The 105,714-nt window shown below is 34.2% G+C and overlaps 13 protein-coding genes and 2 pseudogenes across 27 annotated transcripts; 8 read left to right on the top strand and 7 right to left on the bottom strand.

Annotated features, from left to right (window-relative positions):
* Positions 1-3,206: 3,206 nt before the first annotated feature.
* Positions 3,207-4,345, top strand: LOC118043490 (uncharacterized; annotated as a pseudogene).
* A 4,168-nt stretch (positions 4,346-8,513) lies between these two features.
* LOC118043489 (uncharacterized) lies at positions 8,514-11,982 on the bottom strand. Of its 5 annotated transcripts, XM_073410425.1 has the most exons (4): positions 11,707-11,982; positions 10,908-10,979; positions 10,215-10,263; positions 8,514-9,709 (listed from the first exon to the last, which is right to left on the bottom strand). In XM_073410425.1, the coding sequence occupies exon 4, from the start codon at positions 9,703-9,705 to the stop codon at positions 8,653-8,655; it is 1,053 nt and encodes a 350-aa protein (XP_073266526.1). In that variant the 5' UTR covers positions 9,706-9,709; positions 10,215-10,263; positions 10,908-10,979; positions 11,707-11,982; the 3' UTR covers positions 8,514-8,652. The 5 variants fall into 5 exon arrangements, with proteins under 5 accessions (XP_073266526.1, XP_073266524.1, XP_034907376.1 ...); XM_073410423.1 differs by having other exon boundaries at positions 8,514-10,263; XM_035051485.2 differs by lacking the exon at positions 10,215-10,263.
* Positions 11,983-13,254: 1,272 nt separating this feature from the next.
* On the top strand, positions 13,255-17,814 carry LOC118043487 (farnesylcysteine lyase). Its single transcript, XM_035051478.2, has 4 exons — positions 13,255-14,216; positions 16,287-16,646; positions 16,805-16,980; positions 17,333-17,814. The coding sequence occupies exons 1-4, from the start codon at positions 13,524-13,526 to the stop codon at positions 17,601-17,603; spliced, it is 1,500 nt and encodes a 499-aa protein (XP_034907369.1). The 5' UTR covers positions 13,255-13,523; the 3' UTR covers positions 17,604-17,814.
* A 4,017-nt stretch (positions 17,815-21,831) lies between these two features.
* LOC118043479 (farnesylcysteine lyase) lies at positions 21,832-25,274 on the top strand. Its single transcript, XM_035051466.2, has 4 exons — positions 21,832-22,591; positions 23,782-24,141; positions 24,300-24,475; positions 24,811-25,274. The coding sequence occupies exons 1-4, from the start codon at positions 21,890-21,892 to the stop codon at positions 25,079-25,081; spliced, it is 1,509 nt and encodes a 502-aa protein (XP_034907357.1). The 5' UTR covers positions 21,832-21,889; the 3' UTR covers positions 25,082-25,274.
* Positions 25,274-29,212, bottom strand: LOC118043480 (vacuolar protein sorting-associated protein 20 homolog 2). Of its 2 annotated transcripts, XR_012170348.1 has the most exons (7): positions 28,818-29,212; positions 28,180-28,332; positions 27,953-28,105; positions 27,565-27,648; positions 26,433-26,583; positions 26,219-26,334; positions 25,274-25,677 (listed from the first exon to the last, which is right to left on the bottom strand). XR_012170348.1 is itself a non-coding variant. In XM_035051467.2 (6 exons), the coding sequence occupies exons 1-6, from the start codon at positions 28,917-28,919 to the stop codon at positions 26,309-26,311; spliced, it is 669 nt and encodes a 222-aa protein (XP_034907358.1). In that variant the 5' UTR covers positions 28,920-29,212; the 3' UTR covers positions 26,031-26,308. The 2 variants fall into 2 exon arrangements, 1 of the variants encoding a protein (XP_034907358.1); XM_035051467.2 differs by lacking the exon at positions 25,274-25,677 and having other exon boundaries at positions 26,031-26,334.
* A 4,015-nt stretch (positions 29,213-33,227) lies between these two features.
* LOC118043478 (ubinuclein-1) lies at positions 33,228-48,500 on the top strand. Of its 6 annotated transcripts, none has more exons than XM_073410447.1 (12): positions 33,228-33,951; positions 38,499-38,585; positions 40,493-40,569; positions 43,307-43,913; positions 44,648-44,747; positions 44,864-44,973; positions 45,093-45,176; positions 45,430-45,534; positions 46,009-46,146; positions 46,236-46,283; positions 46,583-46,684; positions 47,783-48,500. In XM_073410447.1, exons 1-12 carry the CDS (start codon positions 33,718-33,720, stop codon positions 48,182-48,184), a joined length of 2,094 nt encoding a protein of 697 aa, XP_073266548.1. In that variant the 5' UTR covers positions 33,228-33,717; the 3' UTR covers positions 48,185-48,500. The 6 variants fall into 6 exon arrangements, with proteins under 6 accessions (XP_073266548.1, XP_034907353.1, XP_034907352.1 ...); XM_035051462.2 differs by having other exon boundaries at positions 44,864-45,003; XM_035051461.2 differs by having other exon boundaries at positions 44,864-45,003; positions 45,090-45,176.
* Positions 48,501-49,568: 1,068 nt separating this feature from the next.
* LOC118043477 (RNA polymerase II transcriptional coactivator KIWI) lies at positions 49,569-52,336 on the top strand. The gene is made up of 4 exons (XM_035051459.2): positions 49,569-49,862; positions 49,945-50,050; positions 51,860-51,882; positions 51,973-52,336. Exons 1-4 carry the CDS (start codon positions 49,710-49,712, stop codon positions 52,027-52,029), a joined length of 339 nt encoding a protein of 112 aa, XP_034907350.1. The 5' UTR covers positions 49,569-49,709; the 3' UTR covers positions 52,030-52,336.
* Positions 52,337-57,641: 5,305 nt separating this feature from the next.
* LOC118043474 (uncharacterized) lies at positions 57,642-59,776 on the bottom strand. Its single transcript, XM_035051455.2, has one exon. It carries the CDS (start codon positions 58,748-58,750, stop codon positions 57,821-57,823), a length of 930 nt encoding a protein of 309 aa, XP_034907346.1. The 5' UTR covers positions 58,751-59,776; the 3' UTR covers positions 57,642-57,820.
* Positions 59,777-60,482: 706 nt separating this feature from the next.
* LOC118043476 (uncharacterized) lies at positions 60,483-63,426 on the bottom strand. Of its 3 annotated transcripts, none has more exons than XM_035051457.2 (2): positions 63,269-63,426; positions 60,483-61,041 (listed from the first exon to the last, which is right to left on the bottom strand). In XM_035051457.2, the coding sequence occupies exon 2, from the start codon at positions 61,033-61,035 to the stop codon at positions 60,691-60,693; it is 345 nt and encodes a 114-aa protein (XP_034907348.1). In that variant the 5' UTR covers positions 61,036-61,041; positions 63,269-63,426; the 3' UTR covers positions 60,483-60,690. The 3 variants fall into 3 exon arrangements, with proteins under 3 accessions (XP_034907348.1, XP_034907347.1, XP_034907349.1); XM_035051456.2 differs by having other exon boundaries at positions 63,205-63,418; XM_035051458.2 differs by lacking the exon at positions 63,269-63,426 and adding an exon at positions 63,222-63,242.
* A 1,162-nt stretch (positions 63,427-64,588) lies between these two features.
* On the top strand, positions 64,589-66,438 carry LOC118043473 (psbP domain-containing protein 2, chloroplastic). Of its 3 annotated transcripts, none has more exons than XR_004686648.2 (4): positions 64,589-64,994; positions 65,091-65,246; positions 65,739-66,072; positions 66,407-66,438. XR_004686648.2 is itself a non-coding variant. In XM_035051454.2 (3 exons), the coding sequence occupies exons 1-3, from the start codon at positions 64,644-64,646 to the stop codon at positions 65,997-65,999; spliced, it is 768 nt and encodes a 255-aa protein (XP_034907345.1). In that variant the 5' UTR covers positions 64,589-64,643; the 3' UTR covers positions 66,000-66,438. The 3 variants fall into 3 exon arrangements, 1 of the variants encoding a protein (XP_034907345.1); XR_004686647.2 differs by having other exon boundaries at positions 66,161-66,438; XM_035051454.2 differs by having other exon boundaries at positions 65,739-66,438.
* Positions 66,439-69,713: 3,275 nt separating this feature from the next.
* Positions 69,714-72,564, top strand: LOC118043472 (amino-acid permease BAT1 homolog). Its single transcript, XM_035051453.2, has 7 exons — positions 69,714-69,995; positions 70,190-70,372; positions 70,562-70,681; positions 70,757-70,948; positions 71,060-71,365; positions 71,564-71,746; positions 71,952-72,564. Exons 1-7 carry the CDS (start codon positions 69,894-69,896, stop codon positions 72,441-72,443), a joined length of 1,578 nt encoding a protein of 525 aa, XP_034907344.1. The 5' UTR covers positions 69,714-69,893; the 3' UTR covers positions 72,444-72,564.
* Positions 72,565-72,629: 65 nt separating this feature from the next.
* LOC118043471 (lipase-like PAD4) lies at positions 72,630-76,712 on the bottom strand. The gene is made up of 4 exons (XM_035051452.2): positions 76,591-76,712; positions 76,131-76,470; positions 73,654-74,376; positions 72,630-73,540 (listed from the first exon to the last, which is right to left on the bottom strand). The coding sequence occupies exons 1-4, from the start codon at positions 76,608-76,610 to the stop codon at positions 72,740-72,742; spliced, it is 1,884 nt and encodes a 627-aa protein (XP_034907343.1). The 5' UTR covers positions 76,611-76,712; the 3' UTR covers positions 72,630-72,739.
* Positions 76,713-82,315: 5,603 nt separating this feature from the next.
* Positions 82,316-84,495, bottom strand: LOC118043470 (uncharacterized; annotated as a pseudogene).
* Positions 84,496-86,746: 2,251 nt separating this feature from the next.
* Positions 86,747-96,318, top strand: LOC118043469 (ultraviolet-B receptor UVR8). Its single transcript, XM_035051451.2, has 11 exons — positions 86,747-86,900; positions 87,861-88,047; positions 88,605-88,751; positions 89,778-89,859; positions 90,385-90,540; positions 91,025-91,222; positions 91,416-91,498; positions 91,998-92,123; positions 92,544-92,557; positions 93,990-94,063; positions 95,891-96,318. Exons 1-11 carry the CDS (start codon positions 86,798-86,800, stop codon positions 96,002-96,004), a joined length of 1,284 nt encoding a protein of 427 aa, XP_034907342.2. The 5' UTR covers positions 86,747-86,797; the 3' UTR covers positions 96,005-96,318.
* Positions 96,319-97,879: 1,561 nt separating this feature from the next.
* Positions 97,880-102,181, bottom strand: LOC118043468 (amino acid permease 4-like). Its single transcript, XM_035051448.2, is given in 8 exon segments — positions 97,880-98,267; positions 98,270-98,773; positions 98,870-99,009; positions 99,139-99,353; positions 99,458-99,551; positions 99,678-99,911; positions 100,033-100,177; positions 102,049-102,181. Coding segments are annotated over 8 exon segments (1,491 nt in total). The 5' UTR covers positions 102,055-102,181; the 3' UTR covers positions 97,880-98,114.
* Between the last annotated feature and the right edge of the window lie 3,533 nt (positions 102,182-105,714).

Genomic DNA, 105,714 nt, shown 5'->3' with positions numbered 1-105,714 from the left:
CGGGGAGGCATCTTGTTTTGGTATTGAAATTAAATTGTTTATGCATGTGTTGTTCATCCTGTTGATTGATTGTTGAAAACTTGCATTTTTCTGTTGAGATAGATGAAGCTTCTGTCTTTAGAACCGAAAGCTTGTTGCTTGCTTGCTTTTGATGGAGGTAGCATTTTGCAGTTATCTTTGTGCAGTCATTGGGATGGGAATAGCATATTGCTCCCAGCTCCGAGCACCGATTACTTGCAGGACATTGATGAATACAGCAGTGCAGTAATGGGGGATGGGTATGAGTTAATGTTTGCATAGATCATTTAAGTTAGGAGTGAGGAACAAATTGGGGGGGATGACACTTGTAGCATTCAATATAGCCAAGGTACAAGTGTAGATTTCAATCGGCGTTGTTGATTTTTAAAATGTCTTTTATTTAAATCGGCGTCGAACCCTTTATATGAGAATAGATTTTTTTTTTTTTTTTCTTTCGTACTTATATGACTAAATTAATCAACAATTTCTTATAATTTATTTTATGAAAGAAAAGGGATCGAAGTGTAGAATACGGAGGACAGGTAGAGCTGCTCTGAATTTTGCATAGAAAAAAGTTCATTTAAACCCTTTTTTTTCTTCTTTGATTACCTTTTCAGCCCCTTTTGTTTTTATAATTTTATTTTAGATTTATAATTTATTTTTTGATCCGTGATTTAGAGAGAAAATTCCTAACAAAAAAGTGAAGAGAGGCAAAGTTGTCACTTGGGACTGTTTACAGCAAAAAAATATATATATATATAGTGTCTACGGATTCCATTCACAGTATAAAAATCGGGTTCATTTTGATTTTTTTAATTCGTTGATTTTTATTTTTTTTAAGTATTTTGGGAGTGTTTTCTAGTTGTTAAATAGTTTAAAAAGATTTTTATGATGATTATTAGATATATTTTAAATGAAAATTGGTTAAAATAATTTTTTAACCCAAAAAACTTAGCCCTTGATTTTAATATTATCATAATGCTATTTTCAAAATCAAATATCAAGTTGGAGATTTGAGAGATACTTATATATCAAAATATATGATCTTGTTTTTCATGGAACCACTAGGGTTTTCTTTATTTTAGTAGTGATATATATATATATATATATATATATATATATATATTAAGAGCAATAATTTAAAAGTAATTGAAATAAGATAATTTTCTAACCAAGTTAATTAACTTGTTCCTTAAACTCACAGCCCTTACTAGATTTAATAACCTTGTTTTTTTTTCTATTTAATTAAACAATTAACAATCTAAAAAATAAAAGTTAGGGTCTTAATCAAAATTTAAATTAAAAAAATTTAACGCAAATAAAAAATACTTTAAAAATGAGGGTTCGAATAAAAATCAAAAAGGAAAAAACATGAAAAAAAAGCTAGACAATTCTAGGCCTCGCAAGAAAGCCTAGGCGTGCCTGGGTTTATTATTTTTTTTGTTGTGCATGCCATCCCTTTTGTTTGTTTGAAAAAAAAAATGATGGGTCGCCTACTGCAACAAGCAACACATCATTTAATTCAAAAAATCTAGATTCAAACTATGGTGGCTAAAAATTCAACGTTCAACTTTTTAGACTTCAAAAACTTATTTTCCAACCAATTTTTTCTTTTAACTAAAAATCGCACTCTATGTGCCTTTAAAACCCATTTGTGGTCCTAAACAGGGAAAAAATCAATCATAAAATTCAAAAAAACTTTTTGATACATAATAAGTTTTTTCAAGTAAGATAAAGGTTAAAAAACATATTAATTTAACTCTTTTCGTTGAAAAGAGTTATTGACACCAAGAACTATCATTTTTCATGATAGTGATTATGGTAAATCGATAACTTTCTATCTTTATTGTTTTTCATTGACTTTCTTTCCTCTCTCAAACCAAGTGATGTAATAGAAAGAAAATAAAGTTTTGGGCAATAACATTTGATCTTGAAACTAAAGGGATCAAAAACAACTTTGACAAAACTTTTAGAAAAATATTATCTAAAAAGAGGGGGGACTAAAAGTTTTTTTAGAATAGGATTGCATTTTTTTTCTCCCTATTTAATTTTGATCCTTTTATCTAGTGAAAATAATATATAAAATCAAATAGATTTTTACAAATTCAAGAAGCAACCCAATGATGGGATATATATTATGTCGAGACTAAGATAGTCTTTTCAAATTATATAAACTGTGTAAGAGCAAATTACAAAAAGCCAAAAAAATAAATATTGGAGGGCTGAAAAGACAGAGAGAGAGAGAGAGAGAGAGAGAGAGAGAGAATTGTTCCAATGATCAATGCACTGTAAGGGTAGCCACAGTGAATTCACTAGATCTTTTTTAAAAAAAATTGTAATTGTAATGTTTGTATTAGTATTTTGCATTTGGATGTACAAATATGTGTGTTGAAGTTTAACCCCTTTACTTACGAAATAGTCAATTTGAGCTCATCTGGGTAGAAATGAAACCAGGTTCTTCCCTTTCAATGTCTCAGATAGCAGTTCAATTTTCGGTTGAAAGGCAGTACAGATTTTCAGAAACACCATTCAACTGCTGCTGACAAATTATACAGTTCAAAGTTCTAGACATAAAACTCTTTCTGTATTCCTACATGTGCAATTTTCATGTATAAAAGATCTATATATAAAAGATCATCCGGTTGCTGCAATACTATATATAAAAGATCCTGTCATGTATTGCACCAAAAAAGAACTGCAGGTATCTATCGCTACTTGACTATCAGTCTACTTTAAAAAAAAAAAAACTTGTGACTATTGGACGGAAAAACATCTCGAGTAACCTGATCTTTAGTAGCAGCGATGATTCTTGGAAGAGAGGTCAACTTGCCCTTCCTTAAATCACAAGTTCTCTGATTAAAGCTAAAATATATTCTCTGTTTTTGCACATTAGAGGGTTGCTGTCACCTTTTCTTTTCCCTGAATATGATTAATTTATAGGGTAAAACAAGAGGTAGACATGCTACTTTTTTTTCTAATCCGGCCTCCAAATTGTAAGTCGCTCCCTTGCACAGATTAATTTGGCCTCCTTGTTCCTTGTTTTTGCACGTTAGAGGGTTGCTGTCACCTTCTCTTTTCCCTGGATATGATTAATCCTGCTTAGTACGTAAGGAATCCCGCTTGTTTATAGGATACAACAAGAAGTAGACATGCTACTCTTGTTATAGTCCTCCAAATTGCAGGTCGCTCTCCTGCATAATTTAATTTGGTCTCCTTGTAAACTCAGAATGCATGGCGTGATATATACATCCTTCACTCGGTCATCGAAACATTAACAGGCACATATTCTATCAGACTTCACAAGATTTAACATGGCAGGTTTGTTTGGCAATCAGGCAGCTATATATGTGGATGTAAGGCCAAGATATCCAAGCGAATGGTTCTCAATGTTGGCTGCTCTCACCCCTGACCACTCTTTAGCTTGGGATGTTGGCACTGGCAATGGTCAAGCGGCTGTTGGTGTAAGTTCTCTCTCTGTCTCTCACTCTCTTAAGCTACAGCTAAATAAATTGAGAGATGAACAATCGTAGCTATCACTTTTAAGAATCTTATACTGACATCTGATCGCAGACAAGACCAAACATAGGATACGTCTTAAGACGCTCGAATTCTCTACTCTTGACAGACCTAGCTAATTAGTTTGACATTACTTTGTAGTGTAAGTTTTTCTATTTAATTAGTACGAGATGGTTTTCATTTTCAGGTTGCTGAACACTACAAGCAAGTGAGCAACTGACATAAGTGAAGAGCAATTGAAGCGTGCCATACCACATCTCCAAGTTCATTACTTGCAGACCCCGTTAACGATGTCTGATGATGCATTAGTGCTGGAGGTGAGAATTCGGTTGATATCATTACTGTGGCTTCAGCTGTGCATTGGTTTGATCTAGAAAAGTTCTATCCAATCGTCAAGCGCGTTCTTAGAAAGCCAGGAGGCATATTTGCTGTTTGGTGCTACTCGAGATTCAAGTTTAGCCCAGAAATTGATATTCTCTTAGCGATCCACTTTGAGAGAACGTTTCCTTTTCAAAACCCTAATTTCAAGCATGCATTAGAGTGTTACAAGACGCTTCCATTTCCTTTTGAAAGTGTAGGTGTTGGGTGTGAGGGTCAGCCGCTGGAACTGGACATGGAAAAGAAGACGTCGTTTCAGGGACGCTTGAAGTTTTTCAGGTCATTTTCAGCATTCAATACAGCCAAGGGACAAGGTGTGGATTTATTGTCTGACGAGGTTGTTCAGGAACTTGAGAGTGCATGGGGTGGACCTGAAGTGGTTAGAACTGTTATCTATAAGACATATATGCTTGCAGGGAAAGTTAAGCTCTAATTAATTAGTGAAAATGATGAATACATGAGTAATGTTACTCTCTTTAGAGGTTTGAAGTTCGAGCTTCACTGTACTTCAATTCTTGTTTAACATAAAATAATTGAATAACAGTGTTTGTATTAGTACAAATATGGATGTTGAAGTTCAACATCTTTACTTCAAAACTAACGAGTTTTGGGTTGTTCTTAAAGTTTCACTCCTGTAATATGTATCATTATTCGTAGAAGATAAGAATACACATGTTTGTTTTACAAGCAGGCAGCACTATAATTCGATGCTAGCTAGACCAGATCATCCAAATGAATGAATGCTGGGTTTGTATTTTTGTTCTACAAACTTTATTTTTATTTTAAATTCATTAATCAAACAATATTAAATTTATTAATCAAATATAATTGAATATTAAAGATAAACAAAATTATTAATAATAAATATATTTTATATAAATAAAATCAATATTACATTAATCAACTGATTGGCTAGAGCATATTCACTAAAGATAAACGCAACTGATTGGCTAGAGCATATTCACTAAAGATAAACGCATGATTGGCTATGCTGACGGCTCTCAGCTCCCAATATTTGGGACTTGGTACTGGCAATGGTCAAGCAGCTCTTGGTGTTAGCTCTCTTGTCTCCCTCTTTGAACTTTTCTTTCTTTCTTGTTTTCACTTTAGATGGTAAGGACTCACTCAAGCTCATAAATATCTATTTCCATCTGTGCAAGGGTGAATATCACCAGATTAAGACTTCATTGATAAAAACTTGAGCTCTCAAGCATTGTTTGCATCGTGATGGAAGAACTAGAAATAAATCTACGCGAAGCCATTTGATGTTCTTAAAATTTCTATCGTGTCAGCCTATTCAGAAAACCATTTGTCATAAATTATTGGTGTCCCAAGAGGCTCTTGGACTAATGTATTTCATTCTAAGGTTTGCTTACGCTAAGAAAAAATTGTTAACGCCAGGTCGATGAGCATTATGAACAAGAGATGGCACCCTTATAAGTGAACAACATTTATAACATACTACGCAACATCCTAGAGTCCGACTCTTGATGATGAGTTAGTAAACTTAATTAATAGGTGGTGAAAGTCCTATTGCTTTGATCACAGTAGCTGTGATTTGGTTTGACTTGCCAAAGTTGTACTAAGCTGTTACTCGAGTTGTAGAAGAACAAGGAGTTATAATTGCAGTACTTTATGGTTGCAATGACGTGAAGGTAAGGCCTACATTTGATGCAGTGATCATCATGAAGTGTTTGCGTGATTCTTGTAGACCTTATTGGAAGCCAGATAAAAAGTACTTATTTGATGGTAATAGGACCTTACATTTCCTTTTTTTTTTATTATTAATACAGGTGTTCAGGCTAACTTGTGTGTAACTGGACTAATCTCACTAGTTCTAAAATTAATGATCATATAAGCTTTCAATAGCTCTGAAAAGACTCGAACTAGCTCGTGATTATTGAAAAACAAACTCAAGTTCTAGCCGGTTTATTTTTAAGCATGAGGGATTAGGGTACGAAGGGGAAACCTTGGTGCTACGGACATATATCAAAGATATATATCATTTTAAGGATATATATATATATATCTTAGGACAGTGAAATCATCATCAGGATACGATGCTGCCAGGGAACAAGGTGCGGATTTTTTGTCTGGGAAGGTATTTAAAGAGCTTGAGGATGCTTGGGGTGGCCCTGAATTGGTCAGTTCTGTCACTTAGTGTGTGTTTAGTGTTGTGGTACCTTTCATGGGTGTGATTGAAAATTTAAGCTTAAGAAAAGATACAGATTGTAAAAACAAATTAACCAAGATTTCAAGAGATACTTTCTAGCAAGACACATGCAAAATCATGATATATGTTGATTAACTAAACATTTTTAAATATATGAATGGAGCAAAACACAGACCACGCCACACTATTAAAACAAACAGATCCTTACAAGGTCTACATGCGTGCTGGAATGTTCAGGCGGTGACTTCTCTTTTCCTTTGTTAGGCCATGAGCTTGTGAACCTACGTAGAATACAGAGGGTATCCAAGCAAAAGCAGCTTGGAAGATGGAGGAAATATACAATTACGAAACAAGCAGATGGCTAGGCCATAAAATGTAAAACATCCACAAATTTAGACCATCAGACTGATTTGCTTCTTCTCATAGAATCTGATCAAGCTGCAATCCTCAGGTTCCAGGACCGCGCTGCTACCAATTGCTGCATGTACGAGAGAGAGATTGTCACGACCCGAATCCCGGATCCGTGACCGGCAACGTAGGAGCGGTGTCGAAAGGACACCTCACCTACGCTAAGCCTCAGAACGGACATATCAAAAGAACAATTTATTCAAAAATACGCAGCGGCTCATAATATTCAGAAATATTATATTATTCAAATACTGATGAAATCGAAAGATAATTATTAAAACAAAAATAATAATTCATAATACTCATTACATTGTCAAAATCCAAATTTAATTAAACCAAGGTAACAGTGGAGCGTCTAAGACATCAAATCAAAACTGAAAGGAAAGCCTCGCGAACAAGCAAGGCATACCGACCAGAACTGAAGAAGCGGAAACACTCAACAAAGTCCCATAAACTAAGAACCTGAAATAATATTAAAAATGAGAGGTGAGTTCAACCAACTCAGTGAGGGGAATAACATTTAATATACATTTTAGATATTTCAGATATTAATAAGTTGTAAGATGATTTATCTTAATATACATATACATATACATATACTTACTAAACATATTATCATAACGTAACATATAGTTATCATAACGTAACATATTATTTATAACGTAGTGGATTACATGTCAGAGATCAGATGACACCCGAAGGTGACCAGATGACACCCGAAGGTGACCAGATGACACCCGTCGGTGACCAGATGACACCCGTCGGTGACCACTGTGGGATGATCAATCGCCACAGGCTGATGCCTCTCTCACCAGCTAGGTAACAGAATACTATGTGCACACAGGCTAACTATTCTCCTTTAGCATGGAGTACTGACAAGTCCCATATCAAGGCATAACAAATATTCACATAATCATCAAAGAAACGTATATCATATCAAATAGAATTTACTTTAACAGATTGCGAGTGCAAATTCAATAATAAATTAGTACTCGGAAAATAAAGCAACATATATAAATATGCAAGAAATTTACTAGTTGTACTCATTGTATAATCAACATACATATTTATTTATATTATATGCATATTAAAGATTATTCCACTCACCCGGAAAATATAGAACTAAAAGGAATGTCGGACGAAAGACCCAAAAATCCTATTAAGGATCGTTAGGAGAACCTACAATAAATATATGAAATATACTCAAAAACAAATCAAACAAAAGATACCAATGCATAAAATAAACTGGGCTTAATCTCCCAAGTTTAGGGACTAAAACGACAATTTTCCAAAACAGGGACCAAAACGTAATTTTACCAAAATTGAGGACCGAATTGTAAATAAATAACCATACTGAAATTTATCCATAATTTGTCCTTATCTTTGTCCAGAATCTTGAATTATGCCCCAAGGTCCAAAATGTGATTTTATCAAAATATTAGGGGTCAAATCGTAATTTGTCAACTTGGAGGACCAAACTGAAAATATCAATTATACTGGAATTTTGCCTTTAAATCATCCTCAGTTCTGTTCAGAACCTCAATTTATGTCCCAGGGACCAATCTGTAAAATTTCCAAAGTTTGGGGACTAAACTGCAATTTCTGCAAATTGAGGGACCAAACTGAATTTTCGTCATCTTCAACCTCAAACCCAGAATTTCAACAGATCACCTACTGTTATCCCCTGATTTCTAACACAATTTCACCATTTAAACAAAATCATAACTCAAAATCATTATCCTTCAATTTAATCTCTCTAAATCAACTAATTAATCAAATACCCATAATAATCAACTCCTAACCTTCAAATTAATTCATCAATTAACTCAACATACAAACTTCAAAACTCTACAATTAATCAAAACCGAAATTTAACATATTATACACTTAAAACCATAAATCTTACCTTTTTACTTATTTCCTCTACTTCTCTTCTCCTTTTCCCCTTATTTTCCCTTATTTTCTCTTCTTCTTCTTCTTCCTCCCTTCTCTCTTACGGTTTGTTCTTCCAATATTCAGATCCCTCTTTTTTTTTTTTTTTCTTATTTATATTTATCAACCATTGGTCAATTACCACACTACCCCTCAATCATTTATACCCTCTCTTTAAGCCTCCAAGGGCTTTATTGTATTTTCCAATCTTTTCAATTTTCAAAACATTACAATCTCCCCACCTTATAAAAGTTTCGTCCTCGAAACTTAATAGAAAAGATTGAATACTTACCGAGATTATTGAAACGATGAGGATACTGCCGACCTCCTTGTCCCCTGTTAGGACCTGTATCAGACCGCTGATGAAAAGAGAACTGATTTTCCACCTTGGGCCTCTTGACCGAACCCATTGATAATTCATCCTCTAACTCTCGTGCCTCAATAGCACGAGCACGATCCACTACGGCCGAGAACGTCTTAAACTCATGAGCCCCAATAGCTTTGAATAGGTAGCTATTAAGACCCCGAACAAACCTCTTGATCTTCCTCTCCTGAGTTGGTACCAAATACCCAGCAAACCTGGACAACCGCGTGAATTCCACTTCATACTCTGTCACAGTCAAGTCACCCTGAACCAACTTCTCAAACTCGTATGATCTAGCTTCCCTCATACTTTCAGGTAGAAAACGCTCCAAAAATATCTCAGAAAATTCCTTCCACACCATCGGTGGAGAACTAGCTGCCCTTTCACCTCTTTTAGACTCATACCAGTTCACAGCCACCTCGCCTTCTAGCCTAAAAGATGCTAAAGTCACTGCACGATGATCTGTGCACCCCATGGCCTCACACCTACGCCACACTGCATCTAAAAACTGTTGTGGGTCCTCAGAGTTATCTACACCCTTAAAGGTAGGAGGTGCCAACTTAAGGAACTCTGACAATGGCACTTTCACCCCATGCACAGTATGGGAAGTCGAAGATGCACTCTTATCCTTCTCCTTTTCTTTCTCAGTTAAAAGGTTAGCCAGGGTTTGCATGGCCTGTCCAATTTTATCCAAAGCACTATCAGTATAAGATACCCTATCATGGGATTCCTGCTCCTCGTTCTTACCAACATCCAGACCATAGTCCCCCTCAAATTCAACCTCATCTTGAACTTCTGCTTCAATTGGTTGAGGTGAAGGGTTTCTAACTCTCTTTTTGCGCCTCTCCTTCCTAAGCTGAGCGATAGGAATGTCCTCTTGATCATCGGTATTAATTACATGTTTAGCCCTCGGCATATTTCTAAAAACAAAATGCATATTTATCACAAGGAAGAAGACATGCTTGATGAGAATTCAAAATTTCAAAAACAACAAACAAAACGGTACGGATTCTAATGCTCCACTTATTACAAAATTTTGAATAATAATAAATAAATAAAATAGAGTACGAGATTTTAATAAAACCAGGCTCTGATACCACCTTTGTCACGACCCGAATCCCGGATCCGTGACCGGCAACGTAGGAGCGGTGTCGAAAGGACACCTCACCTACGCTAAGCCTCAGAACGGACATATCAAAAGAACAATTTATTCAAAAATACGCAGCGGCTCATAATATTCAGAAATATTATATTATTCAAATACTGATGAAATCGAAAGATAATTATTAAAACAAAAATAATAATTCATAATACTCATTACATTGTCAAAATCCAAATTTAATTAAACCAAGGTAACAGTGGAGCGTCTAAGACATCAAATCAAAACTGAAAGGAAAGCCTCGCGAACAAGCAAGGCATACCGACCAGAACTGAAGAAGCGGAAACACTCAACAAAGTCCCATAAACTAAGAACCTGAAATAATATTAAAAATGAGAGGTGAGTTCAACCAACTCAGTGAGGGGAATAACATTTAATATACATTTTAGATATTTCAGATATTAATAAGTTGTAAGATGATTTATCTTAATATACATATACATATACATATACTTACTAAACATATTATCATAACGTAACATATAGTTATCATAACGTAACATATTATTATAACGTAGTGGATTACATGTCAGAGATCAGATGACACCCGAAGGTGACCAGATGACACCCGAAGGTGACCAGATGACACCCGTCGGTGACCAGATGACACCCGTCGGTGACCACTGTGGGATGATCAATCGCCACAGGCTGATGCCTCTCTCACCAGCTAGGTAACAGAATACTATGTGCACACAGGCTAACTATTCTCCTTTAGCATGGAGTACTGACAAGTCCCATATCAAGGCATAACAAATATTCACATAATCATCAAAGAAACGTATATCATATCAAATAGAATTTACTTTAACAGATTGCGAGTGCAAATTCAATAATAAATTAGTACTCGGAAAATAAAGCAACATATATAAATATGCAAGAAATTTACTAGTTGTACTCATTGTATAATCAACATACATATTTATTTATATTATATGCATATTAAAGATTATTCCACTCACCCGGAAAATATAGAACTAAAAGGAATGTCGGACGAAAGACCCAAAAATCCTATTAAGGATCGTTAGGAGAACCTACAATAAATATATGAAATATACTCAAAAACAAATCAAACAAAAGATACCAATGCATAAAATAAACTGGGCTTAATCTCCCAAGTTTAGGGACTAAAACGACAATTTTCCAAAACAGGGACCAAAACGTAATTTTACCAAAATTGAGGACCGAATTGTAAATAAATAACCATACTGAAATTTATCCATAATTTGTCCTTATCTTTGTCCAGAATCTTGAATTATGCCCCAAGGTCCAAAATGTGATTTTATCAAAATATTAGGGGTCAAATCGTAATTTGTCAACTTGGAGGACCAAACTGAAAATATCAATTATACTGGAATTTTGCCTTTAAATCATCCTCAGTTCTGTTCAGAACCTCAATTTATGTCCCAGGGACCAATCTGTAAAATTTCCAAAGTTTGGGGACTAAACTGCAATTTCTGCAAATTGAGGGACCAAACTGAATTTTCGTCATCTTCAACCTCAAACCCAGAATTTCAACAGATCACCTACTGTTATCCCCTGATTTCTAACACAATTTCACCATTTAAACAAAATCATAACTCAAAATCATTATCCTTCAATTTAATCTCTCTAAATCAACTAATTAATCAAATACCCATAATAATCAACTCCTAACCTTCAAATTAATTCATCAATTAACTCAACATACAAACTTCAAAACTCTACAATTAATCAAAACCGAAATTTAACATATTATACACTTAAAACCATAAATCTTACCTTTTTACTTATTTCCTCTACTTCTCTTCTCCTTTTCCCCTTATTTTCCCTTATTTTCTCTTCTTCTTCTTCTTCCTCCCTTCTCTCTTACGGTTTGTTCTTCCAATATTCAGATCCCTCTTTTTTTTTTTTTTCTTATTTATATTTATCAACCATTGGTCAATTACCACACTACCCCTCAATCATTTATACCCTCTCTTTAAGCCTCCAAGGGCTTTATTGTATTTTCCAATCTTTTCAATTTTCAAAACATTACAGAGATAGAGAAACTTCATTAATTATTCCCAAGGGTTTCCTTGGACAATCCATAAACTATGACAACCCAAAGCTGTCTTGTGCCTCGGAATTATTCCTGGCAGCACTCTGCCTCTTCCACAGAACGGAAAAGAAAGATTCTATGCTCTGTTAGACATTGATACGCATCAGAGCTAAAGAGTTACAAGGCTTTTTTCTGCAGTAATTTTACGCAAGTAAATAAGATTTTGATGACCACTAACAATTTCTGTAAATTTAATGGTGCATTAATGTTACCAATATGTAACAAAAAAGGGGGGTTGCATTTTATGAGAATTTTGCATCTGCTAGGAGCATTCAGCACCGTTTAGTCATTGATAGCCTTCCTGGTGTAACAAGCCTTCCTGGTGTAACACAAGTATCGTTCCCTTGTTTATGTGCTATGAGCATGTTCTTGAAGGTACGTCGCTTCTGGTTTGATTTGTGTTTGTATTTAAATGGTAGCTTCCAGCTTGGGCTGGAAAGTATCATGGGCAATAACTGGCTACATGATTTCTTTGTCTATGATCCCTGTGGGTGTTGCAGCAAATATGATACCATTGTTAGAAATTAATATCCAACCTCGTAATGTTCATAGCCTGGGTGAAGGAATCATGCCATGGTGATACTGTCTAATTTCCATAGTTTATAATCTGGAAAAACAGTGCCATTTGTTTCCTCGATGATGGTCAATCTCTTCCCCTTTCTTTTGGTTGCATCTGGTTGAAGGAATTGTATATCATGGTCAATCATGGTATCGACAAAAGTTCACTAGGAAGGCAGTTGTTGCTTGCTCTCCTGGTCAATATCGCTACTCTCTTCTCTTCCTTTGCCTCTGTTTTTCTTCGTGTCAAGAACACTTGGTTTCCCTCGGTGTTTTCATTAAATAGTTACTTGTCTTATATTCGACAGATCATAGAGGAAATGGAGGCACGTTTTGGAATGCCGATCGTTGAAGAACTAGTGGAATTGGTTGAAGAGGTGCTACCACCTCCTCCAGGCGGACCAAAAGCTGATGGAGGGATAGATGAGAACGAAGAAGAAGATGGAGACGGGGAAGAGAATGACGAGGAAAAAAAAAGCTGCAGATGAGGATGAACGAGAAACAAGTTGAGGCCAGATGCCCAGATGTACAGGATTGTCCCAGCAGAAACTAATCAAAATATAATTTTGTTTTTTTTTTAAATTAAATTCTTTAATATTTTCAAATTGTTTTTACGGCTACACAAAAACACCAGCAGTACACATGGTATCTTTCATAGCACATAGTTTTGTTGAATCCATTACCCACGGGTTCAACCAGAGGGTAATGGATTCATCAAACCCATTGCCGCACTCCGCATTTCCAGACACGCCCTCGATCAAAAACCCACGGCACACTGGAAGAAGCTGCCAAACCAAAACCAGTGGAAGGACGTGGGCATTGGTTCTATGTTTATTACCATTATAAGAAGGTACAATCAATCAAAGTCAACATTAAGCAGTAACATCCCTTGTTGATAGTGTCTTGATCAAAGCTGGTGGTGACAAGACAACGAGTAAATATGTTTCTTTTTTCACTGAAAATCTTCTCTTTACTCGCGCTCTTCTCCTTCACTTTCCCACACACCTCCTCCTCCACCGCAGCCGGAGGCGACGGCGCTACCGTATGCATCATCGGCAGCGGAATTGGCGGCTCATCAGTCGCCCACTTCCTCCGCCAGTACTCCACCAGCCACCATCCGAAAATCCTAATCTTCGAAAGACACGCCATCGTCGGCGGTCGGATAGCCTCCGTGACAATCGGCGGCGACGCCCTCGAGGCCGGAGCTTCAATTCTCCACCCCAAAAACTACCACGCCTCGAACTATACTAATTTACTAAACTTGACGAGGAAGAGACCATCCAGTTCAGAGGGTTCCTTTTCATTGGGGATTTGGGATGGTAATGGGTTTGTTGTTAAAACCCTAAATCTGAAGTCAAAGTGGGGAATTGTGAACAAGATTGTGTCTTTTTTTAATGGGATTTATCTGTTTACGAGATATGGATTTTCACTTGTAAAAATGGAAGGCTTTGTGGACGAGACAGTGAGTAAGTTTTTGAAGTATTATGAAGGAGTGGAAACAAGGCCTGTGTTTGAGAGTGTTGAGGAGATGTTGAAGTGGGCTGGTTTGTTTAATCTTACAGGAAAGAGTTTGACGGAGGAGCTGGTTGATGGTGTTAAATTATCTCCATTGTTGATTAAGGAACTGGTCACTGTAAGGATTTCCTTCTTCTTCTACTTCTTTTTTCCCTCACTTTTCAATGTTCACTGTTAACTTTTTCCTTATAGGTTTCACTATGGAAACACTATTTACACACTCACATTTCACGTTCAAACATCAATTTTTTTTTCCTTTTTTTTAGTCCCTAATGTTTTTTATTATTTTCATTTCAGTCATTGGACTTTATTCCTTTTCAATTTCATTCTTTCATGTTATGTTTTAGTACATAGTTAATATTTTTTTCCTTTGAAGTTTCACGATAGAAGCAAGGTTGTCAATACCGTTTCGGCAGGTGTTTCGTTTTTTCAATTGGAACGGAATGTTTCGATTTCGGAGCGTTTCGGCGTGCCGTTTCGGAGTTGTACTGTTCACATATATATTTTATAATTTATAAAATATATAAAACTCAAACTAATAATTTTTTAAAAAATAAATTTAAAATAAACTAATTAAATTATATTTTTCATGGCTTCGTCCTTTCGGCTTATAATTAAGTGATAATTAATGACATTAATTTTGAAGTTGTTCGATACCACAACAAATTAATTAATCACTACCACTGACAATGAGATGACAATAATTAGGAACTTTCTTGTGTGTAATTAAAGAATATAATTCTGCCTGCTATGAGTAGAATTCAAAGCTTTGGCGTGGTTAACAATCAAGAACTTTATTTATTTATTTTCAAAGTTTCAAATTAAAACGACAAGGATCAGAGGCTTTGCAATTTAAAATTAGTGTGTCATCATCCTCACATTTGGAGATTAATATTTATTTTCATAGAAGCACTGCTCACACGCTCACGTTTCACTATTCACACTTCTGTTCATTGTCAAATTTTTCCTTTTAAGTCCTTGAACTTTTCATTATTTACCTCTTAGTCATTAGACTTTATTCCTTATATTGGCATGGTTTTATGTGTTGGGACAGTTTATATTTACATGCTCTTGCGCATCCAATATGTAATTAAACATTCTAATGTTGAATTAAAAATCAATATTATGGAATAAAAGTTGACGTTATGATTAAAAAAAGCTAGAAACAAGGACCAAAATTAACATAAAAAAAAAAAAAAAAAAAAACAGAGCCTTTTGAAATTCATTGTCAAGAAGGACGAAAAACTTCAAATTGGTCCTTGAAGTTTCCAATTATTCATTTGTTGGTCCCTATAATTTTAAGTTCTATCTTTTGCTTCTTATAAGGAAAGATTAGCTCTCGCTTTAAACTATGATTAGAATTAACAACTCTTTTTCAATATATGAGTTCATATAAAATAAATATCTTTCTGTTTCTCAATTAAAAAAAAAAAAAAACATGATATCGAAAAACACATCCATAACATCGTTGCTCTTTTCTCTTGTGCTAAAAATTAATTTGGAGTCCTATTTGCAATGTGGTGCAGGTGCGCCGGCTAGTTTACCCTATAAAACCATTACCCAGATATGATGCAACCAGTGAGTCTTAGGAGTAAGGATTGAGGATTGTACCTTTCCTTCAACATTTTGACATGAAGTGACTGCACTTGATACTCAAACTTGCCACTCTTGTCGTTGCTAGCCTAAGCTTCCTACTATTGCACAAAAAACTTGCTCCTATTGATTTGTCTTTTCTGCTTATGAATCTTTTGAAGTGAGGTTCAGGCCTTCTATGCTATTGATTTTCCTTTTCTTCTTTTTTTTTCATGTTATTGGTTCCTTGCTAATATGTTTTATCTATTTTGTGAACGTAAGCGTTATCGAATTTGTAAAAAAAAGGTTGTCCATGCTTTCATTTCATTGTTTTTTTCTTCCTTTAACAACCATTCTCTCCTTTAAAAGTAAAAAATGGAGAGACCAGACAGATTATTTAGAACAGCAGTTTTCCTGAACCTCTAGTTTGCTAGTTAGAAGCACCGTAAATGTGCGAATGGAAATTAGAATCTCATATGCACGAGTACTGTGAAGATGTTGTGATGTCTTTAGATTCTGATGGGCTAAAATGTGAAATTGGCTCATAATTGGGTAGTTTAACTGAGAGTTCTGAAGATTTATTGACAACTCAGAATTCTATGGGGTTTGCATGCAGGTCATTACACGAGTTAATTATGGTCAAGGTGTCAACATCAGTGGACTTGCCGGAGCAGTTTCCTTGGCAGGATCTGGTCGGGGTGTATGGGCTGTTGAAGGAGGGAACTGGCAGATAGCTGCTGGACTAATTAATAGCTCAGATGTTGAACTGTATCTCCATGAAGAAATTGATTCCATCTCTTATCTTGGAGAATATTATGAGCTCAACTCCACAAAAGGAAATACATACTCATGTGAAGTCGCAGTGGTTGCTACACCACTAGATGAATCGAGTATTCAATTTTCACCTCCAGTTTCAGTTCCTATGAGGCCATTACAGCACACACATGCAACTTTTGTGAGGGGCCTCGTAAATCCTGTAAGTATCATAGCATTTACAAATTTCACCCTCCTTCACGGCTTTCAGCTCATTAGTATATTCCTCCTCTACGGGTTGCTCTCTTGCCAGCCCTTGTTTCCTTCTATATGATAGTTTATACTTTATTCATTAAATTCTGGTGTTTGTCATGGACAAAGGTATATTTTGGCCTGAAAGCTGTTTCAGAAATTCCAGAACTGGTGGCCACAATAGAGGACCCTCGTCTTCCTTTCACAAGCATTTCAATCCTCAAGTGTTACAACGAGACAGATATGACATACAAAATATTCTCTCGTCAAGCAATGACTGATGCATTACTGGATAGCATCTTTAGGTACTACTTTCAATTGCCCTTAAATGTTTAATCCTTTCAATGGAAAATGAGGATCATAATAATTTCATTAATGGTTACTGCGAAGATTCTTATTGTGCTAATATTGTTTGTTATGCCACTGGCTAACCTATCACCAGTCATAGTGTATGGTTGTATCTGGTTTCACTTGTGAACTTTTTAAATAATCTTGGTGTGTGATTAAGACCCTTTTTCATGAGAACTGGAAATATTTAACAAAAAATGTGCAGATTTGCTGAATTAATATATACAGTCCATTCATTAAATTATGTATTTTGATGCAAAAAACTTGATCTGCTCTGTACTGATTGATGTTTATTGCCGCTACTGGTAGTGTGAGGAAGGAGACCGTTCGAATAAACTGGGGTGCATACCCTCATTACAAGGCTCCTGAAAAATTCGCACCCATTATTTTGGATGGTAAGCATCTGTACTATGTGAACGCTTTTGAGAATGCAGCCAGCACCGTGGAGACAAGTGCTGTTGCAGCTGAAAATATAGCTCGACTCATCCTGTCAAGATTTTTTGGCAAGGATTCCTCATGTCCATCAGCCATAAAGAGAACCTCCTGTTCCAGTGCAGAGGCGTTGCATCCAGATACGTGATTCGTGTGCATGACACTGAGAATATAAGGGTTTTTTCTTTTTCTCTTTTGTGAATGTAAATCAAGATCAGTAGATATGTGAGCTTGTATTATACAACAGAATTTCCTTGAAGCAATCAAAGCAGCTTACTGAATGTATAAATAGACAAAGCAATAATACTGTGTACAAATTAATGATGAGTTATGTTATTTTTAGTAGATATTTTGTGTGATTTGCCTTTATTCCAGGAAAATTGCGTTTTGATATGATTTTTGATAAATGAAGACACCGTGCAGATGGGAAGACGGCAGCCCTCTAGCTCACTAATTTTTATTTTCCCATAGATTTACAGATCTCAGCTAAGTAAAAGAGTGATGCCTGGAGACCTTCACCCATCTCAGACTCGCACTATAAAGAAATGGATTTAGGCTTTTCGCACAAGGCATGAAGATATTCTTAGGGGTTGGGTTAACCAGAGCCACCAAAATCTTCCAACATTCAACACCAGTCTGGCCTGCCTAGTCGCTAACCAACCAAACATGCAGAGGGGGTAGGTTGAAGATGGATTTCAAGTATGCGGCCTTGAGGTATCAAAATTTCTTCGCTGACACAAACTAGCGCAGCTGAACAATTTTCGATATTTAGCTTGGATCCTGATGTGTTAAACGCTTGAGGCCATATACTACAGTTCCGTATTGTATCCATGTTCGCATCTGCGATCATTCCTTTGAAGAGTTTATGTTTGCAATAAATCTGTTGCCCCTTGAAAGAATTTCGACTCAAACTGGAAGTCCCAATAATCTGATCAAGGAGAATAATTTACCTGAGAGAGCTATTTGAAATGTCAAATCTCCTCAAGCGTGCTGCTTCTGGTTTGCAAGCATTGTAAATTAAAAGTGCTGCAGATGTGAAAGATGCAAGGACTTCAATCGCTTGTTATTTTGATATGCAGCTTTTCGACTCTGTATCTGGGTGACCATCTCCTTGGGCACCTTACCGGGTTTTAACCAAACTCATTAAAATTTATAGTACTTGCTTCACTCTGGAAATATTTGTGATTCTCGTTGTCTTGTCCAATTTAAGTGTTTCTTTTTTAATGACTGTTAACAGGAAACACCATCTTTATTTGGCTTCAATCTGGTGATGCCTTCCATTAATTCTATTTGCAGGTATGATACCTGATTAATGAAGTTGTCTGGTACATGTGATTAATGCATGTGAAAATGGTGGATTACAGGAATATTGATGATGTGGGAAAGACAATGGATGAGATCAATGAGCAAACAGAGAACATGAAACAGATTCAAGAAGCATTATCATCCCCCATTGGAGCATCTAAATAGTTGGACATTTTCACGATGAATTGGAGGCAGAACTTGAAGAACAGGAAAGAAGCTGAATTGGAAGAACAACTTCTTCAGCCAGCAACAACAGCTCTTTCATTTTTTGATTGATTTCAAACACCTTCTTAGCTAAAGATGAGGAGCATGGATATGAATAATATATACTTGAATGTTCATCTGATGTATAAAAATAATAAAACATATATTCATGAGTCCCTGTTATAGAGAGCATTGATGTGATCATGTCTTCTAAACAGCTAGCTAAAATGGCTTTTCAGCTAAATTTAGCTAGAAAATAGATAGCACTATGTTATTTTACCATTGATTAATTTTGAAATCAATGGTTAACATTCTTCATAGTCAACATTCTCGATTATGACTCATCAATCAAATGTGCATTGATTTCATTAGTTTTGGTGAAGGGTTTCCTCATATAGCAATTTATGCCAGCAGAGTTTTATGGTTTTGGTTTATGAAGTTTTCAATTAAGTGCCTTAAAACTTCATCACGTGTGTTGGTAATGGTCTCCTGGACAGTATGTTTAGGAATAGAGTTTGAGTGCTTGAATAATAGATGATTATATGTTTACATTAATATTTTAGAAATTGGAAAGGCACAGAATTGATGGCTAAAGTTTTAATTCCTACAAAACAGTTTTTTATAGGTTTAGGTAACTCTAATTATTAAGTTAATTACTTTATAATAAAAAAATTATAATAAATACAGAAGTAAGCATTAAATTATAATAATAATAATGCTTACTCTTGATTTAAATGTGATAAATGCTTTGAAAATATATGATAAGAGAATAAAGATCGTGAATGTTTTACCAGAATGGTTCGAAGGGTATTTATAATCTTTTGTTCTTTGAACCTTGTTGTTTTTCTCAAGGAACCGAAAGTCTTTTTCTTTTTAATATTTTAGCAAGGGAAAAGTTATTTACATCAATATTTATATTGATAAAAATATTTTTTTACACATTATTGATGTTGATGGAAATTACATTTTACATCATTAGTGTTGACGGGCAAATAGTAAAGCTATGAAAGACTTTTATATTTTATTTTGTATATAATATTAATACTAATGAAAATAACTCTTTCATAACATTAATATCAATTGAGATATAATTTGCTTTTACATGACTTTTATATCCTAGGAGTGTAGGGAATTTACTATTCTAAACTCTTAGTATTTAGGATTAAGGGTTTTAGAGATAGTCTCATAACCCAACATAAAGCTAATAAAGACCATTGACTATATGTTTGGATCTAAAATAACTTTTTCATGCTTAAATACACTTGAACTCAATACACAAGCCGAGTTTAGAGGAGTTGAATATGACATCTTATTAAACTTGTAAGTATTTGGGCTCGATCGAGACAAAGATGATTAGGTTTGATATTTTATCAAACTCATATATATATATATATAAAAGTTAAGCTTAAAAATATTAGATCTAATATTTTATCATATGTTTAGATTCAACATATAGCCAAGTTTCAGGTGAGCTCTGACATTTTACCATGTTCATAAAGCTTTTAAAACAAGTTAATTTTATATAAAATATGTTTATCCATCAAATGTCTTTCTTCTATATGCGTTGGCTTCACTCTACCTGTTAACTTTCAAAAAGAAACTAACATCTCTGTCTTGCAACATGACGATTAATCATCTAACCATGACTCCACGCTTTTGAGCAGCTCTGTCAATAATGCATTTTTTTTTTTTTGGCAGTTCTTCGTGGAGAATGATTATTGTCTCGGTCATAGTTTTAAGATCTGATTTGGTAACCAGTTGCAACCAAAGCTTAAATTCTAGACTTTAATTAGATAATTAAGTTAATCATGTTAATTTTAAAAAAAAAATCAAAATAATATTGTTTTAATAAAAATATAAAAAAAATAAAAATCAATAAATTTGTAACTAGGTCTCAACCAAGTCAACCCACTGAGTCAGTTGAGTTATACCAGGTTTTTTTTTCTTTATTTTTTTTCAACCCAACCTATTTCCAGCTCAAATCAATCAAATGCCGGGTCAACTCATCATCCCTACCGAATTTCAAAACTATATTCTCAGTTATTCCAACATCATACCCCTTTGCTAACCACATGAAGTTTTTCTCTCTTGTTCCTCGTGGTTTATTTTGCTCCATCAGTCTCAAACACTATTGTACCAGCACTGCAGCCATAATTTGTACCTTTTTTTAATTGCTGACACGGTATACTACTATGAGCTTATCCACGCGGCTGCATAATTTAAGGTGGTTAAATACACGGTGTAAGTTATATTTTTTAAAAAAAATTAAAAAATTTTATTTTTATTTTTTTAAAATAATTTTTTTTATATTTTCAAATTATTTTAATATAATAATATTAAAAAATTAAAGATAAAACTTTATTTTAATATATTTTTAAATAAAACATATTTTAAATCATTATTATTATCACAATCTCAAACATATTTTTAAATATAATTGATTGATTTCTTTGTACAACGAACGGGCTTGGCAGTTGAATTAATCTGAAAAACATATGATTTAAACCCACAAGTTTCAAGTTTATTAAAAAATATATATATTAATATAGTATAACTCGGTTTATGTAATTAAATTTTTAATAATTTTATTGATTAAATTAAAATCAAATAAATTTATTCTAGTCAATACTTGTAAAAATAAAATAAAATGACACGGTTTTAATAAAAAAAATTAATATAAATGGTTGACCTGGTAATTTCGGATCAGTCGTGCAAAAAATATATAAATATAAGGATTCAATATGAGAATTTTGAAAACTAGAAGCACTAACTAATTATTTCATTAAGCATTTAGGGACTAAATAAAAATAGTTCACAAGTCAACAGCAAACAGTAAAATCCTAGCTAGAAACTTTTATACCTTCGCTTCTTCCTTTGAGGTTGTCTTGAGCAAAGCTGGTGGTTAAAAAAATAAGAAAAGAAGACATGGTTATGTCGCCACTAAAAATTATCTTTTTACTCGCGATCTTCGGCGGCCTCACATTCCCACACACCTCCTCCTCCGCTACCACCTCATCCGGAGGCGACGATGCTACCGTATGCATCATCGGCAGCGGAATTGGCGGCTCTTCAGTCGCCCACTTCCTCCGCCAATACTCCACCAGCCACCATCCGAAAATCCTAATCTTCGAAAGACACGCCATCGTCGGCGGCCGGATGGCCACCGTGACAATCGGCGGAGACGCCTTCGAGGCCGGAGCTTCAATTCTCCACCCCAAAAACTACCACGCCTCAAACTATACTAATTTGCTAAATTTGACGGGGAAGAGACCATCCAGTTCAGAGAGTTCAATTTCATTGGGGATTTGGGATGGCAATGGGTTTGTTGTTAAAACCCTAAATGTGAATTCAAATTGGGGGATTGTGAACAAGATTGTGTCTTTTTTCAATGGGATTTATTTGTTTATGAGATACGGGTTTTCACTTGTAAAAATGGAAGGGTTTGTTGATGAGACAGTGAATAAGTTTTTGAAGTATTATGAAGGAGTGGAAACAAGGCCTGTGTTTGAGAGTGTTGAGGAGATGTTGAAGTGGGCTGGTTTGTTTAATCTTACAGGAAAGAGTTTGAAGGAGGAGCTGGTTGATGGTGTTAAATTGGCTCCTTTGTTGATTAAAGAATTGGTCACTGTAAGGATTTCCTTCATCTTCTACTTCTTTTTTCCCTCACTTTGGCCGATTGGCTTTGAATTCCTTTTGTAGTTTGTTTAGTTTAGTTAGTGTGATTAGAAAAGGGATTGGCTTGTGTAGTTGTGTGTGATTTCCTCCTTTGCTTTCTTTTTATGCAAAGACAAGAACACATAACGTAAATGTCAATTCATGCATAAAGAAGGAGATTAAACTACAGTGAATTGGACTACTAGAAATTATCGGAACAGTAGCGATGAGATCAAGTGCTCGTATTTTCATGTAGGTATCGAGTTTGTTTTTTGAATTGCCTCCCCATTTTGTATTTATATTGACTGCTTTCACTTGTTATTATTATTATTATATTATTATTAATATTAACATTAACAATTTACTAAACCAGATATGCCTTCTGCTGTGAAAACACTATTCACATACTCACATTTCAGTGTTCACATACCTTTTTATTACTATTAATACCAAACCAGATATGTGATTTGCTGTAGAAGAACTATTCACATACTCACATTTCACTGTTTCACATACCTTTCCATCCAAAACAACAAGATGGAAACCGGGCATGTGTTATCAATTTTGTGAAAACAGTTTTCCGTCTTGATGTTTTTGGTGGAAAGGTATTTTGTGAGTTATCCAAATCGTAAAAATAAACGTTGCCCTTGCTTTATTAACTATTTACAAAACCAAATATGCGATTTGCTGTAGAAAAACTATTCACATACTCACATTTCACTGTTTTACGTACCTTTCCACCCAAAACAACAAGATGGTAACCAGGTATCTGTTATCCATTTTGTGAAAACAGTTTTCCATCTTGTTCTTGGTGGAAAGGTACTTTTGTGAGCAATCCAAACTGTAAATATAAACGTTTCCCTTGCTTTCTTTTCATTATTTTTTCTGCCTTTAACAACCATTCTCTCCTTTAAAAAGAACAAAGAAGAGAAATGAGACAAATTATTTAGAACGGCAGTTTCCTGAACCTCTAATTTGCTAGTCATAAGCACCATAGATGTGCGTGTGGCAAGTAGAATCTCATTACGTGCAATTACTATGGAAGATGTGGTGATGTCTTTAGATTCTGATAGCCAAGATGAGAACTTCACTCATAATCGGGTAGTTTAACTGAGTTCTGAAGATTTAGTGACAACTTGGAATTCTGTTGGGTTTGCATGCAGGTCATTACACGAATTAATTATGGTCAAAGTGTCAACATCAGTGGACTTGCCGGAGCAGTTTCCTTGGCAGGATCTGGTGGTGGTTTATGGGCTGTTGAAGGAGGGAACTGGCAGATGGCTGCTGGACTAATTAATAGTTCAGATGTTGAACTGCATCTCCATGAAGAAATTGATTCCATCTCTTATCTTGGAGAATATTATGAGCTCAACTCCACGAAAGGAAATTCTTATTCATGTGAAGTCGCAGTGGTTGCTACACCACTAGATGAATCGAGTATTCAATTTTCACCCCCAGTTTCAGTTCCTACGAGGCAATTACAGCACACACATGCAACTTTTGTGAGGGGCCTCGTAAATCATGTAAGTATCATAGCAATTACAAATTTCATGCTGCTTTACGGCTTTCGGCTCATAAGTATGTTCCTCCTCTACGGGTTGTTCTCTTGCCCGCCCTTCTTTCTTCTATATGATAGTTATATACTTTATTCATTAAATTCTGGTGTTTGTCATGGACAAAGGTATATTTTGGCTTGAAAGCTGTTTCAGAAATTCCAGAACTGGTGGCCACAATAGAGGACCCTGGTCTTCCTTTCACAAGCATTTCAATCCTCAGGTGTTACAATGAGACAGATATGACATACAAAATATTCTCTCGTCAAGCAATGACTGATGCATTACTGGATAGCATCTTTAGGTACTACTTTCATTTTACCTCAACTGTTTAATCCTTTCAATGGAAAATGAGGATCATAATAATTTCCTTAATGGTTACTGCGAAGTTTTTATTGTGCTATCCCCAGTCATAGTATGGTTGTATTTGGTTTCACTTGTGAACCTTTTTTTATAATTTTGGTGTGTGATTAAGACCTTTTTTCATGAGAACTGGGAATATTTAACAAAAATTGTGCAGATCTACTGAATTAATGTATACAGTCCATACGAACTCACCCCCAATTACTAAATTATGTATTTTAATGCAAAAACTTGATCTGTTCTGCACTGATTGATGTTTATTGCTGCTACTGGTAGTGTGAGGAAGGAGACCGTTCGAATAAACTGGGGCGCTTACCCTCATTACAAGGCTCCTGAAAGATTCGCACCCTTTATTTTGGATGGTAAGCATTTGTACTATGTGAACGCTTTTGAGAATGCAGCCAGCACCATGGAGACTAGTGCTGTTGCAGCTGAAAACATAGCTCGACTCATCCTGTCAAGATTTTTTGGCAAGGATTCCTCTTGTCCGTCAGATTTAAAGAGAACCTCCTGTTCAAGTGCAGAGACGTTGCATTCAGATATGTGATTCGTATGGATGACACTGAGAATATAAGGGTTTTTTCTTTTCTTTTTTGTGAAATCAAGACCATGAAATATATGAACTTCTTGTGTTATACAACAGAATTTCCTTGAAACCATCAAAGCAGCTTATTGAATGTATAAATATATAAAGCAATGATACTGTGTACATGTTATTGATGAGTTGTTTTTTTAGTGGATATTTTGTTTGTTTTTCCTTTATTCAGGAAAATTGCGTATTGATATGATTTTTTATAAACGATGACACCGTGCAGATAGGAAAATGGCAGCCATCTGGTTCACTAATTTTTATTTTCCCATAGATTTACAATTCTCAGCTCTCTAGTAAAAGCGTGCTGCTTAGATATCTTTACCCATCACAAACTCACGCTATAAAGAAATGGATTTAGGCTTTTCACGCAAGGCATGACGAATTTTTCAAAGGTTGGGTTAACCGATGCAACCTCAATTTTCCCACATTCAACATCAGCCTGGCCTGCCAAGTCGCTAACCGACCAAACATGCGGAGGGTGGAGGCTGAAAATGGATTTCAAGCATGCGGCCCTGAAGCATCAATATTTCCTCGCTGACAGACTGCGCAGCCTGAAACAATTATCGATATTTAGCTTAAATCCTGAGAATAATTTACCTCGGAGAGCTATTTGAAATGTCAAATTTCCTCTAGCGTGCTGCTTCTGGTTTACAAGCATTGTAGATTAAAAGTGTTGCAGATGTGAAAGATGCGAGGACTTCAATCGCTTGTTATTTTGATATGCGGCTTTTCGACTCTGTAATTGGGTGACCATCTCCTTGGCACCTTACCGAATTTTAACCAAACTATTTTGCTTGCCCATAAAAAGAAAAAAAATTAACTGGACAAGCACCAAGGATACCATCACAGTCATGTACAGTGTGTATATATGCATATTATGGGGATGAGAGCAATTTACAGTAGATGAGAAAATCAGGGAGTAGAGAAATTTCATTATCCAGGAGACTGAATTTATCCAAATACCAAATATGTTATCCACAAGATAAATTTACAGTTATGGACACGTCTTATGAGGATGATTGCATTGCAAAAACAAGCCAACATGATTGCAATTGCAAGTATTTATCAAGTTGAAAAGAATTCGTAACATACAAGCTTAGATTAAGGTCACCACGACATGAATCATCTAGGATGGCCAGCAGCTCCACGAGACTGCAATGTTGCTGTAAATGTTTTCCCTGATCATGCTGGCAATGGTTCCTCCAAAACTGCATTTTGAAAATTGTCAGGTTATTGAATTGCTTGTAGACACAAGCATGCACATATAGAGAGAGGGAGTGAGGGAAGGAGACGGAGAGACACTGACCTTTTCTCTTAGTGGGGACCTCAGCTGAAGAAATTTCAGCATCATCCACCAGCACAGGTGGTTTGGTTGGTACATCAGGAAGGTCCAACTTCTGCTCCTGGTCCTCAGACACAGCTATAGTGGGCACTTCTGGCAAGTCTTGAACGGCCATCTAAACAAACAGAAGAAAGTTTATTTTTCAAATAAGAAAAATAAAAAGGGAAATCAAGGGACTTTCTCAAGATTGATGGAGTCAAGACCAAGTAAAAGCATATGGTCTACCAACAGAAAGCAGTAATAAAATTTACTAGTGCATATACAACCATAAAATAAGAAATATTATAGTACGGCAAAATCCAATTCATCTAATTGTTCTTCAGCTATAAATCTTCCCCTCAATCTTCTATAAAATCCAAGGCAACAAACATATGAATCAACATGTGAAATGCAGAACCCATAGCTCCCAGTGCACTATCAGTTGAAATATCTTATGGGGATGGCTAAGCTGTGGTCATGGAAAAAGGGAGGAAAAACTACTGAAGAAAAGCTCATTTACATCCTGGAATGGCTGGATAGGTAAACAGAAAGGGAATAAAAGACCAAAAAATAACGTTTTCCTATATATTTAAGCAAATCTCAAATATTCCAGTACAAAAAGTTTGTGTGTGATTGTCCAATAGTCACCATTTACCCAACAACTCAGTCCTAACAAAACCATGAAAGGGATTAACATGCTAAACCCATCACGTCTCATTTCTAGCATTCCTGATTTTTTTTTTTTTCTGGAGCAACCAGAAGATATCATAGTGCCACCATATCATAACCTAGCTAAACAACAAGAACTGGCCAGTCTAACAAGTAAAGGCTAAGTCCATTGGAAACCATTAACTTTACCACTAAACTGAACAAAACCTCAAATCAAGCCTTAAATTAGAACTAAATGGGTTTTGCAGAATGAATAAAATGAATGGCTTAAACAGACATACAATGCAGGAGGCTGAACAAAACCACAAATCAAGCCTTAAATTAGAACTAAATGGCTTTTGTAGAACGAATAAAATGAATGGTTTAAACAGATGTATAATGCAGGAAGCAGTATTAGAAACATACAACAAATCTCGTAAGACAGTAGTGGTGTAAAAATTAATCATACCTGAGTTTCCAAGTCCTCAAATTCAGCTAAAATCTCCTCTTCATCTTCTGCTGATAGTTTTTCCCCCAGGATAGCATTAATTTCCTTCAGAACCATTAGAATTTTAATACAAACGAAAAGGAAAAGGTATAGGGAAAAGGATAACTTGAACAGAAGGAGTGACAAGTGGCAAAAGTTCATATTCTTCCCCATTAGAATGGTACAAAATAAACACTACAAAGTCACTGTAGAAGCACATACAAGCATCAAGTTATGATCATTATAAATGCAGTAATAATGTAAGAACGTCTGCAAGGATGAAAGAGCATTTCTATTTTCTATATGCTATAAACTTTGTGTGTGTGTGTGTGTGTGTCAGGGATTGATAATCCAACAAGATAAAACTCACATCTTGGTAAGCTTTAGCTTCTGCGGTATCATCCATTAGCTTCTGAACATCATCCAGATTGACCTCACTTTGTATCGCCTTGATTGCATCAGTACCTGACTTCAAACTCTCAAATACAGCTTTCTGCTTGCTGGCCAGCTCAATATCTGCCAACTGAACCAAAACGCATATTGTAGAACATCATATAACATATGAAACCAGACTACATTCTCGTGATTTTTACGCACTTGTTGTTCGACATTAATGAGCCACGTATCCACTTGCTTCAGCAATTCTTCTTGTGTTTTCTTCTTCTTCAACGCTAACAATGCCCTGTCCTTTCTCTTCTCACGAATCAAATCTTTAGCTGCTAGCTTTTCCGCTTCAATCACAGTTTCAAGCTGGAACATTTCAATCACAAAGTAAAGTAACAACCTCAAATAAGCGATCACTTCCTCAAATTCAGCAGAAGAAAAATAACACATTTCATCAACAAGAAAACATCACAATCCTCCAGAACACACTAGTCCATTTCAAAACTTTAAAACTGACCCAGTTCTATAAACCTAAAAATACACATTCCCCTAAGCAGCGCATAGCAAAAAAGTTTAAATTTTTTGTAGTTTTTAATATAGCAAACAAACAACAAAAAATGGGTTTTAAGAGAACCAAGAAAAAATCTAAACTTTCCCTTACCTTTTTGTTGTTACATAATTTTACTGAGAAATAAACATTTAAGGCACCAAAAGACAGATATTTTATTTTCAAATTCCAGGGTAATCAAAATTTTGATTATAATTAACAAAAAACACGGAAACCCCATTAAAATATCAAAGCCCAAAAATTCAAAAAATTGAATAAAAATAGAAAAAAGAAAGGGATCAACCTGTTGTTGATATTGGGCAAACTTGCGTCTTTGAGTCTTGAGAGAGAGAATGGCTCGATCAACATCAGTTATCTTTGGTTTCTTCACAAATAAATTTCCCATTTATCAATCTGATTAGAGATTTAATCAGCACAACCTTGATACTACCATCAACTAAAAAGGTTGTAATAGAAATTAGAACTTAATTCTTCAAAAATATCTTTTTTTCAATCAATTTTACGGTTTGTGTTGAATAGAGAGATGACTGATGAGGGAGTTTTAAGGGTCAAACTAGCATATCCCATGAGTTTGAGGTAGAAAATGTAATTTTACTTTGAAATGCATGGATTTTGATGGTTGCTTTCCTAGTGGATTTAAGGCTTTTAATAAGTTTAAGAATATATTATTAAAGAGAGAATAAAAAATCGAGAGGATTAGATCAAAGAAATGAAGTGCTTGAAATTAACAATGTAGTTTGAGTGCCTAAAATTAGAAGTCAATGATACTTAAGGGATTAACTTTTAATTGTGACATATAAAAAAAACCACCGTTATCTAAATATACACTTAGCTAGTATAAATTCAACAATAACCTACTTTAATTTTGTAATTTTAGGCTTGTTAGTTGAAAAAAAAAATTTAATTAATTTATTAAAAAATAAAATTTTTTTATGTTTAGTAATTTCTTAGAAAAAAATTTGAAAATAGGTTTTATTGTTTGCCTATAAACTAGAAAATAACTTATTATATTTTTTAAAAAACATTCTACACTACAATATTAAATATACACTTAGCTAGTATAAATTCAACAATAACCTACTTTAGTTTTGTAGTTTTAGGCTTTATCTGTCCATTGAAATTTATTTTTTTTTTTAAATTTGATTTATTGGAAAGTGAATTATTTTTTTATATTTAGTAGTATCATAGAAAATGAGTTGAAAAACATTTTATATTATTTGATTATGAGCTGAAAAATAACTTATTAATATTTTTAATTTTTCAAACTTATTAAAAAAATAAGAACCAAATTTTACCGATTAAAAAATTGAAGAGTAGTGAAATTAAAAAAATATATGATTTTATAAATTATTTCAAATAAACTAAATAACAATCAAAATAATAAATATCAAATCTGCCGGATAAAAAAGTTAAAAAAATAATAAAATTAAAAAATATATAATTTAATAAATTATTTCAAATAAAATAAATAACAACAAAAAAAACAATGATTAAATTTGATAAATAAGAAATTTCAATTAAAAAAAAAAGATAAGAGAAAAGAAAATAACAATAAAAACATGAGAACTAAAGTTGATATAAAAATTAAATTAAATCAAATTCTAGGGGACAACATTAAAAAAAATCAAAACAAAATATATAACAATCAAAAGATTATGAATCAAATTTAATATAATCAATAAATAAAAAGATAATTCTGAGTTTTTTATCATTTTTAAAAAGTATTTTCTACTCAAAATAAAAGAAAAATACTTTTTTTACTAACCCAAAGTTTTCTTTAACTAAAAATTATTTTTCATTGATTAATTTTTTTTAATGATAAATAAATAAATAAAAATTTAAAAAATAATTTTTTTATAGGGATATAGTTTCTTACACAATACATGTGAGTTTTAAAAAGAAAGTATGAGAGCAGATAAAAAAAAAAAACTTTTAGTTAGCTATTGAAAATTGCATCAGCGATATTAGTAAAAACTTAGACACACTATAAAGGCTAAATTGAAATATCATTCAATCAAGGAGTCTCGCATGTGAAGGTTTATCTTGACGTCTTCTTTTGAGTAACCTTTCAATATTGTTTTTTCACTTTAATTTTATTGTTTTATTTTTAAATGTTCATAAAAAAAAATTCATTGTCATGGGAAAAATATGAGAAATCCTAAATAATAACTTATGAAACTTATTTGAAGATTTTAATGAACTTGGATGGTTACGAAATATAAAATCTATAAGAAATAGAGCGTTTTAGAATCTCAAAACAAAATTCTAACACAATTCAATAATTAAATCAAAATTTATTTATTTTATTATAAAGTTATATTTTTAAAAAAAAATCTTATACATTAGTCTACTCAGGTTGGAGAGAATTCATCAGAGTTTGAATTGCTCTTGAATGTCTAATAAAAAGTTTTCAAACCTTTATATACCCAACCTTTTTGTTTTGAAATTTTATACATGTTAGCGATAAACTCATCCTTCCTGGCAACAAAACTAATCTCAGTGTTATATTGAAGACCATGCACCTCAACCTTTGCAGCAGTCATCCTTAACGCTAACTAAACCAAAGACTTAGCATTTTAAAGACTAAACAATCTATTTATTGTATCTCTTATATTATATTATCACCAATGATATTTATAATAGTTTCTCCACCACGAGAACTTTTAGACATTTGTTTCAAAAAATTTATTTAAACTTCAAGATTATCAACTTTGATCCTATCATTTTTAGAATTTTTTTCAAGCACAAGCACATATGAGGCACATCCTCTATAATATACTTAATAAAAAATCACATATGAAACAACAACTATTTTGGTTCTCTTCTAATGAATGGTTTCACTATTAAGATCAAAGTTCATCTCAATTGACATAGTATGAACATGTTTTGCATACTCAAGGTCAATCATATATCACGATTTCTTCATTAAAATCTTTAACTTTAACTTCATTTTTCTTATTTTCATCGAATTCTGGTTGATTCTATTCCATTAAGGAATTAGAATCGTAAAATTTTTTAGTTTTAACATCATATTCATTTTAATAAAGAAATTGCCTCCTTTGCTTATATCTTTAAAATAAGTTCTCAAAACTAGTTATGGATCCATGATCACTCTCTTCATGGTCCTTTAATTTTGTTTTCTTCATTTATATTGATCAACGATATAATTCTTCAACGTGTCTTTATAATTTTTATTATCACTAACTAATAGATCAATTCTATAATCTGTCTTTGCATGTCTTATACTTTATAAAGGGAGAACCTTTTCATTTCATTCTACATAAGCACGTTCTATTTTGTGACCAGTTCTTTTAGCCATCGTTATTTAACAACATACAACAACTAACAATCAAGGTTCATTGTGCTTTAATACCAACTAATAAAGAAGGAAACAACATAACAAAAACAACAACCACAGAACAACATATAATTATGCTGAGTAAGACCACCACACTAGAAAATCTAATTCCAAATTTTATTACTTGATATTTTCTCTAATAACTCAACATGAAAAACATCTTGAATAAAGATGAAAATAAATAATAAAATAATTCTAAACCAAATAAAAAAAAAATCCTAAATTAACATGGAAAATATGACAAATTCCAAACAATAATTTTTAAAACTCATCTGAAGGTATCTCTGGCTTCAAATGCTTGAAATTTTAAACTTGCATGAAACACTTCTTTCAAAAAAAATTAGCAAAAATTTTAGCTTAATGAAATGAGTGTACAAAAAAATATGTTTATTAATATAAAGCTACAAATTAGAAAAACAATCTCACGCATCAAATATTGGTTATCAATATTCTATCAACCAAGAAGGATGATCTTAGTGTCGAGTTGGAATTTTTTAAGGAGAATTTGAATTTGGTAGTTTTTCCTTCTTGCAATACTAGAATATCATAGATTTTTAATTCCATTATTTTTTTGTTGTTTAAAGATATTAGAGGTTGTTTTGCTATTGCAAAACATTTTTTGATGTATTTTTTTCCTTTACAGTACGTGGGTCTAGTCAGCCAATCCTGGTGGCGTATAACCTCATTTTTTTTTTATTAACACCTTTCTTTTTTATGTATTTTTTTCCTTTATATTAATTCCTTATTTAAATTTAATTTAATACCCTCTCTCTATTTTTTAAAATTGTTTAGCTCTTATTTTTTAAATAATAGTTATTTTTTTTTCATGTTTATAATGTTTCAAAGAGCTTATTGTAACTTATTTTTTATATTTAATATAAATAAATTGTATTTACACAATGTACTTATTAAAATAAAAATAATTTCTTCCTGGTTAAATATTTGAATACTCGAATGTTTTTTCATTTTAATATTAATATTTTTTTAATTTATACGTTCTTGTATTCACTTGAAGGATAAGTTTTTTCAACACCCCCACCTGTTTCTCTTCGCACCTCAGATCAAATCAAGAGGCGCTGTCACTGTCAAGTTGTCTTTACCTGATTTTGACCAGTTCATCCTCTTCCCTCGTTGGGAGCTAGATCATGTTAGAATCAATGAAAAGAGAGATAGAACATGGCATTACAGTTATTACTTTTTTATATATATAAAAAATCATGATACAATAAACAGTATTTGTAATATTAATATTTATTTTATTGTATTAAAAATTAACTTGAAATCATATATTAAATTACGTAACCATTATTCGTGCTAACATCACAATCATTTTTTATTTTAAATTTTTTATCATCCATTTTTATGAAGCTAGCATTTTTCTTTCTCATAAAAAAAAAAAATCCACAATTCATCCCTCTTCAAAGGAAAAAAAACCCGATTTTTGCAGCACCAGCTTCCTAAATAAAAAAAAAAGGGGGGCAAATTTGGAGACTTTGAACACACGATCCCCACATAAATGGAAGGTAACTGAATCTAAGAGCCAGGTGTTTCCTCTCTTACAATTCCCCAACAGAAACGGCAAATAAAACCAAAAGCAAAACAAAAACCAGCAACAATGCATTCAATGGTTTTCCAAATTTTGCATTTACTCCTTCCAATCTTTCACAACATTTTTCACTACCCAACACACACCTTTATTGGGTTTCTCTTTTTCTCTCCTCTAATCTACTAATCAGTCAACCCCACCTCCAAAGATCACATCTTTGTTGTTTACACCATTCCCATGACATAAAAAGTCTCAAACTTTGGAATTATCCATTCATTCATGGAGGTTGGTAATACCAAACAGGGTGATACTGGTAGTCCTCCTAGGCGAAGGTTCTACATTGAACTCAATCCTGGAGAGACAACAATAGTGTCATGGAAGAAGCTTTTGAAAGATGCAGCAGCAAACAAGGCAAGCTCGTCTCAGTCTCAGAATCAAACTACTACAGATATTGATGCTGTTGTGGCGCCTGCTTCGGTGGATACTGACCGGCAAGAGGCTCAGTTTTCTCTGGTGAGATATTATTGAGAGCCCATTTATGTAAATTGTTTGTTTTGTTGTAATTCTATCTGGGTTTATGTTATAGTTTATGTTTTTATCTGTTTTTTTAATTGAATAACATGTTTTATTAAGTGTTTGCTGTAATATTTGATGCTGTATTTGAGATAATCAAATGCAAGTTCTACATGTGATAATTTCAACTTGTTTTTGCGTTCAACTTTATGTTGGGAAGAGGAATTATTTTCTGTAACAAAATGTTTGATGAATGGAAATAAAGTAAATAACTTGATTATTTGAGAATGTTTATGTCAATTTTGCTGATTTACTAGTATCTGCTGTTTCTATGCAGTTATATTCATAGGAGATCCATAATGGTTTGTTTCTAAATAACTTTATGAATAACTAAATTTAGGTGCTGTTTTTTCCCCTATCATTTTGATTTCATGTATGTATTAAGTACCGTGTCAGCTGTCTCCATTTGTTAATATATATTCAGCCATGGTAACTATGGTTGGAGTTGTAAACTAGCATTTCTAATGGTGGAATCATTGTTTGAATTCATATCTATTATCCTCCTTTGTCACAAGTCATGTAAATTCCGATATGTGCTTGCCTTTCTGGCATCTAAGAGCTTTATCGTATGTAAACTCAATAATTAGCATTAACCTTCCTTTCCAATGTCCTTCCATGGGGACGTCTAAATTAGTTTAAAATATTCCCAAGTGTTTATCAGTGTAGGATGATAGCTTCCTACTTTCAGGTTTGTCGTGTGGCTTATTCTTCCAACAGTATCACAAGAGGAAAGCTTAATTCCAAGACCTTGTATGATGTCACTATATGCCTAACAGATCTATTTAATGCTTCAGGCATTATCTTTTATCATTATTTTTCCATGAAGCACTCAGTTAAATGTTTTATTCTGATTTTGTTTTCATCCCTCAATGGCTATTGGCAATTATCTGGATTGTTTTTTGTCACTTTGAAATGATTTCATTGTGGCTCTGTTTGGGCTTAACCAAAATAAAATGAAGGGTTTGATCATGCAACTCTCATTTTGAAAAATTATATAATAGCAAACACATACTTTTCTCTTATGTTTATAAACTGTGATCTTTTCTTTGCTTTCTTTTTTCCTGAAACACCCTTTTCTGGTTCCTTTTTCTCCTATGTTTGTTTTCAACACAAAATGATAATCTAGTATAAGTGAAGTGGCAAGCTTATGACTTCTCTATGAACACATGATTTTTAGGCGGTGAATAATTTTATGCTTTGTAAACTCCAATACGAAATCCTCCCAAAAACAAAGAGGTAAAAGAAACTAAAACAAGAGAGCTCTCAAGTCTATTCTATACTAAAAGAAGAAATGAAAATGTTCTTTTCTTAGCTAATATTATAAAAGGTAATTCTTTTCCTGAAAGATTTTTAAGATTACAAACAATAATTGTACCAAATCATTTTATCTCAACTTAGGTGAAAAGATAATTTCTTGTCCTGAAAGGTTTTCAGATTACTCGCATCAACTATGCTGAATTTTGGCAAACAATGCTTAGATCTATAAATCTTTTCATCCTTTCCTTTACCAAGACCCCCAAACCACATCAAACTGCAACTCCAAAATTACCCCTGCATCTCCTTTTTCAATATTTTGCTTTTCAGTCTACTCCTATAAGTTGTTGAATCGTCTACGTCTTGGTTGCCTCGCAAGAAGAAATTAGTAAATAATATGTTTTAGTGAATGTGATACATTCCCACTTCAATCCTTGACTTACAAACAAATATGTAATTGTCCTCTTTGTTTCCTAATCTTCTCAAAGAGTGATCAAAATGGTGATCAAAATGGTCCTCCATCCAGTGTATTTCACAAAGAGGCCTTAGTTCAGAGAAGTGATAAGTCAACATTGAAAGGAAGAAGCATGGAAGATGAAGATCTAAAATAACTTGTAAGGATGTGGTATTGAAGGATCCAAGTCTCTTGATATTGAGGTGAATTTGGTTAATGATCGAGCTGAATGGCACAAAAGGATTTGATCCAAAGTAGTTTGAGATTAAGGCGTAGTTGTTGTTGTGGCATTAAAACGATGAAATCTAGATCCTTTAGCTCAAATTGAGATTCCACTAAAATTCATAAGTACGAAGTTTATGAGATAAGAGGTTTGTATTGTTACAGAATAATGTAAATCATATCTTGGAATCTTACCTAATAGCTTAAGCTATTGGGTTGAGATGGTTCTTTGATATGGTATTAGAGCCTTGATGACCAAGCGATCATGAGTTCGAATCTCACCATCCCCTTTATTTGATAAAAAATTAAGCACAAGGTAATGTGAGTCTGTGCAAGTTTCAAGCCTAAATGACTTTCACTTGAGAGGGTGTGTTACGGAATAATATAAATCATATCTTGGAACCTTACCTAACAGCTTAAGCTATTGGGTTGAGATGGTTCTTTGACATGTATATGCTAAAATGTTAATTTTTTATCCAGATAGGTTAAAATACTAAATGGAAAAGGGAAGATGTGATTGATGGAGAGGGAAATGGGATTTGTGTTCAACAAGAATACAAGGTTTTCAATACACACATGCATGTGTGCTTACTCTTAAACTTGTAATGTGAAGCATATAAATTTATTTGCAAACAATAAAATTATCAATAAATAGCTAAGCAATTATTCAAGTAAGAATAACCTTTGAATTTATGAAGACCACGGCCATATATAACAAATCCATAACAAAAACATATAAAAAAGGCAATGTGTATGTTGTAGCATTAGGAATTGTCGATGCTAACACACTCATCAATGTTGATGTTAGCATATTGCTTGCATTTTGTTGATGTGTTGATTGTCATATCAACAATATTGCTAACATGGACAATGACTGGTGTGTTGACATCTACAAGTCACTAAGCTCAGCAATTGACTCATTATCCTAATGGTATCGTCAAGTCCCAAGGCTTGACATTTATAGTTTCATTTCTTAATTTGCTCACATCTTGAGTAGCTGATTAAGAAACACCATATACCTTTCCTGTTAGTTCCACACTTGAATGGACATGAATGCGGTGTTTGTAAGTGCTAGAAACATTAAGCTTTTAGTTCGATGAGCAATTTCTACTTAACCCTTACAAACCTTAGTTGCAATTTGAAGTTGAGTTTCTTTCGGTGAATGGAAGTTGTTATAAGAGCCCTGAAGGTTTTTTGAGAAGAAGTATATAGCTTGACTTATTGTCCTTAATGACTTTTTATATTTATTTTGCGCACTTGTGCATTTTGTGTGGGGGGGTGGGGGGGGGGGTTCTTTAACTTTCAATTATTAAATGGATTTGGGATGAGTAATTGTCACTAATGTTGTGATTTTTGTTACTCTCCTTTTATGACATCCATAAGCTATCATGAGAATATATGGATATGAAACTATATGACACCGTTGTAGATGAATGGTCTGATGCATATTGCTATATTCAGAAGAACCCATCATGTATCAACTACCTTAGTAAAAGAATATCATTTAGGAAAGTCTGGCATTGCATTAAATGTGGATTTATATGGCATGCAGAATTCTATGATAGGAAAGAGTGCAATATCTCACTAATGCTGTATGTATGGAGTATTAAAAGAAGATATGGCAGCATGAAAATATTCTAGGATATTATGCTATGCAGAATGTGTGCATGCTTGTGCATGTGCACATGGCTAGCATAATTATTTGTTCTTTTGTAAAGAGTCAATCCTTATAGACAGGAAAACAGTTGGGAAACTGGTGATGATGTAAGTTCGTTTCACAAAACTGCACACAGGTCTAATTCTACAAATATTTTTTGCATGTGTTGTGTGAGTTATCTAACACACTTATTTGTTTGTTTATAAAGGGTCATAATTATAGACTGAAACAGTTGTTGAGCTTGATGGTGTAAGTTTTTACATAATTTATTTACCTGTTCTCATAATGTTCAAAATATTTCGAGGAAGAAATGGCTGTTGTATTAGTTTGCTATTGATAAAACCATTCTCATATTATTGTTATAAACTATTATTATGCTGACATAATTGTAGAAATGTACAAGCTAGTGTCGGATCTTTCTCATCGGCGGAAACCTTTCATCTCCTCAAAATGTATAAGATGCCAAAATCAAAAGAAGTGACTAACAAAAAACTTCCTTAGATTTTATCTGTAGTTGTAGATTTAACTCGCGTCCTGTTTTCAAATTAATTTCATCTTATAGAAGGATAATTATGAAATACTGGAGCAACATGTGCATTTGGACGAGTAGCACTCAACTGTGCTCCAAGTATATTACTGCGTAGAAGACTGCTTATTGTAGGAAAATAGTGATTCTTGTTGTTTTAATTCATTAGCTGGGAAGTAAACATCATATCCATATGCACCTTGTTATCCTTCTCCAGGAGTTTACTATGTTGCATGTTTGGCTTTATGGATGCGCTATCGTCTATTATGTCATCTCCTGAATTGCATCTTTCTCGCTTTCTTTTCAATCTACTTCTGCTGAAACTTATTGAAATCACTATTCATGATACCTTTTGTTGTGCTTCAAAATTTCAGGGCCAGCCCACTGAATCTGTATCAAAAAATGCACCTTCTTCAAATCATCTTGGTTCTGTTATTGAGAAAATAGAGGGGCTCTATGTGGTATGTAAAGTTCTTTGCACTTCATCTCTTTTCTTTGGTGATAATGTAACACAGATTCATGACGAGGTTCTGATATTCATTGCTTTTATTTGGTTGAAACATTTATTAGATGCTCTTCACTTTAATTTCTGGAGTTTCGTAATTTATGTGCACCAGAAAGATTACATTCCACATATAGCATTCTAATTATTAACAAGCCAACAAAGATCCCTTGAAACTGATTTTTTATCTATACAGCTTAAGGATCGGATATGCCTAATTTCATCATCTTTTCCTTTTAGTTTGTTTGTCCAAGCATTCCAAGCCTGCCTCATCTCCTGTACAAGTGAATAAAATTCTCTTTTAGTTTTGAAATTGTTTTCTCTTATTAATTAGCGGAATCAAAACATCTTTAGAGCTATTTCCCTTTCCTTCTATATCTTAAGATTAATTACCGTTCAGACCAGCTGAACAGTTTTGTGTTTATTTGCAGATAATCTTATTACTATATGGCTAATTAGTCCTGATCATTTTTGGCCACTTGGTCTAGTATTATAGCTCCAACTACTCAACCAAGACTCAAGCTTTGGTAGCAGCACACTGTTAACCCCTTATATGACTAATTAATAAAACAGCCAGAATAATATGACCATATGTATCAAATCTATCTTTTTCCATATTATTTTCAATGTCCAAGCATTATAGTTTTAGACAGGTGAATCACAAGTGCAACCTGGACTGTTTATATTCACTGTTCAGATAAATGCAGTTTTCTCTTTTTCTCTGCAACTTATTCTTGGTTACAGAAAAAAAATGATAAATAAAATAGAGTAGAATACTGCTTTGCTAACTTAGCTTGCTATAGCCAGTCCCAAGCATGGATAAAGGAGGGGGGTTGTGGTAGGTTAACAGCCAACGTAGAAGAATTTTCACATCTTATGTACAACTTGTGCTTGGTACTGCCAATGCCTGAGAATCTTATGTGATGCCATGTTTTGACAATTTACTTTTTTAGGGTAATCAGTGAAGCGATGAGGAAGAACTTGATGGTGTTCCTGATAAAGTTCAGTATGACACTGATGATTCTTTCATAGATGATACTGAACTGGTTGGTAACATGGCTATAATAAAAATTTTAATGATGATGGTAACTACAATATAGTCTAATATTGATAGTGAATGAAATATCACCATCATCAATATATTGGTGTCATTGTGTTAACTTGGTTATAGAAATGACTGGCAAAGAGCTTCAGTAAAAAATAGTCACTATTATTTCTTTTACTGAGTTGGTTTCCACGTAGATGTAGTGACTTTAGCTTGGTCTTTTGCTTTAAACGTTGATATGTTCAGTTCATGACTAAGACCAGTCTTTTGCACAGTAAAATACATGCCACAATGATTCAGATAAGCTCTATGATGCAGTTGAGGGAAAAACTACTTTGGTCCTGCTATGTTAGTTTGTAATAATCAGTAATTTAGAAATTTTGTTCTTATTTATGAAATTTCTTGTTTAGGTTATTTAGTATTTATTGGAATTAGGGTTTTGTTATGGCTGTTTTTCTTATTGAAGCTTCTTAATCCCTGTATATAGCACCTTCTACACCTCGTATTCCAGGGGCAGCTATTTTGGTGATTGACTTGATATTGAAATTTGCAATATTTTAGATATTGCATTTTCCTATTGGAGCTAGGTCTAGTTTGTTCATACTGGATTTCTAACGTTTCTCTTTATATTCAAGAGTTGTTCCATTGTAAACTTATCCAGCACCACTAGTCCACGATTTTTTCTCACTGGTGTCATATTATTCCAGTTGCTTGTCCCCTGAAAACATTTCTATTGTGGAAAAAGTTGGTTGTTAATTATTCCTGTGACATTATAGTCCTTTCTGTTAACTTGTTGCAATGTTGTCCATGACATTTCACAGGATGAGTATTTTGAAATTGATGGGTCAACTACCGAACATGATGGAGTCTTTGTGAATAAGGGAAAATTAGAACACATGTGAGTTCTTGTAAACTCTTCTTGTTCACCTTGTCTTTTGGTAGTTCTGTCTTTTTCATTCCGTTTCTGTCTCAGTGCAATTGGGATCCCATGATGATGCATTGCTAAAGTTTTGATAATTAGTTTGAAAGATTTAAACTAGTATGGTCTATTCAAATGATTGGTTTTTGCTTCAAAATAATTCAGTTCTTTGCTTTGCTTTAAGCATTTTTTTTTAAATGATTGATTATTTTGATATTCACTGGCTATGTGTAGTTCCTAGAACATTAAATATATAATGGACATGGGCATGCACTTAATGTCTATGAAATTTGATTGTGTAAAAGCTACCTACTAAATATGTTATAGCCGACTAGGTCCTTGTGAATATATGAAATTGTGGAATGTATCACCGAAGAAGCTTTTGTGGTTAAGGAATTAGAGTATCTTTTTAGTTCACGTTGAAGGAATGTGGAGGATTTGTCCACTCTATGAGCAAGATATTTTTGGATTTTTTGAATTACAATTAATTACATATTGAATCATCCATTGATATAAGATGCGAAAACATGGGTTTGGGTTGTCAAAATGGTTTGGATGCCTCTCTCAATGGAGGATCTTTTCTCATTAAATAGTCAAATATTAATATAATTACACCTTACAATCGCTCCTGAATTATAATTATAATATCTCTAAAAAGGTAACTATGTACCTATCAATCATTTGGTAAGGGGGCTATATGGTATGGCTGCGTGTTGGCTGGCGTGTAGAAAGTAATGTGGGTTTCATGAATGTTTGGTTTACAATGACAAGTGGACGATCAAAGATGTTTCGGCAGCAGGGGGTGTTGGGTTTGATCTAGTTAGGGGCTATGGTCGCGGGCTTAAGAGTAAATTGTTTTGTTTGGGTATGGCTAGGTTTTTTTTTTCTCGAGTAATCTCTTCTTTTTTCTTTTCTTGGATATCTCTCCTCTCTATATAGTTTCTATGTGATTTCTCTTTCATGATTTTTTCCATGTGTCTGGTGTTGGTCTATTTATAGGTCGTTCCCCATTTATCCTTTCCATCTCTTCTTAATTTCCTCTTCTTTCTTTTTTTCCTATCATGTAGTTGTGGAAAGAGAATTAAACTTCTTTTTTTATTTTGGCCCTCTTTTCTTTTTTATCTATCGTTTCTCTCCTTAATCTTTTCTCTTTTTTTTTTTCTTTTCTTTTTTTAAATATTAGGACAAGGTGGTCAAAAACAGGTTATGACAAGTTTATCAAAAACTGATCTTTTTAGCTCTCATGATGGACAACTTCTAGTGCTATTAAGCCTCATTAGAAATGGTAGAATGAACTAACCCAAAATGATAAATTAAGAAATTCAAAATAGAATTGTTCAATAAAAAGATTACCTCGGTGATAGTTGTCAATTTCTAACTCCTTTTGAAACTTTTGAACATCGTTATTTTGAGAATAAATGTGCTGAAGATAAGTCTACACCTCCATTGCAATAGAAAATGATCGAACATTATTCATCACATGTAGTTCAATAGATCTAAGTACCCAAGAGATAATACAAGCATCCTTGCTTTTTCAAGAATCAATCTCGTTGGGATTGGTGGGAGCATTAGATGACCCTTTTATGTGACCTCATAATTCTGTCATTCATAAACATCTTGAATTGAAACTCTTAAGTGAAGTAATTCTTTCTATCAAAACAAACAATAAAATTTTCTTCTCCATGATAAATCAGAAGAAAAGAACTAAATTAGTGGAAAAATAGACATTGATGTGAAAAAGAACTTTAAACTGCCAAGAATGGGAACTTCCAAAATACCCAACTATGTTGGTAATGTTCAGCTGAAACGTAATCTCTTTACCCCTAGAAATTGCCTATAGCCCAAAGCCATGGAGTCTTAAGAGAGAGAAATACCCCACAACTTGACCCAAAGAGTTCAGCACAACTTATAATGTACTATTAATTGCATACCAATCGATCTCTCTAAATCAAGTAATTGCATACCAATCAATCTATCTAAATCAATATATCACAGCTCCACCTTTACATAAACCAACTATAATTTATTTTTTGAGTGGTAATCTGTCACATAGAAACATAATAACAGAACACAACTTCGGTGTCTTCCTTCTGCAATTTTCAGTCAGCGGTACTGTCAAAATATGCTTTGTCAACTCATCACTCGTGCCAATGTAAGTGTAGAAGTTTTCCTTAGGTCTGAACCTCTCCCTTGTAACCAAAAAGAAAGGAAAAGAAAAAACTCATCACCAGTATTCTTGTAAAAAACTCAACTCTTCCTTTCAGCTAGGCATGAGGGATGGACGAGAAACACCAACCTGACTGGTGAACATGTGCATACTTATTTTACTGCATAGGATATGGAGAAGATGAAGAGCAACATTCTGGTTAAGGCATGAATTGAGTTGGAATATTATACTTGTATGTTCCGGATTGTAGAATAATAGTGACACCTTTTTCTGTAATTGGAAGATCTTGAACAAAGATGGCCACAGAAAATTTGGGTGTCTCTGTATAAAGGTAAGGACATTCATCATTAATAAAGGTACAAGAGATTACGATGGGTGGTGGAGGAGCATACACATGCATGTGAAGGAAACATTTATAGTTCGCTAACTGATTTTTATAGTTACTGTCATTCTGTTCTTTCTGGTCTTTGGCCAAATAGCATGTCATGGTACTTCAAGTAGTTTCTTCATTTGAACATTGATCTGATTTTCTTTTATCTGCAATGCCAGGAACAAACTGATCTCATCCACTCACCGCCAGCCAAAGAAAAGAAGGAATAATATACAAAAAGCTAAAGAAGAGAAGGATGATGATCATGTAAGAAATAAACATGCAAAATTAGGTCATGCAAGTATGGATATCGCTACAAGGAATAAACCTCTGGTTGAACCATTTCCAACCAACTCTCAGAGTTTAGCTGCTGATGGTGAACATCATCATGATGGGAAACTGCATTCATTGACTTATCCCGTAGAATCTTCTGACAAAAAGCCTGCTGCTCCTGATATAAGATCTGAAAATTCATCTTATTCAGGAATAACAAACAGGGATGAGTCCATCTCCTGCACAAGACTGAATAACACTGAAAATCAGATGAATGGAGTCCTCCAGCCTGTGAATTTGGGTAGAAGTGTAAAAGATACAGGTGAATTATCTGTAGTTGCATATGAAAAGTATCAAGAAAACTATGCTCCCAGCCAACTTGGGCTTCAAACGAAAAGAGTAGCTACTAAAACCAGCAACACATCCTCTCCCAAATTTTCTCAAAGAAACAAGAAAGGAAGACATGAACTGCCTGACCTGAATCTTCCTCATTATCCAGTGCAAGCTGAAAAGGTAATAAGTTCTGATATTCACCAGAAATCCCAGCACAAAAGTATCCATAAAACTTGTTTTGCTTTCCCTTGCAGCTGACGGGTGATTTTTTTTGGAAACGTTATTTGGTGATTTGTCTGCTGAATACTGGTCACTAGCAGGATAGTTCTTGGCTTTTAATCATATAAGAAACAGCATTATTAGTTAATTTGTTGCTGTTTAATCTACTATAATTTGCATAAGAAACCCTTCAAAGTTTCAATTTTTGCTGTGAACACAGTACTCAGAGTGATGTTTTATTTTCTGAAAACATTGATTTATATGATTGATGCCTGTCAATTATCCTCATTTTGTTGCATTGGTGATTACTAATACAATTATAGCTGGTGAAATAGTAAAATCATTGGTCTTTCTTCTCAGGATATGTAGTTATCCTTTTCACTACCCAGCTCGGGGGTGTATCTTTAATTGGATCATGCACTATAAGATGGCTTTGTTTTGGTTTGCAGACAGTCTACTTGATAAGAGGGCATGAAACTGAGTATGCATGAGTTCTCAATTGCATAAACATTATGGATCCTTTCTCCCTCGCCCCTTGTGTGTGCACGTGCCCCCCCCCCCCCTCACTCTCACACAAACACACACAGAGTTCTTAAGATGGTTTTCAGTTCTTGTGGCATATAATTTGCTGTGTATTTGCAATATATGATATGAATTTCATTGAGATTAAACTCATTTTGATTTTATTTTGGCAGAAAACTGCCATCATACATCCAAAGGATGTTTCGAGCTTGCAGCTTAAGGGTAGTATGCTTGAAAGGGCCATCGGGGATTTAGAGAAAGCGGTTGCAGAATGTGAGTAACCCAATTTTGCAAGCAAATTTGGTCTTATACAATGAGAAATTTTGAAGATATCTTTAATAATTGATCATTATTTTCCATTCCAAAGATATAAAAATCTTTATTTACAGCTAGACCGCGGAATATTGAAGTTCAGGATACTGATGCCTCATCCACAGCTATCAAAAGAAGATTGCCTTCTGAAGTGAAGCAGAAGCTTGCTAAAGTTGCCAAGCTAGCTGTACCGAAATCATTTTCCTGTTTTTCTTATGTGAAACTTTACACTCTCTCTCTTTATCTCTCACAGACAGAACATGTGTAAGATCTTGAACTTAATTATTTCTCTGGTAACTGCAGCAGTCAAGCCAAGGAAAAATATCAGAGGAATTAATCAATCGCCTTATGAGTATTCTTGGGCATTTAATTCAGCTCAGGACACTGAAGGTATTCGGTTTCGTTACAATTGGATTAATAGTTAATTGTAAACACACTAGAGGTTTTCATGATCAATATAGTTCACTGTAAGTACCAGTGTTGATTATCTTGGATCAGCCTAAGATGGAATAGTGATTATTTAATCCTGGAAAATTATACGTTGTAATTGACAGATTTTCTAATGCTCTTCTTTATCTGATTCCATGCACATAAACTGATTTCCCCTTCCTCTTCACCCTTCCTCCAAATTGTTTTTGTACAGAAAAATCTGAGAGAGATGGTTGAAATGGGACCAACAGCAAAGCAAGAGAAAGCTGACAGATTCCAGCTTATTAGAAGGGAGGTCATGGAGATGATAGAACTGCAGGTTTCCAATATCCTCAAGTGTTCATTTCCAATTTAAATAAAGCTCATTTTCATTAAAACAATATGCAATTGAGATTTCAATCGATGTGGGTATGTTAGCAATGCATCAAGAAGACTAGTATTTGCTACTTTGTCTTTGTAACAGTTGACGGGCTTCTAATAAATTTGCTTTATTCCTCTCAACATAATCTGGAAAAGTAAACTGAAAACAGTGTCATCTTCTACACTAATTGGCAGTGTAACAGAATGTTGTTTAGTACAGTGGAGAGAGGAAATGATCATCATTTTTTTCTTTATTGGATTATTTTGCATTCCAGTAAGCTGCATCTACAATCACAACACATTTTCATTGTTCCCCTTTTTGCATGAATGACTTGTGTAGAAAGCACCAGTTTAGTAGTTTAAACTTTTTGCTAGTGATGTTCCAAAGGACACATTATTGCGTGCTTTACTGTTGCTATGTATGATAAAGCAGGCATCTAAAAGAGAGAAAGCAGGTGGTGACTTTCAGAAAGCAATTATTGATGAAGAAAAAGGAGCTATGGATGAGAAGTATGTTATGGACAATAAGATGGAAGATAAGATATGTGATCTTTATGACCTATTTGTTCAGGTATAACTACACCATTATTTTACTTTGCTCTTGTGGCAAAATTTGATAGTTGTACTATGTTCTTGATGTTACCCCTTAATGTTTTCTAGGGGATGGATGAAGACAAAGGTCCACATATCAGAAAGTTGTATGTTGAGGTACTCACTGTAGCCCTTCTTTTTGTTTTTAATCTCACGTAAAAAGTTTATCTTATTATTGCTTTTTATCTGGTTTATGTTAGCCATGCCTGATAGTTTATAATTTTATAGTACTGTGCCTGCTCAATTACGGAATACAAATTTCATCTTTATAAAGACAACTTTTTGTAGAGATGGAGAACCATGATTAAATTTTTTTTGGAAACAGTGACAATGTAAAGGGAATACTATAAATTAAGAAGAAAAATATCTTTAGTGCTTATGATCAGTCTGTTAACTCTTTATTTTATTCCGTTCAGCTTGCGGAACTGTGGCCAAATGGAGCTATGGACAACCATGGGATAAAAAATGCTATTTATAGGGCAAAGGAGCGTAGAAGAACATTCTACAATAATGAGAAGGCAAGAACGCGCCTTCTTCTTTCTATTACTACTATTTCTTCTTTCTCTTCTTACAACACTCAATAACGATGATTTATGTTGAAGGCTGTTCATATTTTGAACAATAACTTTCCAAAAATATGTTCACAATTTCACAATTCTTGTCTTAATTTTCTTTCCTCGGAGAAAGTGAAAGAAGAAATGGTGAGAAGTGTATTAATTCATAGTTTAAAAACCAGATGAGAAAATAAAGAAATATGTTCTGAATATGAGATCACTGTCATTTGAAACTTGTAGGGTTTCTGCTTTTCCTTGCAGTAGAACTACTTATGAACCAAATCTCTCTGACCAAAGTCACAGCATGTATAGGTTTGAATAGGTAGATACCAAATCTTCTCTCACTAATGGTGACATGAGCTTTATATTATTAAATGGTGGAAAAAGCTTCCCAGTTTCTGAAGCCAATTTTCCCAAAGAATTATTTGAGTTTTGCTAAAACATCCACCTGAATTTTTGGACATGTTTTTTCCAACATCTTTATGTTCACGGTGTTCAGATGTTTGGCTTTTTAGATAATAGTTAATCAGCACCATCACCATCACTGAAATCACAGGCCATTTGGAGTCTTGTTAGCCATTATATGATGTAAACCTAGGTTCCAATTCTATTGTCTTGGGCATTGGATGCAATCCCTGCTGAATTAGCTTGATAACGAACTGTTTACTCAAACATAATTAACAATTATATAGATAATTGTGGTGAAATAACTGTAATGTGTTGTACTTGTCTGGAAGTCATTGCATAGTACAATGATTGAAGTCTTCAGTTTGAGAGCAGCCGCTTTATGCCAGGTGCATTTATTAGATCACTACACTATTGTGGACCTTCTAAAATATAGACTCTTTGGAAGGAGCATGTGAAGGAATTCCTCACTTTATCTTTTCTTATATTATTTTTTCTCCTGATGAAGTGGCTGAATACAAGACTCTATCCTATCTCCTTGTATTTGCAAGCCATGAACTTTTACCAGTCAATTAAACAATGACTCTCTCTCTCTCCCTTTCTCTGTCTCATTAGAATACATTATTTATATTTGGTGATTGCTTTGATTGGGTTCAGGTCCAAGAAAAAGCAAGGTTGGAAGAGCTGTCCAAATGTTGGAAGGATATTAATGTTGGTGGGAAAGCAACTTCAGTTGCTCAAGCAAAACGTCCACAAGAAGGACTCAGCACCCCAGCAGCCATCACTCAGTACCTCTCTGAACCTGCAAAACCTCTTCCTCCATTCCTAAAAGGCCGTAATGATGATTCTCCCAAACAAGAGAAGCTTGAGAAAATGACATTTCCTATGTTGAAAGAACAAATGAGGCAGCAAAGGAGGGAGTTTAATCGTGGATTAAAAAAATCTTCTCCAAAAGTGGACAAGGAATCTCACATGTCCCACAAGCAGGAGGTTGAGCAGCAAGATGGTTTGAAACACCATCTGACCACCTCTTCTTCAAGCTTGGGACAGCAGAACTGACCAATGGATCCAGTTGGAGTTTCACAGCTTGACTGTGCATCGAAGAACGTTATAAGTGATCTTTTCTCTTAATTTGTGCCTGTCCTCTTCCAGACTAGGCATTTTGCATAGTAATAAGTAGGGAATATAGTTATCTTGCTATTTAGTTAAGTTATGCTAAGATAGAAATAGCAGAAAACTAATACTAACGGCAGATTAGGCAACTAATATTAATACCCAGTTGGTATTTTGAGAACTTTGCAGGAAGAGGAATCTTTGTTTAATCACCTTTATGAAATAATAATATCAGTCCATAAAACTCTCTATGCTTGTCTGATCTGGGAAGTTTGGCAGCTGTAGGAAATAATAATATTAGTTAAACAATGGTAATTCTTGATGGTTTGTAACAATATAATGCTTGGCTACATCTTTAAGCAGAATGTGCTCCTTTGTACCCTGGATAGTGATCCAAGGATAAGTTTTTGCTTTCGTTTTATGCGTAGTTTGGAGGTGCAGAACATGAACCTAAAATCTCCTTTTTGGAGGTAGGTGAGGCTATTTGCAGACATTGAAGAGTCACTAAAGGTGTTTTGCACAGAGCTCGAATCATTCAGAATGATACAAGTTATTGCCATGAACTTTGGAGGCGGCCGATGATCTTGAGAAAAAAGTTTCTTCTGTTTCTGAACATGATTGATTTTGGATTTTGCAAAGGAGGTAAAGCAAATATGTTTACTGGTTAGCCAATCAAAATTTCTACTCAACTGCTGGTTTGCTTTTTCTCGACTCCTTTCCTGCAGGAATTCGTGCTTTTTTTAAAGCTTCAAGCTACGACTTCTTCATGTATGGAATGCTTTTTTCTTGCGAGGGACTAATTATTTTGCGTAATAAAGAGTGATGCATAGTGACATTGCCTCTCTTAGGAGGAAACCATTAAAAAAATAAAAAAGAGTAAATTACAATGACTTTCCTAAGATATTATAAAATTGCAGTAATTAATTAAAATTTTGAAAATATTACAAAATTTTGAAAATACTAAAAAATATTAAGGTTACTTTGATATAAAAAAAGGATTTTTGTAATATTCATTTAAATTTGAGGAGAGTTTTTGTAATATCTTCAAAGTTTCAGGTTGTTAAGGTAAATTCATGATATCTCAAGGGTTTTTTATTTTAATTAATCCAAAAATATAGTAGTGTTTTTTTAATTATATTATTTTTTATAGTGACTAATGTGACTTTATTTTTTAGTATATTTGTTTAATTAATCAAACTGCATTATTTTAAAACCAAATAGCTACATGAAAATATTTTCCAGTAAAATGATTTAAATGTAAAATAAAAAAAGCTCAAATGCTAAAAAAATATTAGTATATAAAAAATATTAAATTTTTTTATAAAATATAGGGTTTAGATTCCGAACAGCACCGTGAAAGACCAACCAAACCAAAAGAAAGCCAAGAGACATCAAAACTGTCGGAGTAGTGTGGTCCTGTATTTTATTTTTTTTTCCTGCTCTGTAAGAGACACACGCAGAGAGAGAAGAAATGTCCGGAAGAGGAGGAAAGAGAGCAGCAGCAGCAAGGGAGGAGGAAGGGAGTGGGGCTGATGACAACTATGCTCAACAACCACCGGCCAAGAAACCCACCAGGGCTGACAACTCATCCTCTGATAACTCTGATGAAATTGTTGTTTGTGAGGTAGGTTCCTACCCGTTTGACGTATTTGTTCTATGTGCTGAGGGTTTTGAAAATGATTGTGGGTTCCTTTTGTTTTGTGTAGATAGGGAGGAATAGGAGAGTGACAGTCAGGAACTGGAGAGGAAAGATTAATGTCGATATTCGTGAGTTTTATCCCAAAGATGGCAACCTTCTCCCTGGAAAAAAAGGTATCTTTTTAGATGTGTTTGTATGTTTTGTTTGTTGATAGTGTTTTTATGATGTGGGTTTTTTATTTTAGGGTTTTAAGATCAGATGTTATTTACTCGTTTTGGGGTTTTGTTTTTCCGGAGTTTTGTTTGGTTTTACTTGGAAAAGAAAAGGAGTAAACGTTTTGACTGTGAGGTATATCTAGGTTTTGAAGTGAAAGATAGTGTCAATGAAGTGGAGGGAAAAGAAACTAGGTTAGCTTTCATAGCATTATTGTTTAGTTCATGAAAGAGAAGATCGTTGAGATTGAGAGAAGGTATGTTGTTGTAGTGCGTAACTATTCTTTTTTTGTCCTTGCAAATGCATGAATCAGTTTTCGAACTGAATCTAACAATTTCTGTAGAAATGGATGTGAATGTGCAATCGTTGTTGAGATGGAAATGATCAGAAGCAATAGAGTAGCCGTTCCTTTTATATTTAGGCAAGCATAAAGATGGCAAGTAATTTGAAAAAGTTGGGAGGAGTTTCTTTTTTCCCTTTTGTGATCTTGAAGTAGGTAAAAATGGATAGTGCACCTTTCTAGCATGATGCTGGTGTTAAACTTGTCTTGAGTCTCAGTTCCTAAACCTCTGACATGGTTGAGGCTAAGGATAGAGTGCTTGTTGTGAGTTCTTGTTTACATCCCAATGATGAGGGTTTTTCTTGAAATGCTGTCTTCTTTATTACAGTATAGAACATAGATAATCTTGGGTTATGATTTGTATCCTGCCTAGACAGGCCCATATGATCCATGCCACTGGTTTGATGGAAGTGGCAATGATCTTAAGTGTTTTTTTGAAATATAAAGCCAGTCAGCAAATTGCATTGACCTTTTCCTCTCCAAGTATTGAGGGGAAAGCACAATGTTTGATGATCGTATATGGGCATGTGTGTAAAGCTTTTTTCCCCTTCTCTTGGAAGATACTTGATGATTGTTGGAGAAACAAAACGGAGTGGGTGAATGCAGACTCATGCCTAGTTGAATTGAGTCTTTCTTTCCATTAAAATTGGGATAGGTCAACGCAATCATTCTTTTTTGATAAATTGGTTAATTTTAGTATGGAATAGGGAAAGGATTCAACTATTAGGGTGAATGAAGCTACAAAGTCACCAGCATTCAAGTATTCAATAACATTTTCATTTCAGTGCTGAACTCTGCTGACATATTTCATAAGAACCAGAATAAAAAAAATAAACAAAAAAAATTCTTGGCATATCTGCAGGGCAATTATACTGTGAAAGTCTTATCTGTCTGTTTCTATTTCCATTTTTCTTTGTAATTGGAGACTTGAAACTGTTTAGTTTATGAAACTGAATTGAACTTTTTTGTTTTTGTTGATGCTGTTTGTGATCTCATATGTTGATTTTCTGGCTAGCTTTTTTCCTTCAGGAGCCTTGAAAATTTGAACGTTTTAATTGTAATTTAAAATTGTTGTTCTGATAAGGGGAAAGCATGTTTGATGAAGTGCTAGGTTAGTGGTGGTGGTGCTTGTCTCATTTATCATGAGCAGAGGAATATTTTTCATGCTGGTACATGCATGCCTAGGTAATTGTTGCTCCTTGTTTTCATATCTCCCTTGGAGATCTTACCAGTTTGGAATTAAGACATCATCTGCTTAGCATGTATAAAGTGCTTTTCTTTTTCTGCAAAGTCCAAACAGTAGAATTGAGTTTGGCTTGGACGTCAAAGCACTTTGGGTTAGGGAGTGGGAAAGGGGGATTTATTTATTTTCTTTGTCCTCTTTTCTATTTTTGTGCCTTCTAACATTGCGCTTGTATTTTTATTCCAGGTATTACCTTATCATTGGATCAGGTACATGTCTCAAATTTTATGCTTTTTTTGCGATGGTTATGGATTCAGAAGCGATGTTAGTCATTATGACTTAATTTTGTTCATTTGCAGTGGAACATGCTCCGTGATCATGTGGAAGAAATTGACAAGGCACTTGGTCATTCTTAGGGCATCATAGGACATGAGTAGTTCTGTTGATTTTGCTAACGAATGGTAGTCTCAAGGATACTAGGATGTTTGGTTTTGGTCTTGGTCTTGGTTTCTAGAAAACTGGAATGGTGTAGGTGGGCATGTTTTCTTCTTTTGGATTTGGTTGGGGATGGTTGAATATCTTGTCTTGTGTATAAATGGTATCTTGGGAACCCCTAGTAATGCAGCACAATTACTGGCATAGTAATGTCAGTGCAAACAAACCTTTTGTTCAGAGGATTTGACTAGCAGGATGGTTTAATGGCTTAAACTTTCTATTCCACCCTTCCTCATGTTTTAGTTTATGGCATTGTGAGTTGATGAAGTTTGTTATAACCCATTTTTGGGTCCCCACATATAAAATAATAAAATACAAAAAAATTCAAAAAAATATATTACAAAAAAAATATAACAGTGAAAAATGCCAGAGCGCCATAAACATGCTAAAAAAATTGTTTAAGGATTTTCAAAAATATAAAAATTATTTTTTGACAGTATATCATTGACTGATGAGAGCCCCGATGATAAAGAAAATTCAATTTGTGAAAGAAAAATGCAAAATCAGAAGTTTATGGACTCAATTAAATTTTATTGAAGATTTAATTGAATTTATAGAGGTTTTAATTGCAAAAACAATTGATTTTGGAGTTATTTTGGGCTTTAATTGGAAGAAATTAATTTTCTGGGGTCAAATTATAATTTTTGGAAGTTAATTTGGTCAAATTAGGGGTTTAATTGCATAAATATTGAAGTTTAATGGCCAATTAGGGACTTAATTGAAGAAATCCGAGACCAAGGACTAAATTGTAAAACGCGCGCAAATGGAGGGCCGAAATTTGAATCTGACGAGTTTTGGCGCCTTTTCCTTTTAAATGAAACGGCACGTTTTGACCAAAATGGCGCCGTTTCATTCACTGTTGCTAAAAAAAAAAAAAAAAAAAAACAGAAGCCCAAAACAGTGCCGTTTTGACGGCACTGTAGCTCTTCTTCTTCCCCTGGACGCGCGAGACAGGGGAAGAAGAAGATTTTTTCTTCCCCTTTTCGCCTAATTTCTTTCCCGTTTTTCGCGCAATAAGACGCCCGCAATCACCCACTTGCCTCCTCCTTTTTATCCACGGATCGATAGTGGAGGGGGCGGCGGCGGCCACCATGACGTCTCCCCTGTTTTTGCCTATAAAAACAAGGGAGGGGCACCGAAAAAAAAAAAAAAAGGAAGAAAAAAGAGGGGGACCGAGAGAGAGGGAACATAAGGGAGAAGAGAGGGAGAAGAGAGGAGAGAAGGCAGAGAAGAGAAAGGAAGAAGCAGAGAAGAAAACAGAGGAGAGAGAGAGAAGGAAAACGCAGAGCCACCGCCGGCCACCCCACTGTCAGCGCCGCTTCCTGTCGCCACCAGCAGCTCCGCCATCAACGACAGCCACCACAGGTCAGCCCTCAACCCCTTATCTCGTTTTACTGTTCATCTTCATTGCATGCAGAACGTGCACTGTGCACGTTCTGCAAGCCATGAATTAATTACCCGGTTACTGTGCATGGGCACAGTAACTGGCTAATTAATTCACTAGTTACTGTGCACACAGTAACCCGGTTACTATGTGCACAGTAACCAGCCCATTTGGGCCTGGGCTGGGACGTCAGCCAGCCCATGCAATTGGGCCAGGTTTGGCCCAACCCATGCAATTGGGCCTGATCCGGCCCATTGTAAAAAAATAGAAAAAAAATATTATTGTTTTAAAAAAATATTTATGATGTTCCCACTGTTGATTTATGTTATTTTTATTAATACTGGGTAGTATTTTTATGTCGTAAAAATACAAATCTGGTATTAAACTACCCGGTTTTTCATAAAAAACTTCCAAAAATACAAAAAAATTAAAAAAAAGGAGAAAAAATGTTTTTGTGCATACGGCCAAGTGTCTCAAAGCTAAAAAATCATATTGTATTTTTCATACACCAAAAAAAACAATGTTTTAGCATGCATTTTGGCTTTAATAACCAGTTTATTAAAGTCAAGAGAATATTGGCCAAAATTTCAAAAATAACAAAAAAATTTATTTTGTTTGTCTCTTAGTATTCGAGGTATGACATTATATGTAATGCATATTCTGGATATTAATTCTTTTTTTTCCGGACAATCGAACCTGGGGTATGACATTACATGTAATGCGTATTCCGAACAATTACAAACCACAACAAGACTTTAGATTTTATCAGACAAAACAATGCAGCTTACCTTAGGTAGGGCGTAGTTGGGGTGCTAATACCTTCCCTTTACGCAACCAGTCTCCGTACCCGATCTCTAAAGACCAGTTAAGGTTCCTAGTAACCAGAATACTAGGTGGCGACTCCCAGTCCATATTTTCACATATAGAGACAAGAATTCCTTGTCTCTCCTTATTTTCCAGGAAAGAATATTCCGATTATTCCTTGAGGGTGGACGATCGCCGCGCCGCCGCACACGTGCGACAAAGTTACTCCATTTAAAATGATGCATATTGCTTTCTTGGTTTTGGTATTCTGTTTCTTTTGAAAGAAGAGTAACTGTGAGAATTGATATCATCAACTCAAGTGTTACTACAAGAATAATAACTTGAACAATTGATTGAATGGATAAAATCATCTTGTAGGTTCCTATGATCTATTTGTCAGTTGATTCTGAACATGGTGAAAAATGATTTCCCACTACTGATGGATTGCAGAAAAGTTGAGTGGCCCGTACTGTGCAAGCGAAGTTGAAAGTAGAAAAGATGAAAGTCTTGCAAAGTTCTCCCTTGAATAGTTTTCTAGGTCTGCCAAAGAAAAAGAGAAAAAAACACAACGAAACTAGATGAAAAAAATGCTTCCAAAAATAGCAAAGGATGAAAGTCTGTGCCCTGTCTAGCGGGCTACCTTTCCTTCCCCTCCAAAATTGTTGATGAAATAGTCCTCAATTCACCATCCTCGTGATTTAATGGAGTGTAGCCCTAGTTTATGAAATAGCCCTAAATTCACCATCCTCGTGGTTTAATGGAGTGTAGACCTGGTTTACGACAGCAGATATGCTAAGATATTTGACGATTTCAATGTAATTCTACATATTTAATTTTATGCTTGGAATACGTGTTAAATGTTCATTTTAAACTCCTTTACAAATTTATGTTCTTCGCCTTGTTAATTTTTGTGCATGCAATATAAATTAAACAATAGTATCATCTAATAACTTTTGTCCAAGTGATGTAACTGCACTCGCTTTCTTCGTCCACACCGAAGAAAAATTATGGTCTTGGTGGGCTAGGGAAGCCATTTTTCTTTCATTCCATCTGCTTTCAGATCAGACGAAAAGAGCATGATGCTCTCTTTCACGGTCTGAATTTCGGATCCTAAGATTTTGTTAGGGTTTGCCCCTCAATAATAATAATGAGAGAAAACCATCATAGACTGATAGGTATACAAATTGTTATATACACAGACTAACTACTTTATAATAGTATAGAGTTTCTGATAAGTATCTTATATCCAGACATAACATGTATTCACATATATATGTATATCAAAGCAAACAAATAATATACCGAATATAATTAAATTAATAGAATGTGAATATAAATTCAAGAAATAAATAAGTACTCGGAAAATAAATCAACATATATAGATATTCAACAACGTTATCTATACTTATCATATAATTAACATACATAAATTATTTTTATTACATGCAATTAAAAATTATCTCACTCACATGAAAAACAGAGGCAAAATTAGAGATCACCGATAATCATTAGGACTTATAACAAATACAGAAAAATACTAAAAAATAACTCGAAGCAAATAACATAAAAGACTATCACTCTAAAATTAGAAATTAAAATGTAATTATAAAATCAAAATAGACCCATCCAATCGATCTCGAATATTTTTTAAACTGACCAAACCTAAAAGAACTAACCAACCCTTATTACTCAGTCAATCAAAACCATTAGGTCAACTGATCGACTAGTTCAAACCAACAAATCAACCGATTGATTGGGTTTTTGAAAATCATGAACTGTCAATCTTTCAAAATTATAAATCTATAATATTTAATTGTTACTTTAAAAAATATAACTCCAGTTTTTATATCAATTCAATTTAAATCAAACTAATACCCTAAAACATCAATTAAACATCTTAAATCATCCAATTATCAAATCAACATTTTAAATATCATAAATCCCAAAATACTTTTTTAATCCACAAAATATCAAAATCACCCTAGAGCATGCTTCTTATGAATCGATTGAGTTATCAACCATCTACCGATTATTCACCCTTTCAAAATCTATTGAAGATATGATGTTTAATCACCATTCGAAAACAACAGAGGAAGTCATGATACTCGTTTCTTCAAACCATTCTTAAAACCCAAAAGCTTTAAGTTAATGATAGAGCTAAACTCTGTATGTTTGAGAGAAGAAGGGGAAACAAATTCTCTGGCACAAATAATTCTTTAAATACATAGATTAGATAAGATTAGGTTGAGTTCTTGGACATTACACTCTCTCATTTGCCTTGGTCATCTCCCTCACGTAGTTACCTGTTTCTTTCCACAGCCAGCCTTGTCAAACAAGAAACACTACTTTCGGCCACCATTTTCAGTCAAATTAGCTGTAAAGATTTAATAATCCTAATTATAGGGTTACAGATTTATTGATCCTAACTATAGGGTGTATATTCATCCTATAGTTAGCCTAAGCCAGGATGATACACTTGCTTAGGAGTTGCTTTAAATTCTTAACAATAGTTCAGAGTAATTCACATTTTAGCTAGCCTAAGCCGGTGCCAGGATGATAGACTTGTTGAGGGATAGACCTTAAGAACTTGCCCAGATTTCGATGCGATTTCTATCGTTGTTGGCCTTAATTTCCGTCTGAAGCAAGTACTCTTGCAACTTGCCATTTCTGCAGCTTACGATTCCCTTCTTCTTTTTCCAGGATCTTGAGACAACATTAGTAATGCAATGAGATTTAACAAAACTTCAGATATCTGTTTTTCCAAGCCATTTACCCTCGGATTCCTGATATATTTTAATACAAGAAAGATAGCCGCTTTGCAGTCGGATATTCAGATATTTGTGTAAAGCACCAAACCCTGCAACAAAACCCAGCTGGGTTAGAGGATGGTTTGGCGTGGTCTCGAAACAAGCATGCAGGTTGTCGTATTCGCTGCATTGTTTCAAAATAGACCTGAAAAGGTAGCCATCTCCTGAGTGATGTAGCTTATTGAATGAAATTTTATATTTTTCAGTGACGAGAGAGCAGATCAAACCCAAGACCTCTAGGAAGGAAGGGTATATGGATGCCGGTTGACCTATAAGCTCGTTGGCAATAATTTTCTCTGTTACTGAAAGCTTTGCTTGGACTAATGGAATTATGAGTAAAAATGCTGCACTGACCATGAAACATATTGGTTCTCTGAAAATCTTTGTTTGAGTGAATGCTTTGAAGCTATAGTTTAACATGGAATTAAGTCTATTATACATGATACATCTTTTAAGTGAAGGATAATTATATCAAAATAAATGAATTCAGGATCTATATAAAGAACTGTACTGGATAAAACTACATGTTGAAATTCTCAACTATGCTTCCACAATGGACCTGGAAAATATAGTGCATCTGATATAGATCCATAAAAGGGCTCAGATCAGGGAGATAACTGATAACAAACTTCACAGGTTAAGCTTCTACTGGCAGAGAAAGTTCTAGCCATAATAATTCCTGTGTCATGTAGCCATTTCCGTATATTACAACAAACGTTACTCGATCTTCCAGGCATAAAGGAAAAGGCAGAATTCTGGTGTTGCTGAGACGCTCCTGGTTGAAAAATACGTACTCCCATCACTGGTATCACTCTGGGCACCATAACTGCTGCTATCCCTGTCATCTTCTGATTCTGAAACCCCTGGTTTGAATATGATCAAGCCATGGCCAGTGCCAGGGGCAGTAAACAGCCAATCATGGACATCCCAGAACACTTGAACCGGTTGCCTGCTCAACATCACAGTTTGGTTCCCTCTGAATTTCCACTGTAAATTCCGAACATGAATCATGATGATTCCATCCATGCTAATCCACATTTCAGGATCTCTTGGCCCTCCTGTAGAACTCTCTACAATAATATCATGCTCATGTTTCTTTTCGTCGAATTTAGCTCTGGTTGAGAAGGTTTTCTTGTGAAATACGTGTTCCTTTTTCAAATATAAGATAGCCTCAACAAGTGGTGGTCTTGCATTCGCTCTCTTATAAGCCTTTTTCTTGTAATCTCCCAACGATAATACAATCTCTTCATCTGAAACTACAGCAACATAATAATCGCTAGCCGGCTCAGGACTCCCAGCAAATTTAGCTGATCGGAAATCCCAATGTAATTCTACTTGGCACCCTTCAAGCTCGAAGGACTTGCTCCCTTTTTTGCTCCAGAAAAGCCAAGGCTTAAGGTCAATCTTGCAATTGTAACAAACTTCACCTTCAAGGTTATTGATAATGAGGTTGAGGGTGTGATTCGTATGGTTCTTGCACCAGAAAACCGTGAGATTACGCCAATAACCTGCAACATAAGCCTGGTAGGCGCACGTGACGGTATTCTGAGGCGTTGTACTTGTCAATGGATCATATGGTATTTTTTCTGGTACAGATGATAAGGAAGCTCCTACTGAGAAGTTTCTAAATGGATATCGGAAAGACATTGTTCGAAGAAACTCAAATGAGAGTGAAACTACAATTTCAAAGGCATAAGAACGAACATTTTTCTGGCTACAAATTGCGATCCCATTCTATCCTGCCCTACAAACATATTTCTGGCTCCTTGGGATAAACACACAAACTTGTTGTCCATATCATGAACAAACTGTTACGTGCATGTTACCTTATCAGAGAGCTTTCATAAGAATTGATCAATGGTTCCGACATTGGCAAGATTGGATATTTTGTTGAAGAAACTGGTGGTAGAAAATGTTACATGTTACCTCTAGAACATTCACCGGCTTCTGATGCTGCCAAAAGAACCTGAAAATGCAGCCAAAATGGGGTGGTCCTGCAGGAAATGGGATGCGGAAAATTTTCTGTTTGTTGGGTTGAAGAAGGATAAGGAAAGATGGTGATATGGAAAGCTTTCAGAACATGTCTCCAGCTAGAGGCTGTAATCAAAAGGTAGCCCCAAAATAGGAGGACTACTTGAAGAAATTGTCACTATCCATTAGTCCTTAATGTTTTCTATATATACACATGTTGATGTACACAGATTTTCATGTTTTGGCATCTCTTCACTAATCACATAATTACCCTTGAAAGTTCTGTTATTTTTGGAACATGAGAAGATAAAGAGAAGACCATCAAGGAAAGGAGAGGTCCTGCTTCTGTTGGCTACAAAAGCTGAAGGCTTTTATAAGCCAACGATGAATATGTGGGAGATTTATGACACCAGACCTCTACTGTTTTGTAGGGATTATAACCAACAAGATTTGGAAGAATATACAATGAACAAGCTGAAAGTCACACCTTATAAATCTACAGAACATAAAATCAGGCTGCATAAACCAAACATAAGGAAAACTATTAGGCTGCAAAAGCTAAGTTCTATCATGGTGCTTTCCAAGAAGTTCTTAGCTATTAGTTCCACATCAGATACTGAATTTGGATTCCATTAATTGGCCCATAATAACAGCAGAGCCTCCTTTGATCCTTGAGGGACTTTAGCCCATGGCATTCCATCAAGTAGAGTGCTAATTCTGAAGCTAATGCGGCAGATTGGAATCAGTTGTTATGCAAGAAATAGGGCGTCTTATTGGTGTTGACCATAGTGATCATCCAAAAAGCACACATGGCTAGCATCGATTCCCTTCGGGACTGGGAAAAGGGATTTGCGTTGAGATGATATGCAAGATTTTGTATGGATAGCATTAATGGGAGAAAAACTCAGAAATAAGATCGAAATTGGGATTTAATACAAGCATGAACAACAAATCAAGCATTTCTCATAAGATTTGTGTGATCCACCAAGAATAATTTCATAGAATTTGCACGTTTAGAAACTCCTGTATATAACAGAATCGAGTCCCTCCCCACTGCATTTTCTCTCTCTCTGCATCTTTTGATATATCTTTTTTTTTTTTTTTTGCTTCTACCATAAAATAAATGGAAAACAAACTTCAATTGCACCAGCGATTAGGATAAACTCCGACTTTGTATTTCAGAGCATCATATTTGTTCCCCTTTTCTTCTTTTGTAGCATCGGGCAATATCACTAAAGAAGAATAGTGCATTCTCATAGCGCAAGTGTATGCAAAAGAAGAAAAGGCAACAAAGTTGATCCTCACAATATAAAGTTGGAGTCACTGTTTCTATCTTAATCCTGGTGCATTTAGAGTTTGCATTCCAATCCTTGCATGTCATTGCTACCAGATGGACATCTTTTAGGTCTAATCAATAAAATTATCTTCAAGCTTTTATTCTGTCTGTGAATTGCTGTTTATGAAAGCATGAACAAAGGGACTTGGTTCATTAACAGTTAAAGAAAGCACCGTGCATTTTCCATTGTTTTCCCCAAGTAGCCCATCCCGACAAATCCAGTAATCCTTGGAACTACAGTTCAAATATGCAAACCCAGTAACGCTCTCTTGCCCACAATTCAAATAATTTTGATACCAACTTCTCTTAAGGAATCAATCACAGCTTTCACCTTTCCATGGTATTTCTGATTTCTGTTCAGGAAAACAGTAACAGCAGGTATATCCTTGAGCAGCAGGCGCTCTCCTAATATCTTCCCAATCTTGGCAGCAGCTGCCACATCTCGGGTATTTTCCATGGTTGATCTCAGGGCCTTCTCCTGTGAGCTTGCAGCAGATGCTACTGTGGCAGTTGGTGAGTGGGTCACTTGGGCATTCACATACTGGTTTGTGAAATGCATCTTCAGAACATAGGGCTTCAGGAACTGAGTAACTCTGGGTGGCCTAACTGGGGGTGGAATAACCATCTGTATCTGTAAATTAAAAGCCGATAAAATCATAGGTATAGGAACAAAAAGGTCATAAATCATTCATAAATAAACCAAATGGTTTTATGAGAAGAAAAGGACATAACCCTTGTACCCAGTATTTAAATAAAATCCCAGCCAGTGTGGTAGAATGAAATGCAAGAATCAAAATTGTGTAAAAGGATAAGAAGGCTTATTAGGCAAACAAATATGTTGCCTGAGTCAGAGAACATCAACTGTTCAAATGATGGATACCATATGTTCTAAGCTAAAAGGGCAACATCCACATCATACGTGGAGGTATCCAGCTCAAATGATTCAGCTGGACGGCCTAAAAAAATCATTTGAAGTACATACAACTACTTTAAGTGTAGTATAGACATGCAGGTTCCAACTTCCATAAACCCATAGAGTGAGAAACTGTATGGCATTAAACCTAATTTCTCCGTGTTCTTCCTATAACATATTCACATGCATTGCTCCAATCCTCAATCAGTATAGCACTTCAATTTCCCTTTTGCACTTGTTAAACAATACCGTCATGCTAATAAATTACTTGTCATCTTTCATTTCTATTGAACCATCAAGTAAGGACTAACTTTGTCTGTTGTGTGAATCAATACACAACACAGCATAAACATTTTGAATGAAGGAGAACAGAAAATAGATGGATTGGTAAAACATTTCACTTTAGAAAGTTAGAGACTTTTGAAGCTACAACCAGTACAATAAATCAGTCAGGCCAACTGTCTTTCTTTATTAGAAAGACGCAAGCACACACAAATTCAGTTCATAAACTGTATTTATAGGAAACACATACTATTGAAAGCAGCAGCTTGCAACTACTATGTGATAAACAGGTCAAAGCTAAACAAATTCACAAAGCTCTAAATAAGCACATGCAAAGAGACTCACAGAGAAACAGGAAAAGCTGCACAAGCTAAAATTCAGTAGAGAAGCTTCTCCAAAGATCAAATAAGTCAATTAACTATTCAAGTGATTCACTTAATGTTCTTGTAGATCATGCTTAATCTCCATCTTTTTCTTCTCTTAAATACCTTCTACTGAACAAGTATGCCAAAAAAGACAAAAGTTTGCACATTGAAACAACCCATTGAAAAACAGAGAGTGCCAGACTGGTTAACAAACTACCACCATCTTGTGAAGCATAAGGACAACCTTAAAGATGTGACTTGAGTCAGACTTGTGTAATTAAGAAAAGTATCATGAGCTAAGCTTTACTGTACACAGTCAAAGAAGAGTTAGAATACCCACTTGAATTATCCAGGTCAGAAATTGCAGGATAATTGCTCTTCTAAAAGAAAAGACCATAAGCTATTTGTACATTCAACAAATAACCACTATGCTCTAGCAACAAACTTTTTTCCACTGCCAAAATAAAATGTGTATTCTCCACTAAAGTAAACTCGGACTGTATCATCAAGAGGATTTCAAGCAGTTGATGACAATGGATGGTTTTGGGCCTCTTCCTCCCCCCCCAGGAAAAGTGGGGAAGGACTCATTAGAACATTTCGATGGAATGTTATACATCTCATGGTTAAGAATCAATCGAAACTATCACATTTTTTGCAGGTTGAACTAAAAAGTAAGACTTGCAAGTGCAAATCATCCTTAAAACAATAACGGGTGTCTTTACAACAATAAACACAAACTTAATGACCAAAAAATTCCAACATTAGCAGCGACCACAAAACCTAAAACATTATCGAATTCATTGCTGATCAAACAACCAATGCAATGGAGAGAAAATAACTTCATCACAACTCACATCAAATAAAATGGAAGTTTTGTAATCTCATATTGCAGTTGCATAGAGTGTTTATAGTTCTACTACAAGGAAGGAAACCAACATAAAAGTACACAAATAAAGCAGAAACCTTTACACGCCCAAATCATTAAAAAAAAAAAAAAACACACACACACACACACACACATATTAGACCATCTATGCTCAGGAACAAAATCCCAAAGAATCAAAAACTAAAATTTTCCAACAAATTGAAGAAAACTCTTGAAACCCATTTCATTTCGAAGCAATAAAGCGATTCTAAGCCTTGAAAACAAGAACCCATTTCACTTAAAGATGGTACCTTTGCTGATATCTTAATAAAGGAAGCCAGTAAACAAGAAAATAAAAGTTAAACTTACAGTTATAGAATGAAAACCTTATGAGCAGAGAAGAGAAAAAAAAAAAAAAAAAAGGAAGGTGCACCAAAGGAGACGAGAGCTTGTGCTGTTTTGCAGAGACTATGGAGGCTAGTTGATTACGGCTGTCGTCGAGGGGAAGGGAAATGCCCCAACTAAGCGACTGGGTCTGGGAGAATAGTTTTAAAACCCAATCCGGCCCGGCTGCAGTCTGACTGGGTTTTAAAAAAAAATGCAAAAACTGAGATAATTTGGTTAAAACTTATTGATTTTATTAAAAAATTATTTCAACTTGTTAATTATTTATTTTAAAAAAATAAAAATAATATTTTTTTATTTTATTTTATAAAAAAAATTAAGGATACATCCGAAATAACTTAAAAACCCAATTAAAATCTATGATTCAGGCCTGGATTGATCTTCAATGGGTTTAAAAACTATGTCAAAGAGGAAGGTTTAAGTGGGATTTAGTTGGGCTTTATATGACCTCAAGCCCAACTCAGATTTTATTGGGTTTAGATTTAATACACCAAAATTGATAAGGTATTAGTTGATTGATCTCAATCAATCATTGATTTTCGTTTATAAATCCTTAGAAAAGGGTTAAATTGAATCATTCAAAAGTATAGATACTAAATGAATTTTCTTTAGAAAACTTCCCCTCCATGCAGGGCTGCTGCTCACCACTCGTCACCACCAAGGATGATGGAATTTTGTAGAAAAATACCACTTCAATCTCTTTCTTTCTTTCTCATTGGTAAGAGATATTGTGATTTAATTTATATATGAATCGAAATTAAATTTCCTTTTAATATTTTTTAAGGGCAATTATGCCTCTCTCTCTAACATTAAAACTTATGATGATTAGTGATAAATTCCCCGTATTTTACAACTTTTATATGATTTTACTTAATATTATTAAATTCAAGTTAATTTGTCGGACCAATCTACAAGTTTATCTAAGTTAACTAAAAAATTCAACAAGTTTTGGCTAATCATGGGTCAATCTGACTTTTTTACTAGATTAATCCTTTATAATTTTTATAAAATTTAACCTAAATCAAGTTTTGAATCAATCCATTGAGTTGATTTGGGTTTCTTAACTATTGTTTAGCATAGAAAACATCTAATAAATTTCTATTTATATTATTCAAAAATAAATAAATTGAATTACATATATAAAATAACTTTCGAGTCAGAAATTTCTTTGATTTTCAAAACAATTTGTCAAAGAGAATTTTCTATCAACAATTTAGCCGAAAAAGAAAGAAAAACAAATTACTTTAACCAGCAAATCTCAGTGACAAAAATTTGAAGGACAAAGTAAATGAACAGTAATTGCAAAATTTGAAGCAAAGCTGGGGCGTATAACTAGTAATTGATGGAAGAAGACATCGTATAATGGTGTGGATGAGAAACGTCCCTTATCATCTCCATTTCCAATGGCACTGCGAGTCAGCTTCTCTTTCACAAGCCACAGTCCTTGCCAACAAAACCACACTCCGAAACCTTTTTCTCCCAGAACCTTCTCTTCAACGTCATTGCCAAAAGCTTCCTTTTCAAACCAAAAACAAAACCCAGAAAGCATCGATGACTCTCGGAAAGAAACACTAACACTATCACATGGTTCAAGCAAGAGAAGAAAGCTAAGCCTCTCGGTTCTTGCTCTCCTCATAAATGGGTCCTTACCAAACTTGTCCAACAACTCCATCTTGGCTCAAGAATTGGAGCTTGCAAGATACACTGATTCCAAGGAGGGTTTCACACTCCTCACACCCTCTTCATATGTTAAGGTACTTCATTCTCTCTCTATAAGTACTGAACTTATTAAATATAATTTTTTTTAGTTTATTGTTTTGAAAGAATAGGGTTAGTTTTGTGTGAATTAGGTGGATAAAGCTGGGGCAACAGTGCTGTTTGAAGAAGTGAATAAAGGGAGTAACAATATTGGTGTTGTGGTGACCCCAGTTCGTCTCGCTAGTCTTGGTGAATTTGGGAGTCCTCAATTTGTGGCTGACAAGCTTATACAAGCTGAAAAGAAAAAAGTGAGTGTTGCTTTTAAATGTAATGTTTGATGGAAATCCTCTCTATGCAATGCTGGTTTTGGTAAATTTACTGAATTTTGATGCTTTTGGTTGGAATATGTGTTGAATTTGGCCGATTTTGGTAAAAACTGCTAAAATAAAGTTAGAATGTCATTGAAAATTGGATAAATGAGGATGAGTAGTAGAAGAATGCTACTTTTTGATGTGAAAGGTTAGAAATCAAGCTTCTTTGTCGAGAGTCGATAGTCTAGTAACCTGAAATTTTTTATCTGCTGCTATTTTATCATGTCTTTTTTTTTCCTGATGCTATTTTCAGGGAAGAGATTGATTTTTAAGCAATAATGTTGTAGTTATGTTTGGAGAAACAATTAGAATACCCGTTGTCTCTTTATTGTTGTGCTTAGGCATGTTCATCTGTTGCTTCAATTTTTCAACTAAATGAATTCGAGAGAGTTCAAAGCTTTGATGACTATAATTTCTCTTGTTCTACAGGAAAGCACAAAGGATGCCGAGGTTATCTCAGTGGCTGAGAGATCAGGCCATGGAGGTCTGCAAGTATATGAATTCGAGTACAAGGTTGACAGCACAAGGGGAGGGATGAAGAGGATCTTCTCAGCTGTATTTGTGTCCTCCAAGAAGCTTTACCTCTTAAATATTGCCCATTCAGACAAGCCAGAGAGTCCTCTTGATACTGATACCAGAACAATTTTGGAAGAAGTGATCCATTCATTTGATGCAGCAACAATGACATGACTCCATAGCCCACTCTTCTGGGGCAGTTGCTGGGTAGAGCACACACCTCTTTCTTCAACCTTCAAAGCTTAAGGTAACTTCTGCATTTGTCTCAGCAAGATTTATATAAAAAATGAAGTCACCAAACCTTGCCGATTAAACGACATGGCAACTCCTCACAGAAATGAATCCTCTCTCTCTGCAACAAAAGGATATCTTCTTCTTCAAGGATCATTGATAATATCCACTCCGAACATTCTTTGCAACGTTATGGATGCTGTCAATTGTCCTGGAGCAGTGGAAAGTAGAGTAGAATGTTATAGCTGTTCAATTTGTTTATTATTTTATTTATTCTTGAGATTCCCCAGGCTTATGCCTGTTGGTGTTTGTAATCTGTAATACATTTTCGTCTGTGGGCAATTTCTTAGAATGAGGTTGATATTGAAGATCTTTACGTCAATGCTCGTGGTCCTGGAAGTTTCAACGTCACAACAGAAGATTTATCTGTATTGTTTATTTTTCTTGAGCATGATACTGGCCGTGCCTCTGAAAATTGGGAGGACTCCATCTCCGTCATGCTCAAAGCCTACCTAGCAGAATACTTTAGGCATGGGCCCGCGCTTCACCACGGGTACTTATTTTTTCTGCAAAAATAAAATAAAAATGATATTAAGGTGATGGAAGCTGCCCTTGTTTTTCTTTTTTTTAGTGTAAAACAATGTTTAAATAATGTAAGCGTATTTTTAAAAAATTAACAATTCTAGTTATAATCGTAGTTATTAAATTCGGTCTAAAAGTTGACCTGATCAAGGAATCAGGTTTTAGGTTTTATGGGTTAATTCATGTCAATTCGAGTTAACTGAGTGAAATTAAAAATATATACATTTAAAGTTTTAATATTTTATATGAAAAAATTAAAAAAAAATCATGTAAATATAAGTTATGCATATTGTAAATAATAAAATTTAAAAGAATATTTTTTAAAAAAATTATCTCACATTAAAAAGATATAAAGTTAAGCTTTTAAGTTGAAGTATTTAAACCAAAATTTTTTTTTATCCAACATTGAAGAAATAACTTATTTTCTAGGAACATAGAGTATATATACCAATAGGTTTCAAATCTCACATTGAAAAAACATAATTTTTTTCATAGAAACATAGAGTATATATACGAAAGAGTTTCAAATCTCACATTGAAAAAATATTATATTATCCCTTTAAGTTAAAATATTTAAACCAAAAAATTTTTTTAACCCGCATTGAAAAAACATAAATTTTTTTTCTAGAAACATATAGTATATATACTAATAGGTTTCAAATTTCACATTTAAAAAAAAAAAAAAAAAGCATCAGGTCTCGTCCGGGTTCGCCCGGGTCAATCGAGTTTTACAGGGTTATAGGTCAATCAAGAGTTACTTACTCATGGAGAACCCGATTAAAAAGTTGGTTTCATTTTAATTAGATAATAAAAGAAAAGATAATGATATTAATCAGATTTTTTTTTTCAAGAAATGTCATGATACCTTGGGGAAAAAAAAACAATGGAGCACAATATTGGATAAAAAAATTAGATAGGGTTAATAAACATGGAAGAACATAACAGGAGAAAAAAATAACTACACAAAAAGATCTAAAATAAAATATGGTAATTAAAAGAATGAGGGTAAAAATTAAAATAAAAAATAAATTGTAGGGCAACTAATTTTATTTTATTTTTCATTTTGAGGGTTTAATTGAAAATAAAAATAACTCAAGCAAAAAAAAATAAGAAAAAATTGTAAAAAAATACATCATAAACCAGATTGAGGGGTGAGATCAAAACCAACAAAATTTTTATAAAATGATTATGGGAAAAAAATAGAAACCCAAAAAAATAAGGATCCAATAAAAAAATACATGAAAAAATTAAAATTTAAGGACTAAATTGAAAAAGAATAACACTTTTTCAAAAGGAAAGTGAAAATATTAAAAGAAAACAGAATAAAAATTTTCGTTGAGAGGGTTAAATTGATGGGAAAAATAACTAATATACCAAAACATATTATTCCAAGATCATTTTGTTTATTATTATAAATTTATAATTATTATGATTGTTATTACAATTATTATTATTATCATTATCATCATTATATTACTATTACTACTACTACTAAAATCATCATCATTATTAATATTATTATCATAATAATCATTATCATTATTATTATTAATATCCTAATAAACTATTATTATTTCCATAATTATTAATAGTCTTATTAGTATCATGACAAACTATTTTTATTAGCCCATCTAAAGCATCTCCAACTGAGAAGGTAAAAGAAGAGCGAAAAAAAAAATCTTGTACTTTTAGCTTTTTTTTTTTTTGTTTATATCAACTCCAACCGGATAGCTAAACTCATAGTTAAAAACTTAAAATAGCTATTGAGTACAGTAAAAGCTATTTTTATCTTTTTCTGTATCAAAAGGCAAACGTAGCAAAAGGTAAATGAAGACATTAGCAACCGTTTTTTTCTCTATTGATTTATATTTATTGGCCAACGTCTTCATTTTGTATTCATTGGCCAACATTAATGTTTTTCATTTAAAAGCAAAACCAATCGAAGGAAGAAGACAACATTTAAGCAAAAAAAAAAAAAAAAAAACTTACCTGCAAATTTCACCATTCTCTCTCTCATTTAGAAAACAAGAATTAATTGTTTTCTGGTTAAATAATTTAACATGAAATATAATAAAATAAAATTGATTTTTTTAAATAGTTTTTTTTTATGAGAATATATATAATTAAAAAAATTATATTTATACTATTCATTTTTTATTTGACTTTTTAATATAACATTTTCCATTGATGATGATATTAGTTTTGAGCCACGACCTAGTTTTGGCTTGCTCTTGGCATCCCATTCCCACCAAGGGTGCTTCTGGATATCTGCAGTGGTAGAGACGTACGGAACAAACTCGGCACTCTTGAAAGGGACATAGGAACCACTGCTAGTTCTTGGTCAATGTTTCAATTATCGAGATGATTTGTCTTTGCAAGATAGCCACTTTTCAGGTGACCTTTTCTGGTTCAGATGAGACGGGGTAGCCGGCATGGAGGATGATAATATATAAGTGACTTCGCTTGCTAATTTGTCTTGATCGATACCCTTAACAACATCTTATCCTGCACAACAGCATAAAAAAACATAAAGTTTGTGGAACAGGTCAAATCCTTAAAAGTGCATGTGCTTACTGATTCTATGGGAGAAAAATGATCCAAAGCGAGTCCATCTCCCATGAAAGCGATTTGGTTTCTCATTTGTTCATATTGCCAAGTAGATGTTTCTTCAAGTGGGATTAGAGCTTCGGACCCCAGCTTTCAGGAATTATTTGATGGGTCCCCATACCTACCATTTACTGAGTTTGAACAATCAATGCTTTGAGTTCGTTAACTGAATGAAATGAAAGTCAAACTTTCGAAAGAAATGCAAACTAGTGATGTCCAATGGTATCCCCTGCCTGCCATGTTCGTCACCCCATGTATTGAGCAGATGGTCCACTCTTGATCGGATCTGTCAAGATGTTGCCAACCTTATTTCATCAGAGAAAAGAGCCGCTCTATTCTTATACTTGTCTTGACACCCATATAATATCAGAATCGTTGAATGTGAAATGTGAAACTGGATACTAGGTTGCGTGGGAATAGGGATATGCAGCTGATATTATATCTGCTTTGAGGGAGAGCCAATGAATAAAATTCAAACATGGCAGCAGGAAACATGGACTGATATGCTTAAATTAAAGCCAAAAAGATACATCTTGGTAGAAGCAAGATAAAGTCAACCCTTTCTGGAAACCTTCAATGAAGGGAGAAAGTTTCATATAACTTGCTCAGTTTCATCTTTACCTAAATTGGAGATACTGTCCTGGTGGAATGGAGTATAGACGACCAGAGGCAGCACAAGTCGAGGAAATGGATCCCGGGGAGAAGCGACTCAATGAACTGGGATACAAGCAAGAGCTCAGAAGAGAAATGGTATTCGTGAACCTTGATTCCTCTTTGTATAATAACCTTAGATTTTTTTTCTTCTTTTGTGCATGTTTTGGTAGGTTTTTGTTCTCTCTTGTTGATGGAAAGCTAAAAATCTTACCCTTTTGATGGGGTTTTATTAGATTTTCTTTTATCATTTGCAGATGTACTTACTGTGTTTTTCCTTTTATTTGTTGCAGACTTTGTTCAAAACTCTTGCAATATCATTTTCAACAATGACCCTTTTCACAGGGATTACTCCTCTGTATGGTTCAAGCCTTCTATATGCAGGTCCTGCAAGTCTTGTCTGGGGATGGGTGGTTGTATCTTTCTTCACCTGGTTTGTGGGCATTGCAATGGCTGAGATCTGTTCCTCTTTTCCAGTTTGTTCCTTCTAAACTTCCTTAGTCTATTCTTGATGATTCTATGTTTCAGTTGTTGTTTATGCAAGTCTTTTCCTAATCAAATTCTAAATCTGTGAATATAATGCTTCTTCTATAAAAAGCTTGCAAGTTTTAAGAACAAATACATGTTTTAGAGACCTAACATTCTCTTGGATGCAAATTGAACAGACAACCGGGTCCCTCTATTTCTGGGCAGCTCATTTAGCAGGTCCCAGATGGGGACCGTTTGCATCATGGTGTTGTGCTTGGCTTGAGACCATAGGGCTAGTCGCCGGCATCGGAACACAGGTACTTCTCTGTTCGGTGCACTCTCACCTTTAAGAAATGAGATTGAGATGTTGATTCTTTTACTTGGTTTGGAAGGCATATGCAGGTTCACAAACTTTGCAGAGTATCATCTTATTGTGCACCGGAACAAATAAAAATGGAGGATATTTTGCACCTAAATGGCTGTTCTTATGCATGTACATAGGCCTCACATTGATATGGGCAGTGCTCAACACATTTGCATTGGAAGTAATAGCCTTCATTGATGTGATTTCAATATGGTGGCAGGTATAAATCTCGTGTTTTTCGTGTTACTGCTAGAGTCTTTCTTTTCTTTTCTTTTTTCCTTTTTCTTTCTAGTGCAAAACAAAAGGTACTGATTTTGATTTCTTATGGTAGGTTATTGGAGGGTTGGTTATTGTTATAATGCTTCCTCTGGTGTCGCTTACTACAAAATCTGCTTCATATGTATTCACTCATTTTGAAACCGCGCCTGACTCGACAGGAATATCTAGCAAACCTTACGTCGTCGTTCTATCTTTCCTTGTCAGCCAGTATTCCTTGTATGGATATGATGCAGCAGCCCATCTTACAGAGGAAACTAAAGGTGCAGATAAAAATGGTCCTATTGCAATTCTTTCTAGCATCGGGATCATTACGGTGTTTGGCTGGGCTTATATCCTAGCCCTTACTTTCAGTATTCAGGTATGTTTGGCTAGTCTTACAGCTGCTCTTCTGATTCCTGTAATTTCTTTCCTTGTTCGTCAGTATTTCCACTTTGACGTTGTAATATTTCTGTCATCATCAAAGGTGATTTAGTTTAGATCCACCCACCTCAAGGAATTTGTTGGTGGGATTCAAATGAAGTCTAAAATCTAAACTCTACTTGCAACTCCTCTTCAGGATTTTGGCTACCTATACGATACAAGCAACGAGACTGCAGGTGCATTTGTGCCAGCTCAAATACTCTATGATGCATTCCACGGAAGATATCATAATTCTGCAGGAGCAATCGTTTTGCTGTTCATCATATGGGGATCATTTTTCTTCGGCGGGCTCTCAATCACCACCAGTGCAGCTAGAGTGGTAAGTAGTTGAGTTCTTGTAGGCTTGTAGCTTTATCAAGATTCAAGGCTTCACAGTGCTCCCTATTTGACAGCTTCGAACGTGATCTTACAGAACTGCATTTTGACAATGATATCCATCTCTTTCTGCTAGAAAATTGACATACAAATTGAAAAGACTGAATCTGAAATCTAACAACAAATTGGTGCGCCATTGTTTCCTTCAGGTGTATGCTTTATCAAGAGATGAAGGAATTCCCTTTTCATCCATCTGGCGAAAAATCCACCCGAAGCATAAAGTTCCCTCAAATGCAGTGTGGCTATGTGCTGCCATCTGCATTCTTCTCGGACTCCCGATCTTGAAAGTCAACGTAGTCTTCACTGCCATAACTTCCATATGTACAATTGGATGGGTTGGAGGCTATGCAGTTCCAATCTTTGCAAGAATTGTAATGGACGAGAAGAATTTCAAAGCTGGACCGTTTTACCTAGGCAGAGCAAGGAGGCCAGTTTGCATCATTGCCTTTCTGTGGATTTGTTATACCTGTTCAGTCTTTCTTCTTCCAACTTATTACCCCCTTTCCTGGAACACTTTCAACTATGCTCCGGTGGCTATAGGTGTTGGTTTGAGTTTGATAATGCTCTGGTGGATTCTGGACGCAAGGAAATGGTTCAAGGGACCTGTTAGAAATATTGATATTTCAAACGGGAAGGTTTAAGCTGCCATCACAAATTCAACCTTGCATGTTTATATTGGGATCCCATAGTTTCAGTGTCTCCTTTTTATGTATCTGTTAGGTTATTTTTTCTTTGAAAGAAAAGGGCTTACATTTTCTTTTAGTTAAATTTTCAACAATGACACTGAAACTATGGGATTTTTCTGCAGAAGGGACAGGCACGCAACATGAATCCAGCTATTGTATAGATTGATTCATATACCATAAACTACAAAGATGTTTTACATATTCATTACAAATCCTGCATGGCAATTGGCATCATGGCCTTTGAATAGAAACTATGGAACTATCTCCCTGTTCATAAAACCGGAAAACTGGGGACGGAAGTGCTCCCTTTGCGATTTCAGTTCATTATAATCTTTCAGCCACAAAGAATAGCTCGAATTCTTTGCCACCACATCTACAGACACCTCCTTAGTTTCAACCAGCTTTTTGGCATAGCTTGCAAAACTATCCATCTTCTCCCAAAGCAAAGCCGAAAGACTAGGATCCCTAGTATTCCCAACATCATCTAACAACCCCCTAGCTTCCTCCACTTGTGCCCAAAAACACGTGTCCTGAGTCAAACTAGCAAACTTGCTCCGTTTATTCTCTTCATCTCCACCACCTGTCCCTTTCCACCACCTGTCGAATATCTGGTACCTCCTCTCTCTTCCATGGCTAATGTAATGCCCCTTACTGTGATGCATGCCTGTTCGATAATACTCAGCAATATCCAGAGGCTCGACAAGGAGCTTGTAGGACTGTGAAGAATAGACCCATTTTCCATGTCTGTGAAAATCATGAGGGAGTTGATTGCTTTCCATCAAGTCGATTACGTTGTCCCAAAACTGAGCTAGCTTGTGCCGGTTCAAGTTGACTCTAGAGTCCCTCTTCGAGGCTCCCCTTCGTTTAAAGGAGTCATAGTAACCCATCTGATCATCAGACCGGTCGCACAATGCTTTATACCACTCTATTTCTGCCCTGTAAGGATTGATTTTGGACAACTTAATTGCCAGATTGGCACAGTTTAGGTTTGGTGTGCGCCCCATTCGCCTTGCTGCCTTTAGGCAGTCTTTGGCTGGCCCTGCGACTGGTTCCTGTGCATTGATTCAAGAAGGAATGACTTGAGAAAGCTTTTCCACTTCTCTTAAAATATATTATAGCAGAACAAAGCCAAAAGAATACCACTAATTCTAATAGAAAGCACTACCTGACTGGATATTCCCGATGACTGCAACGCCAGTACAACTCCTGCTTCATAGCTTGATTCAGGAAGCTCTCCTTCCATGAAACTTTTCCTCTCCAAAAATTGTGAGGAAATTCTCTCCACATAATCACCATACTTGAGATGATCCTCAATGCTACAGCTAGGCGACCCCGTTGCGAGCAACAAATACATCATTTTAATAACAGATTCCACGTTGTCCACACAAATTGCTCCGTCTTCAGAACAGAAAAAATAGTTCCCAAATGGCCTGAACACTCCTGTCGCCTCTTCCCCAGCTTCTACTGACCTTCCCAAATGAAATAACACAAACTGGAAAATCTGAGCCTCGTGTTCATCATTTCGTTGGACAGCAAGCAATCCAAGATGTGGAGAAGTCATAAAAAAGTGCCAAAACTGTAAGAGGGGTTTTATGAGGGGAGCTATGGGAGCTATGGGATCTAGGGGAGCAAAGAGTATCCGTGGCATCAGATCATACTTTGACACAACATGGCAGAATTTGCCACCCCATCTTTCGCGAAGAATGGCTCGGGAAAGGGTCTCGTTGCCTAGCAATGGAGAGCCAAAGGTGATGCATAGAACAGAGAGGTTTGGAGAATTGGATTGAAGGTAAGAAAGGAGCCAAAGAGCAGCAAGAGAGGCAGTTGTTCCACCGATGGAATGGCCGGTGAAGATAATCGACTGACTTGTCTGCATTAGCGTAGACATCTGCAAACACATGTTTATTCTTGAAGATAGACAACATGATATTTTACAAATTATTAGTAAAAGGATTTGTTCAACCAAAAGAAATCCTTGCTTCTTTTTTTCTTTCTCACAAGTTAACAATTCTGGAAGTTCAAGCTTCTCCAAAGTTGCATTACAGGTTGACCTGAATAGTACTTGGTCAACTATGTTGTAAACAACAAAAATCATCTTAATCTAAAGTTCAAAGAACTTATAATATCATGTTTAAATTATTTCAACATCAGAACTTAGATTATATATTATTCTTTAAAGTGGTAACAATAGAAATCATCATCCATTAATTAATATCACCACCATTATAATAAAAGTGAATATCTTGATTGAATTTGTCAAGGAGAAAAAATTGCAGTAAATTCATGATTAACTTTTATATATATACTAGTTTGTTTGCATGCACGCGGATCGGAGGCTGAACTATATTTTTAAAACAAAAAAAATTATTAAAAGCACAGATTTTTTTGCAATATTATAAAAGATAAATCTTTAAGAGTTAATTCAATGTAAATTAATTTATTTAACAAGTTTAAAGGAAGTTTAGATAAACTTTTTTATTTTTAAAAATCATTGTTAAATAATAAAATTAAAAAAAAATAAAACGAAAAAAAACATCAAGCTATGTAAATTTTTTAAACTAGTAATCCAGGATTTTAGATCAAAAAAACCATATATAAAAAAGCAACGAAACTCAATTCCCAACAAATATAATAACTAACGATGAATTATCATCATCATTATTATTATAATAATTATTATTCTTATCATTTTTATTAGTATTATTATCGTTGTTATTATCATTATTATTATTATTATTATATATTACCTATTACTATACTATTACTATTATTAAATTTTTAAAAAATATATTATTATTATTAAAAAAAATCATAAATTTTATTTAAAGAGTAAAATTATAAATTATTGTTATTAGTAATAGTGGTATCATAATTATCAATTACTATTTCCTGTTACTGTATTATTATTATATTTGAAACAAACGTGTGATTCCTTGAGGGGTAGTGTGTAATGATTGGATGACCCGCACAATACTATTAAATTGGAGTCTTCCTTTCTGTACAGAAACATTGAGCGAAGATGCAAAGATGAACATGGTAGTGCCATCAATGATTTCCCACTAGCCCATGGGTGATCTGGAGAAAGTAAATAAAGCGAAGTGGGAAGGCGAGAAAATCATGGCGAAATCAAGGAAGTAGATTGGTTTTCAAAGTTTCTTCTCTGCCATGAAAAGATTCCATCTTTTATGGGAGGAAAATCAAAGAAAATGCAGAGAGTAAGAATGGCAGAAAGTTTTTTGTCTTCTCTACAAGGGGAAGAAGATGAGGGGGTGAAATCCCAACTCTTTTCTGTGCCCTAATGGGGAAGAACAGCTTGGCCTTTTAGCAGCTACTGATAAAGAAAACGGACATGCCATGACATCCATTCATTCTTGCCTTTTCTTCTTATGATTATAGCCTTTTAGCTTTTTGACATGTTAACTCACCTTTTCATCCACACATAACTATCTTTAGATAGCCAGAATTACTGTCTTTATTACCTCTCTTTTTTCCTCCCATTTTTCTGTGAGAGATTGGTGGTATACGAGAGTTTTTTAACAGTTAATTTTCGAAGTATTTTCTCTGATTTTCTTTCCAACCAAACAGCATATAATTAATCAACACCACGTAAATCAAGGAAGATCACCATGGAAGAAAACTGACCTGGTTTTGAAAACTTGGGTCGCTGTATATATTCTCGAAGATCCTCAGCAAGGCACCTTGCACCATGACGGGCTCTTCCCCTTCATTTTGGTCATGTAAAGGAACAAAAAGGTAATTGCCAGCAACATCATGAACTGGCAAACGAACCAGATTCTTGAAACTGGGGTCTGAGCCTGATACAGATAGGGTGCCGGAAAAGGCCACATACCCAATACTTCCGACCTGGTCAACTACGAAACTTTTTGGTGAGTTTGCTGTGGCGAGATTGCATAACCTCCATGACTCGGATAGCAATGGTGTGGAAGCCAAGAAATCGGCCAGCATCTCACTAGTCTCAAACCTGCAGCCAATATTGGATGGTCACCAAGAAAATACGATTAGCCATATGAGATATAAATATAAGCTTAGTTTTCTAGTCAATTTCTTGTAGGAAAGGATTGGTTTGTGAGCGAGTCCTTACGGCGAAGTTTCTGTATCCATGGAAAGATTTGGCTTCTGAGACAAAACCTGCTTGAGTTGAAAACTTGGCTTGTTGAAACATAGGAGGTTTCCCTTAGTTGCTTGTGTTGTCTTAGGCTTTGCTTTTTCTTTTTTATAAAAGATCGAGTAAATAAATAACCAATTGGGAAAAAAAGAATGTATTTGGTCCCTCAAGTTTGTTACTTCAATCATTTTAATCCCTCTATTTAGTCCACTAAAATTACGAACACACTATCTCTTATTTAGGGGCGGCTTGGGAGCATTGTCAAGATTATTTTTTAAAGATTTGTTATTTTTAAAATTTATTTTTGATATCAACCTTACTAAAAATATAATTTTAATAAAAAATTAGTTCAACTTGAATTAATCCCGACTCAATTATAATGACAAAAAAATATATATTAATATTTTTTGATTTGTTTATAAGTTTTGAAGAGACCATTTCAGTGTTGAATTCTTTATTTTTTTTAAGTCATTTTGTATGGTTTTTTTTTTTTTTTTAAGAGATGGGTTCTATCAAGTACCCACCACCACCTTATCTTTTATATTATTAATGTTATTATTATTATTATTATTATTATTTGTGTGGTGGACTTTGAGAAAGCTGACTCAGATTTGTTTTTGTTTTTTTTTTTTTGTTGGTTTTAGGTTACTTTATTCATATTTATTTCCCATTTGTTAAAAATAAAAAATAAAATTATTTCCCATTGGATATACAACTTATAAACAAGAGTGGCGATGGGTGCTCCACGCGTAAACGCGGTGGCATTCAAAGTGGGAGAAAGTTCCTGCTCCCACTTGTACGCTAAAACCTTTTATTATTCCTGCAGTTGTTTTTTAATAAAAACTTTTTTATTTATTTTAACATGATATAGTTTAGAAAGAAATTTACATGTCGAGATTAAGTTTTTTATTGGATTTTAAATGAATCATCAGTTATTAAATTATTTAAGCTTTGAATGATTTCTTTCAGCAATAAAATATGTTTAAATTAATTTTAGTTAATGAAGACCAAGACCAAGACCAAGACCTCAGAAGGAACTCATTTGCAAGGATTGTAGTGGCAGGTTTTTTGTTTGACAACTTTTTTTTTATTTTTGTGTTTTAAAAATATTTTTAAAAAATTAAAATTTTTTTATTTTTTTATTTTAAATAAATATTTTTTTTGGTATTTTTTATTATTTTAATATATTGATATTAAAAATAATTTTTTAAAAAAATATTAACTTGTTTGTTTTTACATTTCAAAAATATTTTTGAAAAAATTAAAATTTTTTATTTTTTATTTATTTTAATTTAATATTTTATATAATTACTGGTTATTTTAATATGTTAATGTCAAAAAAAAAATTTAAAAATTATTTCAATACTTATTTAAATAAAAAATAATTTAATTCTACCTAACAAGACTGCGAGAACATAAACTTTGATCGTCTTCTTTTTATGGGAAGGGCAGCTTTGTACCTTTGGAGGACTCTTCAATCCAACGGTCAAAATTAATGTTATAGTAATTTTATAGTTATAAACTTATAAATCATTTGGGACGGGCCCCGAATTTTCTATCTCGAGAACATAGAATTTCCCTATAATCAAATACACTTTCTATATATATATATATATATATGTATGTATAAATGCACCTGATTTGAGAAAAAAAAAATATCATAATTTTTTAGTTTTTTTTTTTTTTAATGAACTCCAAAACATAAGACATGACCCCGGCCGGGTCTGGCCAAAACATCAGCTTGATTAGTCAAGCCGTGACAGGCCTATAAGAAATTAGCCAGCTATAGGCTTGGTACGAGCCAATCTGGCTCGATCTATAAACAAATCAAATTCTTAATTAAGTCAAGCAAACAATCATAGTACCGATTTTAATTGTATTTATTCATCAATAAGCAAAATAGTGATGTTCTGTTAACGAAGTGTTTATTTTAAAGAAACTAAATTTTTAGTTTGGAGTTAATTGGTTTTCTAGCCGATTTTTTTAACCTAAAAAAATAAGAGCTAAGGCCACAACAATTATTAAATTATTTGATATTATTATTAAATATATGATCAATTTTGAATTATTCTTGCCTCACTTCTAACTTTGTTTTTGTTTAAAATTAACATTGTAAGAGTTGTTTTAATATGATTCAATTGACTTGATGAATGTAAAAATAACTTGAATGATTAGAAAAAAAAAAGATTTGACTTTAAAAAAATTCAAGATATATATATATTAAGATGACAACATGTTAGATCAACCCCGGTTTTGCAGCATAACCCATCCAACTTGCTATAGGATCCTGAACTTTACTAAATTTAACAACTTTTTTTATTTAAACTAGGTTTTACTTGATGATATAATAACAAAAATAGAAACTCTTCTAATTGAACATCAATCAAATATTGAGACACTTATTTGAAACTGGAATAATCTCATATAAAATAAATTAAAATAAATTACAAATATAAAATCAAAATCAACTAAACATGTAAAGATAAAGTTGATAAAAATAAATAAATTTGACATTGTTATTAAACCAAACTCAACAGGTCAACTTTGAAACATCTCAACCCGAGTTTTTGCCTAGCCTAAGTTTAGAATTTACCTATATAAGAGTTGACTTTATATGATTCAATTGACTTGATGGGTAGAAAGATAATTTAAACGACATGTAAGAGCATGATTTGACTTTAAAAGAACTTTAAGATAACATCACTTTTTAAAATATATTAAAACTATGATATATTAGATTAATTTGGTTTTTGAGACTTGACTCTTAAAACTCGTGACTTGAATAATGAACTTTATTAAGTTTAAAAAAATTAATCGTTAAGACTATTTTTTATTTAATGATATGATAATAAAAATAAATGCTTATAAAAATTAAGTTTTAACCAAATATCGAGATATTTGTTTGAGATTAGAATAATCTTATAAAAAGAAAACTAAAACAAATTATAACGACCAAATTAAAATTAATAAAATATTAAAGGAAGAAACTGGAAGAAAAAAATTTGGAAGGTAGGATTTAAAAAAAAAAGATAAAAGAAAAGGGGGGAAAATATTGAAAACTAGAAAACACAATTGAGATGATTCAATGTTGAAATAAACAATGAAGTACTGAAATATTATTCAACAGTTTAGAGTTTTAATAGAAAGCCCTTTTGTTTATAATAAAATTTTACATAAGATTCCTTTATACTAAAACAGACTTTTTATATAAAAAAATATACATATGATTAATTAATTAATTAATTTTAGGAGAACATAGTCTTAAAATTCAATCTAGGAATCAACTAGAGAGAAGGACATGTTACATTTATTTTTATTAGTGTTCATATGGATTGGTAGGTGCATCAGAAATATAGATTTTGACTCTAAAAAAACAGTGCATGTCTATAAAAAGTACGTGCATGCGAAGACTTAAAAAATTATGCGTTCTACAATTAAAATCTTCACTGCCTCAAAAAATATAAAACTTTGAGAAAAAAAAACATAAACAAAGAAAATTATAAAAATAAAATATTCAATAGGGGTGATATTTTAAGCTCGGTTTGATTTTGTTAAAAGTAATCAAATCAAAATTAAAAAAAAAAAAAACCAAACCAAAACCAGCTCAAGCCAATTTAGCTCGATTTTTTTCTGGTTTGGCTTTGATTTGGTTTGTTTTTTTACTTATTTATTTTAGACTTATAAAATCAAAACCAAATCTAACCGGTCGGTTTTTTAAAAAATTTAATTTTTTTAATTTTTTCAGTTTAATCAAATTTTTAATTTTTTTATTCATTTCTAATATTCAACGGGTCACACGTACAATGACTAATTAGTCGTTCAAAAAGGGTGACGTGTAAGCCACTACCATCTATTTTAATATTATTTTTATTATCATCGTTAATTCCATGAATGTTTCCATCATTATCTCTGTAACCTTCATGAATATATAATAATTAAAATGATGTTGTTTTGATTTTTTTTTAAATTTAACCTAACTAACCTGATCAAAATCTGAAATCCAGATCTTAGTCAGACCAACCATTATAAAATCATGCTAAGAATACCATATTGAATCCACAATAGAGATAATTTGTCATCATTATGCACAAAATTAGAGGTGAAAGTCCAAGATGAAGGACAGAAAAAGGAGAGGCTTCTCCTTTGATCTTGTCATGCCTCTAAAATTTGTTAATTTTTTATTTTTATTAAAATAATATTATTTTGAATTATTTTTAAATTTGACTTAACCTATCTAATAAATTGAGAAATTCAGATTTTAAACTAGACCAGCCACCAAATTAAGTCATAAAACTATGCCAAGAATACTATATTGAATCCACTAGAGAGACAATTTGTCATAATTATACATAAAATTAGAGGAGAAAGTCCAAGATGAAGGACAGCAAAAGGAAAAGGCTTGTCCTTCGACTCGATCTTGTCAAGCCTCTAATGTCTACTTTTGTGGGGCTATTTTCGGCACTGAATCGTTGATGCATGTGCTTCTGTTTTTTTTAGTGTCCGTTTGGCATTGCAGTCAAACTGGCTTTTCAAAAAAATTCAATTTTTTTTTATTAAAATTAAGTGCGGTTTGTACTTTTTGGATTGTTTTGATGTGCTGATGTCAAAAATAATTTTTAAAAAATAAAAAAACATTATTGGCATACTTTTCGGCACGAAAAGTTATTTGAAAAGCAACCGCTACCGCATTCTAAAAAAAAAAAAATATTTTGATAATGAAAGGTTGTACAGGGCAGATTAGACGTCTCACCCACGTTTTGCCGGTTCAAAATGTTTTTTCAGAAAAAAACAATGAATATATATGCTGGAAAATAATTCTGCCTGGATCATGTTCTTAGCCTGATATAAAGCTCGGGTTCAAGTTTTAAATGGGTTATTGCATCTTAACTTATTGGGTCAATTAGGTTAATTTTTTATTTTAAAATCAAAATAATATTATTTTAATAAAAAAAATAAAAGCTAATGGGTTTGTAACCAAATCTTAATTGGATCAGCCGAGTCATATATAATTTTTTTTGTCTTTAACCTGGTTTGATTTTAGTTTCAAATTGAGTTTTAAAACTATGCGTATAGGTAGTACCAGGGCGGAGCAAGAAAAGAAAATTAAGGGGGGGCAAATTAAAAAATATTGTTTAAAAAAATTAAAATTTTCATTATTTTTTATAAGAAAAGGGCTGGGAAAATTTTACAGCTAGGTTTTTTCTGTTATTGATTTTTTTTTCTTGATTTAATTAATATTTAGTTTTTTTACTCATTTTTATTCTGTGTTTATATTAAAAATGAACTAGATTTTACTTGACAGGAATTCCAGATCAAACTCTTGAAATTCTGCTAAACGTTATATTATTATTTTTTTTTTACTCTTTTTCAGCCACAGAGGGCCCGCCCATGCGTTGCATGCACTGATGTGACCTTCCAATTTCGTGCCAAAGACTTCGTTTGTTAGGTGAAACATTAGGTCGTCTCCACTGTCCTCAAGGGGGGACACCTTTTCAAATCAAGAGAGAGATTGATAAATTTAATGTAAATAAGCTATAAAAAATTATTGGGAAACTGAAAAAATCAAAAGATATATATATCAGGATATATAAATCATTTAACAGGATGTCATTGGGTTTGTGAGCATTTTTATTATTCTATTAGTGGAGTGATGGACATGAAGAAGTTGAAAAATCTTTGCCGGATGCAGGAACAGAGAAAAGGAAGAACACAGAAAAAGGAATTCCTTTCACTGAAATATCGATCGAACAGAGAGGCAAGCTCGCAAACAATAGCTTCAGATTAACTTTGATCCCTTAAAAAGAATGAAATCACACAAAAAATGGAATAAGAATTACAAAACAATAGTTTGATGGATAGTAGTCTCGCCAACAAAAGCTTTTTCAAGCATCTCTTGTTGAGAGCAGAGCTTGATCTGAAGAGAAAGGTCTTTTTCCCTGTAGTAGCAACTTGCAGTAAACATTGTCAAATGTGGTTGTTGAAGAGTCCATTGTAGCACCTGCATTTTCAAGAAAACTACACCTTTTTTCTTGAAAAAATGAAGATGACAGGTGGGACTGAAAAAAAAAAAAAAAATAGAATGAAACAAGAAGCCAGTAAATTCAAAAGAATCAGGACATAGAATGGTAAAGTTCCATCATCAAGAAATAAACGTGTGATGATTTCTAAAAGCCAAAAGCCATAACTTCGAGCTCTCTCTTACATAATTTCATAGCATGGAGGCACAACGAGCTCCATCAAATGGTTGCCTGGATGATTAATTTATTAAACAATAAAGCCAGCGAGCCTGCATGCATGCTTGCATCAATATAAAAATTGCAGACATCCATTTTTTGACCTGCAATGATCTCAGAAGGTGCTTCGGAACATATCTTTGCAAATAGATGTTAATTGAATATACCATGCTGCCAAAATACTCTGCTGCATTGCTCTTGCAGACAAGCTATTTGCTGGTTGGCATGTCCCTTCACAGTTTGGCTTACGTTGTTCCCTTGGTCTGTAGAAATTTTCAGGCCACCTCATAAGACCACCGTGCTCTCTGGTTAGAGGTCTATTGGGGTGATCAACTGATGCTAACGAGGATGAACTTCTCCTCAGAGCACCATCAGCTTCAAATGCTGTAATGTCAAAAAAGATTACTGTTGCTCTCGCCTCAACTTGATATCGGGGTCCTTGATGAGAGAAACTGGCTGCCTGGGAACCTGTGATCCATCAGTATCAGTGACCTAGTTCAAGTACCTTCTAATTGTCATAACCCCATCAACCAAAGAGAGCATGGTTGAATTAGAGCAGCTTAACACATCAATAACCTGTTTAAATGATGGTTAAGTAGGTTATGATTAACAGTAAGCAATTAAGGCAAGTGTGAGAAGGTGCATTTTGTAACAGCCATGGAAACACCATAAAATAAAACAGTAAAAGCACGTTATCAAATTAATCTCAAGAAGCCTTCTGAGAGGCAGAAAGGAATGAAATCTTACACAGATTTCCTGCATGTAATAAAAAACAAGTGCCGGTGAATGAACAAAATAATATCGTAGCTAGGTGGCTGGGTGGTGAAAAGATGTCAAGCATGAAATAAGAAAGCAAAGAAGATAACACGAAAGAACTCGAAATGAGGCAAGAAACAAACCTTGAAAGCAACAGCAGGGGAGGCAGGAGCAGGGGAGGCCGTGAGAGCACCAAAGGACGGTTCTATAACAACCGAAAGTTTTCGCAGCAACTTGACGGCAGGAACCCCTACTGCCAAGCAAGGTTGGAAGCCTGTAAATGAAGGGAACAGCAGAAATCTGAAAGAGGAAAATGCAACCAAGCAAAAAGAAAGAAGAAGGCGGCAACACCTTACAGCTAAAGCATAAAAGAAGCTCACGGCCATGGGAACCAAGCTGAAGCAAGAGGAACGCCCAGAAGCTTGAAAGGTGGTCAAGCAAAGACAATCAGAGGGCCACTGTCAAACACACCGAACAGAGATGAATTCACATTCAAAAGCGAAGGAAAAGAATTGAAACAGCTGCTGTTTATAAAGCAACAAAATAATTTCTCCACTCGCAGTCTAGATTAACATACACGACAGAATCAAGCTTAGCAAAACAATCTGCAGGGGAGATTCCAAGCTCCACGCATTCTGGTTCTACTCTGGATGGCTAACAGATGCAACCCTCCTGGCATGCAATATATTAAGATCATGTCTGCGTTTCATTGTTGGCCAGCGTGTGGCCAGCGTATCAACACTCCCAGCCAAATAAATCTGCAGGGAGATTTCAAGCTTCACACGCACAGGCCCTAATCTGGATGGCTAACAGAGGCCACTCTCCTGGCACGCTAGACATTAAAATCACGGTTGTTATCCATTGCTGGCGAACGTATGGCCAGCGTATTAACACTCCCAGCTAAATAAAAAATCTTAGCTAAAACACCGATTAAATCGATAAAACTGGAAAAAAAATAATTGAAAAAACTGAATTATAAAAAAAACTCAATTAACTGATTAAATTTTTTTTAAAAAACCAAGCTAAATTAAGAAAAAAATCGAGCCAAAACCAAGATAAATTGGTTTGAATTAGTTTTTGTTTAAAAAAACCGAACTGAACCGAAACGAAACTGGTTGATTTGAATCGATTTCAGTTCAGTTTTAGTTAATAAAAAACAATTTTGATTTAATTATTTTCTTTTATAAAAACAAACCGAACCTAAAATATTGACCTTACTTCCCAGTCATTGAAAAATATATAAAAAAATTAACATGCATGATAAATCTTCGTTACTCAAGTGTTAAAACAATGTATGAAAAATATTTTATTTTTTATTCATTGTGGAAATATATCACAAACACATAGCCTGTATGATTTGAAAAATAAAATTCTCTACTGTAAAAATATTAATTTATAACATGAAAATCTAATTAATGTTTTTTTATATATCTTCTATTGCTTAAAAAAACTATAATGGAAAATCATCACCATTTCAACCGAGCATGTTATGTGTCAAGTGCCATTTCATCCATTAATTAGCTTCAATCTCCTTATAAATTGTGATGAAATCGTGAAAACTTCATGAATGGATTAAACTTTCCATAGCTACGTTTTGGACTAATAAGATGATTGAGTGAACTTTTATCTTTAAGTTTGATGTTTCTTACAAAATAAGTTTGATGTTTCCTACAAAATAAGTTCCTTGTAGGAAAAGAAAATCCTTTAATACTTAACTTAGTAAACATAAAAGGAGAAAATATTATACAAAAAAATAAAAAAAATAAAAAAATATAGAAGTTGCGTGTTTGTTAAATGAATTGACGTTAAGCTCTTGAAAGAACTTACTTGATTTTTATGTTTTACCTAGTAAACGAAGGTATTTATAAATCTTGATCATATTAACTTATCTCATGGATAATAATATAATGACGGAGAATATATATTTGAAAATTAAGTTCTTTTTTGTTGTGCTTATTGTATTATTAGTGAAGAAGTTCATGTTTTTTCACTGTCTAAAATATTTGGAAGCACACCATAAAAATTACATGTACTAATGGATGGTTTATAACATTGCTTTGACTTATGAAAACTCAACAAATACATTGAGGTATGTGAGCAGGGCAGGAATATTGGACAACCTGTGGTAAGGGTGAGTTGGTATGGGTGAGGTCAAAACGCAAACAACTAGAGTTTTGTTTTTAAAATTTTATGCATCATTATTTGCTCTCAATCTTTTAAACATTCATGTTTGAAGACTTATTTGGTAAAAATAGACGAGAAAGAAAAAAATATATATGTCATATCACCTTTTCGCATCTTTTCTTAACTAGTTTACAAGAGAGATGAGAGTTTACACGTAAAAAAGATGAAAGATTGGAGTATGGAACATTATTATTTAGAAAGTAAAGAACTATTTTTGATAGTAAAAACAATGTTAAAGTATTATATAAGAAGATGTTATATAGAAACGTGAAGATTTTTATCTGAGACATGAAAATCTTGCTATGAAGATTTTATTAGAGACATGAAAACCCGTTTGAAGACATGAAAGATTTATTACGAGACATAGATAAATACTATTACGTTTATTAAAAAGTTCAAAAGATAAACTAGTTTTTTTTGTTTTTTTCTCAAGGACATAAACGTTATTTTACTTGTAGCGAACAGTAATCCGTGAACTCCCTTAGTTTTTTTATTTTTATTTTATGTAACGTAATATTACATTTATATCCCATTGGACACCGCGGGAGAGAGTCCCACAGCATTTAATTAATTACTCATCAATGCGAGTAGCTAATGTGAACAGAAGAATTTTCAAACTGAAAGGATTTGTGTGGTGGAAAATGAACAACACAATTAGAGACACCGCTGCTTTAGAAAACTCGAAAGCTGCAAATGGTGGGCGGGCCCTTCCCATCATCAATGCCGTTGTTTGGGCGTCAAAACAAACCCTAAAGTCTAGTCTTTTCTACATCTACACTCTACAGTGTGTTCATGTACCTTTGTATACTGCCTGTCGATGGTAGCAGGAGCACAAGTACCATCTCTGTCCCTATAAATTTATCACTGCCACCCACTCTCTGGTTACTATCATTACTTTTATAGTCATTGCAGAGAACAACCTGCAGCTTGAAACATCTTCTAGACTTTGGTTTCTTTGAAAAAACACAAGACAGCAGCTTTGCTTTAGAACAGCAGATATAAAACGCAAAATGGCCGAGGATGGACGAGCTGCTAGTGGTAGTGAAGTTAGTGGTCCAATTCGTCAAGTTATTCTTATTTCTGCCGGTGCTAGTCACTCTGTTGCTCTTCTTTGTAAGTTTATAATTGTGGGGTTTGTTTACATTGCTTTGGTTTTTTGTTAGTTTTGGTAAAGACTGAAGCTTTTGGTTTTGATCGCTGGTTGTGATTGTTTGACCTTTGTTTGCTCTTGAAGTTGTTTATGGGGTGATTTAATTTTGTATTTGGCTTAGTGTGTAACCATTTGGCGGTCTGTTTTGAGAGTTTTGGTAGATTTAGTTGAACTGTGTTTTGATTTTTCTGTTGTTAGAGCTATGATGGACATGCACAACTTTGGATAGGGTAAACATTAGTGGAGGATGTTAGTTTTGAGTTTCTTTCAAGCCAGCATTGATGTATCAGTTTCTTGTTTGTGTCTTGTGCCTTTTCTTGTTAAGGGAAAGTCAAGGAAACAATGGCTTGTGAATGGAAACATAGAGGAAACTAGCATCTAAATGCATTATCCCTGTGGCACCCAAATGGTTTTTGGGCCTTATTGACCAGTCATTCTTAGCCGCTGGTATTGCAAATTTCATTTTTTACATAAAATCATCCATGAAGGAGTGATAGCCAAAGAATTTTCATGAGATTCCTGGATTCATTCCCTAAATGTGGTACTCAAGTGGCTCTCAATTGTGTGTTTTTTGGTCAAGAAATGGTAAGAAGAAGATAATCAGCTACAAAAATCACCACGATTTATCAAATCGGTAAGCTATGGCCTTGATGGAATAATTTACCTTTTCAAACAATGTTGAGATTTGTAGATTCAAATCCTTTTATTTATTTTATTTATTTATTTGCTTGCAACTACTTATCTAAAAGACTTGCAACTTTCAATTATGTATGCTTGTTGACTTATTTAATCTCTTCTTTGTGGAGTATAAACTTTATCACAAGAGACTCCTATTAATTTGTAACCTCTTCTTCAATTCTATTCTCATACTTTGATTGCTTAAACTTGCATCAATTAGAGTTACAATTGTTCATAATTTACAGCTGGAAACATCGTTTGCTCCTGGGGACGAGGAGAGGATGGGCAGTTAGGCCATGGGGATGCTGAGGATAGACCCACTCCAACTCAATTGAGTACATTGGATGGCCTTGATATAATATCAATTACTTGTGGTGCTGATCATACAACTGCATATTCTGAGTCACGAATGGAGGTCTATAGTTGGGGATGGTCTGTTCTTCATTGTTTACTTCCATCTTTGATTACTAATTTTGGTTAATTTTGAGAACTACGGTAATTTTATTGATTGCTGTGTGTTCTTTTGAAATCTGAGAACCAAGCAGTTTAATAGTTGGCCTAAGAAAAATAAAATGATGTTACACATCTGAATAACTTAATTTAAATAAATTGGTTGGTTGTCTGAGTATTTATAACTGAGTCCTTATCTTACAGGCTGTTTCCAAGCGTCATTAATTCATTCTTGCAAATTTTATTCAAATAATATTTCCATTGATGGTTGAAATTTATGAATCCCCTAGCTCATTTGTTTTCTCCTGGAATCTTTTGTAAGATGAAGTTAGAGATGAAAGGAATGTAGTATACATATTCGTATGTGAATCATTACTAAGTTGTCTAACCAGCAAGTCACATCTAAAGACAATTTTCTGATAGTTTATTTCATCTTCTGAAACATTCTAACAATTCTATCATAGGTGTATAAGTAAGTTCTTAATCTCTCGACTGGATTTCATGTGTAGCCCTCAACCATTGTGTTCCTTTTCTACCAGGGGTGATTTTGGGAGGCTAGGACATGGAAATTCTAGTGATTTGTTCACTCCTCAGCCAATTAAGGCCTTGCACAGTTTAAAGATAAGGCAAATTGCTTGTGGGGATAGCCATTGTCTGGCAGTCACCATGGATGGTGAGGTGCAAAGGTTAGTAGCCTTTCTATCTTTATCTTTTCCCAATAATTAGATTTATGGCAATTGTAATATATCATGTTAGTGCTTCAAGGAAATTGTTGTGCATCTGCATAGTTTTTCTGGCTTCTTTTTGGTGGGGTTTTCTAGCAATAGGACTGCAGTGCCCGTGTTGATTCCCCCCCCCCCTCATGTATCTCTTGTTGGATACCTTATTCTTCTAGGTGTACTTTCACCTTGTTCGCGTGAATGAATTTTTTTACCACCAAAAAACCCCTTAATTAAGTGTAAGTGCTGGCTAGCATACTACTTCATGTGTAAAGCTGCTTTGATTCCTCAGGACCTGTCTCATTAATGATATGTTTAGGTCGAGGAGTCCAATTCAGCAGTAATAATAGTATATGCCAGAACCAGTCCAATTCAGCGTTACTAATATAATATGCTAGAACATAAACTTCTTGCTTTTCCTTCTGGAAGCATCTCCTAAATGAAGTGAACAAATATCCTCTAAACTTAGGAAAACTTTAGGATGAGAGATGAGAAAACAAGTTGTTGTTTCATAAGATCGTGAGTATATTTTTTGGAGGATTGGTTGAACATGTTTCTCTCATTGCATTTATACAATTATTGGTTAAACTTGCGATTATAACTTTTATCTTCTGCAGTTTGGTGCCGTTGAGTTTTCAGCTCTACAATGGCATATAGTGATCATTCACAACATAATAGTGAATCATCTGTGATTATGTTTGGTTGGAACTGGGTTCTGTACTGTTGGGTTATAGCTATTCCTAGCTATAATGTTTTTGCATGAAATGCTCAATAGTAAACGTTCATCTTCTGGCTCTAGTTTTAATAGCTCTTATGCAATTTTTATTTTTCTGCGTACCAAATATCATGTAAATGGCTTATTTGCCTCGGGTTTCTAGTTTACTGTATCTTTTGGGTGAAGGTTCCTCCAAACTTACATCTATGCTTCTGAAAATTGATTCTATCATGTGGGAAAGCATTTTATTTATAGTGTTTTTGCTTGTAACTGTGAAGTTGGGGGCGGAATCAAAATGGTCAACTTGGTCTTGGCACCACCGAGGACTCCCTTGTGCCTCAGAAAATTCAAGCTTTTCAGGTACTTTAGATTAACTAGTTCATTGAAGATATATCCACCTATTTGTTCATTCAACTGTATTTGTCTAATGCCATTTTTTGAGGTTCAACATTTGCCTCTTGTACCTGAATGAACCCCCTTTCCCTGTCAAGTTCCTTAGCAGATTCTTTATCTCTTCCAATTGATTCAGAACTAAAGCTTAGTTCATTGAGTTTATAGCTGGGCATGTGCATTGTTAACCAGATATTATTCGGGGGGTATTATTTATTTATTTATTGAGAGGTGTGGTTAGAGGAAGGTAGTGATGTAGTCTGTTGGTGTCACATTGGAGGTGCAAATTCAATGACCATCAGCTGAGAGATTGTAAAATCCTTGGTCAAATTGTTAAATTTCCCATGTTATAGAGTTGGATAGTATCATATTGATGCTTCCTCTGTGACATGCTGTAGCAAAAGAAATTTATTGTCACTGTTGACATGTAATAGTCTAGCACTGCAGACAGTATATTGTGATGCTTTGTGTACTGAAATCTTATCTCTCTTGTAGGGAGTCTCTATTAAAATGGTTGCTGCTGGTGCTGAACATACTGCAGCTGTCACAGAAGATGGAGAGCTCTATGGATGGGGTTGGGGCCGATATGGGAACTTGGGACTAGGTGACAGAAATGATCGCCTAGTTCCTGAAAAAGTTTCACTTGTCAAAGTATGTGTCAGAAATGATTGCTTGTACTAATTGTTTCTTAAGTAGATTAAGCATAACCAGCATTGAAGATCAAGGAGTGCTGGCAAAAGAATCCAGTTACTATCATATACTTATTGAGCTTGTCTTTCTTGCTATCCTTTTCTTTCAACATATGCCTATAGTGAAAAATTTAAGGGTGAAGTTATGGACTTGAAAAAAGTCAGGTTTAAATTTTTGAATGTGGCTTTAAAGAGAGCAGGGGTTTTCTATGGCTCCAAAACTGCTGGACAGTGTATAGGAGTTGCCCTGTGAATCCTACTAAAGAACTATTTTTCAGATTGAGTGTCTTCTCTTGGAATACTCACTGTTAATGTTAGAAAGCAAAATCTGAAACTGGTGATCTATTAAATGAACCAAATTTATGACCCTGTATTTTAATAACCTTGCGATTTCTCTAATAAGTTTTAATGAACCAGTCATTAAGTTTTTATCATGGGAGTTGCAGGGAGACAAGATGATAATGGTTGCATGTGGGTGGCGGCATACAATATCTGTTTCCTCTTCTGGTGGACTGTACACTTATGGATGGAGCAAATATGGTCAACTGGGACATGGGGACTTTGAGGATCACCTGACTCCTCACAAGGTGGAAGCCTTGCAGGATAGTTACATTTCTCTGGTGATTCTTTCTCCTTTCATTGCTGTTTAAATAGTTTTTTCGTTTCATTTAATTGAAATTTTGGATCTTGCATCATTTTGAGAAGGATTCAAATGTATGGTTAGATAAGATAGGCATGTCAGGCACCTTCGACCAGTAGTTGATTTTATTTGTCTTTCAAGGACTAAATTTGTTTTATCAAGGTTGGTTGGGATGTCATTCTATTTTTTCATTGAAGTGCTTCTTGTGGGTTCACATTACAGTTTGTCTCACTGGTCACATCAATTCCTGGCCTCTGATTAATACCATTTTCATGAGATTGTACCTACTTGATTGATGACACCCATTTCTGAGAACAGATTTTCTTCCACAAAATTGTTCTCATGCAAATATTTTTCTAGAGTAACCAGGTCAGAAAAAATGCAAGTTTTCAGAATTTTATAAAATAATTCAAGAGGTTATAGGTTCTTTTTCTATGTAACTTCATTGGCCTTGGCCATTAAAGATAGTTGTCATCACTGTTAAGTTAAATGTTGTTTTTTCCCATTTGTTAGGATCGTTCTTTCCACTTCAGCATTCAATTTGGTTTTTTTCTTTTTTGTTGTAACTTGTTATGTTTTTTTCTCCTTGATCCCTCAGCTCTCAAGTAGTTTTAAAGGTAATTGAAACCCATGGCATGTTTTTGACCTCATTAGTTCTGCAAATATTTGAAGCTTCTAATAATCAACATCAGATTTGCTCTGACTTAGCTACGACATGTTTTTAGTGTTTCTTCTAATCCAGAATCCACAAAAATTTTTTCGGCTTGAATTGTTCTCAGATATAGGTGGCTGGAGACACACTATGGCAAATTGACTTCCGATGGAAACCTTTATGGCTGGGGATGGAATAAGGTTACAATATTTAATTTCTTAATTATGATTTTACAAGTACGTTTCATCTCATAGTGAATGTAACTGTTAGTTTACTTGGTGAAAGCAAGACATTTTAGACAGGTAGTTTCCCTAGAGTTGTGCCTTTGTGGAAACAGGGTACTAGCTGAAACAGGGAGACAGGTAGTTTTTCCTATTTGTGCTCATGGAAAACAGGGCCATACAAGAGTTAAATTAGTACAGGAGCAGAGCACATGTACAATCACAAAATTTCTTACATGCCTATGCACAAATATCTTGCATATTATTGGATTTTTTCCCTTAGGTGTTGGAAGCTTGTAGACTGTTTCAAAAATTCCAGTTCTTTTTTTTCTTTGTTAATAAACAAAAATGATTCCTTTTCCTGGCTTAATTAATTGTATCGTTACTTGTATATCCCATTTTTGCTCTTGAAATAATGCTTAATGTTTGGTTTATCTCTTTTCTCTATGCAGTTTTGAGAGACAAGGTTGGAGAGTTGGTGGGTGACAAAAAAAACATTTGATCCCATTTGCTTGGCTGTTCTCTGCGCAAGTTAAATTTCCACATGAGCAGGGCACATTCTGTTATTGGTTTCTCAGAAATATTGGTTAAGATTAGCCCATGACATTGGATGTTTAGTTTCTGTAGGGATTTTGTCTTTATGGTTCTTTCTGAGAGGGTTGCTTCTTTCTTAGTAGTTCTGTTCTTTAATCTGATTTTTGTTTTATCTGCATTTATTTGGCACTTGGCAAAAGTAGTCACGCAAGATTCATAGTGGATGGAGGCACACTGCTGTTACTTGAACGACAAAAGTATTTTCCTTGGGGAAGAGGCCAAAAATGGACAACTTGGTCATGGAGAGTCCTAATGGACCGGTAATGAAGCATAACTACATCTCTCTTTCATTAGTTTGTTGCTAATTTTGAGTTAATGCAGTTGGATGTGAATCATAATGGTTACCCATCTATCCTAATGGTAGGCTAAGATTCAGAATTTATAGTTTTAGGTGTAAAAAATAAAAAGATAAAAAGTGAGAATAATCTGCAACACAACATTGAATGAGAATATAATACTGAGGGTTAAGAAGAAAACATTCTAGGAAAGTATTTCTAAACGCTTTTGACTATCAGAATACCTGCCAAGCTACAAAAAGTTGCTCATAGGTCTCTACTAGTTAAAGCACACGTAACTTCTTGTAAACGAAGCCCAAAAAAGAAGTGATTTATCCATATCCCAATGACTAACCTACTGTTAATAGCATTGAACTTAATTGAAGCGAGTTTCAATTGTCAAATTGAGAGTTGTGCCAAAGTTAAGTTAGTAAAATCTTGTGATTGGCTGCGTCATATCTTCCTGGTTACTAGTTGGAAGAAACCCTCTCAAGTTTGCATTAACCAAATTATTAAGAAATTCGCCAAAATTTGGAGTAAAGTATCAATTTTAAAACTTTTACGAAACTTCCTTTGAAAACAATGGTGATACTGACAACCATTCTCTTGTCAGATAAAGATACACTGAGTCTGTTTAAATTGAATCTGATATGCAAATAACATTCCACCTTAGCTCTTGATAAATGATAACAAATATTATGGTGATGTGTTGAAAACCAACACTTCTTTGAATATTGCTTCCTTCTCTTTGTAATGAATTGAGAACATGATTCTAGGATTTCTGGCTTCCTTTTCTTTAGAAACTGGTAATTGTCAGAAATGCATTTAACTTGTAGCAGATCAACACATTTAGGACCATTTTTCAATGTTTGACAAAGTAGCGGACCCTTTTCCATTATTTTTGAGAGAAGAGGTGTGCGTTGGAGGACCTATTTTTCTGAGGACAGAAACAGGGATGTATTTCTCAAAGTTATTTGGGACGGACCAATATGATGCAGTAGTGATCTTTCTGCAATTATGGATCTGCAGCGTTGCATTTGCAGATGCATTTCTCAAAGTTGACCCTGAGTAGTTACTTAAACTGGATGGAGCCAAATAATGCGGTATGGAGTATATTGAAAACTTAATTTGTCTCAATGAAAGTTAGCGAATTGTATTTAATCTGGGGCCCTGCTGGCTGGGCCTGTTTAAATCATTTGGCTTATAACCTGAGATTAACCTAGTTTTTCCATCAATTTTCAGTTATTTCCACACTCAAAAAGCTCGAGTGTTAATGTTAAATTAATTTTAGGCTGAAATATGTAGTAGCTAGATAATCTAGGCGCAACGCAACATATTTTGCTCTAATTTTCTCTGATGAAAATTCACCTAAATTGTATTTGTTTGGGTTGTTCCAAAGAAATGCTAAACGAAAATCATAGAAGCTCTGGGAGTATGAGCTATGAGAGTGGATTGGTGGCCATCAGATTGAAGGCTTCGACTGGTTGATATGCCGTCATTAGGTTGCTGTATTGTACTCATACACTTTTCTTGATAAGCATTTTGGACTGTCATAATGGGTTTTTGTCTCTCTTTTTTTCCGGTTATTTATTTGATGCCTCCACTATTTCTCTGACAGGGAAAGCGGGTGTTCGCCTTCGTGATAGATACGCTACCGTGGTTGTGATGAATCTGATAAAGTTGGCATTTCTAGAATTTCGTACATCAAAGTTGGGATACAAAGTCGGACAGGCTTAACTGTTCACATTCTTTGTATCAATATTGATACAACATTGGCATCAATAATTATACTTCAAGCATGGTAGGTGATCAGGAATCATGTGCTGTATTTAAGCAAATACCTATCGCAGAGAATGACCTGTAAGAGTGGCTCCACCCCTAGCTTTTATATATGAATAATATATATATAGCGATAACAGATAATACAAGCTAGGGGTTAAATATAGTATAAATAAATAAAAATAACAAAATAAAAACTAAAGTGGCGAGCATGGTTGTATCAAAAAGTAAAGTTTCAAGTATGAAATGGGGGACCGTCCCAAAGGTAAGTTGCTTCTAGGAATGCAAACTAGGATGTTTGGCTCTGATCTGCGCATGTTAGATTAACACGTGGACACATAGGGCATGCATGTGTTAAGGAATGTAATTGTAATAGAATATTTTTATAATAGAACATCTTAAGGATATCCAAATTCTTCATCATAATATCTAAAATATTTTACACGGTCATTGCTTCAATAACAGATGCAATCTGTGTTTCTATCTTTTTTGTCACGGTACTTTTTAGCAGTTCTATTCCAAGTCTATAGTTTTAATCATCTTTGAGTTAGTTGTGATTAAGCAAGAGTGGCTATGTTGACGGGGAAGAAAGTTCAATTAAGTTATGTTGAAAGAACTTCTAAACATTCTGCATTTGAAAAGTATGTAGAGAAAGTAATGTTACCTGAATCTCTATACCAAAACATGCCATGGAAACTTCTAGTATTACTAAAGTAATGTCAGAACCAGCTTAAGTTGAATTGCGGCTTTGAACAAAGTTATAAATGAGATTTTTTAAAATATTTAATAAATATTTATTAATATCTTTTATATATGTCTGATAAGTGGTGGGGTCTTAATTTTCATTTTGTATCTGGAGTTTTTTTTGTCAAAAGTAGAGGTAAATTTTCATTTCATGAAAGATAATTAATAAATATAGCCTTTATGTGTATTTATTTTGAAGTTCTGTTATTAAGTAGGGTCTTGGTCCATTGCCCAAGTTACCACGTTATATCCAGGCTGGCTCTGAGTAATCTTTGCCTAGCTAGAAGAGGGCAATTGCTCAAGTTACCTATATACTCTGGCCGCTCTGAGTAACGCCTTAGCTCAGCTCAGAAGAGCCCAAATTTACAACCCGCCACCATGATAGTGGTGTACTTTGGTGATTCCAGGTTATAGTATTCACTTGCCGTGCATTGTTGGTTCAGGGGCAAACTGTTTCAGTTGGGGGAAATGGGAATGATGCAAGTGTCCCGGAGAGTGATGTCAAACGGATACGGATTTGATAACTCCAGATCCCGGACTTCCATCCCGGACTTCCAAACTGTTTCAGCAGTAATAACCTGTTCTTCCATCCCGGACTTCCAGTATCTTTCTTTCTGAAGCAGAGGCAATGCCTGAACTGGCATCTTTTGCCGACTTATTACTGCAGAATGTAAATTCTTCCTGGACAAAACATTGTTTCTGGTTTTAAGTTTGCGTAGAGGAAATACATTTGACGTTGCAAGATTCAGCTCTTTGTTCAAAATGGTATTACTGTTGTTCATCTTGTTCAAAAGCCACCTGACCAGTCTAAAAGGGACCACCGTGGTTTGTTCTACTGGTATGACTATCTTTGTTGGTTGGCATGCCCCTCTATGCATAAACAAACAAGAGTACCCTTTTTCATGCAAAAGAAACTGGTTCTTATGGTCTTTTAGATTTAACCAATAATATCGGAGGAGATTGATTTTAAATTGAAATGATTGTTTTGACATTATGAGATTTTTTTTTTAATAATATTAAAAAATAATATAAATTCTATTTTAAAATTTCATTTAATAACTTAAAACCTTTTTTAACATGACATTAATGTTACAGGAATTTAAATTTTATTATCTCTATATAAAATAGATAGTGAATCTCTTGAGATAAGTTTTTAGATCAGACTTCAAGGTAAAAAAAAATTACATATGATTGTTAACAAATTTCATATTAGTTCTTTTGTCAAGTTCCGGCACAAAATTGTATGAATTATAGGAGATTTTCATAAGATTCACTTATCAAAAGTTTTTGATAAATTGATGAGATTGTTTAGAAAGTGATCTGAGAAGGAATCTTTGACAAAAAAAAAAAAAATAGCAGCATTCTAGCATTGTTTTATATGAATAGTTCGTCAAGTAAATCGATTGTCAAGATTCCTTTAATGCCCTTTACAAACATCTTTTTTCTTCTCTGCATCATGTATTTGACGAATTATTCTTCTCCATAATTTGGTGGTGTAGAATGGGAGAGGCACTTTCGGTGGTGGTGGTGGTGGTGCTGTTTATCAGTTACAATTATTACATTTTCTTTTCTTTGATACCATCCAAAATGCCTTTCTTTTTGTAGTTCCAAGAACAATCTGAATCTCTGATGCTATTGTCTGAAAAAAACACAGCAAAAAATTCTGTATATCAAGCAGCATCTTCTGATTCTGTCTGGCCTTTTCTTTTCCTAGGAAAAACACATGCATGGCAAATTGAAAATCAAGTCAAAACCAGTTTTACTTTCCTGGGAAATCCTTTGTTGTTCAAAATAGTTTAGTAGTAAGAACATCCAGTTGAGTTCTTAATCTGTCAAAACCAGCAAGAGCAGACTTTGTCTTGACGTGCGATAAACGGGTATATCAGTTGACTGAGGTATCATGATCATTAAAACTAGAAAATAATTTTTTATTTAGAGAAAACTACAACTTAAATCTGATCATTTGTTTCAAATTTACTCCTGTAAATTTAAAGGATTCTCAAATTTGATATATCTTGTCAAAAATTACAAATTTAAATAATTTAATACTAATTAAATACTTAATCAATCTTTTGATTACTGTCTTAAAACAAAAAAGATAAAAATAATAAAGATAGATGAGACATGTTCTTCGCACATCTTGTTTTGAAAAGACATAAATCCATTCCAAAACAATTCTAATTTATTTTATGTCTTTGTATTTGTCCCTTTAATCAACATGTTTTTGTTCCTTGTGTTTCTACTTTATTTTTTCCTGTCGTGAAATACTAACCAAACGTATCACTCAGGTGCATGCCTGCTAGTGATCATGCCAGGCCTTCGAGGAATATGAAATTGACATGTGATATTGAATTGATAATGTCTAGATTGGAGGGTTTAGAATTGACAAAGTCGAATACATGAAAACCATTTTGGATTCCTTATGCATAATTAATAACAAAGTCCTTAGACACTTGGAGGAACGAGCACTGATTAAAGTGAAATCAACATAAAATTACAAATGATGACCTACACAAACACCACCTACGTGCGAATTTTCCAACTTTTCTTTCAAGAACAATCAAGTTCAAGTGCAGTTCTTAGCTTTCAGCTTCCCATGGTTACTCATCAACTCATACAGCTACCAGTACTTCAATAGCTTGTCTTGAATGGCTTGTAAGCCTTAAGGTCAAGCACAACACCAGCAAGTGAGCCTGCAACAGCTACAAGTGAAATCACTAGGCAAGCCATGCTCAGTATTTGGAGACAAATCCATCTTGTACTCCATTTTGGTATCTTTTTTTCTTTTGTACGATGTACATCTCCACTGGAAAATAGACCGTCAAAGGCCAGAAACCAAGTGCCCCAAGAATTCCCACAACATCATTAAAGAATGGGAGCAGCATTGATATAACAGTGGTTAAGATCACAAATATTGTTCTCCAAACCAATCTAAAGAGATTCAGCTTATATAGCCCAAAGCCTGGGACTGCGATGTTGAATTCCTTGGTGATGAAGTAACTTCCCGGCCATTTTTGGTTTGCCCATTTCTCAATGAAAGCAAAGAGAGGCTGGCAAAACACTTGATATGCTCCTACTAGGTGGATTACTATGGCGGCGTTAGCAATATCAACAAGCCAATATGGGTTATAGAAACCAAAGCCAGTGAGGAGATTTCCAGGTGCTAGGTCTCCAAATGCTGCGTATCCCATGCAGCCACAAAGCATATAGAAAGTTGTTGTCACTACAATGCTTATCCTGGCAGCTTTCTTCATAGTCTTCGACTCTGCTGGTGGAGATTTAACTGTGTCCTGTTGCAAAAATAAACAAAAAAGTGCCGAGTTACTCAGAGCTTGTCCATATTGACTAAGAGAAAATGAGGTTTGATATCAAGTGATCGTACATACTTGAATTTCTATAAGAATGACAGAATATGAATATGCGAAGGCTATAGCACCAAGTGCTTGGAAACTCCTCCATATCTTCTCTGTTTCGGTTACGGTTCCAATGCTTATCCCAGTTAGACTACCCTTAAAAGTCCCATTAACTGCATGCCAGTGAAAATAGATGAGCTTAGAGTTCGATTAGTCACAGGAGACTCGTTGTGGGAGTTAGTCCCTCAATATGGTATAAAAGTTGGATTTAACTAGAATAGTTAAAGCAAATATATAAATACCTGCAACTTTGCCAATGCCCAGGCCAAGACCAATGCTAGAGTAAGTAAAAGACATGACCGCGGCAACGATAGAGAGCCACCATAGCTGATCAAAGTCTGGGATCTGAGAGAGCAGAATTTCTGTTATACCAAACATGATCATATATGGGTTGCTCGAAAGGTGACATGGGTTCTGTCCACCACTTTGATGGAAACAATTTGACCTTTTAATTGCCCTGTCAATAACCATGAACCAAGCTTATTACTCTAGGCTTTCAAGAACAAAAAAGAAAAAGAAAAAGAAAAAGAAAAAGAAATTTCTGTACTAAGACCAGCTTACATCATGCTTATGGATGATGCAATGGTGTAGCCAATGGCAATACCAAATAGGCCCAGGTACTGAATAAAGCCACACAACTTGACCTTTACTCCACCTGAGAAACATTGAAGACAAGAGAATTAGCATTAGTGAAATAGAGAAGGAAGGAAACATTTCAAAATGGTGTATTAGTAGGGTTACAATATTTTGTATTTTGTGAAGAAAATTTTCTATATGATACCTAGAATGGATTGAACAGCGTCCATGTATGTATAGTTTCTTTTTCCTGTATCGGGATCGCCGGTCCGGTAACAGTCAGTGAGTAGAGATGAGGTATAGTAAGTAACAAGTGAGAACAAGAACATGACAGCAGGACCAGCAACCCATCCTAGTTGAGCTACTGCCCATGCCAAGGAAAGAACTCCTGATCCTATCACCGCTGTTATTATGTGGGCACTAGCAGTCCATAGAGTACCTGAAGGCACAAACCAACCAGCAAGAATATGAGATGTTTTATACTTCTACCAGTTTTCTAGAAACAAAGCAAAGACAGGGCAGAAAAGGAGCAGAAACAGGGGAAGGATGGCGAAGATTACCAGTTCTCTTAAGGCGGCCATCATCATCATCAAAGCATTTGGAACCATTTTGAGGAAGTACATCAATGGAGACGTCAAAGACCTGGTGATGATTGTGGAGGTGGTGGTTTTTGTGGCAGTTCTTTGAGGCAGCATTCTCACCCATCTTGTATTGAAGAAGGACAAAAACAGAGGATATTTTCAGTGAGTAAAGTTGGAATGAGGCTCGTTATGAAATGAAATGAGAGCTTAAAATGGTTTAGCAAAGTATGCACAAACGGATGAAGAGCAAGCTTTCATCCACCAACTAAACCTAAACTTCTTCTTGGCTATGGAAAGAAAGGTTTTTGGAATGCTATATGTTGGGTCTCAGGACTTCATGCATGGAAGATAGGAAGGGGAAAGGCAACTAGTGATATGAATGAAGTTGAGCTTGGGAAATGGGGTATTTATAGTGGTATTCTGGACTGTAGCCTCTTATAAACCGTTCAATGAACTGTCTTCTTTACTTCATTTTGTAGCCCCACCTTTATCAACCTTTTATTAGTCTAAAAATAGGAAGAAATAACTTAAACCAAACTCTCAACAAGTATCCAACCTAACTTTTCATATATAACCTAACTTTTCATATATATATATATATATATATATATATATATATATATGTGTGTGTATTATTAGGTTTAACATCCGGGTTTTAGATTAATAGAGTTAAGTTATGGATAGGAGATTAATCTAGATTTATCTAAAAAGTCTTTTAAACAATCGTTATTTTGAATAAAAAAATTAAAAAGAATTCTTGAAAATGAGCTGACTAGATCTTATTAAAATTTGACTCAGTTAACCTAGTTTGATCATGTTTATTTTTTAAATAGATTAAAAAATAACCCAGTCCAAGTCAGGGCAAAGCGGGTGGATCCTAGTTTTTATGGTTTTGAAAGGTTTTTTCTATTGTTTTCTTAACGTCAAAACATGCAATCCATGCAAAACTGAATGCAAAACCCTATCTTTGATAGGGTAATGCTCCAAGATACGAGTTTCATGGTGCATCAAGCCTACAAGATTCGTTTTGACTGTAGATACCATCAACGTCGACCTGCATCTAACACATGTAGTGTGTTGGCACTATACATGTGGTGGGGGTATATATGATCCTAATTTCTTGATTGCGAATCGACAAAAAGAAGGGAAAAACAGGAACAAGAAGGCCCATAGAAATCACAAGACAAGTACAACTGGGCGTGTGCCAATGACCTAAAATCTCAGATAACCCATCAACCATATCAAAAACACTATTTGGGTCAACTCTCTGTCTCACTCTTATCTCCCATGCAGCTAGCGACGAAAACTCAACGCTAACAGAGATAAGGGCTCGATCACTCGTGACAGTGAAACGCCTCAGAAGAGCTAGCAAGGTCTTCCCTTGTGCTTAGCCTTTCAAACCATCGAAAGGGTGCCCCTCCTATATGATCACTTCACATGCATTCATGAGATATCAGCAATTATATATATATATATATATATATATATATATATATATATATTCACTCATGATACAGTTACTATGAGCTTTCTTACTTTAGAAATCTCGTAATAATATAAAATAACTTGAAGTTAAGCATGGTTCATAGCTGGAATTGAAGGATTAGGAAGATGTGATGAAGAGGCTACTTGCGTGCAGAGAATCAATCGTAATGAGCTTAGTAATAGAAGAGAGCAATTCTGATACAAGCTTGCCTCACCGTGAGCTCAGGCTTGCATGGTTTTTTTCTTTTGTCTCATAAGAGACAAAAATGCCCCTTCCCAAAAGTAAGGAAAAAGGAATTGCCATAAAGACAAAAACAAATCTAGGACGTGGTTTCCACATTAATTGGCCATTTAATTCGTCTTGTAGCGCTTACTAAGCTAAGATTAGGACACAAATTCATCCCACATAGGCACAAAAGACAAACGAATCTAGGACCGAGTGGGTGGTTTCGAGCACTTAAAGCAATTCGTGTCACATTCTCAGAAAAGCAAGCATTAAGAGATGATTACCTGCATTATTCTAGCAAGCCCTCCTCTCCCTCAACCCGAGGAACTCGAATATGTACAAAAGAGGGTTTTATTAAAAACAAAGACAGACACAGATAGTTGAGATTACCGATTGCTGCGCTGTCTTTGCCTTGGATCTCCCCAGGTTTATATACATGGAGAAAGCAAAAATGGTTAAGGCAACTAGTTCAAATTATACCTTGTATAATCTATCGATAAAGACGACTTTTGTATTGCTTTCTAACGTGTCTGCTCTCTCCTCCATCCTTTGTTCAAGAGAGGAATCAATGCTTCCTCCTCCTCCGTACCTTTGATCGAGAAACTTGATTGGTTGTTTAATTAAGCACCGAAATATTCAATTATAAACATGAACATTGCGGCATTTGGCAATGGAGTGCATGAATTTGGCCCCCCCAACTCAACTCGTGAGATGGGTTTAATGTTCTTGTGATGTTAATGGGTATGATTTAAAGTGTTTTCATTTGAAAATATATTAAAATATTGTTATTGTTTTTAAAAAAATTATTTTTTATATTAATATATATATATAAAATATAATTTCAACCGTTTCCAAATACTTTCATTATTATTAATAGATTTTAAATCAATATAGGAGACCAAGTGCTGCAAGAAGAGTAGTTTAAGAATTTGAATGGAGTTAATGGCCACCGTTAGGGTTTCCTTTTAATTCATAAATTAATTCCAAGGTAGGTAGTGTTCTACTTGATGTAAAGGTTAGACTCAGAACCATCAACTTGGAAGGAAATCATTACCCCCTTTAGCAATTCAACTTTCCTAAACAAGTTAAAATGAAAACAAAAACAAACTTAAATTTTACGAAGATAAATTTTAACTCAAATTAACCTCTGATCAAACAATCTTTCTTTTTTTTAAAAAATAAAATAAAATATATACACAAACATTAATTAACCAATGCTTTCTGATTGGTCGGTGCCATGGATCCTTATATATATTATTAGTGACCGCATGTCGGTAATTTATGATCTTTCAATAAATTTATTAATAATAAATATACTAATGAGTTTATAAAATAGACAAATCATTGTCAAGAAAAATTACTTCAATTTTACTTGCAGATTAAATTTTTTAGATGGAGTCATTAAAAAAACACTAATTTCTTATAATGCACTCATTCAAGATGTGGGTGGATATTTGATCTCTATTTTTATATTAAAAAAATTTATTTGATTTCAAGTTTAAGTCTGACTTGATATGTAATTTTTTTTTTTATATATGTAGGCTGATTTTGAGTTTAATGCTTAGTTGAATCTCAAAATACTTGTAAATGGATGAATAAATTACAATTGAGACGTTTGAGTCAAGCAGGAGTAAAAGATGTGTAAAACTGCCTATCCCCTTTTTTTATTCAGAACAAAACTTTGTAAAAAAAGTAATTACTAAGCATATATATATGTATATACTATATATGTATATGTATATATATATACACTTGCAAATTAAATAGAAAAAAAGAAGGTGCTATTCTTAGACAAAATAGATATCATAAATTCTTTTTAGTAATTATAAGATACATATAATTTGAGATGCTAGCTAGCTAGCCATATAACGTCTAGTCAAAGATGCTTGAAAAAGAGAAATGAGAATCCAAATTTCAATGGAACTGAAGGCAAGATACGTTTATGAATTAGGTAGATTTGATATTTTATGCTGAATTTGACAAACCCACGTTGTGAAATGATTTTATTGGAAGCTATTTTGCAGCACCCACCATTGAAAGTGGTTTCAGGGGCTTGCTCACCACCTCCCATGGTGGGTGGTGGGTTCCCTCCCTCCCTTGTTGCTAGCTAGGGATGATGAAGACACTTCTTCTAGCCTACCAAATAAATACTAGGCTTTATACCATCAAACAATCAAGTGCAACTTGGGCCACTTGTTTCATTTCAAGCTATCTAGCTAGCCATAATTAGGATGGTACTATACACAATTTTGCATGCTATGATGCTTCTCTTTTCTAATATAACAATAACAAAAAAAAATAATAAAAAAAACTAAAACAGAAGGTATTTTCATTGCACATCTATACATATTTAACTCTTAACTATAATATTAGTGTAATTATTATTTTTTCATTCTAGAAAAAATCACTAATCTTAGTGTTAGAGGTATTTTAATTTTTTTATAAAGTTTATTAGTCCTTACCAGATTGATTAGGGATATAATTATATTTTAATTTTTTTAATTTACGTACAATGGAATGACTCAATTATTAACTTTAAAAACAAAAAAAAAAATAAAATTGGGCACTTAGAGGTTTTTAGTCATTTTATTTTTTAAAACATAATAAAATAACTTAATTACCATTAAAAAATAATGTTTTTAAAACTTGTGTTTAAGGATTTTTTTTTCATTTTTTTACTATGATCTTTTAATAAATATAGAATATTTTTCAAATAGAAAGTGGTTGCGTGTTCAACATGGTCATGGCCTTCTAATGGTATATATGACACCTCCCGGGGGCTAAAAATCCCCTTTCAACTTGTAATTGTAATCATCATAGTGTTTTTTTTTCCTGATATGATGATGCATGGCCTATGGTTTGTCGCTAGCAAGGCTTTTTCTTCTTTTTTTTTTTTATCTTTCTTTCCCTTAAAATTTATGTTGATCATTTAAAATTTCATAGTAGTCCTTTTAGTTATTGATATTTAGGTAATTCTTGGACAAAGAAAGTTTACTTTTCTTTTTTGGTTTAATTAATTTGAGTTTTGAGATTAATAATTAAAGAGAATTTACTTTGGATGTATAAGATGAATGTGAAGAGTATGCTATTAAAATAGTATAAAATGAGGTCTTAATCCATCATAATAAAATTATCAAATAGTAACGGAATTACATCATGTATAGATTTGGAAAACCAATCTCAAGCTTCGATCCCTCTTCGATCAACCTTAATTGATCGAGCGCCATCTTGGCTCCTGTGCTAAGTAGAATATCATGGTCCAAACATTTTAATGATCAGTTTGATAATTTTAATGTTGGTGTTATAAATTCATGCATGCAATGTTGATCAATGTCCAAATTGAAGAAGACATTGCATATGAGGATGTGTTTGCATATAAGGTGAACCAAGACGGGTGGACTAATGGGAGGAGATCAGAATCATGCTAGAACAGAATCACCAAGATATTCAAGCATATAAAATAAAATATTTACTTAATTATATTTATTGAACTTATTTATTTAAATTAATTAAAATACCTCATAGCAAAGTTCTCACACCAAGCCCATTTGTGTTTCTAAAGAGGGGTTCATCTTGGTGTTATTGAAAATATAAATTTTCTTTTTCCTTTTCCTTCTTCTAACATTAGAACAAGGCTGGTATATATGAGCAGTAACTATAAAGACTTGTATAAAAGAAATCTAGTCATGTTTGTTTTCCTAGAATCTTTCAAACATTGTAAATCATTGTTGATATCCTATGTTATCTCTCATAATATTTTAGCTTATAGTATCTCGAGTGCTAATAAAACAATTTTATCATCATTTCCTTCGACATCAGCATCCACTAGATTGGGACTTCTTTTGAAAACAATTTTTTTTCACCTCACCAAGAAATCAAATAAATGCATTTTTATCTAAGCGTTTCAACTTAATTTTCAGTTGACATCAACAATTTTTTATTCTGATTGT

This window comes from Populus alba, chromosome 7, assembly GCF_005239225.2.
Source record: "Populus alba chromosome 7, ASM523922v2, whole genome shotgun sequence".
Classification (NCBI taxonomy): Eukaryota; Viridiplantae; Streptophyta; class Magnoliopsida; order Malpighiales; family Salicaceae; genus Populus; species Populus alba.
The sequence above is the reverse complement of the archived record's forward strand: the minus strand, read 5'-3'. Positions and strand labels throughout refer to the sequence as shown.

What these genes read in the sequence shown, in the direction of transcription:
- LOC118043489 (XM_073410423.1), bottom strand. Translation starts at nt 9,726, where the DNA reads ATGCATTTTGTTTTTAGAAATATGCCGAGGGCTAAACATGTAATTAAT.
- LOC118043487 (XM_035051478.2), top strand. Translation starts at nt 13,524, where the DNA reads ATGTTTCTTTTTTCACTGAAAATCTTCTCTTTACTCGCGCTCTTCTCC. An exon ending in TGATTAAGGAACTGGTCACT is followed by an intron (nt 14,217 to 16,286) that starts GTAAGGATTTCC and finishes GTTTGCATGCAG; the next exon opens with GTCATTACACGAGTTAATTA. An exon ending in TTACTGGATAGCATCTTTAG is followed by an intron (nt 16,981 to 17,332) that starts GTACTACTTTCA and finishes CGCTACTGGTAG; the next exon opens with TGTGAGGAAGGAGACCGTTC.
- LOC118043479 (XM_035051466.2), top strand. Translation starts at nt 21,890, where the DNA reads ATGGTTATGTCGCCACTAAAAATTATCTTTTTACTCGCGATCTTCGGC. An exon ending in TGAGGGGCCTCGTAAATCAT is followed by an intron (nt 24,142 to 24,299) that starts GTAAGTATCATA and finishes TCATGGACAAAG; the next exon opens with GTATATTTTGGCTTGAAAGC. An exon ending in TTACTGGATAGCATCTTTAG is followed by an intron (nt 24,476 to 24,810) that starts GTACTACTTTCA and finishes TGCTACTGGTAG; the next exon opens with TGTGAGGAAGGAGACCGTTC.
- LOC118043480 (XM_035051467.2), bottom strand. Translation starts at nt 28,919, where the DNA reads ATGGGAAATTTATTTGTGAAGAAACCAAAGATAACTGATGTTGATCGA. An exon ending in AAGCTAAAGCTTACCAAGAT is followed by an intron (nt 27,649 to 27,952) that starts GTGAGTTTTATC and finishes ATGGTTCTGAAG; the next exon opens with GAAATTAATGCTATCCTGGG. An exon ending in GGTCCCCACTAAGAGAAAAG is followed by an intron (nt 26,335 to 26,432) that starts GTCAGTGTCTCT and finishes TTCAAAATGCAG; the next exon opens with TTTTGGAGGAACCATTGCCA.
- LOC118043478 (XM_035051461.2), top strand. Translation starts at nt 33,718, where the DNA reads ATGGAGGTTGGTAATACCAAACAGGGTGATACTGGTAGTCCTCCTAGG. An exon ending in AAATAGAGGGGCTCTATGTG is followed by an intron (nt 38,586 to 40,492) that starts GTATGTAAAGTT and finishes GACATTTCACAG; the next exon opens with GATGAGTATTTTGAAATTGA. An exon ending in AGAGAAAGCGGTTGCAGAAT is followed by an intron (nt 44,748 to 44,863) that starts GTGAGTAACCCA and finishes CTTTATTTACAG; the next exon opens with CTAGACCGCGGAATATTGAA.
- LOC118043477 (XM_035051459.2), top strand. Translation starts at nt 49,710, where the DNA reads ATGTCCGGAAGAGGAGGAAAGAGAGCAGCAGCAGCAAGGGAGGAGGAA. An exon ending in ATGAAATTGTTGTTTGTGAG is followed by an intron (nt 49,863 to 49,944) that starts GTAGGTTCCTAC and finishes TGTTTTGTGTAG; the next exon opens with ATAGGGAGGAATAGGAGAGT. An exon ending in TTACCTTATCATTGGATCAG is followed by an intron (nt 51,883 to 51,972) that starts GTACATGTCTCA and finishes GTTCATTTGCAG; the next exon opens with TGGAACATGCTCCGTGATCA.
- LOC118043474 (XM_035051455.2), bottom strand. Translation starts at nt 58,750, where the DNA reads ATGTCTTTCCGATATCCATTTAGAAACTTCTCAGTAGGAGCTTCCTTA.
- LOC118043476 (XM_035051457.2), bottom strand. Translation starts at nt 61,035, where the DNA reads ATGGTTATTCCACCCCCAGTTAGGCCACCCAGAGTTACTCAGTTCCTG.
- LOC118043473 (XM_035051454.2), top strand. Translation starts at nt 64,644, where the DNA reads ATGGCACTGCGAGTCAGCTTCTCTTTCACAAGCCACAGTCCTTGCCAA. An exon ending in CACCCTCTTCATATGTTAAG is followed by an intron (nt 64,995 to 65,090) that starts GTACTTCATTCT and finishes TGTGTGAATTAG; the next exon opens with GTGGATAAAGCTGGGGCAAC. An exon ending in TACAAGCTGAAAAGAAAAAA is followed by an intron (nt 65,247 to 65,738) that starts GTGAGTGTTGCT and finishes CTTGTTCTACAG; the next exon opens with GAAAGCACAAAGGATGCCGA.
- LOC118043472 (XM_035051453.2), top strand. Translation starts at nt 69,894, where the DNA reads ATGGAGTATAGACGACCAGAGGCAGCACAAGTCGAGGAAATGGATCCC. An exon ending in TGATTTCAATATGGTGGCAG is followed by an intron (nt 70,949 to 71,059) that starts GTATAAATCTCG and finishes TTCTTATGGTAG; the next exon opens with GTTATTGGAGGGTTGGTTAT. An exon ending in CCCTTACTTTCAGTATTCAG is followed by an intron (nt 71,366 to 71,563) that starts GTATGTTTGGCT and finishes ACTCCTCTTCAG; the next exon opens with GATTTTGGCTACCTATACGA.
- LOC118043471 (XM_035051452.2), bottom strand. Translation starts at nt 76,610, where the DNA reads ATGGATACAGAAACTTCGCC. An exon ending in ACCCAAGTTTTCAAAACCAG is followed by an intron (nt 74,377 to 76,130) that starts GTCAGTTTTCTT and finishes ATGTGTTTGCAG; the next exon opens with ATGTCTACGCTAATGCAGAC. An exon ending in CATCGGGAATATCCAGTCAG is followed by an intron (nt 73,541 to 73,653) that starts GTAGTGCTTTCT and finishes ATCAATGCACAG; the next exon opens with GAACCAGTCGCAGGGCCAGC.
- LOC118043469 (XM_035051451.2), top strand. Translation starts at nt 86,798, where the DNA reads ATGGCCGAGGATGGACGAGCTGCTAGTGGTAGTGAAGTTAGTGGTCCA. An exon ending in TCACTCTGTTGCTCTTCTTT is followed by an intron (nt 86,901 to 87,860) that starts GTAAGTTTATAA and finishes CATAATTTACAG; the next exon opens with CTGGAAACATCGTTTGCTCC. An exon ending in GGATGGAGCCAAATAATGCG is followed by an intron (nt 94,064 to 95,890) that starts GTATGGAGTATA and finishes TGGTGATTCCAG; the next exon opens with GTTATAGTATTCACTTGCCG.